This window comes from Lytechinus variegatus, chromosome 2, assembly GCF_018143015.1.
Source record: "Lytechinus variegatus isolate NC3 chromosome 2, Lvar_3.0, whole genome shotgun sequence".
In the NCBI taxonomy this organism is placed as follows: Eukaryota; Metazoa; Echinodermata; class Echinoidea; order Temnopleuroida; family Toxopneustidae; genus Lytechinus; species Lytechinus variegatus.
Window position 1 is genome coordinate 57,303,724 of NC_054741.1, and position 144,179 is coordinate 57,447,902.

The following is a 144,179-nucleotide window of genomic DNA, read 5'->3' on the forward strand; positions in this document are numbered from 1 at the left end:
GGTGGGGTGGATCCAGGATCTTCCAAAGGGGGGTGGGCACATTAATCCCCGAGGAAAATTTTTTGAGCAAAAAAAAATAATAATAATGATAAAAGTTCTCTCATGTATATAAACGACACTATTCTCATGAAAAAATTGCATACATTCGTAATTCCGAAGCTTCGTTATTCCGAAGGTTCGGATATTCCGAAGGTTCGTATTTCCGAAGATTCGTAATTCCGAAGGTTCGTTAGTCCGAAAACGAAATGAGGTTCGTAATTCCGAAGGTTTGTTATTCCGAAAAAGAAGTGAGGTTCGTAATTCCAAAGGTTCGTTAATCCGAAAACGAAATGAGGTTCGTAATTCCGAAGGTTCGTTAGTCCGAAAACGAGATGATTAACGAACCTTATTTCTTTTTCGGACCGTACCCCCGGGGGCCACTTCCATTCACGAGTGGATACCATGCGCGACCACGGGGTCTCGAAAAGCACCCTAAACACGTAATTTCCATATTATGAAAATGCACCCCTTAACAAGTATTGGCGTGTGAAACCCTACCCTTAACAAGTATTGGAAACAAAACGATACTCTTGACAAATATTCCCTGAAATGAACCCCTAAACAAGTACAGAAATGTTTTATTGTTACGGGTCCTCATGGCGTCGTCGGCTTTACCTTATTTGGTAGTACGACCCCACCTTCTACACCTCGCGCAAATCGGACTCTAAGCACGAAGTGTTGGGGCAAAAAGGACATCCTTTATAAAACATTTTAATTTTGTTTTATCATCCCCGCAAATTCGACCCTAAACACGTAATTTTCCTAGCGAAATAGATACCCTTTTTTCATTATTTTTGTGTTTTTGACACCCTTATCACGTTACGTACGTAACGTGCCCTATCGTGAAAAGGACATCCTTTTTACGTGTTTTTTGGTCGCGCATGGTATCCACTCGTCAATGTAAGTGACCCCCCCCCCCCGGGACCGTACCTTCGGAACAACGAACCTTATTTCGTTTTCGGATTAACGAACCTTCGGAACATCGAACCTTCGGAATAACGCCACAAATGTTCGGATTAACGAACCCTTTTACGTTTTCGGATTAAGGAACATCGAGGTAAAGGCAATATACGTGTTTCGGAATTACGAACCTTCGGAATTAAGAAGTGTAACCGAAAAAAAAATATGTTGTAACTTTCAAGGGGACCACACTTGTGTAAGAACGGTATATTTATATTAAAATATTGACTATGGCTCTCAAGGGGGGGGGCACACGGGCCGGCTGGATCCGCCACTGATGATAAACGACCCTTTTAATGACTGATGCCGCGCACCCCCTTGTCATGTTTAATGCGAAGACGAGGACGTAATACAGCAAACAGAATGCTTTTTATAAGTTGATGATTGATAGAACCGTATTAAGTACTGGTGAATCATTGTAGAATATAGATCACCCTCGTATCTCATTTTAGATCTGCATCTGCACATACGTCATAACACCCAAGTAATTTCTTTTGTTTTGTAGAACTAAACTATTGGCAATGAATGATTTTTCCAACCATGATTTTTTGTGACACTAGGGAACTGCATGTTGTGCTGTCGGTTTTAAAACTAGTTTATATAAATTTGCACAATTTTTCTAATGATTCTATCGTACCTATTTTTCAAAAATACTTTTAACATTTCATTCGACTACTTCATTCTTATTTTGAATATGTTTTATTAATATATTTATTTATTATTTATTCGATTAATCTTTTTTCCTTATTCATCTGTTTATACATTCAACCATTCATTTTCATTTATTTATTTATTTATTCATTCATTCAATCACTTTTTTTCTTAAAATTAAAATGATGATTTTATACTCTTATTCATTCATTTCTATATTTTATTCCTTTATGTGTCATTGTTCTATTATATTCCTTTTATTTTTATTATACTCATTTTGGGATGGGCAAAAATGATTAACTTTTAATACCGGGATCTACGTAACATTCACTGTCTAAAACAGTCAAATTTTTGGGGGTACAATCACCATGGCAACTTTGCCAATTGCAGTTATTTTGCCCGGTTTATTTGACAAATATGGAAAATCATCAGATCGACGGCCCATGAACCCTTTTGGCTACAGGTAATATTTGACTCCGGAATATGCAGATAAGGTACAGTATATGATTATGTTTGCCAACTTTATATTGGGCAGAAATCCAAACTATGATTCAAGTGATATGATTGATATAACGAAGAAAGTTTGTACTCTAGCCAAAATAACATCGGCAGCGTTATCATATTAGTGAGCCAAGTTGCCATGGAAACGATCTATTTAAAAGAAAATGAACTCACATGGAGAAGTTGATACGTCAATCATTTGGCAAATTTTCAGATGGATGGAGGGGGGGGGGGGGCTGGTTAATTTACTCTGTTTCTCCTAATCACTAGACCAAGGATGGGTCATGGGTGACAATAGACACACAGAGTCTCTATAAAGTACGGGGTTTTTTAATCATTTTTTCCACAATGATCCGTATCTTCCTCCTTTCTCCTCTTTAAAATATTTTCTGCACGTTTCACATCTTTTTTTATTCTTCACTATTCGAAAAATCGTAGACTAAATGCGATCGCCCCTATATGTGCGTCAGCGCGGAGAATTATCCCTTGTCCATGGGAGAGGGCATTTATAGTTGGGTCCCCCTGATAAAAAGAGGGATAATCCTTTGCGCTGGTCACGCCCATGACCCCCTTAAACCCCTGTGGCGCCGTACCTTTTTGGTAACTCGATTGGATAAAAAGGGGATTGGATCTCTCTGAAACGAATTACGGAGTTGTTGATTGGACATCTTAGTTAATCTGCCTTATTAATCATCTTTGCCATTATTGTAAGTGCATGAAACACTGATTTTTATTAAGAAAATAAATGAGACCCCTTGCAATAGTAGTTATAACGATATGGGGGGAGGTACTGTGCAACTGCCCTCTTTGGATCTTTCATGATGGAGAACAACGGAAAAAGCAGGAAAACCATGTGTTTCCACTTTGAAAAAAATTACCCGAATTCCGGGAAATCCAGACGTTTTCCAGGTAATTTCCGGGAAATGAAAAAATTCCAGGAAATTCCGGGAAATCCGAAAATTACAATGAAACAACAATTAAATATAGCAACTATTAATATTCATGTTATATTTACATGATTTAAACCTCCATACGTAGCTCAAAATTTTTCGCTCGCGCTCCTCGCTTGCATTTCGTAATGTTGTTCCTATTTTTAAAGAGGGCGGGGACCACAAAAAAAAATGCTAAATTCCCTGATTTTTGCCACCTGGAACAAATTTACACTCGTTGTATTATTGCCCGATTTTCGTTAAAAATCAAACTTGAAAATTCCAGGAAATATTTATGAATTTCAGGAAATTTGGAATCCAATTTCGGGAAATTTATTTTGGAGCTTCGGAAACAGTGAGGAAAACAAGAAAAATACGAAAGCAAAGAGAATGAATATGCACTGGTAAAAAAATGCTCTCGTATTTTTCCCTTATGTAGATTGCATTACAACAAGGCAGTAGGTCTATATATTTTTAGAAGTATTTTCACGTACACATTGTACTGAAGTCTACTTATTCAAGCTATCGGTGTATTTGATGCACATGTACTTGATTATTCAAAACTACAAATTACATTAAAGCAAATTAAGTCATTCGAACTTGTTCAACATAGTATCCTAAATTGTAAGGCAACGTTATTATGAACCTTTATCATGTTTATCTGTTGGCATGTGTTAAAAGGGTACTCCGGGCTGACAATAACTAAATCTAAGTAGATAGAGCAAAAGTTCCCGGGCAAAATGATGAAAATTTCATCACTGAATCCGATAACAAATGACAAAACTATCGAATCTTAAGATTTAACAATATTTTGTAAAAACACCTCATCATGAATAATCATTAAGTGGGGGGGGGGGGGGGTGATGATGTCACATCCATACTTTCCGTTTTCACATGAAATCATAATTATTTCATATTTTCATACAGTGTGTGTATGATATGTCTCCCTTATAGTAAAATAAGTTGCAGCAATGCAATTCTATAATGCAATAAATCAGTTGTCAATCCGATTTTCTTAGCTCTTTGAGGACAAACATTGAATAAACATAATTTCTTGATATAAAACATAAAAGAACACGGGAGGATGTGACATCATCAGTTTGCTCAATGTATATTCATGAAGACATGCATTTTACCGAAATAATACAAATCTTTAAAATGTCAACTGTGTCATTCCTTGACTGATTTTAATAAATTTGTCAGTGTTGTATTTGTCTGATTTTACTTTATAATCATATTATTTTCAGTCTGGAAATCCCTTTAATACTGCAAGGAGCGAACGGATGTGGTATATAATAATCATATTCAACATAAAAATAAACAATACTCTCCCGTATCATCGAGTAAGTCCATTAAAAGCACAAATGTAGCAATAATCATGATAACCGCGACCGTGGAAAGGAAAATACTGATTATCTACTGGAATCATCAGGATTTGGGAAAGATCGTAACAGAATTTGAAATTCATATTTGCCAATTAAAGGTCGAGCTAATATCAATTTAACATCAGTGGGCGAATCGGTAGTCCTTTCAAGAAAAGTTATCAGATATTGCGGAGTGGTCTCGGGGCTCTCATCAGTAGTGGATCTATAATGGGGGACATTCAGACCGTGCCCCCTCCCTTAATTGAGAGCCATACACATATTTTAGTCGGGAGTATACTTGCGTATGCCCGACAGAATATTTGCTAGTCATTATTCGAACCCAAGTCACCTTCATTCTAGAGCAATTACTTTTTTTCTTGTAAGATTTTTCTAAGCCAAAGTGCCTTCCCTTTAAGTTGAAAAATCCTGAATCCGCCCCCTGTTTTCACCCTCACTCGGCTTAATTACACACAGTATACCCCAGTATATATTTTATTACCACCCCCCCCCCCTCCGGCGAAAATACAAGTTTTTCATCTAATAGCATACACTCAGTTGCAAGTATGCAATATTTTTGTTCGTTTTCTAGGGGAAGTTAAATGTGAGTATAAGTTGCTATGTTTTGTTCTCATCTATCGCGATTCAACAACACAACAAAAAACAACGATAATTGTGACAATTTTAATAACAAAAGCAACAACAATGATATCGATAATAGTAGAAAAAATAATATTTGATAAAAATAGCAATGAACATAACAATAACAATGATACGGTGATGATGATGGTGACGATGATGATGATGGTGGTGGTGGTGGTGGTGGTGATGATGATGATGATGGTGGTGGTGGTGGTGATGATGGTGGTGGTGGTGGTGGTGATGATGATGATGATAATGGTGGTGGTGGTGGTGATGATGGTGGTGGTGGTGATGATGATAGTCATATAGTGATATCATTAATAACAACAATGTGTGTGTGGGTGAGGAAAGGTGTGTGGGGGAATCAAGAAGACATTGCCACTTTTTAAGACACCCCCAATAAAAACTCTTTAATGCAAGTAACAGATATGCTGATAATCATTCTTTATCAGATCAATTTTTATTGTACCTATTATTTTACTTCCATTTCAAATTTCTATGGCCCGAAACAGCGATTTTTATGTGCTAGTCTTTTCATGGATACCCACTTGTTAATCAGTTTCAATCAGGTTCTTTGCCTGCAGACTAATCATACCATACCACACCATCACATACCATGTCATACAATATATATGGGACACCGTGTACGTAGATGACCATACCGTACCGTATCACCAATAGTCTGCGGCCAAGACCCTTGGTTTTCACAATTCGTACAGTGCATAATAGAGAGTCTGAAGAAGTGAGACTAGATTCACTTTGTACCGTGTCTGTCTGACACAGACAGAGTATTTGGTATCTAGTCTTTACTCTTGACCCTTAATGATTAAAGTACCAAAAATATGAGTCTGTACTTGTAGACTATATCACCATCACATACTACGTAACATATCCTTGTACACTATCTTATCACTCTCAAAACCATCAACATCTCATTGTATTTCACTCCATAATAATTATTGTACAATCCCATACCATATCACATCACAATACATCGTATCTTCTTAAAGGACAAGTTCACCCCAACAAAAAGCTGATTTGAATAGAAAGAGAAAAATCAAACAAACTTAACACTGAAAATTTCATCAAAATCGGATGTAAAATAAGAAATTATAACATTTTCAATTTTCGCTTGATTTCTCGAAACAGTTCTATGCACAATCTGTTCGGTATTAATGAGGGGACCGATGACATCACCCACTCACTATTTCTATTGTATTTCATTATATGAAATATGAAATATTTTGATTTTCCTGTCATTGTCATGTGAAACAAAGTTTAATTTTTCCTGAACACGTGGAATTCCATTATTTTCAGTAACATTTTGTGGTTCATTCAAGGGGGTCCTAAGTGTCAAATTCATAAAGATTGAAATATTGTATTAATTCAAACAATAAAAAAACTAAAGAAATAGTGAGTGACATCATCGTCTCTCTCACTTGCATATCACTAAATTGAGCATAGAACTGCTTTGTGAAAAATAAGCGAAACTTTAAAATGTCATAACTTTCTTATTTTACATCCGATTTTGACGAACTTTTCAGCGTTATTCATGTTTGATTTTTTGTCTATTTATTTAAATAAACTTTTTTCGGGGTGATATTGACATTTAATAATTTTTTATGCCGAAATCATCAAATACGAACATGAAAGCGTTCTGGTCGTTGATACTTTCTTGATCATAGATAATATACCTTATCTACAACTGCTTAATATCACACCATCAAAATAATATTCAGTCAATTTTCAAATGATATATATGAAAACAACATACAAAGTAACAGAAAAGCGACACCACAAACACTACAATGTTTTTTCCCATATATCACCACATTTAATATTGCAAAATCAAACAAAGAAAGTACAATGAAAACAGATAGGCCTTCATCCATTCCATACAAAATGCAGGTTGACACATGATATTAAAACTTCTTAAAACATACGGTCTCACTACAAAACGGAAATATCAAATTTCGGAGATGACTCTGGGAGATGAATATCATGTTCATTATCGAGATGATATACTGCAAAAACTCCGGTGTTGATTTAACACCGGCCTGGTATCTATATATGTCCACACCAGAGAAGTTTTAAACAACACCAGTTTCGTTTTTGGTTGAACACCAGATAGGTGTATATACAACACCAATTAGTGTTAGAAGCTCCTTGGTATTAAAACAGCATCGGTTTGATTCCAAACTGGTGTTGTTTCAATACTTCTCTGGTGTGGACATACTATAGATTCCGGGCTGGTGTTAAATCAACACCGGAGTTTTTGCAGTATATAAGGTCGACTCTTAAAGGGACACTCTACCCTATGTTCAAATTTGAATAATAAAAAAATGAAAAGATTGAAATACTTTACCAAAGTCTGATAACGTGTAGTAAAGTCGCACCATTACGAAATCTATATCCCCGGGCACCCCCTGCTATAGTCTGCTGTGCAAACCCTCCTCTCGAGTTAAGGGTCTGAATGTGCAGCCTATACCCATGCCTTGTGTACTGGAGGCCCTCTCGCTAAATTGAAACAGCAGGTTTGTATGTGCTAGTCTTTTCGTGGAGACACACTTGTTGATCAAAGCTTCAATCAGGTTTGGGCCTGCAGACTACCCCCCCCCCAAAAAAAAACCCAGCCCAATGATGATTAAGCCGTGTACGTCTGTCAAATAATACGGCATTGACACCATGCTGCTGTTTTTCGTAATCGTTAGGTACAAAATAAATGACTCAATAATCTTTGGTTTCTGGGCTAAAATATTCCGGTACGATAGAAGTGAAAATGTAATGTAAATATATGCATAGAACCCATTTATTCCATTAATCAAAATACGCCACATTACATTGCACTGAGCCCCTATAAATAAGAAAATAACGTTTAAATACAATGCTTTTTAAAGAAAGTTTCGAGAGAATTTATTGTTAGATGATACGATAAAATTGAATTAACTTTAACCATACATGGAAAATCGTATTACATACCAACACACCGGTGTGATAAAAACAACGTAAGCACAAACATAAAATATTTGGGTTAGGGATTATAATTCAATGCAATTCTTTAAATCATATTGGAAAAATGCAAACCAATTATTCCCGAACATAAAATTTCAAAATATGTATCCATTGAATATGAGCAATGGAACATAATAAATTTAGCCTCAAAGAATGCAATTTGTTGGCAAGTATACACGTCATTGATCTTGGTCTCGACCACCGTTCCTTTCTATCACCGCCCTCTACGATGCGATTATAGTGAGGCAATTAATCCGTTTTGAAGCGATTGTGTCATAGAAACGTACAGGCGCGGATCCATGGGGTGGGGCACAAATAAAAAAATGGTACGAAAACAGAAGACCTTTTTTTTTCTTTTTTTTTTTGCTTGTCAATTTTTTTCAGGGACGAAATATCCTTAATTTCCTCCGAAAAGTTTGCCCCCCTTTTTGGAAAATCCTGGATCCGCCCCTGGAAATGTACATTAATTAACATGATTATTATATGCGACTCTTACGATTTCGACATTAGCTATGTTATCTAGACCTAGTAGGCTGCAATAATTGGTAGTAGAATAATAGAGTGATGAATAATCATGTTAAATAATTACTGTCACACATACTTCCGAATGAGAAAAGAGTACCTTCGCCTTACCCCCCCCCCAAGCTATGTATGGTCAAAATCACAAAGATCATCCTCGTCTAGCATGTCTAGTATCCGTCAGGTATTCCATCTCTTCGTGTATCTGAGTAAGCTTCTAGCTGACCATCATCCAAACGGGCGATAGCTTGGGCGATAGCATAGACGCCTCCAATCTTCTGCATGTCTTGACCTTTCTCGGTGAGACCATCGACAACGCCCTAAAAACAGGATGAATCCACTATAAAAATGATTTCTCTCCTCCGAATAGGCAAAAATCATCGATATCGTCTCAATTTTTCAAGATAAAAAATCTCTAACCAGGGTGTTTTATCGAAAGCCAAAATTCCGTTTGTTTTAGATCGACCAGTCCACATATTTTCATTGCTATTTTTATGTTAAAATTCCATAATTTTATGAAACTAAACTGTAAAAAGTATTGGGTAAAATTTTAACCAACACGAAGGTAGTATGTGTCCCACCAATTTGGGACAATATTTTACCCAATGCGGGAAACATAATGTCCAGTAAGGTTAAAAAATAAGCAACAATTACTTAAGAAAGGACAAAATTTTCATCACACACTAGATAAATAAAAATGCCCAAAAGAAATGTCCGATTTTGGTTGGACACATAATGGAGCATTTTTAACCAATTTTTTTTAGAATGCAGCAAGCATTGTTTTATCCTATTCATATCCTATTACAAAAAATAAAGTAACCATTTTAACTATCGGCCTCATGGAAAGCATCGGTTGGCGCCCAGAGAAGAGGAGAGCAAAGATAAATAAAAAAAAAGCTCAATGATTAAAGGGAAGTTCACCCTGAAGAAAACTTTCTTGTAAAAATAGCAGAAAAAATAGTAAAAAATATTGGTGAAGGTTTGAGGAAAATCCGTTAAAGAGTAAGAAAGTTATTAGAGTTCAAAGTTTTGGATTTGTGACGTCATAAACGAGCAGCTGTCCCATGTGTTATGTAATATAAAATGCATAAATTTCAAATTTTGTATGGTTCCTGATGACTTAATTTTGTTTTCTTTTCATGATCGGGTGTGAAACGATTTGTCTATTGATATACAAAAGTTAGAGTGAAAACCATTTCAATTTTCTGAGAAAATGACATTTCATTGATTTTTTACCATTCGCTATGTAGGAATGCTGCTCGCATATGACGTCACAAATCAAATAATTGAAATTCTAATAACTTTTTAATTATTTGATGAATTTTTCTCAAACCTTCGGCAATATTTTTCATTATTTTTTCTGCTACTTTTACAATAAACTTTTTGTCAGGGTGAACTTCCCTTTAAGTCAAGAGAAATGCCGGGAGAAATGGATTAAGGCAAGCAAAGACGAAAGAAAGTGTGTGAGAGGGTGAGCGAGAGAGGGAGACAGAAAGAAAAATCTATAGGGCACACATGAGTATTACAGACCCCCATTCACTCACGTGTTATATCATAGCTCATCAAAAAATCATTAAGAATCAAACCCTCGATAGATTTTGCTTTAATTCACTGACATTAGTCACAATTAACAGTACATTAAGACTTGATATGTTAATCAGGTACTTGACCAGCTCAATTAAAAGTTAAATGGCCTGAAATAAGACTAACCATAATTTCGGCCAGTTCATTGCCACAAAAACCAGAACTGCATTGTGGGTAATAATAATTAAAATGAAATACAAAAATGCAGTCTAGCCTCCCCAAACGCCTTAATTATGAAAGAGTATGAACGTAGCATTTACTCTATCGTTTTTCTTTTGATATACAAACATTTAATCTATTTTTAATGAATTATTTTAATCAATAAAGTCATGTGATCTTTACTTACGCCTGTCTGGCATGCTTTGCGCGCGGTTGAATTACTCTCATGTGCCCTATACCAACCTACCTTGTTGAATCCTGGCTCATAGAATGTTTGACTGGGAAGAAGCTGCTGATGAATACGACTTCTGTTTCCTCCACATGCAAGAGTTGACTCGAACCAAAGATCCTCCATTGTCATCTAGAGAGAGAGTGACAGACAGAGAGAGAGAGAGAGAGAGAGACAGACAGAGACAGAGAGAGAGAGAGAAAAAAAAAGAGAGTAAATAGACATATTTACTAGGAGCACCGGAAGTCAGGTGGGCAGGGACATTCAGGACCAAAATTTACACCCCCTCCCCCAAAAAATAAAATTAATAAAATAATAAAAATTAAAAATGTTTCGAAGAAATGAGTAATATTTTTAAACCAAAAATACAGTAAAAAAAAAACAATAAAACATAATTATAAAAAAGTGATAAGACATACTTGATGATAAGCATGATAAAGACAATTCATTCATTCATTTTATTTATTTTCCACAAATCAATCAAAATACAAAGAAAAACATACAACTCATTCCGAAATGCATAATTACAATATAAATGCAGATTCTAAGTGGATGGACCTAAAGTAAAGCAAAAGCTTGTTGTGGATAGGCCCTTAACAAATAATTCATGTGTAATCATTGATAGCTACAAATAATTATATAAAAAAAATAGAGCTGAGCTCGGAGAAAGTTACAGAAACTGGACAATTTCCATTACATACAAGTTTTCTTTATTTCCCTAGAGCGGCCGTGAAGAAGACTCACCAGACTTGTTGCCGTGGTGATGGTTGTTCCTCCTGCTGCACCAACCACCAACTCAACATCTCCATCGTCATCCACGACTATGACAGGAGTCATTGACGACATTGGTCGCTTTCCAGGCTCAATGAAGTTTGACGGTGAGGGCGGCAGTCCAAAGAAGTTAGGTACCCCAGGCTTGGAGAAGTCGTCCATCTCATTGTTATACAAGATTCCCGTTTGAGAACCTCGAACAGTCGAACCAAAACTAATATAGAAAAGAAGAATACCGTTAGGAAAATGTTTTTTTTTTTCTTAGGGCCTATGAAATGAGAATAAGGCAACAATGTAGTTAAAAGATGCCACTCCAGTTTGAGTATAACGCCTCTAGATATACAGTATTTGTGTGATTTTTGTATTTACGATATCATGCTTACAGGACTTTTTTGTCTTGTATTTAATCATGACATACTTTCACTATTTGAAAGCATTAACAGACCCCTATTATATTGTCAACACATTCTTAAGAAAAGCATTCTAATAGATTGTTAGTCCGATAGAAAACACCTATGAAATTAATAATTTTCCATCATGATTGAATTAAAAATGAATTATTCAAAGCAATATAAAATGTAAAAATAGCATATATATAGGCATTTCCATGATTGATTACGCAAGCATTTACCAGTTTACGGGAACAAGTGAACTTTCAGGATTGGGCAGTGAACTACCCCTTGTTCTTAATTTCCTTTGTTTCGTTTGGACTGACCGTAAAATCCTGTTAAATTATTCAATATCAAAGTGAAACGTTGAAAAATGGTGGTAGTAGAGATACTACAATGTGCATATGCTGTACTACATGAGTGGAAATCCCAGGGGGGACGCGACCCCTACCCAAAATAGTAGGGGGACACAATATCAAATGTCCCCCTACTATATCTTGTATTTCATAATAGAAAGAAATACATCATTCCAAATCGAAATAAAACGTGTATTTTCGACGAGATTGCTTACTTTTTTGGTGATATTTTTTTTTTATATTTAAAAGTTAATTATAATTAACTTTCATACGTCAAATTTTCAAGCCCCTGGTCCCCCTACTTTGGTGAGAGATTTCCGCCCTTGGCTGTACAATTATAACATGAATGTATACCAGGAACGTTACTAATCAAAATCTTGGAGCCTCAAACAAAATTGAAAAGCACATTTTTACGTACATAGAGACAGTGACGTATTGAGCCAAATATTTTTAGGGGGCTAAATATGGTGTATCGGGCAAAATTTATTTTCAAAATTAAAAATTCAACATTTTTATTACAAAAATCCAATTTTGTGATAGACTTTGACATGATATTCAGGAAAAAAAATATCATATTTCACACCTCTCACTTTCCTTTTCGCTTTTAATTTCTCGGTCGTGATCTTTTTTAGGCAGGCGCCCCAAGCCCCCCCCCCCATCTTTACGACACTGCATTTGTCAAGATATCAGAAGTATAATACCCTTTAGTTTCAGATGTCTCACACCAGAGAAGGATGTTCTATATAAAAAAAAAACTTGCATTTTATATTCATTTTGTAATGTAATTGACGGAAATAAATATCCATAATACTATTCAATGAACGGGTATTTTAATATTATATATCCCAGATCAAAGGATTAAAAAAAATACGTCTGATGCAAATTTTTTTTTTCTGTCGGATCCTATATTGTGTAAATACCAATGAAAGGAACACGATTATTATAATCAAGGAAGATACTCACAATGTGTTAATCGTACTGGTGATCGAAGCAGCATTTCCGAAGGCGTCTACCACTGCGATGTGTGAAGTACCGTGGTCATTGACGAATTGAAATGACGGTTCGTAATATTCTGTATCGTGGGTACGATCATCGGTTATCCGTTCACGGATGCTATCTGCATAATCTTGAGACGTCAACGTTGCTACAAGCTGGAGAGACAGGTAGATCAACAGATCAAGAAATTAACCTTTAGGTTTGATAAAAAGATAGTGTGTGGGGGGAGGTGTTGTCCAACAGTTGGTAGGAACATTGCTCTTAAGATTTTGGCTTTTAATCACTGCAGTTCAGTTTTCAATAGTTTAAAACTCATTTTTACCTCTGAAAATATTGACTAATATGTACAGTTGTTGGATTATATCGCATATCATCTATTCTGCTACTGAAAAGGGACAACTGTTCATCTCATTCCTTACAAAGACTTTTTTTATTGTTGATACACTAAATAATATTTCGGTTTATTGAAACTGTGGCCATGACCTGGACTTGCAAAGAGTTACGCTTGATCTGATCAACCTAAGCTCTATGGAAATCCAACAATGTCATATTTTTTTCTCCAGGAAATTAGCCCATTGTGCTTTGAAAAAAAAAGCTGAATGCATGACTTTACATCATATCTAGGAAAATATTTTTAACAAACCTGCATTTTAGGTGTTGACATCGCTGCATGGAATTCTATAGTTATATGGTTGATAGGATCAATCGTAACTCTTCGTAAGACGGGCCCATGTGTCACATTAAACCTTCCTTTTAATGATAAACACAATGCTTGTTTTAGAGCTACTACTATAAACATAAAAAAGTGGATTAGATTCTCACATCTTCGACATCTACAAAGTCTTCGTCACCCAAAGCACTCCTCTTGGCAAAGGCAAACTTGAACGCCTCGATGATTCGATGGTAGGTCAGTGTTTCGTTTTGGACAGATCTCCGGCTTTCAGCAGTAAATCCATAACCTATAAGGTATACACTTAATGATCAGTCAACAAAATGGAACCATAAAATCACTTTCCAAATATACCAGGAAAATTCGACGCTCAAAGTTCACCAAAATTAAGATTTCATTTGGATAGGTAAAGAAATGCTGAAAACGCAATCAATCCAATGTAAAATAAAACAGTTATGGCACTTATTTGAACTAATTTATTATGTACAGATGGTGTAGATAAGAGCATTGGCTTAATAAGCCAATACATAAGTCAATACATGGAACATGAGCAAAATTTGAACTTATAAAAGTATTTTTTTGTGATAGCTCTTAACATTCATGAAATAATATCATATTTCATCTTTTCTTCACCATTTTTTTTTCTGGGGGGGGGGGTGCTCCCGAGCCTGATCTGTACGCAGTGCCGTTGGTATCGCACAAAAAGACACCCTCCCATACACACATGCGCACACCCCGCAAGCTATTGCATATGTTATGTGAATTACAGAATATTTATTGTTTGTGTAGATTTGACACTAGACGATATATATAAGCTCAGCTACACTAAAATGACAACTGCACGTGTTCAGTAAGGAATTATATCTTGTTTCTTAGCATAAACTAAATTGTGATATTTTTTGTGCACTGCATGGGTACGCTTACTTGTACCAGTTTTCAATAAAATCCAAATCAGTATAAGTAGATTGACAATAAAGTATTCAAACGGGCGAGAAAACACACTTGGATACTACGAAAGTAGAAGATTTCAAACTTGGACAAAAGCAACTCTCTGCATTCATTTGACATCTCCTGCATCGGTGCTGACTCTCGGTCATAGGAACTGTACATACCAATTAATAGAAGCGGACAATTTTGTACAGGTTGTTTTTATAAGTGTTGAAACAGAACCACGTGAACGAATGATCAAGGTAAATGCGAATTTCCCCGTCTTGTTTATCAGAAATTTTCAAGTGCTCTATGTTATTGCACAATAGTGAGTTTTCGCTTACACGACCGCCAAATGCCCTTCATGACAATGAAGAAGTCTTTGTCGAAAATCGGTGATTCAAAACGGAGGTATTTTCCTGGACTATGGACAAACAAAAATAATGCAATTTTCGTCACTGATCTCCGAAAGTTTGAACGAAACTGCTGTTCCAGATCACGGATTTTCGACTAAAAACCTCTGATCTTGATTATTGTCATTTTACGGGCAATTAAATATATTTCGGTATTCTTTAATCCGCCGTGCTTCGTGGACTGCATCGAAAACTCCCCAATGATGATTAGCAACTTAATTCGTTGGCTATACGTGCCCTGGAAACAGGTACGGCTGCCTTTCGAAGAACACATTTTTTCATGCGTCCACAAAACTCATCTATTTTTAGCCATAACTCACCTTCTAGTATGTTCATGATTAGAGAAAACACCGCCCCACTGCACGGCGGTGGACAGACATATGCCGTCAAACCATTGATGTCTATGCTTAGAGGTTCTTTCACGGCTACGTGATACTGATTAAGATCAGCCACACTAATGATTCCACCTGACAAATTGTGAGAGAAAATTAATCAAAAACAATATTTTACAACTATTTCATGCAAAAAGTATTAAAAAATACACGTACTACAATATATTTTTGCCTGAGTCGATTCTGGAGGTATATGTTTTCATGTTTTCATTTATTCGTCAAAGACATGCCTCGACTTAGGCGAATATTCCACTTATCTTTCACACGGGTCATATGGTTTGATTGTCACAGCTGTGTGGAGCACAAGCACAATTTTGAATCTCCTTACCGACTTCTTGAATCTCGGCTGCAATTTTAGCAGCTAGAGGTCCATGATAAAAGGCCTGGGCGCCCTCTTCGGCTACCACTCTCATTGTCTCGGCCAATTTCCGTCTGTACATCGTGTCACCCGCCTGCAGAAGGCTTAAATCCTCGTCTAGCATTATTTCACTGAATAATATAGAGACAATTTAATTTAAATAAACCTTGGTGCTACTTTGAGCAATCGCGTAAAACAAAAACGCAATTGAAAAGTGGAGGAAAATAAAGAAAACATCAGTTTCGGAGGATTGTGCACCAAACCAGCTCCCAACCTCGGACTCATCACGAACAAATTTGAACCATTCAAAACTTTTCTACGATCAATACAATTATTGCCACGACTGATCTGATACGATCTTATAATGATCTGATACGATAACTCCACGATTATTAAAAGACCAGAAGTAATTTTCAATCGTGACAGTGAGATCTAGGTATCGACTGAGATATACACGAGACCATTTGAATAAGCTGCAGTAAATTATTAACGAGGATGAAGATGAAAAATCGGTCTCGTGGACAAAGACCCACCAAAAATCATACCTAAAGCCTGGGTCGCTTGTAGCAAGGTCGGAAAACTGTTTCATAGCCATGGTCTTTGCAAGGTCCGGGCCAACGGTGAAACCATTCTCTGCAAGTTCAATGGAAGGTCCGAAGAGGTCTCTCCAAGGAAGTCTACCGAACCTTTGATGAGCCTCCCAGTATCCCATTATCTCCCCAGGGACTGCGATAGCAAGGCCACCTGCAGAATAAGTGTGAAAAGACCCTATTATTTAGGTGTAGTTGATTCCATGAGAGCAGGCAAAAAAAAACTGTAAACAAATAACAACAACCACAAACAATTTTTTTTTTTGGGGGGGCTTTGGGGCTTAAGAAATTGTCGACGTTGGTTTAATTATTCAGTGCTATGAAAATGACATATCGTGCATGGGCAGCATTGTGAGAGACAATACTGTACTGAGACAGCAGCTTCCCATCTTTCCCCCGCCTGAGAAATATTTACAATAATAAATTATGCTAGGGAGCGTAACGACCAAGCCTAATAGAATTCATGATAATATGCCCGATAATGCTTTTCATGCTTTTTTTTATCTACATGTATGATACCACTCACAGCATCCGATTTCACTTCATGATAATGGGGCGGGGGCAAGACTGGTTATCAGGAAGGGACCTGTGTTGTTACTTTCTCCCGGCATTTCATTTATTTATAACTGAGCGAGTCTAGTTAGTTACCTAGCAAAAACAAACTTTCAGGAGCGATGTTTTCAAATTCTATATAACTTTTGAACGTAATATAGACCAAAGCTATGATCGAATATGACAAGGAACGAGGTTTGTAATGCCAATGTCACCCCTTACAATTATAGCAAGGGAATGTGGTGACCGGAGAGATGATTTTCGAAGTGAAACCTATAATTTGGAGCACTTTATGACGAACATCCAAATAATTATAAATCTACAACATGCAGCTAGGCTGAGAAAAGAACATGATCCAGGATCGCCGCCCTGTACAGCAATAGAGTATTGAAGAGAATAGAGTCACATCACTCCATAAACAGAGGCGTCGATCCTGGATCGTAGGCATTTACAAATTATTCTTACACGAACGCTCTTTAGTACAAATGTTAATCCACCTTGACTGCACTCTTGGGATTTCAGATAGGACTTGAATTGAATTATTTACCGATCCGAGTATGAATGATGATGAGACTTTAAACATTTATTCGATTGTGCGGTAACTGGGCTACGCAATTTTTTTATTCTCACTAATTAATCACTGCTGATTTCGGACTTTCGTTTTCATACAGTCAGGCCTGTTACACCGTTCTTGTGCGTCAGTCCGTCCCAGTCCGTATAAAACGAATTTTCTTTGCTTACCGATCTGTGATGCATCATCCCTCTCATTTTCGTACATGTCTCTGGACGCAAGAGTGGGAGCCACTTCTCTGGAATCAAGAAAGTACGGCGTCTCGGTCTCTCTGTCATAGTACATTATGAAGCTTCCTCCGCCTATACCTGCACTGTGGATGCTCAATAGTCCCACGCAGAGGAGTCCAGCGATTGCTGCATCAATGGCCGTACCTCCCATTAGCAGCATAGTACTGTCCAAGGTGGACACGATAAGAGATTTTTAAAGACAGAGAAAGAGAGGGAGAGAGGGGAAAAACAAAACTTAGCAGGGTAATGATTTTTAGTAAGTTTTTCCGTTAAGTATAGACAAATCTGACTTCAGAATGGAAATCTACGCGAGTCTTCATCGAATGCAACAAACGTTTCTTCCAAAGGAATTGGCGTTGCTGACATCCCAGTATGAGTGACAACAAGTTAATAAGGAGTTTTCGACACACGACGGAATTAGGCCTAATAACACAGTTAATGTATTGAAATGCCGGGAACAGGACAAAGAACAGCTCGAAGGCCTTTTTCGGAAAGAAGTTTCGGAGCTGACGAAACATTGGAAATATGTCGTATGTCCGGAGTCCAGGAAAAAGTGTTCTTTTGACTCGCCAATTTTCGACAAAGACTTCTTGGTTGTTCTTTGTCATGAAGGGTATTTCGACAATACATTTTATATGTTCTTGAATCCATGCCGCAACCATCGCTTCTTAACAGATGGAGGCTTCTTGAGTGCTTGTCGGAAGTCCAGGGTTCGATCTCTGGCTGCATGGCGCCCTCAAAATGAACAACAATACATTCAAAACGTCTTGTCTTTGCGCTCTTTCATCACACGTTAAAAAGGAACCTGATGACTGAATGTTCTTAAATACAGGCATGAATTAAAATGTGAGCGTATATTTTCTCTCATTAAGTGTGTGTGGGGGTGCGCCAATTAGGGTGTGTGCCTTTGTATCGGGCGATTGTAAGTGTGTGAGAAGTAGACTTGCACATTATTAGCAAGGGAAGTGAACGAAATAAGTCGATAATAATGTTGCCGTCCAATGCCAAAAGGAAGCAACTCCGTGGAATGAGTTTCTTGGTAATAGGAAAATGTGTTATTGTTAAATGGTGAAATAATTATACGTAGAGGGTAACTTGCTTTTGAAACGCCTATATGATAGAAGTAAGGGGGTTTGTGATTGCAATTCCTTTAGCATCATGAGGGCCGAAATCATCCAGAAAATATTCAAAATTAAGAAAAAAGCATGGAGAGCCAATTAAAAAAAACGACAAGAGTTGCTTCCTATTGCCATGGGACGCACGGCAAAATGGTCTTCAATGCTCAAACAAGATGTGAAAAAATGCAACAAAATATAAATAATCAGCAAATGCATTTAACTGACTAGAGTTAGAATTTTGGCACTTTTGAAGTATTGGATTTTTTTTCATTTTATGTTCGTTTCAAATAATTCAACGGTAAAAGGATGCACAAGATGTATCATTCGTTTTATTGTTCCCGTAGATCCTAAATTAGAGTCCCCAGTTGTCTTAAAGGTCAAAATCACCTCAGAAAAAAAAGTTGATTTGAATCAATAGAGAAAAATCAGACAAGCATGATGCTGAAAATTTCATCAAAATCGGATGTAAAATGAAAAAAAAATATGTCAAATTATGTCAAATTAAAGTTTCGATTATTTTTCACAAAATAGTTATATGCACAATTTAGTCGATAATGTCCCTCACTCAATATTTCTTTTTTTTTTATGGTTTGAATTATGCAATATTTCAATTTTTGCAGATTTGACAATGAGGACCATCTTGACTGAACCATAAAATGTTAAGCTGTGGTAATTCAACATGTTCAGGGAAAAATAAAACTTTGTTTCACAGGACAGTGAGGAGAAAATTATCATATTTCATATAATAAAACAGAAAAGAAATAGTGAGTGCATGAGTGATGTCATCAGTTCCCTCATTTGCATAACGACCGGGATGTGCATGTAACTTTTTTTGTGAAATGAAGCAACATTTTAAAATGTCATAACTTTCTTATTTTACATCCGATTTCGATGAAATTTTCAGTGTTACGCTTGTTGGATTTTTCTCTTTTTATTTAAATCAGCTTTTTGTTGGGGTACTTGTCCTTTAAATGCAAATTGTGTGCATAATATATTCTTGACTGATAATGTCACAAACCAGGTATGATCTGCCAAGTTCAGTGATGCACGATTTCGTTTTATTTGGTCTTGCTATGATTTTCATGATTTTCACTATTTTGGTATTAATTCAAATTTTATCGGCCTGAAAATTTGCATTTTTGGTGAAATTCAATGATTTACGTGTTTCCCCCTTTTTTGGTATCGAAGAAGATTAGGGTCTCCATCCTAGAGGGGCGGAAGGTAGGGTCGGAATTGATACTAATACAATAAAAAAAAGAAAACGTATTCAATTTTGGAAAATTTCATCCTTAAATCCGAAGCAAGTGAAATTCAAATCAATAAAATGAAGGGGGATGAAGAAATAGATATAGGATTAACGAAAGACAATCCCGCTTGGAACAATTAAACTCACTTTCCGATCTCAGAGCAAGTATCCTGATCTGAGGCAACTGCAGCATGCGGATAGATATATCTAGTCAATTCCTCCTGCGTCGCTTGGCTACATCCTACAATAGCAGCTAGGATGATGGTGGTGAACATTAAACCTAAAATCCTATTATAAAGAAAGGATTGAAAAAAAATATCATGGACATATATGATTAACTAACATATTTTGTGAATTTCCAATTCGTCCACTGCCAACTCGTCCACTCACCACATGGCCTACCTTCATTTAGTCTATAATGCCATTCCGTCAATCAATATTTCGTATAAAAACCATCTGGTTCAATCATCACTTCGTCTAATAACCAGTTGGTCTATGATCATTTTGGCTCATAACCAGTTGGTCTAATACTCGCTTTGCCCAATCAATACAAATGGTATATGGATCAAATGGCTATTGGACCAACTGGTTATTAGAAGAAATGGTGAGTGGACAAAATAACAATTAAGCCATGTAGATATTGGGCGAACTGATGGTAGACCAAATGATAGTAGACGAGTTGTCAGTTGGACGAATTGGCATCGTACCAAATGGAAATAAACCACATATTTACATGCATTATTTCTGGTGATGTAATATAAATACCGAATTGCATTTTTAAAAAAATTAGATACCAACCTATGTTGCCCGAGATGAATGCGATGTTTCTCAAGCCGTAGGCGAAGGAAGTATTGAAATCAAATAGAACAATATTAAGGCAAGTTCCTTTTTTTTACCAAAACATTTGTTCATACAAAGTCCATATACAACCAAACACGTTAAGCCAACGGAATATGCATTCAAAGTCACATTTGATCAAGTGTAAAAGAAGTATAGCACTACATGCATGTACGAGTCTAAAGATAACTGATCCTTGACATAGACGGTAAGACAACACATCTAAAATTACAATAGGACTATCATATTTGAACTGATATAATTGATGAATAACTGTTAAAAACAGATGTTGACTAATAGACACTTTTATCTAACTAATAAAAATAATTTGTTGTCACATCCAATGCCAGCTAACAATATCATTATCTCTACCTCCAAAAACATGAGCTGGAAACTGTTGATAAAAATCCATCCAGCCAATCTCGTCTACCCTTAGCATGCTAAGCGCAGAATATTGTTTTTATCATGTAAGGTTTTTTTTACCATTTCTGGGTATTCTGAAAAACTATCAACAAAAAAGTCAATAATTCACAGTTTGAACTCCTAGTCAAAATTTAAGAAAATTGAATTTCGAAGCGACCTTACTAAAAAATATCAGTATGAGAAGTGGATTGTTCACAGTTTAAACTTCATGTCAGAATTTAAGAGAATAATGAATTTGAAAGCGACGAAACCGCATGATGGCTCCAATTCATTCCCAAAACATTTACAAATGTATGATTTCATGACAGACATAAAGCGATCGCTATTCAAATGCTTTTAAACCACTTTAGTTGCCTCAATTTTATCCAAGAAGTTCACCCTGACCGATAAATTGGTTTAAATAAAAGAAAAAGAGAGATAGAAAAAATAAACGGTTTGAGGTTGAATTTGTGACGTCGTATGCATATAGCTCCACCATTAATCATGTTAATCATACAATGTAAATTACATAATTCTACTTTTGAATGGGAAATGTTATGAAATGATGTGTCTAATGATACATCAACCGGACATCTGAAATCACTACAATATTTTTAGAAAATGACATTTTGTTTAAATTCATATCACACGACATTAATGGTGGAGCTGCTCGTCTGTAACGTCACAAACTTAAAACGTTGGAAAATCATTACTCTCCGTTATTTACTAAATTTATCGCCAGTGTCCCATTGAAGAGAAAGTGAATAACCAAATTGACGAGAAAACGATATTGATATTGGATAGGATGTTCAAACTATGGTCCCCTGAATGTACTTTTGATCTTCGTACAATAGAAGATACATGTATAATCCATATTTGTTCAGTATATTTCAAAGAAATCTTTTTTCTTAATCATATATAATTAACAAGAAATTTGATACTTAATTTTAGATTACTATATATAAGAGAACAAAATCAAGATAAAAGAGAAAGAGTTATTGGAATCCAAACCTGTGATTTGTTGGAAAAATCATACGATATATTGTAGGTTTGCTGTCATTATCACCAATAAAAAGATGATAAAAAGTTGACTGATAAAAAGGTGATAAAAACAAAAGAATTGATGCCATTTTTTTCTCAGAACTACTGTTTCTCCCAACTTATAATGAATTCTTAGCAACATACATTTCTGCTTGAAAATCAGGTATCAATTTGTCCATGACAATAAATTATCAAAGCTTTTTTTCCTTTACCTCCAATCTAAAAATAAATAGAGTTATTAATTTGTCACGTTTGTTCTGACTTGCAGTTCAGAATTTTTAAGCATTATTTGCAAAAAGATAACAATTGACAGTAAAAATATACTTCAACAGCACAATTACAACTCTTGTTCAGAATTTTAAGGATTGTTGAATTTCCATCAAATTTTCGATTAAAGCCTAGAGAATATTTTTATTGTAAAAACCATCTTTTAAGAATAACTATTAAATTTTACATTTTCTACTTAATTTCCAGATGAATTAAAACAAAATGATTCTCTGTTCAGTTGACAAAGTATGCATTTATCACTTACTTGTCCATTCTTTCTTCTTTCTCCGTCAGGCTATGAAAAGCTAACCCCTCTTCCTCTTGCGATATGATCTTTGGCGATCCTGGCGTCTGTTTCTGTCAGAAGATTTCGTTTGTTAACAGTGGCTGCTCTCCTACGACATGGGATTTCTTTCAAAGATCGGCCGTTATTTATAAGAAATCTCTCCTGGAACATGATGTGAGGAGTACAAGGTCACTGCGATCGATCTATCATTTTATTTCAAGAGCTAGATCATATTTCTTGTCTTCAACAACTTTATCACTTTTATTTTATCCGTATAAAAACGAGAAAAATAGTGCAATAACCACCTTACACCATCTGCAATCTTCAGACTGTCTGAGTATCGAACCTCGAGAAGTAAAGTTAAAGCGGCGTACCTTGCAAAACACCAGAGTAGGCGTGGTTCTTATTCTAGACTAATTCTAACCGAGGGATGAATCGATTGATTAGTAACTGATGGCACAAAATGGGACACAATTAGTATATTTGAATTAAATCCAATCAAAAAAACCACACTCAATACAGAAAAATTATATTAAAAAAAAGAGAAAACGAGATAAACAGATAAATAAAAGTTTGAACAAAATCAGAGAAACGACGAGAAAGTAACGACACTTGAAAAGTTGGAAAGTTTGTATCCCCATGTTTTAGGGCATACACGAGCAATTCAGTTTCACATTCACTCACGTGTTTAGTCAGAGCTTATTCGAACTAAATTTAGTTGTTGTTGTTTTCTTATTAAATTACGGAATCATTATAGTACAGCAAAACTAGGTACATTAATGGCTTATACTGTATAGCAGCAAGTAAGCAAGAAAAAAGAGGGGGATAATTGGAAAAAAAACTTTCAGGTCATCTTTATTACAAAACGTGCTCATTTTTTTCACTTTTTAGATCGAAGTATATAAAATCAAATCATTTATTTAGGAAGATATCCATCTTTTTCATAATTTTGTAGGTTTAAATCTTTAAAAAGAAATTAGCTCGCGCTTTGCGCTCGCATTTGCTTATTGAGATGAACTATTTGTTCTTTATTTCACACGTTTCAAAAGTGCTTGAAAGATCCAGTTTTCAGACCTGAATATATAAAAAAAATACAAACTTTCAGCTCGCTTCACGCCCGCATTATTGTTTAGATTCCTATCCTGTTCATATTTTTTTAAGTACTAAAAATGTCTAGTATTAAGGTTGGAAAATCAAAAACTTTCAGCTCGCCCTTCGCGCTCGCATTAATTGATTAGATTCCTATCCTGTTTATATTCTTTTTAAGGTGCTATGAATGTCCAGTTTTTATGATGGAAAATAAAAAACGTTCAGCTCGTGCTTCGCGCTCGCATTCATTGTTCAGATTCCTATTCCGTTCATTATGAAGTGCTAAGTATGTCCAGTTTTTAGGTTGGAAAATCAAAATCTTTCAGCTCGCGCTTTACGCTCGCATTAATTGTTTAGATTCCTATCCTGTTCATGATTTTTATAAAGCTGTTAAGAATGTCCAGTTCTTAGGTTGAAAAATAAAAAACTTTCAGCTCGCACTCGCACCTATTATTTAGTTGAATTCCTATTCTGTTCATGATTTGAAAAAAAAATATTACGAATGTCCAGTTTTTACTTACTTACTTGGATTTACTTGGATGTAGAGACATAAAGCCTGTAGCTTATTTGCCCCTCGTTACGTTGGATAGTCTCTGGTAGGGTAAAAACTTTAGTGGATGGTTTTTCCAGTGCCTCTCAGCTGATTTGAACATATTGACACTAGATGCAGAAACTGTTTCCTCGGGTAAAGCATTCCAGTTATTTAAATTGAAAAGGCATTTTGCCTTATTTGCAATGTACATCTTTTTTTCTTAATTTCATGCTGTGACCTCTGGTTCTACCATGAACATCAATCTCAAAGAAGTTGTTTACAGGTCAATTTGATCAAGTCCTTTTGAAATTTTGTATATTTGGATCAGTTCAGCTCTTTGTCTTCAGCCTTTTCAGGATAGTCTAGATGACAGAGAAGAAGCAAAAGTCTGGTTGCTGTCTGTTGTACCTTTTCAAGTAGATTTTCATCTCGTTTATATACAGGAGCCAATGCAGAGTTGCAATATTCCAGATTAGGCCTTACAATGGCTTTATAAAGGTTGAGCCATCCTTTCTCAATTAATGCTGTGAAAGACCTCTCGATCATTCCAAGTTTTGCATTAGCCCTTTGTGCAACATCAGCAGCATGGGTGCTGAAGGATAGACTTCTCAAAAAGGACTCCTAGATCTTTCTCTTTTTCATCAGACTTTACTTCTTGACGACCGTCTTCAGTTGTCATATGGTATGTGAAGCTTTGATTATTTCGACCATAGTGAATAACTTTACACTTTCACTCGTTGAATTTCAGTTGCCACAAGTTTGCCCATTCCTTTACTGCATTCACATCTTCCTGTATAGTCATATCTGCATCCCTCGTTGAGTCTACAACACGGTGCATCTTAGTATCGTCTGCAAATAACTTCATACTAGATCTTACATCTGGTAGGTCATTGATGAAACCGATGAAAAGGGTTGGGCCAAGGACACTACCTTGCGGAATTCCACTACTGACTGGTAGTGGTGTGGATGAATGGCCATTGATCATTAGATCGATCAGTCAAGTATGCCTCAATCCAGTTTAGTAGATTACCCCTTATTCCATATGCTTCAAGTTTACGGATCAGGCGTTTATGAGGGACACTGTCAAATGCCTTCTGATAATCCAAGTAGATGTAGTCAATGTTGTGTCCATCATCAATATCCTAGTCCAATCCACTAATACTTCTATCTTTGTAGTACATGATCTGCCATTGCGAAATCCATGTTGATTCTTATTCAGTAGACCCTACACTTCAAGGTGTTGTAGTAGGATTTTAAGCACTATTTTTTCCATAATCTTGCATACCACAGATGTCAAACTCACAGGTCTATAGTTAGAAGGATCATTTCTCTTTCCCTTCTTGAAAAGTGGTACTGCATTGGCCTGTCTCCAGGAATCAGGAACGCTGCCTTCTTGCATCAACTTGGTGAAGATGATTTGTAGTGGTAAACTTATTTCCTTGTGTACCTCCTTCAGAACTCTGGAGTTAATCCCGTCAGGTCCAGGTAATTTGTCAACATTTAGCTCAGAGAATAAATTTTCAATATCTTGGACTTTGAATTCTACTTCTCTTATCTCTACTTCAATTTTTTTTAATGAAAGGCATTGAAGATAGATGCTCTACTGTGAATACACTTCCAAGCGAGTTAGATTTTTTTTATTCAGAACTGAAAAGAGACATATTTAAAGGACTGTTAGTAGTTATTCATGAAGGGCATAGTATCTCACGGAGTCGATAATTCGAGCGGGAAGCGTAATCTTAAATTATTTTTAGACATGACAAATTGACATCTTTAAGGACTGTTTTTAGAAATTCATGAAGAGCGTGCGTGAGCGTGAACCTGAAGTTTTTTTTTATTATTATTCAGACATGAAACATTTCACGCACGTTAAGAAATCATGAAAAAAGATGCGTTTGTCACTGAATAAATGATAATGAAAGGTCGAAGCGCGAGGAGAAATATTTGTTACATATTGACTTAAAAACAGATTGTTTTAAGGGCAATTCAATTTTCTTGACGGAGCTTATCTCTTGAGCAAATTATGTTTTATCAAATTATGATTTTTTATCATAACATTTCCTTTACCCAGGCAACTGTGATTCTCATTCGCTTCCTTTTCTTTCTCCCTTTCGTCATTTTTTTTTAGGCCAGCCGATTTGGGGGCAAGTGTCCCCGTAGTTACACAACTGCTTCTTCACCAAAAAAAGGGATATGGAAGATCCCCCCTTTCTCTCTCTCTGTGTGTTTCTGTTACGTCATTAAACTCCTCCTCTTTTCATCTCTTTCTGTCACTTTTTTTACTATTTCTCTTTCCTTCTCTTCCTTCAATTCCGGCCATATGGATATCGCCCTATTTCTTCATACCTCATACTCAAGCTTCATTAAATCAGACTTCTAAACGTCGATTATCGAGAAAAATCATTCTCACGACCTGTCTGAAAAAAGAGTTACGGCAAATTCAAATAAAACCCAATCGAATATTATCTCCAGTATCATCATTCTCTCCATCTCATTTTAATGTTGATTTGAATCTCTTTCTTTGTAAGACAAGCCCCCGATGGGCGTGTCATAAAAATCTAGTTTTTGTTCTTATCCAATATTTAAGGAATTCAGTGTCTGGTGATGTGTACGCGTATCAAGAGAAAAGTCACTGACATGGCACGCCCACTGGAAAAGTAAAATGTGTCAATGCCCATGTGTTTAATAGGCCATGTCTATGCTCAAGGCCAGACTGCTTAACATTATCAAGTAGAACAACCTTGGAAATAGGAAACCTTGGCACAATGTGAAGGTACTGTTAAATATTAAGAGGGTTTTGCGATGAGAGGTGTTCAATTATAAGAAATGCAGGTATAAACAGAGGGGTGTCATTGGTATACTTATCGTCTTGTGAGGATTCTTAATAAGAAAGAAAGAAGGGATCCAATTTTATAACAAATATGATAAAAATATCAACGGCTTAACTAGAGTAACTACTTCAACTGAACAGGTTTCACCTGAGACATCTGTATTTCAAACTCGTGTGATTTTAAGGTTAGTGACGTCCCAGGTAATAATAAAAGCTAGGTCAATGAGGTATGGTAACGCGAGGCCGTACGCAGAAAGTTTTTTTTCCTCGAGAGCGAAGCGACCGAGCTAGTCATTGGGGCACTAAAATTGCATCCTTATAAGTGAAACTGAATGATTTTGTGCACACTTTTGGTTATTTTCTGTGAAAATTTTCAGTCAAAATTTTAGATTTTCGAAATTTCTGAGGGGGGGGGGGCAACCGCATGCGTACGGCCATGGGATCAGGAGCTTACTATCGGGCCTTGATGCTAAAGAAGTCGATATAGATATTACTTTCATGATAATTATATACCACAGGTCTAAGTCCTGTCAGTTCCAGCAATAGTCAAGCCAATAGCATTCGAATCAATTTAATTCGTTTCAATTAAAGTTTTAGTTTACTTCCATTCAAACATAAAGCAGTGTGATATAAATCTGATACAAATTAACGTATCGACATTTTAAACAAGAACAGTATAAAATAGAGTATATTATGGAATTGATAATAAGGGGGAGAGGTCCGCTAAAAGCATCTATTGAAAAGTGTGGATCCAACCCCCCCCCCCCCTCTCTCTCCACTCCAGATATATATTTCTTTTTTTTTAGATTTCTTGATTTCCGACTCAACAACGTACGATATAGCGGAAACAATACAAATTCATAAGATACATAAATATTGATAATGAATAAATGAATTTATTACGGGATGTTTATGTATAATTATGCAGTCCAGCTAACCAAAGTAGTATTGAGTGCAAGATGATTCCATTTGTTCCATTGTGTCGAACGGAGCAGGGTATTTTAGAAGAACAAGAACATTGCGGTATTTGTCTGAAGACATCGTCAGAGATGCGAAAGAGGACAAGTTTAGTTAAACTACATCAAAACTTGTATTTGATCTTCTGTCTTATTTTCACCCTTTTTTCTTTCCTTTTATATATTTTTTTTCCTACTTGAATATTAGATGGCGGAAACCCTGGCCCCTGTCCCTTCTTTTGGAGCTGCCCCGATGTGAAAGTCACATTGACATCAATGAATATAATCGAGGTGAATTTTCCATATAATCATCGAATAAAATTAATGTTTAAATCATAAAAAAACATCAAGATCACGTACATCGGGCCTGAAATATACACAGACAATGATAGATGTGGTTCGATCATATAGCTTTTTTTTAAAAAAAATACACATATTAGACACACAATACTCATAATGTATATAATAAAATAAACAAATGCTGGAATTAGAAAAAAATTAATGCCTATTCAAAGAACAGTAGTCCTGAAATAAAATTCGCTGTTTTGTAGTTAATAAACATGATAAATCATACTTTCATTGAGAAAAATACGAATCCACTAAAAAGACCGCATACTTACACTAACGCAATCATTATCACAAAAGAAGAAACAAAATGAGAATTCGGAAAGAAGAAGGATCAAACATATATACGACCATGTAAATAAATGGCGACTTTGTAGAATTACGAATTTGTAGAATCTAAAATCCAGCTGGCCGTCCATCTCTTCGGCTATCACTGTAGCCTTCCAGCCAACCATCTTCCAAACGAGCGATAGCCTGTACGATAGCGTAGACGGCTCCTATCGGCTGCATGTCCTGACCTTTCTCAATCAGACCATCCACAACGTCCTATAAAAAAGGATTAAATATAGTCAAATAAAGGCAACATAAACTTGTATTCTTTAGAATTATATGGTTTATTTCATTGCAGACGTGTTTAAGATACACATTATTACATTTTATCTTTTTTTGTGATTATAGGCCCTTGCTTTTTTAACAAATATTTGTATCAAAGGCCCGTATTTTGATTTAGCCTGATTGATGATGTTGGCACTGATAGAATTCAAATTGAAATAAAAAAACACAATCAAGCAAATATAATAAGCCTAAATCTTGAGTGGGCTAGATATGGCGTATCGCATAAAATTTATTTTTAAAAAGTTGCGAGCGAGCGAAGCAAGTGAGCAAATAGTTTGACATTTTTATTACAAAAATCAAATTTTGTGATAGATCCTGACATAATTAAATATTCAGAAATTGATACATCTCTCTATTTCCTTTTCTCTTTTTTTTTCTTCTTGGTCATGATTTTTTTTTTTTTTTTTTGGGGGGGGCTGTCCCCATCTGTACGCCATTGGAACCCACTATTGATTGTGGTGGGGGTTCATTTTCAATCAATCGTAAGTCTAGATCAGTGATAAGATCAGCTCAGATCTTGGTATTATAATAATGTTACATACCTCATTGAATCCTGGTTCATAAAAGGTTTGATTAGGAAGAAGTTGTTGATGAATCCTCCTTCTTTCGCCTCCATTTTCAAGAGTTGAACCAAACCAGACATTTTCCATAGCAATCTGAAAAATGAGCAATAGGACAAAGTAACAAAATTGACTTTTGTATCGATTTGTTAATAATCTTATGTTTGATATTAGAACCGTCGCGCTACACTGTAGAAACTATGTTAACATTTTTTTAAAAGCACGTTGTTTACAACCATCAATCTGACAACTATTGTTTAAACTTTTAAACTGTTTAATTTTTTCAAACAAGTTGTTTAAAAAGTTTAAACAATTATATAAAAAGTTTTATCGAACAACTTGTCGTTAGAGTGACAGACTTGAACAACGTTTTTTTTTTTTTTTTTTTACTTTTTTACTGTGTAACGATGTTGTTTTTAGTGACTTGAATGGTTTATTTCAAATATGTACTGAAAATAGCGGCTAAAGGCCGAATCAGTTTACAAATGGTATATGCAACATATAAAAAATATACAACTTGAAAAAATAGGTAAATATCAAGATGAAATTGTTCTACAAAATAAGTATACAAAATTAATGAAATTAATTGAAATACACAGCATATGAGAAGAAAGCCTAAGAGGTAGAAAAAAGTACATAGAGAACATGTTAGAAGGAAAGACAGATTGAAATAAGAGGAAGAGAGGGAGACAGGAACAAAGTGAAAGAGATTCGGTATTTTTTAACCTTGTTTGTAAGTTAGTGCAACTAAAGGAATTCGGAGCAGTTCAGCAATTACGGAAAATGAAATCTGGAACAGGGGCGGATCCAGCTTTCGCCAATAGGGGGGCCGAAAATAATTACATCAACATTTTTCTCGATTGACCGCTGCAATCTGATTTTTCTTTCTGGGGGTAGTCTTAATTAAATACTAAAGTTTTGTTGTTTTATTGTTATAAACAAGATAAGGTATCTCATGTGGTCTTAATATATAATGCGCGCGCGAAGCGCGAGCTCAAATTCTTTGATATTTTTTGTTCTTAGACCTGAAGATTCTAAGGAGATTTTATATCATGAAAAAAGATAAGTATCCAGCTCAACAATGCGAGCGCGAAGCGCGAGCCGAAATTTTACTATAACAACGTGAAAAGGGACTCAATTAGGACTGTCTTTTAGTGATTAATGAAGAGGATAAAGTATCACAAATTAAATAATGAGAGTATATTATGATATTCCGACCTGAAAACTGGACAGTGTAAGTGCGTTTTTATTCAAATAAAGAACAAGCTTTGTGTCTCAAACTATTAAATGCGAGCGCGAAGCACGAGCTTATTTTTTTGATATACTGACATGATAAAGGAGCATTTTGACAAATTTTGGTAAGAATTTCCAAAGAGGATAGGTAACTCACAAATCAAACAAAATTTTGATACATATAAACAATTTGTGTAAATCAAACAAAATAATGAAAGCTTCGGATGTGCGAGCTAAAATATTGTGTGAAAATTGAGTTCAGAACTGGATATATAAGTGCCATTTAATCCTCTTGAATGGGATTCATTACACAGGCAACGCGAGCGGGAAGGGCGAGCGAAATTTTGGTATAAAGTATATTTTCAAATTCTTCCCCTCACCTTTTTCTTGTTTCCTTTCGGGGTCGGGCCGGCCGTTACGAGGCTGTAAATTACACATCATGGATATGATACTCTTTCTTAGTATTCTTTCTGTATTTCATAGTTTCTATCAAGTTAAAGAGTACACTTTTTCTGCAGGTTGTCAAAAAATAGGGGGGGGCCGGGGCCGGCTCGGCCCCCTCCTGGATCCGCGCCTGTGGAATAACATTATTTAGCATTGTTCTGACATTCAGGTGCTGTTTATGTAAGAAATAGATATGATATAATCCAGGTAGGTATATGATTTGTCATAATGAAATATTTTGTGATAAAGGAGTATTTGGATTAAAAAAGAAGTACATTTTTTGCATGAGTTTCTGCATTTATTGTAAAGTCAAAATAAATTTTACAATACATAAAACATAATCGTAATATGACATGAAAGTACATTGTAATGTGACAGATTTATAGTAGTATCATAACAAAATTTAGACACGAATACAATAAGGATGACAAAGTAATGAAAAAAAAAACAAATGCGGTGGCACACTATATAAGCAAAAAAATGCTTGAGCAATAGCAGCCAAAGGGGGAAGAGCGCTAATACATGGAAACCTAATATTTTATAGGTCCGGATCTGGAAGAAAATGTTACGTCACAAATCATTAGAAAAGGAGAAAGAAGAAAAAAGAAGAAATGAAGAGTGCGTGTGTGTGCAAGTGGGTGAACGTGCAGGTGTGATACTAAGAATACTTCGATAAAAGATATTTTTTCAATGAAGCTTTAAAAGAAAAGATAGATGCAGTGAGTTTTATATTGGGCAAATCATTCCAGATGTCTGGGCCGTGATGTCTGATAGTTTTATGTGCGTATATTGTTATCGGGTTTGTGAGGTGGATGTTCGATGAGTGGCGTGTAGGATATGAATGAATGTTGCTGTTGTAAACAAAAATATCTTGAAAGGGTGTAGGTAGGCCTATAGATTTAGTTGAAAACTTGTACATAAAAATGGCAGTTTGGAAAGTATGAATGTCATGAATTTTTAATGTTTTCAGGTTCCGAAAAATAGGATCAGTATGTGCTAAGAATTGCGAGTGGGAGCAAACGCGGAGTGCTTTCTTTTGGAGGCGTAAAATTGGGTCTATTTTGGTTTTGTTGCAATTACCCCACAATATGTTGCAATATGATATATGCGACAAAATTAAAGAATTGTAAAGCATAAATAGCGATCTTTTTATTTGCTCATGATTGAGCAAATAAGAAGTTTTATTAACAGAGCATATATAAAACAGATGAGTTCTTGAAAATAACTACTCGTATTTACCTATGTATAAATCAAGATGAGTGATGATAATCACTGATGATGATGAATTATGCTCTTGTAGCGCAGGGATAATGTTAAAATATAAAATACAAAAATTATCGTAAATCATCCAGCGTGAACCGTGAATCGAAAAAAGAAACATTAAAAAATGCTAAGCTACATTCACAAGCTGAAATAAATCACAGAATCACAGAAAGTAAAATGGATACGAATAATCAGATTGTGGATTTGAAGTTCTTATTGCGCTTTTGAGCATGTTGAAGATGCAGAGGGAAGGGGAAAAAATCCTTCACAAAATCTGGCATTTGCTGATATATGGTGAAAGAGGGAATAAATTATGACCGGTCATTTTGCCCGAAGCAGTTGTTTTAATTAGATTGTTTGAAAGAAACCTACAAGGCTTGTTGCCGTGGTGATGGTTGTTCCTCCTGCTGCACCAACCACCAGCTCAACATTCCCATCGTCATCCACGACGATGACAGGAGTCATTGAAGACATTGGTCGCTTTCCAGGCTCAATGAAGTTTGACGGTGAGGGCGGCAGTCCAAAGAAATTCGATACCCCAGGCTTGGAGAAGTCGTCCATCTCATTATTGTATATGATCCCCGTTTGAGTCCCTCGAACCGTCGAACCAAAACTGATGAAAATATGGAGAAATTACAATAATGAATTGAATCATCGTCCCAGGAATTCATTCATACGCCCCACAGGCGGCCTGTCATTGACGAATAATGCCCAACTGTTGTAACTTTGCTCCTAGTACTATCAAGGAGCTTCAAGCTTCCCGTTCAATCAATATTGGAAAATCGTTTCCTTCTATTTCAAGTTTTGGTATGAATATGATAAACAGCGGCAGAAAAATTATGTTATCATTCTAGGGAGCTTCAGATTACATGACCTTCGTTTTGCAATCCGGCTTGGTAAGGACAAGTCTAGATCTCATCCGCTGCAAGTCGCCAAATCTGGCTCTATCAGGCGAGTTATCTACGACGGAGAAGACTGTTTGTACGAAGAGGGCCATCCTTTATAGAGAGAAAGGGGACTCATGCAATCCTGAATCTGGGCTAGGTAACCAGGAGGTATTTATTTGAATGCTTTAAATGGTTTAGGACTTAGCTAGCGGTACAGTGGTCGGTGCACTTAAAGCTTCCATCTCTTTCAGGTGTTAATTAAAGCAGTGGTTAAGCGAACCTACTTTATAAAAACAAAAAAAATTACTTTGATCATGCTGATGGTTGAGAAATATTAGATAAACCTATCATTACCAATTGCTTTTGAGGGGGCGTAGTCTAATGATTACGATACGACTCTCATATTTCAATCAGAGGGACGTAGGTTCGAATCCCAGCCACGTGTTTTCCCTTAGCAACAAATTTACCCACATTGCACTACACTCTACCCAGTTAAGGTGAATGGGTACCCAGTAGGATTTATTCCTTGAACGCTTAATTTAGAGCCTATTTGGCGGCTCAGCTACAGTAGCGAAACAATTGTCACCAAGTATCAAGCGCAGTAGAGTATGTAGTAATTGCGCTATAATAATGGTCCATATTTATCACTATTGATATTACGTTTTCTGCTTGTATAGGACCTATATTTTTTTCACAACCGAGGACCACCCAGTTTCGTTAAGCAATTGCACTGTACACAGGCCAACTTACAACGTGTTGATGGTACTAGTAATTGAAGCAGCATTTCCATACTGGTCTACCACTGCGATGTGAGAAGTACCACCGTCATTGACGATTTCAAATGATGGTTCGTAATATTCTGTATCGTGGGTACGATCATCGGTTATCCGTTCACGGATGCTATCTGCATAATCTTGAGACGTCAACGTTGCTACAAGCTAGAGAAAACGAACAACCAGATGATTATCTTTAAGAGGGGTTTATAGGGAAGATAAATGACACAAGGCTAAAAAAAATCAACCTTGCTTTTGATATTAAACACAATTTTGGATCGATTGTTGTAGAACTACTTCTTTAAACTTCTAAACCAATTAACGTCCTAGATTGTTTTAAGTTTGGACATGATGTTTAGATCTTACATCTTCAACATCTACAAAGTCTTCGTCACCCAAAGCACTCCTCTTGGCAAAGGCAAACTTGAACGCCTCGATGATTCGATGGTAGGTCAGTGTTTCATTTTGGACAGATCTCCGGCTTTCAGCAGTAAATCCATAACCTGGGTAAGGCGAGATTGTTCAAGAAATGATATTTAGGATGATGTTGAAATGAATCACACAGTGCATGGGACAAACATGGAAAGGTTATCACATAGTCAAACATTAAATTTCGATATTCTAGGGTCTTATACCTTGCTTGACGCATTACTGTAATATTCATAACTGACTCACCTTCCAGTATATTCATAATGAGAGCAAAGACTGGTCCGCTGCACGGAGGAGGGCAAACATAAGCCGTTAAACCACTGATGTTTATACTTAAAGGTGTTTTCATTGGCACCTCATACTGAGCAAGATCTTCCACACTCACTATCCCACCTTTAAAACGAGAATGGAAAATATCAAGAAGGGGGAAAAACATTTTAATAGACACCGAGGTCTTAATGCACAATATTTTTTTTAATACATCAAAGAGCAGATTAATTTCCTTTCTTAGCATCATATTAACCATCTTAAGTATTGATTTATAATCATTATGTCGTCTTTTTATGCAGCCTATCGTTTTTACACTCTTACCGCGTCTCACAGTACAAACATAGATATGCTCTAGATACTCTCTAACACTACATACTTTAAAGTGAGGAATTCTCGGGGGAATTCTACGTCACGACCTCATTTCTAAAGCAATGTTTATGGGGAAAACCGTCAAAGAATGGCACCTATTCGATATTTACCGTTTTCTTGTATCTCTTCTGCGATATCAGCAGCCAATGGTCCATTATAGAATGCTTGAGCGCCCTCGTCGGCCACGGTGCGCAATGTCTGAGCCAGTTTCCGTCTGTACATAATATCGTTCTCTTGTAGAATACTCCCGTCATCGTCCAACAGTATTTCACTTTTGAGAATTTAAAATAATCAATAATTGGATAATAATTGTATAATAATTACACCAATTTATTTGATAACCATCACATACTATGAAAGTGGTTTCATTGCGTCGTTGTCACTCAGTTGTCATGTTTATAATGTAAAAATCATATTGCCGTACATGGATAACAATTAAATGATTGTGATTTACCCACGAAATTCAATACACACAGAATATGAATATCGCTATGAAAAGTAGGAGCAGTTAATTATAACTACCTTGAAGTTCCGCCCTCCATTTTCAATATTAGAAATAATATTTATTTTGCCAATATATCATGTATATAGAAAACGTTTCTGTTAGTTCAGAACAGGGGCCGCGGAACGGTTTTCAAAGTGGGGGGGGGGGGCTGAGCCAAAAAAGTGTGTGGGGTGGGGGGCTGACCATGTTAAAAATCACAATCTTATGGCCATTTTTCCATTTTTGTGCACGGGTTTGGAAAAAAGTGGGGGGCGTTGTTCTGTGAAGGGCGCATCCTCAGCCAGTCATCATAGCAACATCTGTCTGAGGATGCGCCTCTGATTGATCTGATACCACCCATTGTAAACTCCTGAAGAAGACGGTGGACCGTCGAAAATAAAAACTTTATTTGGCAATCAAAGCATTATCATCAGTATTATTTTGTTAAATATATATACATATATATGCGTTTCTTGGTGCTGTTGACTAATTAATTCATAATTTCCTGATGAAGCCCTATGGGCGAAAATTTGATCAACTTTTCTATCTACGGTTGTTTTATTCACCTTGCATTTTGCCATATACATACATATATATATATATATATATACATATAAATATATATATATATATATATATATATATATATACATGCTGCCACCATCATGGTATAGAAAGGTCCCACTTTGTGTCAGTGAGTGGCTCTGTTTCCTGTTTCCGTCCTAGTGGTGTTCTGTCAGGAGCGGGAGTGCCACAGGGGAAGGTTCTCTGCCCGAAATTATTTCTTCTTTATGTCAATAAAATCACACACAAATGTCACCTTGCTGTAAAATGATGTGTGTGTGTCTTTTTTTAATTATAGAAACACAGCATCCCCCACTATTACAACCAAGATGGGAACGATAATTGATCATTGTTATTGTGAAATAAAGTGAAATGGGGGAGGGGTGATTTGATGCATACGCCTATCACATCAGTTATCATAAGTCACAATATATCCCCAAAACTGCTACCTTTGGGAATAAACCCACAAAACTCCCAGTAGTTGACATTGACATTACGATGAAATAACAACGCATTGCTCATTATATCCAGAGGCGAACCTGAACAATCTTGTGCAGAAGGGCAGAATTTTCTGACAACTGAATATTTTCATAATGTCAAATTTTATCCCCTTTCCGGAAAGATTTTTCTTTCATTAGAAAAGAAATACATCTGACAACATGTGACCGGTATTTACGTTTAATAAACCTTGTCAATTATAAAATTATAATAGATAATGATTCTATAATAAAAAATTATGTCAAAAAGGGACTCACTATGCCCCCCCCTTCATTATTTGAATTGATAGGTCAATTACTCTCATATAATCTTTCCATTCAAAACATAGTGCTTCGTAAAAACTTGCAAGCTTGTGTCAGTGGCGTAATGAGCCACAATTTTTAGGGGGCGTGATATGGCGTATCGGGCAAATTAAATAAAATGTTACGAAATTTTGATTATAAAAATCCATTTTTTTTCATAGATTTTTACACATTATGCCCTATTCAGAAAATGATATCATATGTGACCCTTCCCTCTTTCGTTTTCTTTCTTTTTCTCTTTTTTCTTCTTGGTCGTGGCAAGCACCCCCATCTTTACGCGACTGGTCTGTTTGGATACTCAGAATTGTATAACGTGATCTCCCTACATGGGTTAGATTTTGATTTTCTGAGCAGTTTTTTAGGAAAAATATCATACCTTAAGCTAGTGTTAGACATGGCTAGCTCGACAAACTGTTCGAGACCTATTGTTCTTGCAAGATCAGGACCAACTACGAAACCATTCTCTGCAAGTTCTATGGAAGGTTTGAAGAGGTCTCCCCAGGGAAGTCTACCGAACCTTTGATGGGCCTCCCAGTATCCCATTATTTCCCCAGGGACCGCGATAGCGAGACCACCTTGAAAGAAACAAAATACAATAAAATCAGTGCATGGCCTGATTTGACAAAACAAAATTCTATTTTATAGGATTCTCATTTATTAAGGCATAATAGGTGATCGCACTGAATGTTGACGAATATTTTCCTGTTTACTACTGTACATTTATGACAGAAAGATGACAAGTTCTCAAGGGACTGTCATATCTGTACTATTAAGCTAGTGTGTTCCGACGCACAAGAGACAAGCCGTTTTATCATTTAACAAAGAATTCATAAGTCTTAGAATTATTATATTTTCTTTATATTAAGACATCGTTTGGTGATATTATTAACAAATGGCATTTGGAGAGGACTTATATAAAATGGCATGCCATATAGGTACAATAATATTCTCTCCAGTGGCGTAGAGGCCTACTTTTGGAAAACTTTATCATAGCTAGGGGTAAATAATTTCAGAGAACATAAGAGGTCAAAGGTCAACAGCATTTGCTTAAGCACTTTCCAAATTTAAAGAAATGCGACCCCCCCCCTTAAAAAAAGATAAAGTAAAAAATGAATAATTAAATAAATGAATTATAATAAATAGATAAATAAATGAATTAAAATAGATAAATAAATGAATAAACAAATAGATAAATAAATGAATAAATAAATAAATAGATAAATAAATAAATAAATAGATAGATAGATAGACAGATAAATAAATAAATGAATAAATAAATTAATTAATTAATAAATTAATAAATAAATAAATAAAAATATATATCTGCCAGCAAGGGCCCTGCCACTCTCCCAAACTAGTGTTATAACAATCGATAGCTCCCCATAACACAAACCCCAAAACTCTTTTCTCTGCATTTTTATCTATCCTTACCAATCTGTGATGCATCGTCCGTTTCATTTTCGTACATGTCTTTAGATGCCAGAATAGGAGCTACTTCTCTGGAATCAAGAAAGTACGGCGTCTCGGTCTCTCTGTCATAGTACATTATGAAGCTTCCTCCACCTATACCTGCACTGTGGATGCTCAATAGTCCCACACAGATGAGTCCAGCGATAGCTGCATCAATGGCCGTACCTCCCATTAGCAGCATATCACTAATTAAAAAAGAAAAAAACAGTCATGAAAAGCATTGTGGTATTGTGCTCACTCTTGCGATTTTTGTTGGCCCCTTTGCCATAGAAAATAATACTATTTAGGCCAGCGGCAGCTATTTTGAATATTGAATACAACATTTTTTTATACATGATATGATAAACGATATATTAGCATTGATGATTTTTATATATCACTTCGTCCATAGATCACAATTACTTGCAGTTTGGTGATCAATTTTGTGAAAACTTATTTTTTCCTATTCATATTGTACATAATAGGGTATACAGCGGTCTACGGCGGCCATTTTGAATATCAAGAAATGAATATTTTGTCCCAAAAAATCAGAGAGTATTTCACTCGGCCTGCAACACAATTATATACATTTTATGGCCGATTTGCTGGCAATTTTATGATTTTCATGGGTAATAATTTGGCGGCCATATTGGATTCTGCCAATTTCCGGAAAATGCTAAAGGTTATACACGAGTGGCATCATTCAGATTCGTAATCAGCACCATCGAATTGACAAGAAACCATCAAAAATAGACAAGGCGCCTTTGACAGTTTGTACAAGTCGCCTCCCCCTCGCGTTCTCACCTTTTCGTCTTAAACAATGCCGCGCCTTCGCAAGTTTGGAAAAGGCGCCTTCACGCCCTCTCGTCTTAGACAAGGCGCCTTGGCGACTTTGTACAACTCGCCATCACGCCTTCTCGTCTTAGACAAGGCGCCTTGGCGAGTTTGTAAAAGTCGCCTTCACGCCTTCTCGTCTTAGACAAGGCGCCTTTGTACAACTTGCCATCACGCCTTCTCGTCTTAGACAAGGCGCCTTGGCGAGTTTGTATTTGTAAAATTCGCCTTCACGCCTTCTCGTCTTAGACAAGGCTCCTTGGCGAGTTACACAAGTCGCCTTGTAGGGGGCCTTTTTAAGCTTCCGTATTTTTCCCATTCGTCACCCTTCGTCCACCTACATTCGGTCAGGGGAGCGTTTCATCAACATTTTCGTCCGACAAGTTGATAGGTCTGACAACTTTCCTTGATTATGATAGGCTGAGAGGCAAGGTTACCATAGCAACTGTCGGATATAACGGGACTTGTCGGATAAAACGTCTGACAAGTCTTTTATGGAACGCTCCCCAGGTGTGAGGGGGCTTTTAGAAGGGCTTGCAACGTTTACTCACGTAATCACGTCACGGCGCACTATCACGTTTAGATTACTTTCGTAAAAACGCGTCCTCTAATCTACGAAGTGTAGGCATTGGCGGCGGAAGCCAAAAAATTTAGGGGGTGTCCACCTGAAAATTTTGGGATGGACACAGGTAAAAAATTGGACAAGTGCCCCAAAAATTTTTGACAAGCAAAAAAAAAAAACATAGGTCATCATTTAGGGGGACAACACACGTTTCAAGGGGGGTCCACGTGACTTTAGGGGGGACGTTGGAAAAAAAATTGACAAGCAAAAAAAAAAAAAAAAAAAAAAGTTATCAAACAACAATTTAGGGAGGACCGTCCCCCCATCTCAAATTTAGGGGGGACCCGTCGTCCCCCCCCCGCTTCCGCCGCCTATGAGTGTAGGGTCTAGACTTAGTTATTTTGCATGAAGTTTAATCACGAAAAGTCACAGTTTTGCACATACGTGACATTAGTCTTTACTCACTTTACCCAACAGTTTTTCTAGATTTTCAAAATTGCAAGTGCTTGTTAGTAAAACTAATCATGACGTCGCACGTTTATTTCTCTGTAATCTCCCTCCTAGGTTTTCCAACTTATATCTACAGTAAGTATATTTTCAGCAATTAGTCCTGGTTTAATTTTGAGACACAGCTACTCGACTTTAATTCCAAGTAGTTGAATAAAAAAAAAGAAAAACATGAAATAGAAAAGGAAAAGAAAATGAAATAAAAGAGAAAAGTAAATAAAAGAAATCACTCTTTGAATTTGTATAGGCCTATCTTATATAGAATTATATATGTATATATAAATACATGTAAATTAATATTATAGTATGAATAGGGAAATTTGTCAAAATTTCGTTGTGCAAAGTCACTGCAAACTCACTTTCCAATCTCTGAGCAAAGAGCTTGATCACTCGCCACAGCAGCATGCTCAAAGATATAGCCAGTGTAAGGTTCAATCTCGGGTCCAGTCCTCCAGTAATAGATCACACCAACAGCTATCCCACATCCTAGTGCAGTAGCCAGGATGACGATGGTGAGCATCAAACATAGGAGACTTCAAGAGAGGGTTGGAAAAAATAAAGTTTATGGTACTAAGGTATTAACAAACCTGTAATTGCTGTTTTAATGAATAAATGGAGGTAAAATGTTTATATGGTCAGTGTCTTGGGCCTGATTGTGAAGAAATGGATATCTAACAAGAAAAGTTAATAGTGACCATCAGCAGCAGCAGCATCATTATCATCATCATCATCATCACCATCATCATCATCAACGCATCATCACCATCATTATCATCATCTCAATCACCATCATCACGACCACACAATCGTCATTACACCATCATCATTGAATTGAATTAAATAAAATTGAATTTACTGGCGACCCGTTTCACCTATTATGACTGGCGACCATCTTCTTCTATTATGATTAGGGGCCCTTTTTTAGTATATATAGAGACCCTTTGATGCGTTTATGAATAGCCACCCTTATAATTAATGAACCCACTTCTATTCTAAATAAATCGATACCCTCTTCTGGTATTACGACTATAGCGACCCTCTTTGCTGATGGACACTAGCTCATCTTTTAAGTATTGAACCTCATGTTGATTATGAATAATCTTAAATATCTTACATTATAAATGTCGATCGGAGCCCCCCCCCCCCCCACACGCACACACACACGACACTACGGTTTAATAGTTTTGACCGACCCATGCCTAGAAGGTAGAGGTTTAATGGAAGGTCCTTCCAACTGATCAGACAACGTCAAATTGGCCGTCGATTGTGACGTCATTATGCTAAAGACTGTTACTTTCTTAGAGATCCCTTAATGGTTATTCAATCTCTTCTGTTTCACTCATAACAAATATAGACCAAACAACAAACATCAAGTTAATCGATCCAAGTCCAAGAGATATTCCTGTCGCACACGAAAAATGTGTTTTCCGATCGCTGGATCGCTGTAAGGCCCCAATCACAAAGATACTGCTTCTCAGTCTGAAGTTCAGCTTGCCAATGTAATCTAATAATACAAAAATGAAAAGCTTTGATTATTCTTTTTCAAAAACGATATGCCCATTCTTGTGAATTCACTTTGCGGAACAACATCAATATGTTGCTTTTGTTGGACCTAAGTTAAAGGTAAATACAGAGTTTGGATGCAGACGCGGGGGAAAATCTTTAAAACACTTTTGAAAACTTAATTCAAGAAAATAACTGAAAAAGGAAAGAATACGTACATTAAATTATCTTATTTGTTCAATCATTAATTAATCATGTTAATAGATTTAATTAATCATGATAAAACACAAACAGCACAAAATAAGTACATTCTAAGCAATAAAAAGAAACAATTCTACATGATGACATAACATGAAAGACATGTATATTGATCATGGCAGATTCTAAAATTTCACTGTATATTGATTCTTGTATAATTTCTTCGAAAAAAATTAATGCCTGCTTTTGTTCCCTCTGTTTGCAGCGCTAAGTAAATTTTAAAGTTACTGAATATGAAATTTATAAAATGTCCTGAAAAAAAAATGCTCGAGATGGATTGTGATTTGAATCACGAGAATACTTTAAATATTGACATCTACACATACACACACACCCTCACACACACACACACACAACCTCACACACAATTAAAAAGCGACTGAAAAAAATATTGATTTTCAACCGTCACTTTTTGCCGTGTGTATCTATAACTTGAATTTCTCTTTAATGTTATGTATATCGTTCTCCTTCTCATGTACCAATAATTCCAAGCAGCACTTATAATTTCATTTTTTCCACTGAGTGAACAAGATCAATGGTGTTTTTTTTTCATAAGAGAGTTTTGAGGAACACGAATTATGTTGTTTACCTTCAGGGGAATGTTGACAATATGATTTTAACCAATATCGCGCCTATACGTAAGATCAGACAAACAAAACAGTCAACACTGACGAGTCCATCAAAATCGAACGAGGAATACTTTTGTGTTATTGGAATACATGTAAAACGAATTTCACATTGGAGGCCTATATAATGGAGGCATGTTTCGAGGCCTTCATGTACAAAAATATGAAATTAGAAAAAAACAACAGAAGTAGACATCATCACCAGCCAGCCTATTGAATACTTATGACAGCGTGCATATATTCCCCCCTTTGGCAGTTAATCATTTTTTTCCCCTTGGCTAATCGCTATCAAAGCGCCGATAGTCATACATCAACCCCATCAACGACATTCAGCCACAGCCAAATTATGACAGAAATTGTTTCCATGAAGTTCCATTAGAATCATGTATGTCGGAGACACATCTCTGCATGAGATGTCACTTCGCCGACAAGTTGTTTCACAAAACCATGACAGGCAAGATATCGATATTATATATTAAGTATGTCCTACATACTTAACTTCGATTTGCTTTGGTTGAGACAATTGTTAGATAATAGTTTTATTATGGCTACATTTACCAAAGACGGAGTAAGCTTAACAGTATTTATATGTCTCAGAATTTCTCCCAATAATCGTTTTAAACTAAAAAAATTCAGTTGATTTTTAATCAAAGTTAATTCCCCCTGCTATGAATGCGTTTTTAATGAAGTGTAAAGTGTAATGACTAGAATACCAAATTAATATTCTGTCGTATTTCATTTATTTTCTACACCAAGATTATGAGATCTCAAGGTTAATAGACGCCAAGTACAAGTAGACTGAAAATTCTCGCTTATTGAGATAAGAAAGATTTTTTTTAAAGTGCACACAGAGTCACCAAGAATACATAGAGCATTTCCATTTATTTGAATATAGGGAAAAGAGCACTGCTGATTAAATGCCTTGCTCTCGGTCATTATGTGTCATGGCTGTCACACCCAAGTCAACCCAAGAGGACATACAATAAATTCTCGCAACCAATTGTCACACCCAAGTAACTCAAGAGGACATTAAATGAATTACATGAACAATAAAAATACAGTTTAAAGAATTTATTAAAACTGTATTCAGGTTCTTGTAGAACAATGATTCAATGGCTTTGTTTCTGAGTACAAATAACATAAGATAAAAGTCTTTGGAATAACATACAAAGTAACCCACGTTATAAGGTGATATAATCACTCCAGTTCAATGTTCATTGATACTGACGAATCGTTACATAATTACATCATCTGTCGACGGAACTGCCTTCCCTCAGACTCTCTTTACAAATCTTGTCCATTGCGGGATTTGACAGTCATAATCATGGTGGATCCGAAGATGGGACCGGAACGGCTACTGGAATGGCGGTTGGAACCAAACTCAGAACCAGAATTGGAATAACCAGTGGAACGACCAGTGGAACCACGAGTGGAATCGGAACCGGAATCGGAACCAGAATCAGAATCAGAACCAGAATCAGAACCCATCTAAAAACAAACATTACCCAAACTATGAATAATCTAAGGAATAATAATATCTTCACATCTTCACAATATTGATATATATATATATATATACTTCCCTAGATTAATTCTTGACTAGTATACTATAAACAATCTAAGGAATATTATCTGTAAATCTTCACAATATTCATCCAGGTGATTCCCTAGATTAATTCCAGTATTCAAAGGAATAATTTCTTCCAATCTTCATAATACTCATATGTCTTTAATCTCACAGCAGTCCTCAAAATGTTTTACGTATAACAAGAAAATGACTCCTTCCTAAAAAGAATTTCTTTTAGTACAAATCCTTTCTGATTTCTGAGATTCAAAAGTTACTAAATCTGTGTCCTAGAATAACTCAACTCCTTCATATTAATTATTAATTAACATGACATTTATTAAATTGGAGATAGTTTTAGTATAAACTAACACTCTTCTCTTTTATATAGAATTCACTGGTCCTTTTTAATGACCTTGACTTTCTCAATGGCACAATCATAATACAAAATGAACAGTAATCAAAAATCATTTTCACTTACAGTTTGACGTCTGTGACTAAAGGCAGGAAATCATCAGGAAGGCCTCAATTCTCAGCAGTCATGTTCTTGATGCTTAAAATTGAAAATGCAGCGCTATCTGCCCTAAATCCAAGTCTAAAACTTCAATTTTCTAATAGCATTTCTGAACCAATGACCCATAGGTCCTCCCTGTTTGACTTCTGAGCAGATAGTGAAGCCTTAGTGCTTGGTAAGGCAACACACCCAATGCAAAAATGTTACACCTGTTAAGCCAGGGAGAGTGCACTGGAGCCTAACAATGGTTTATTCAGTCCAGGACTTAATTGAGCATAACAATAGGGGATAGCATAGGAGCATAGCAAAGTTTGAATCCTTAACAATGGCAGGGAATCGAACCCCTGACTTGAAAGGATATAGTCAGGCCTTAGACTACTGTTTGTCTGATGTTGTCGTAAGGCGACATGCTAAGCCGCCACTATCTTTTTTAAACTTGAAGATGAATAATCCAGTTGGGTGTACTTCTTGGTTGTGACTTCAATTAAAGAAAAAGGGACAATAATCATGACACCGTGTAGGAGACATATACGAAGTGGTGTCATTCTCATAGACCCCACTCCACATGGCATATTCACATCATTCTGATTTTTTTTTCATATTGTTTTATTCTGATTCCATGAACAAAAATATATAACATTTCAATTTAACATTTCAAAACACATAATATTTTACATTTCATATTTGGACTTTTTTCACTAACTTAATACAACTTTGGTGTGCGTGTGTGCGCGCGCGCGCATGGATGCATGCATCCACGTATAACGTATAACCATGTATAACGGAATTAGTAGTTGTGTAATGAATGGAGGTTTCTCCACTGGTTATTTTGATATTAAGAAAGGGTTAAGGCAGGGTGACCCACTTTCACCGTATCTGTTTTTGGTAGTTATAGAAACCATGGCTCACGCGCTTAGGAATGACAGTGTTATTAAAGGAGTGGAATTTGGTGATTCTGTAGTTCGACAAATTTTATATGCCGATGACATGACTTTGTTTGTTAGGAATGAAACATCAATTAAAAGAATACAGGACATATTCCAAGCTTTCCATGACTTAAGCGGTTTAAAGGTTAACATAGAAAAAACTAATATAATGAGGATAGGAAAAAACAGGAATGACCTGGGAACACTACCATTTGGCAATATTGTAACGGAAATGAAAATTTTAGGCGTATATTTTTCCTTGGATGTAAAGAGGATGGAAAACCTGAATTATAAGGAGATTTTGAGTAAAATAAAAAGGATTCTGGGATGGTGGAAACAGAGAGACGTGACAATAATGGGGAAAGTACATTTGCTTAAGACATATGCCTTGTCAAAACTGAATCATGTTTCGTCATCATTAGTTGTTCCAAAGTGGGTAGTAACAGAGATCAAGAAAATTTGTTTTGAATTTGTATGGAACGGAAAAGACAGAATTAAAAGAGACATTAATTACCAGGACTACGGAAATGGCGGCTTAAGGATGATAGATTTTGATTTATTTGTGAAAACTCAAAGAGTAAGGTGGTTTGAAAACGGTTGCTTTATGGAGAAAGAAATATGGGCTGGAAGCGTTATTTTGACTATAGCTTTAGAAAAGTGGGAGGTAGGTTTATTTCACTCTGTAATTACGATGTTAAATTATTAGATTTAAAAGCACCAGTGTTTTATTTTGATATGTTAAGGGCTTGGCAAGATATGGAGGAAAATCGGAATTTTAGTGCAGGAAAAGCTAATCCAATTTTTTTCAATAATAAAGATTATATTTTGAGAGGTAAAATGATTTTTGATGAAGACTTGTTTAAGAAAAATATTTATCTAGTAGGTCACATTCTCGAGGAAGAGCAGGTGAGAACAATCGATTATTTTCATAATTTAGGTTTGAGTGCTGAAAATATCATGGAAATTTGGAAGTTAACTGATGTAATTTTGAAAAGCGGAAAATATAATGGGAATTTCCACCATTTATGCTCGAATGACGTACACAAGTACAATATCTCTTTGAAGTTGTTTGGAAAGATAATTTTACTGAAAGATGTACCTTCTAGAAAGGTTTATGAAAATTTTGTAATAAATTTACAACATCTCTATACTTTACAAATAAGGGATGGCCACAATAATTTTGATGTCTCAAAAAAAGAAATCTCAGGAATATTTATAAGACCTAGAATCACAATAATCTTACCAAAAGTAAGAGAATTTCAATATAAATTACTTCATGGTGCAATATACACCAACGAACATTTGTTCAAATTTGGTTTTAAAGATACTAATATCTGTTCATTCTGTAAACATAACCCGGAATCTTATGAACATTTATTCTGGCTTTGTAATGATGTTAAAGCTTTATGGCAGAGGGTCATTGAAAAACTTAGTTTGATAAAGCTTCAAAATGCAGAGTGGAAAGATATACATGTGGGAATTAATGGATCCGATCTTGAAGTGAAATTTTGTAACACGGTAATCTTTTTAATGAAATATATCATTTTTAGGTCAAGGTCAGAAGGTAGAGTTCCTACTCAAGAAGAGAGTATTCAGAGAGTCGTAGAATATCGAAATGAAGAAAAAGCAATAGCTATTAAAAGGAACAAGTTAGACAAGCATTTATTAAAATGGGAGAGAATGTACCGAAATGGCAGGACTGAGGGCGATATCCAGGTGTGATTTGGGAGTAAGTGACTGTGTAGGTGTGTGTGAGGGTGTATGTGTGTATGTGAGGGTGTGTGTATGTGTGTTTTGGGGGGGAGGGATAATGAAGTTTTCCTTTGGGATGTTTTTTTTTTTTTTTACTTGTCGATTTCTTTTTTTGATTTGCTTTGTTTTTGATGAGTGCAAGCCAAGTAATCTCATATAGTTTTAAATCATTGTTGAATATTTGATACATGAAAGGAAAAGTGTTAGGCATATTATATGTATTTTTAAGGGGATCCTAGTGTCAGTATATCTATTTGTTAATTGGTTTGTTTTGGATTTGGGTCTACTTTGTTTTGTTCTTTCTTTGTATTCCATGTATAAATAGCCCTCCACAAATGTGCAAGGGAAGACTTTGATTGGGCGGGGGGTGGGAGGAGTGGTGTTTCAACCATTTTTATAACTGATTTCATTGTTTCTCCTTTAAGTTATATATGATTTATGCTTGTACAGTGGCGGATCCAGAGGGGGGCGCCCCGGGCGCGCGCCCCCCCTATTTTCGCCGGATTTTTTTTTTTTTTTTTTTTTTTGGATGGTTATATTTACTGGATTGGTACAATGTAGTCAATTTCAAGGGCTAGATCTAGTCAAAACTATATTTTAACTTACGCTCATGGCCTTTGTGTATGCACAAATGCACCTCTGTCATACTGTATTGCAATATGTAAATTCCGGAATTCCAGGGCGCGCAAGTCGATTGGTTGGAAAGTTGCACCACTTGTAATCGGGAGTTTCAGTGCAGTGACCAGTGTGAAGATGTTGGATTGGATATCATTTTTTTCCCGAAATTTTGTTTTTTTTTGTAACATGCGTTTGTCCGTCTTTATGGCAAATACATGTAAATTGTAAGTAACAGATCGCGAGAGAAAGTGTCAACGATGCGAATGATAATGTCTATCCCCGAGATTATTCTTCACTCAAAGATGAAGCCCTATATCGGGCGCCACGTGCGCAGCATTATCATTCTGCCTTGGTCATGTACGTTTTCACTGAAATGTATAGGTCAGACATATTTGTATTTAATGTAAACTAACTTTTACACTTTCTGGTAGATTCAGAGGCACATTATCCAGGGCGCCCCAACTAAGTTTCGCCGAAGCAATCATTCCAACGAATTTATTATCAAGGAGCAAAATTGTATATTCTCAATCACCAGTCGACCCCACTCCGCGTTTGCTGTGTATAGGCAGCTATATGTCAGCGTAAGGAGCGAATATTTTATGTGACGGGGGGGGGGGGGTGGGGGTTGGGGGGAGAATAAAAATACTTTCGTGCTGGGGAAAAACGTCCCGAGGACACATTGTGTATTGTTAAAAAGTAGAAATTGTGACATTAACCCCCCCCCTTACCCCATTTTTAATGTTTGATAATCTATAGGTTTGCTGATTACAATATATCTTTTAAAAAAATTGCCAGCAAAATCGAAAAAAAAATAGTTTTAAAAATCTAGGGGGGGACGACCTTTTACTTTGTTGGTTGGAAAGCTACATGTAGTATACATTGATTCAACATGTAGGAAAAACATCAAATTGGAAGCCTATATGAATTCATGGTCTAAACAAGTTGTAATTTCATAAATGAAAAGCTTACAAAATGCCTTCTGAACTCTGTATACCGAAGACGAGCCTCGGTTATTTTACATTTTCTGTCACTGATAGTTATAACTTATACAATTATGGACTGGATATCAAAGCTCCTTACATGTATTTTCTAGCATTTTATCATTGACCTTATTTAATTATTTGTGGTATAGTTTTAACAAGTGCTTCGTAAAAATTGATTATCTTATGTTAAAATAAATATAAATACAATTTCATCCTGGCTGGTCATAAGTTAAGATGGCAACGCGATGAGAGACTTTGAACGTAAACAATAAAAATGATGAGAATCCCCTTAAGAAGCATTATATTACTTTGAGGTTGTGCAGAATGACTGGATTATTGAAGATGATTTGAAAATAATACGAGGGAAATGGTTGATTACCAGAAGATGATGTCGTTTTTTCTGTAGTTTGTAACAATTTACTGTGCATTTTGGGGAAAAAAGAACCAAATTTTATGCATGTTGCCATACGACTAAACAATTCTCGTTTGAAACACAATGTAAATACACAAATGACAATAAACAGAATGGATTATTCGGAACTTATCGATTACAAGTCTCAGTTTCGTATCATTTAAATTTGACGTTTCAATCACACGATGCAAGCAAGTGAAGAGCCTTTGCCAAATGTATGTTTTGAATGACCGCTTATACGGTGTGTGACTGAAAACCAGCTCCTAAATGAGTCAGTATGTGTCTTTTATTCATGAAGTTACAGTGATTTAAGTGTGCATTTTTCTTCTAAAGGTGCTCTCAAAATACGACTTTTGGACATGATTTTTTGAAAAAGTCCTTGCCGTGGGAGGGGGGTATCCCCCCTCCCACACCCTCCCCCCGCTCGGTCGCTTCGCTCCCTCGCCGCTAGCGCCCCCCCCCCCTATTTCAAAATCCTGGATCCGCCCCTGCCCCTTGACATAATTTTAATGCACTTTTATGGGAAAGGGTGTTGTGTTTCGAATGATTATCAGTCTTGTTTGGGGTTCAATTGAAAGCCTATATGTGCTTACACTACGAACATGGTGTCCACGTTGGATGACAGAGGCCCCTTTCCAATTGTAATGTCCCATTTTGCTACAAACCATGGCGTTCACGGGATGTTAAACATGTACAATGCAGTGTATTTCGTGTTTAAAGCAGAGCCAAGTAAAATACCATAACGGATTTAACTCTTATCTTATCATGACTAAAATTAGGAGAGGAATATGATGCAGTGTTTGTAAGACATTTCTTTTTAAATGGCGCAGAATGGATTCATATTCTTTAGAAATTTATCCTGCATGTAACCATATTCCAAATCCTACATTATCGTCAATACATTTTGAGTGCGTTTTGCTCTTGACAAAAAATATATACATATTTCTTCCAATGCCTGAATAAACAGGTAGGTTTAAAGTCTCACACGCATAATTAAAATGATTGCAAGAAGGTAAAAAAGTATTCATTCCATCCAAGCAATTTCCAACATTTCCAGTTTTCCAGTTTTTTTACTTCTATTTTTGTTTATTTTTTATTCATTAAATATATGTATTGTTTATTTCTTTATTTTATCTTATTTTTTATTCATAAAATGTACTTATGAAACGGGGCCTTCGCCCTACAAGCTCTGCTATTTAGTTGGTCTCCTTCTCTTTCGATTTCATAGTATTATTATATTATAGAAATGATTTATATGTTATATTTTGTAAATATGTATATTAAACTATCATTGTAAATGTAAAAAGATTGAAAGAGAAAAATAAATGAATTGAATTGACTTAACAAATTGGCGCATGCATATTTTGCTGTTAAGTGTTCTGTTCGTTTAACAAGAATATAGTTTATTTTCACATTGTGGTTTTAACCGAGTTGCAAAATGAGTATCGATCATCATTAACGATAACGAAAATGAAAAACTTTCTTTGATCATTGGAGTGCAACTTGCAATGCTTCAGTGATCATTCCTTCATATTTTGCCTAGTCTGTAGACATAAATCAGAATGAGAGCTTGCATCAATTGCTGTTGACTTGTTTTCACAACTTTGCAAAAACTTTTTTGTTCATTCTTCATCAGAATTTGTATTGTTAAACTTGATCAAAGTCACTGCTGTGGCACACAGACAAAAGAAATCTGAGTCGTATTAAGTATGTTTAAGTACGTTTTCTACCCGACATTTATTAAAGCTTTTCATAGACCAAGTGTTTCACAATTCTCATTGACACGAAGATTCAAATGCTTGCAATTTGCCCCATTTTAATAAAAGAATGCTACAAGTAGGGCTAATTTGTTTGTTGCATTTATATTTATCTGACCACGCAAAAATCATCTTGAAATGAGAGACAAATTCAGAGAATAGGTCTAAACGTAGTTTATAAAAATCCATATCACTATTTTTGGTCAAATACATTTAGGACACAGTAATTTTACTCAACATGACCCTAACATTCATGACAAACAAGACACACAATATACTATTAACATTGTAATAAACACACAGATAAGACACCCCAAACGCTACTTATACCAGTATCACAATCTCGTAATTGCATCATCCCCTCATTCAAAATGTCAATATACATCAGGGCCCGTCTTACAAAGAGTTACGATCGATCCGATCAATTGTAACTATGGAAAGCCAGCAAAATCAACATATGAAATGCAGGTTTGTTAAAAAAATTCTAGATATGAATGTATATCCATAAAGTCATTGATTTCTTGACAATCTGGTGTGTTTTTCTTTATTTACAAAGGACATTTTAAAATTTCCTGAAGAAAAAAAATTATGACACTGATGGATTTCCATAGAGTTACTATTTGATTGGATCAATCATAATTCCTTGAAAGACAGGCCCCAGGACCGAATCTACAAGGAATTATGATTAATCTAATCCCTTACTACTATGAAAAGCCACCAACAACATATTTTTACACCATTAAATAAGCTCTGCCAATTGAAAAAGGAAAAGAGCATGCATTAGTAGTGAAAGCAATAAAGCACACAAAAGTGTGCTGCCTGCTTTAGAGAGCAATTTAAAAGAACACATTCACATACATTTTAAATGATCGCGTTACTGGCTTTCCATAGTTGAGATTGATGTGATTAATCAGAGCACTTTGTAACACAGTGCCCCATAATTTTTTTTTAAATCACCAGGTAGCAAATATTGCAGCTTAATTTCATGACATCACAGGAAAAATTTGTTTCTAACATTTCAAAAATATTTCCTGGTATTTTAAATCAAATTTCTCTTACATATAACTACAAATATTCAAATCTATGAAAATTCATCATTATAAAAAAATGAATGCTTAGCGCACCTTCACACCAAAAACATTTTTTACTTGTGTAAAAGCGATATTATCACAATGTTAAATACTCCAATGAATCTAAATTTCACTTTTCAAAAGAGACATTAGCCCTTGGCTTGCAAGTGTGGAGTGATGTGTAAATAATAAGGGAAACTGTTGTAAGAGATAAATATTGCAATCATTGAATATGACACTTATATTACAAGTAAAGTTTGAGGTTGAACATTTAGTGAAAGAAAGTCATAACGGGGAAATAAGGAGAATAACAAATCATAGGGAACTTGATTCTGACACTGAAATTTAGAACAAAAATCACTCATCTATTCCATTATGGGCAATTTCATGTCATATCGAGTATCAAAGTAGATTGCATACATATACTTATGAATCATTTGGCTATGCTGGGGAAGATATTCAAAATTTAGAGGTCGAACAGAACTAGGTTTGACAGGAAATTTTATGGTCTCAAAACACTCGTCTATCTATTTTATTTCATTTCAAGCAATTTCATATCATAATAGGTCTCAAAGTAGACCGTAATATTGTATTTATATCGTTGAGGCCAAATGTAAATGCTTTCAAAACAAACAAGAACAATTCCAAACCTGTATTATCCCTCCTCTTTAAGCAAGGCAAAGGGAATCTTCTACACTACTTGATGTCAATTTGGTATTATTGGGTAATTTGAAGATTGGTGCCGACAACTGCATTTGGTGTTTGGTCAATTATTACACAAGCTACGGCAACACACAGAAATAAGGTTTGATCGAAAGACCAAGGTCATTTCAAGTTGAGCTATCAGATATTGTAACCCGTACATCGAAGAGAAGACCGCTGCAAAAGCATATCACAAGAGTCTGTTTTGTGTTCAGGGCATACATAGTTGGTGGAGTGCAAGGCAATGAGCATACCCAAACTCAACTATTGTTGTGTAACATGTGAAATAACATCATTCACCAAGATAGTGGGGAGGCAAGTGAACTGGCAATAGGTAAGTGCATAGTATGCTCTGTAACTCATGATAGTGATTATTCACCTGACTGCTAAGAAAGCATGGATGCTTATAAGCAAGCAACCAGAGGACAGACGGCTTAAGTTCCTCCCCGAGAGACCTGGTAATGAGGATTAATGCCTTGCCAAAGGGCAATAGCACTCCAAGCGGGAATCAAACCCGGGTCACCGGAATCCAAAATCCCCGCTCTAACTCCCCCAATATTGTATGCATGGAACACCAAGCAGACTTTTACGACATAATTTTGCAGTAGTCCAATGGTCAAAATTCAAATCTCAAACTCCCTGTTACCAAATTTTATCATTATTTTCATATGTCCACATTTGGTGGTAAGAGCTCTTTGTAATAACACGAAGACCAACACAAACAGCAAATCAAAATTGACGTCGAACTTGATAAGACACCGTCAAGTGTCACTTCATATTATTCATATGGTAAATCATTGCTTGAATTACCCATTCAACAAACTTTGGCAGAATAGATTGAATTGCAGTATAAAACAAACTTCAGTAGCATGTAACTGTCCTTTGCTAGATAGTTAGAATACAGTTTGATAAATAAAACTAAAGATAAACATGAAATAAAACTATGTATGTACATGTGTATAGATATACATTCAGAACTTTTCAGAATTGATTGACTTGATTCAGGCACCCAAAAACATAGGCGAGTAGAAAAGTAGAAAATAAATCTTCAATACCAGATGAATGAGGAATGTGACTTGCAATCTTCTGTTAAGTTTAGAATTAGACAAACTTGCAAAATAGACAAAAATCATGTTTAGGTGCCAAAGAAACTAAAAGATACAAAGGTACAAATTCAGACATTTCCCTGAAAATTGGGGGTGCCCACCCTGCCTCCCACCCCCCCCCCCCTTCTCACACCTGTTCTGTTGTGCATTAGAGCTTGTATTTCCCAATTCTCCTTGTTATAGACCTTATGCAGAGCTGCCAACCTGAACAAGAACATTTCAGTATTTTTAAAGCTGAAAATCAGTATTTTGGTGAGGTAATCAGTATTTTCGAAGAAATACCATAGGACAACACATAAAACTGAAACTTGAGAAATCAGTATTTTGCATGAAACCATCAGTACCCTTCTCATTTTTCAGTACTAAATACGTAAAATCCGTACTACTTGGCAGTTCCGCTTATGTATTTGACATCATAACCTTAAAGTACCCTCCCTCAGAGAATATGGGAATATGTGAGAATGGAGATGCAAAAGCCTCCAGCCTCTGAGAAGGATGATGTTGATGCATACGGTCTATTACCAAAAAAAATCAAAATCAAAACTGAATACTGTATGAATACACAAACGTTGAGATACAGTTTTCTACATGAAAGTGCTAACTGTCTCTCTATTCTACATTCCAGGACCACATTCCATAAAACTCGCTATCAATGAAAAGGTGACAGTCTTCAGGAATAGAAGCTTCTGAAATATTTCAAATGACCTAGGGTAATTTCATAATTCCAGTGAATCCAACCCCTTGTAGGCAGGATTTCCTGATATGATTAATATTTTGCTTCTAGCTAATATGAAAAGGTATAATAATACATTCTTGTGATTTAAGTATTTCATGAAGTTGTGAAGTGAAAACAAAATGTGGCTGGACACATAATTAATTAATGTTTTTATTTTTTATTTTTTTATGAAATTGCCCCTGATGAGAGCCATACCATGAACAAGTAGGCCCTATGTGAGGGTTTCAAATCTACTGAACTACCCCAGATGCATACACAGTCTAGCCCCCATGTTACATAGAAATGTGTTTGATCCAATCAATATCGCCTATGGAAAGCCAGCAACATCATCATGTGAAATGCATACCCTTTTCCAAAATAATCTCTCTTTGTTTTTGTATTGAAGGGACAGTGTATACACTAAAATGTACTTTATATAGAGAATTATGAGGCGGGTAGCTTTCCATACTTTTAAGATTGAATGGAACCATTAAATATGTCTGTAAGACATGAACCCTGGGACCAGTTTCAGAAAAGATTATGATAATCATTTGCCATTATGATAATACCATGGTACAAAAGCTCTGAGGCTAATTGAAATTGAGGTTTCCATAGTAGTTCCATTTTAAGTTACATGTACCATTATCATAGTATTCGAGAAATGGGGGTCCATATCCCCGGGTTAGGGGGGGGGGGTTCACTTCCATCGACCAGTGGATATCATGTGTGTCCTTGGGGTATGAAAAGGCACCCTAAATGCATATTTTCAATGATCTGAAAATGCCCCCTTAACAAGTAGAGCTGTGTAAAACCCTAGCCTTAACAAGTATTGGATATAAAACCCTGCCCTTATAAACAAGTTTCAGCTCCAGCACCCACCTTTAATGGGCATGAAACCTAACCCTTAATAAGTTTTCCCCATATGATTGTAGACATCCTGTGCATTTCACTGGCATGGAGTACTGGGAAACAGTTCATCACTTATAAATTTTCTCAGGAGTAGATCGGAACCTCAACACATTATACTGGTGCAAAATTTGCACCGATTAAAAAAATCATATTTTAGTCTTTTTACACCCTTGCAAATCAGACCCTTATCATGTAAATGACATACAAAAAAGTATACCCTTTTTTCAGCAATTTGATGTTTTTGACACCCTCATTACGTTACATACTAAACATGCTGCATCATGCCCTTTTTACATGCTTTCTTGGACACCCACGATATCCACTTGTCAATGGAAGTGGCCCCTCCCCGGTCAATATTTAGAATCCAGAAGGTCTGCCATCTTTCCTGCTATCACAGTAAGCTCCCAACCACTGATCCTCCAGACGATGGATCACCTGGACAACAGCTATGCCTGAATTCTCCTCCACATCCTGCCCTTTCGAGACCAGACCATCTACAACTTCCTGCATATGAAAAGATGGAATTCAAGAATATCAATCATAGATTACACTGGCCCGTATTCTGAAGTCGGGCTTACACTGTAGCTTACACCATGGTCCAACTCTGTGCTAAAATTATGGGAAGCAAAACGTTTCAAAGATTTGTTTACTGTGATTGCTTCTCATGTTTACTTTGCTCTTTACTAATTCTTTAAAGGTGAAGACAACTGTCATACTTATCCTTCCCAGGCGGTTAATGCTTTGGTAGTGAAATAAGCTGATACATTGAACCTCTACTGTTAAAGATTTATGTAACAACTGGCTTTCCATAGTTTAACCACAACTTAAAACCAGAGTTTCAGAATACGGGCCATTGTATCTGGTTATTACAGCCCATCTAAAGCCTTGCTAAAGGGTCTGTTACAGTGGTGATAAAAAATTTAGAGAAACCTCACCAGAAAATGAACATAGTTAAAGTGTTCACGTTCTGCCCTGTTTTAGATATTAAATTGAGAAGGCATGTGATAATAATATTACAAACAATAAAGTTTGTTGCTTTGCTTTGGGCTCGCCAAACATTCTGATGATGTGGTCAACATTCAACACTCAGCATGAAGGAGTGCATTATATGGTGGGGTTCACTCACTTTTGAGCACCGCTGTATGTGGATCATACTCGAGTATCATCTTGCATTCAAGTGTAGAAGCCATTGAATGTGTTTTTCAGCCCTTAGAATTCAAAGCACTCTACAGCATGGATTTGGCACTATATGAGTCCAATTTATAATCATTATCATCAAATTTTGTATTTAGTAGCCCCTAAGATTTTGATTTGGCACCTAGCGCACTCACTCGATAATGTTTTTATTTTACTTGACATAGCCCATTGATCGCTTACTTTCTATATTCAGTAATTGGATATTAGAATGCTGCTGACATAGATGCTGACATAGATTATTTCCTGAATTTTCAGCTCATACCATGCCTAAGAAGGGGTTTTATATTCATGAACACACATGTGATCTCACCCAAGGATTATTTTTACCGAGTGTGAACACAATTGATGCAGGAATAAAGAAATGAGAGAAATTTGAATAGAAACTTGAAGAAAAATAAAGCACATGGCCTATATCATTTGACCTGCTTTATCACTTTTTTTATCTACTCATTCAAAATCCGCAGACTTTTGAAAACAACCAAATGAAAAAAAATGTTACCACTACAGAAAATGAAAATAGTATACTTTGGGTTGGTTTACTATGAATTATCACCCATACCCATATATTTTTTCCAAGAACATGTACATATATCTACCCACCTGAGGGAATCCTACTTCGTATCGGGTGGCATTGGGAATTAGCTGATTGTGAACACGTCTCCTCTCGACACCATCTTCAAGACTCGAGCCAAACCAGAGTGTTTCCATGGTAACCTGGAAGAAAAGAATAAGAAATGCCCTATGTAAAATGACTGAATTCTGGTCAAAAGCTCAGACATTTTCATAATAAATACCGCTTAATATCATAGCATTGATGTGGCTCCATCTATCGTGAAATATCTTTTCGTAATGCGAACAGTAAAGTTTGGACGAGTATCAGTGACAAGAACTTTAACCCATTGTCAAAGGGAACAAAATATTAACCAGTTACATGATCTATTGAAATGGAAAATTACATTCAACTGGAAATCAAGTGTAAGTCCCCATATCAAGAGTATTTGGGTCTTGACAAAATCAAATGCAAAATAACGAAAACAAATTTGATTAAATAACTTACACTTTCAGTCAATAGATTTCAACATCGATGATGCTTGGAAATGGGGCAAGGTACACCCAAGTAATAAATGGCAAATTCACATCTGCAACAAAACAAATAACCTACCAGACTGGTTGCTGTGGTGATTCTGGTTCCTCCAGATGCTCCCACAACCAATTCAACATCTCCCTCCTCATCAACCATGATTACTGGCGTCATCGAAGAAAGAGGGCGCTTTCCAGGAATGATGAAGTTTGACGGGGACGGAGGCACTCCATAATAGTTAGGAGCTCCGGGCTTGGAAAAGTCATCCATCTCATTGTTAAAGATTATCCCTGTATTGTTTCCTCGCACCTTGGAGCCAAAACTGGAAGTGGGAGAACGTTGTAAGAATTAGGAATATTGTTGTTCCAAGAATAAGTATATGAGTGGGTCTAGTTGTATAGACAATTTACCAAGAGCTGAAAATTGCGGAGAAAAATGAAGATCAATAATGGGAATAAATTGTAAGAGGAAGGATCAAGGAGAAAGAGCAAGAGGAAGATTAAGAAGGGAAAAAATGAGGAGGAAGAAGAAGAAGACAGGGAGGGGATGAAGAGAAGATGATAAGGACAAAAAAGAAGAACAGATCGAGGAAAAGAGCAAGAACAAAAGAATGAAAGAAACAAACTACATCATAACATAGACAAGGAGGAAGAAACTTTAAAAACAAGAGAAGAAAAGAAATAAGAAGATGGAGGAGGGGGACGGGAGAAGAAACTGAAGAAGAGAATGTAGACAAAGAAGGAGAAAGAAGAGGAGGATGAAGAGATTACAGAAGAGAGGGAGGAAAGAAAGAGAAAGGATAAGGAGGAAGAAAAACACCAGAGCAAGAATTGCTGCTGGAAACAGCATACTCACTATGTATTAATAGTACTGGTAATTGAAGCAGCATTTCCAAACTGATCCACGACTGAAATATGAGAGGTACCACCATCTTCTACAATTTTGAACGACGGATCGTAATAATCTGTATCGTGGGTGCGATCATCAGTTATCTTAGCACGTATACTATCTGCATAATCTTGGGATGTCAGATTTGCTACAAGCTGAATAAAGGAAAGGAGGTAAGCAAAGTTTAATTATAAAGAGTACCCAGTTTTCAGCAATGCAGAATACACACAAATTAAACTGAATTCAAGAAAGAATAACTTAAGAGATAATGCAATTTAAGGGGGGAACTGAAAGGAAAATAAATTACTCAAATACAACAAAATTTAGTAGATAGAGCAAAAGCAATACTGCGCTTCAGCACATTTTTCCACTCTAATTTCATAACATATTTTGCTCCTCAAAATGTACAGTATACAGGAGCTACAACATGCTTTTACGCTTCCCTTTTTTATTTTGTTCTTTGTGACAGATGTTGAAATCATAACTAATGAAAATTGCCCCGTATTCTCCAAGATATAAACCATGATTATTATGAATCTTTCAGTAGAAAGTGTTAGAACAGTGATTGCATTGCCATATTTTTTTTCAAAATGAACAAAAAAGACAGTGTGGACCCACATGTACTAGTAGTTCTTATTGTTTTATGCAAAAGATTTATGGATCAATAGTACAAAACACACAAAGGTATTTGTACCAAATTCACAAAGGTGGTTTTAAAATCCATCGATTGAACCCATGGTTTATGCAGATTTCCTGTATAGATTATGCTTATTAACCACATATATTAGAAAATGTCCATTGCTGATGCATGCTTTGATGCACGCCTGTTGCCCTGGTTATCCATGCTATTTTATTCACAAGTCCACTGTTTTGAATTAATGACTCCACTCTTCAAACCTTGACTCATGAATAAAATAGCATATTCAACCATGGCAACAGGCGTCAATTTGGTACACTGTGACAAAAGCGCGCATCAGCATTGGACATTTTTTAATATAAGCGGTAAATAAGCTTATTTATACGGGAAAACTGCATAAACCATGGGTTCGACCGATGGTTTTAAAAACCACCTTTGTAAATCCGGACCTTGGAGTATCACTGTGCGCTAGAGCTCAGTCAGTTACACTTCGTAATTCCGAATGTTCTTTATTCTGAAGGTTCGTAATTCCGAAACACGTAAATTGCCTATACCTTGATGTTCGCTAATCCGAAAACTTAAAAGGGTTCGTTAATCCGAACATTTGTGGAATTTTTTTCCAAAGGTTCGTTATTTCGAAGGTTTGATATTCCGAAAACGAAATAAGATTCGATGTTGCGAAGATTCGTTAAACCGAAAACGAAATAAGGTTCATTGTTCCGAAGGTTCGTTAGTTTGAAAACGAATTAAGGTTCGTTAATCATTTCGTTTTCGGACTAACGAACCTTCAGAATTACGAACCTCATTTCATTTTCCGATTAACGAACCTTCAGAATTACAAACCTCATTTCGTTTTCGGACTAACCAGCCTTCGGAATTACGAACCTTGGGAAATACGAATCTTCAGAATATCCCAACCTTCGGAATAACGAAGCTTCAGAATTACGAATGTATGCGGCTCAGTCACCCTTTGATACTTACCTCTGTAACATCTACAAAGTCTTCATCCCCCAAGGCACTCCTCTTGGCATAGGCAAACTTGAATGCCTCAATGATTCGGTGGTAGGTCAGAGTCTCATCTCCAACAGATTGTAGACTTTCTGGGGTGAAATCATACCCTGTGAACATGGGAAGGGGGGGCATAACATAAGATCACAGGAGATTAAAGGGGGAGTAAACTCTATACAAAGTTGATTTTAACAGATGCCAAAAAATTAGTGTTACATATTATTAGAAGATAGTTTGACAAAAATCCATCAAAGGAAAAGTTACAGATCTTTTGTGATGTCTCATGTGAAGCAGCTGCCCAATTTGCTCATGAAAGTTCCATAAATTCCAATTTTTTTTAAGGTTCATAACTGAAATACCCTTTTCAATGAAGCATGAATGAAATAAGGTGTCTGATTGAATGTAGAGTGCAGAGGTAAGGTCATCTTCAATCTTCTGAGAAAAATAACATTTTAGGAAATTCTGAAGATTGTACATGAAAGTCTATCCTTCATTTGTTAATTTAAAATGTGTTGCATTTATCTACTATTCCAGAAAGATGTAGCTACACCTTGAATGCAAATCAAACTGCACAAATTTGGGAGAATGAATTCAGACAAGCTAATTGCATATGAATATATTCAGTTGCTGCTGTGTTTATGGTGATCGATTGAAATTTGTCCACCTACCTATCTCCGTCTACCATGTAAACTTTGATTGTGATTGACTGCGGAGCCCTTTTACTATGGTAGTTTAATGAAGTTATACATATCAGGACCCAGGAGAGTGTTTCATTAATATTTTTGTCCAACCAGAAGTCAGACCTGACAACTTTCCTTGATTGTGATTGGCCGGGATGCACTGTCACTATGGTAACTGTCAGATAAAATGGGACTTGTCGGATAAAAGGTCCGACAAGTCCTTTCATGAAATGCTCCCAGATCTCAACTTCCAGTGAATAATGCAACTCAAATTTTAAAAAAAATGGCAAATTTGCACTTTAGATGCTTCTTAACTACATGAATTTTGATATACAAAAAAAAGGGTCCATTTCATTACCATTATAATAACAAATTAACACTAAAGGTTAAAAGCTACTGATATCCTTCAATCTGATTGGCTGATAAGTAAATTTGTTACGAAAAAATTGTGCATTTGTCATTATAACAAGTCTTCATAAAACAAGACCCAAATTGTATTTTTATTTGATGGGAATAAATAGGATTTAATAATCAATTTCTTGTGGTGAATAATACGCATCAATATCTCATTGGCATTGATTTAACTCCTAAGATAGGGTACCAGTCAGTCATAAAGCTGCTCGTAACGTCCAAACAACACCAGCCATGCTTTAAATTGTGGATGAGTTCCAAACAGTTTCATGACACCCCCCCTCCTACACATTGACAATGGATGCATTTAGCCTAGGATATATTATTTTACTGAAAGAGGGAGCTTTATCTGATATTACTGTCAAATAAAACAAGGCAAAAGCGATATTGTGTCTCGCCCACGTATGAAAATAATGTGACCTCTGACTACAGCATAACATGCAGGTCCCCCAAGTCCATCTACCATCCAAGTTTGGTTGAAAAGCACCTTACGGTTGCGGAGTTAGGTAAGGTTGACCTGAAAATGACCTTTGACCTTATCATGTGACCTCCGACTGCAGCATAACATGCAGGTCCCCCAAGTCCATCTAACATCCAAGTTTGGTTGAAAAGCACCTTACGGTTGCGGAGTTAGGTAAGGTTGACCTGAAAATGACCTTTGACCTTATTGTGTGACCTCCGACTGCAGCATAACACGCAGGTCCCCCAAGTCCATCCACCATCCAAGTTTGGTTGAAAAGTGACTTACGGTTGCAGAGTTAGGAGTCATAAGAGAGTCTTGCATGTAAACTTTAACGTTGACCTGAAAATGACCTTTGACCTTACCACGTGACCTCTGACTGCAGCCTAACACGCAGGTCCCCCAAGTCCATCTACCATCCAAGTTTGGTTGAAAAGTGACTTACAGTTGTGGAGTTATGTGTCATAAGGTTTGTGACGGACGGACGACATTTGGATCCCTAAGTCTCGCCTTCACCTCTGGTGGGCGAGACAAAAATCAGAAAATATCAATAATTGAAGGTAAAAAATTTACCTGCTGGAGCAAAAGCAAAGAAACAGGAATTAATCCAGATTTTTTTTCAGAATTTCTTAAAGATAGGATCACATCTGAATTCCCTATACTTTATAACAGAGTTGTAAAAACAAATGATAAATCTAGTTTGAAATGTCTCTTACATTTCCCCAAAATATGAATAATTGGCAGGAATGCTTCATATTCTTAAAGGTAAGAGTGGATGAATGTTAGATACTAATCCAACAAAATTAATGCTAAATACTAACTTTTTCCTGAAATATATTGCACTACATCGTACTTACCTTCTAATATATTCATAATGAGGGAAAACACAGCACCGCTGCAAGGAGGGGGACAGGTATAAGTTCTATGACCGCTAATTTCTATATCTAGAGGAGTTTTGACTGCCACCTGGTATTGAGCAAGATCATCTACACTCACGATTCCACCTGAAAAAAAATGACATATTGAATATTTAGCAATGACTGATGCAGGAAATCTGTAAACACACATGTATGTTAATCCATAGCCTTTATGGTACTAATTATTTTAAGAATAAATTAATCATTTTCATGGTTTGGTAAAATATGACAAATGTTCAATAGAGCAAAATATGAGCAAAATATTGACAGTCCATCATATAGTAATAGAAGTAGTAGCAGTAGTAGTAGTGGTGGTGGTGGCTGAAGTAGTAGTACAGGTAGTAGAAGTAGAAGCAGTAGTAGTAGTAGTAGTAGTAGTAGTAGTAGTAGTAGTAGTAGTAGTAGTAGTAGTAGTAGTAGTAGTAGAAGTAGTAGTAGTAGCAGTAGTAGCAGTAGTAGTAGCAGTAGTAGTAGTAGTAGTAGTAGTAGTAGTAGTAGTAGTAGTAGTAGTAGTAGTAGTAGCAGAAGTAGTAGTAGCAGCAGTAGTAGAAGCAGTAGTAGCAGAGTAGTAGTAGTACTATATTATCATTTTGGGGACAGGGGATGATTTCCTGGAAAGAAATGCTGGTCTCTTTTACCTCTTTCTTCTATCTCTGTTGCTATGGTAACCGAAAGTGATCCATTATAGAATGCAACCGCACCCTCCGCAGCCAGTGTACGCATGGTTTGGGCCAGCTTTCGCCTATACATGGTCCCATTTTCCTTTAGAATGTTCCCATTTTCATCTAACATTACTTCCCTGTATGAGAGAGAGGGAAGGGGAGAAAGGGGAAAAAGAAATTAAATATTTGGGAGGATTGCGGGACAATTTAAATAGCAATAACAGTTTCCCCCACTGCAAAACTTTGACAAAGAATCCTGCCAAGAATCCATGCTACAAGACAGAGGGCAGGAAGAAAACAAATTATTTTCAATACTCTAAACAAGATCAGAAGACATATCTAAACAATGTCTTTGAAAAATTTAGCTCTTTCCTTTCTAAATTAAACCGTGGTAGTAATTAAAAATTAAAAAGATGAAATTTGAACTTATTTACTGTAGACCGAGGGGCGCAGGCCTCCAAGCCCCACTTCCCTTGATATTTTGCCCAATATTTTTGGAACACATAAAGCTCGTGCCCCCATGTTCTGTGACTTTTTTCCTTCGTCTCTTGAATCTTTTAAAACCTAATTTGCGACATCCGAGTACGCATTTCAATATTACACATCATTTTGTTGTAAGTGCATGACAGACCTAAAATTGCTCACAAACATGATTTTTTGTACAAAGTCAATACACATTGGGTTTTCAACCAAATATCATTCATGTATTATATTTACTTTTACATACATTTGCTACGAACATGATAAAGATTTTATAAGGACATTTGGAGCTCTATTTAGGGAGTTAGAGTAAAAAGTATGATTTTGCATGCTAGTTATTCGTAAATTAGATAGACATAGTTAATAAAGAGAAATATTCATGAAATAAAGTTTTGAAGGCTATGTCCCAGGCAAAGTTTATGCTAATTTTCGATGTGATCACAAGGTCAACTGCCTAGATCATAAGGGGGGGACCCTGCGAGCCCACCCCCCCCCTCCCTGGCAGTATGATCTGCCAAATACCCCAGTCTAGATGGGTTAAACATTCAAATATTTGTACATATTAATTAGAGTATATAAATCACTTAAGTAAAATAAAGAGAAACAAAAGAAAAGATGAGATGAAAAAACAAAAATAATAGTCCCAATAGACAATATTCGATCTACTTTACGAGTAATTAATTTGCCATACATGTACATCTATTTTTGCTATTCATTTATTCTTTACGAATTCAGCATAATTTACTTATTTTGGAGTTGATATTGGTGTTATTCTCATGCGCACATAATTATGCAGAAGTTAAAATTTCAACGATGTAAAATAAAACCGGCATTAATATTCTGGATATAAATGCAGTAGATCAAACCTCATCGCGACTGGCACCAATCCACATGTATGGCCGGATATGAAAATACTGTAATGGAACACCATCTAAATAATTGATATTTGTATGGTAGAGGTATCTATTTTCCAGAGTTTATTTTTTGGGGTACATTGTGGATGATTCTAAATTATTGATGTCAATCGTTCTGTTCAGATGAGATGATGATTCATTGAAATACATGTTTTTGACCATTTCTGTCTCTCTTCAGTACATACATGGAGAGGAAATATACGCACAGACACGGAAAGCGTTGCATTGACAAATAAAGGCTAGATAAATGAGGTCTGATTGTAAATATATCAGGGGTGTGAGTGGTCACAAATAAAAAGATCTGAAAAAAGCTGAACAGTGCTGAAAAAGTCTGAAATAGAAAGAGCTCCCATACATTTTGTACAGAGGGAAGCCAAAATAAGCAGAAACTAAGCTGAAAAAACAAAACAACTGAAATCAGATAAAAATCTGAACTCTCACTCCCCTGATATATACAACTAAATTTCTAATTCACAGCTTAATCACCTTGTAAGTTTTAGTCAAAAACATTATATGATATACATGCTCACAAAAAGGATCTTAAAGAATTGAGGATTTTTTTTTGGTGGGGGAGGCCAAAATGATTGGTTACACTTCGTAATTCCGAAGGTTCTTTATTCCGAAGGTTCGTAATTCCAAAACACGTAAATTGCCTATACCTCGATGTTTGTTAATCCGAAAACGGAAAAGGGTTCGTTAATCCGAACATTTGTGGTGTTATTCCGAAGGTTCGTTATTCCCAAGTTGACAATCCAAAAATGAAATAAGGTTCGATGTTCCGAAGAAGGTTCCTTAGTTTGAAAACAGAATAAGGTTTGTTGATCCGAAGGTTTGTTAAACCGAAAACGAAATAAGGTTTGTTGTTTCGAAGGTTCGTTAGTACGAAAAATGAAATAAGGTTTGTTAATCATTACGTTTTCGGACTGACGATCCTTCAGAATTACGAACCTCATTCCGTTTTCAGATTAACGAACCTTCGGAATTACGAGCCTCACTTTGTTTTCGGACTAACGAACCTTCGGAATTAGGAACCTCATTTCGATTTTGGACTTAAGAACCTTCGGAATTACGAAACTTCGGAAATACGAACCTTTGGAATAGCGAATCTTCGGAATAACGAAGCTTCGGAATCACGAATGTATGCAAAATGATTAAATGAACCCATTTTGTAGGTCTCTCACCTCAAGCTAGGATCATTCATGATACGATCACTATTTTGGTCAATGGCCCTTGCTAGGGCTGGGCCAACAGTAAAACCATTCTCAGCAAGTTCTATGGATGGTTTGAAGAGGTTTCCCCACGGAAGTCTACCGAACCTTTGATGGGCCTCCCAGTATCCCATTATCTCACCAGGGACTGCGATAGCAAGACCACCTATATGTGAAAAGAAAAACAAAAAGATAAAAATAGTTGTAACCAAAAGAAGTAATAATCAATTACAAATGAAATCAATTATCTGTAAAATTATAACATAACAATATGGTAATATGTCGGGCAGGACATGCAAGAGTGGGGTACCCAATAATCATTAACTAAGTCATTTTTTTAACATCATTTGCATAATTGCATCATTTATGTTTTTTATATGAACATACTTCCAGTAGAAATATCTCACAAGCTATCGGCATGATTATATTTGGCCTACTTAATGTGTTTCATCATGTGTTTCATCAGCAAAGAACGAATGGTGGTTGTCTGTACCAGATTTATCTCTATCCCTATATGTGGGTCAAAAGAAGCAGCCACAGTCTGTCTTTTGGATTACGACTTTAAAGGTCTGGTCCAGATGAAGATAACCACATCTAATTGATGCAAGTCTAAAAGAAACTCAATTACACACCTAGGCGGAGTTCTAGTCTGCATTATGCACTATTCCAAAAGCCATGGTCTGTGCCTGCAGATTAGGAGTTGTTCAGCATAATAGCAAAAGACTGGGATAATTCAGTGTGAGAGGAAGCCTGAATTGGCAGTAATAATAAGGTAAAGGATACTGTATTGTCAATCTCTATGGTAGCTTTCCTATGGATCTAGCGAGTGACTCCCCCCCCCCCTCAAGTGAGGAATGGCCAATCTGGCAATGTCTTAATCGCCTACGGTCTGGAATAGGACGGTGCAAAGTCCTTATGCAGATATAGGGCTACAACATAGATGGGGACGCTGCTTGCGAGTGTGGGGAGGTTCAGACGATGCAACACCTTCTGGTCTGCCCCCTTCTACCAGAGACATGAACTGCCGAGGAGGAGTCCTTTAACCCCAAAGCCATATCTCCACTGGACAGGTCTTGTGTAGTGACCCGAGAAGAGGAACCTCATATGGGAGAGAACTTCAGAGAAGTCTGATGATATTGCCCTGATTTTTTTGTGTGTGATAAGCACAGTCTACAGCATTACCGGCCTGTACCACCATCATTTTGATGATGGCAGTGCTATTTCCTAAATTTGCATCAAAAATTGCCTTGTGATATGACACAATTTCCTATGAGCACAGTACATAGCAATAGACCAGATCATAGTTACTTCATGGACAATTTTTGTCAAATGACCTTTCATTTCTTTCATCATGATAGGCAGATTTCAAAGCATGATATCACGTAAGCTTGTCTTACATAGCAGGATGAAGAAATTGAATAGACCAGGTGACTAAAATAGCACGCCAATGAGCACTTAATGAAGGCATTTGTTGCATTCCTACTTTGAATGCATATCTTAGCATGTTGCACAATGTACTTGACAAACTGTGAAATACCAGTCGTTCCTGGAAGCATTGTTGTTTTTTGTGAATGTAAATGACAACTCAAAAGAATATATGAATAATCAAGACATCAAATTTGGTGCTTATCTCATTAGATTTTAAAGCACCATGTCACTTTAGTACAAATGACCGTCTTCTGATCATGCGTAGAATCATTTGATCATGCACAGAAAGGAAGTACAAACGGGCTTATTAGCTATGCCAGCTTGGCTGCCACAGAAAATATATCATTGTGTCTCACTCCAGGTTTTTCCATGGGGCTGGCAAACATTGATGAAATCTTTTAAGTGACCTAAACTGCTCATAGCCTATCACATTTGAAAAGTGTATTCCTTGTGTGGGTACCATTGGGACAAAAAAAACCCAACAGAATAAACCTTTCATGGGGTTGAGTGAATGACCAGTGATCTGTAACTTTACTTCTTTACAAACTGAATAAAAGCTGGAAAGAATTTTAAACATAAAGGCCTGAATCATTATGAAAAGGATTCCATGCTTGAAATTTTGATGCTTCTGGAAGATCAGTTTTGGATGAACCGGTGTGCGTATTACTGAGTGAGCTACACTAAATACTCCACTGTCATTCACTAGTCTGCATGCATGCACAGACAGATCCTGATTGAAATTGTGATCAATAATAAAGTGGGTCTTGAGACAAGTCTAGCATGAATGCAGCTTTGTTGTTTTGAAGTCATCCCTCGGTGAACTGAGCCTTCAATGGAAGTTCTGGTCAGGAACTTTGGGCTGTAAGGAAAGACCAGTTTGAAAAATGCAGAAAGGGCTTCTGGGGGAAAGAAGAGATCACATCCTTAACCCATTGGAGGCTGAATGATTTTGTTATTATATTTTGCATAGACTCCAACCCATATGTGGTCTTAGTCTCAAATTCATAAACAAGTGGAACACCTCTGGCAGTCTCGGCTGAATTAAACGATTCGAAATGGCAGCAGTACGTGCTGACTTTGAAAGCAGCTATCAAATAATTATTCACAAAAGAAAACATTCATACATGTATGATAATAAAATACTATGTCCATTGACCCAACATGACCTTTGACCATGATCATGTGATCTAAGACATGTACGGAAAGATCATTCATACTTGATTACCCTTATATCTATGTTTCATGATCTGCATGTGAAGATCCATAAACTTAAGTTATGATGCCAATTCCAGAAATACCCCCAACACAGCTAAAGTTCATTGGCCCTAAATGACCTTTGATGTTGGTCATGTGACCTAAAACATGCACAAGATATTCAGGGATACATGGTCACTCTGATGTCCCACGTTTCATGAACTAGATCAATAAACTTTTTAAGTTATGATGACAACTCTACAAATACCCCCATCATTATCAAAGTTTCATGACCTAATGACCTTTGACCTTGGTCATGTGACCTGAAATTTAGGCAGGTTCTTCAGTGATACACTATCACTCTAATGTCCAAGTTTAATGAACTAGGTCCATATACTTTCTAAGTTATGATGACATTTTGAAATCTTAACCTTGGTTAAGATTTCAGTGTTGACGCCGCCGTTGTAAAGCCTTTCAAATGCAAATTTTGCTTGGATTTGATATGACTCCAGGCAGACAAACAAAATACATGCAGTACATCATTTTATTAAACAGTTTTTTTTTTGTCTCACCTGCATAGCAGAGCAAGACTTGAAATAAAGTGCTGCTTTTCCGACGGCGGCGTCAACACTGAAATCTTAACCAAGATTTCAGTGTTGACGCCGCCGTCGGAAAAGCAGCACTTTATTTCAAGGTTAAGATTTCAGTGTTGACGCCGCCGTCGGAAAAGCAGCACTTTATTTCAAGTCTTGCTCTGCTATGCAGGTGAGACAAAAAAAAACTGTTTAATAAAATGATGTACTGCATGTATTTTGTTTGTCTGCCTGGAGTCATATCAAATCCAAGCAAAATTTGCATTTGAAAGGCTTTACAAAAAAAAACGATTTATTGATTTTTTTATATACATGCCTATGGGCAGTGGAGCAGAGGATTATCTTTTGTGTTGGGGGATGCAACTACAGATCCCCTCCCCATAAACAAAGTAAAATCCTCTGCCCATGTATTTGCTCCTATACATGTACCTAAGCTCAATGAAAATGTTAAAATCTGGTATCATATTTTCATTCCAATGGCTTGCAAATGTTTTTCCTTTTGGGGAGGTGGAGGGGGAGGATACTTTGACTAGTCACCTCGCTACAATGCAGCTTTGCCAGAAGAAAAAAAATTCTAGTGTCTTTTTTCTGGTCACATATAAAACCTTTGCACACCAACACAGTTGAGAGTCTTAATCCAAATGGAGCCACTAGTTAATGCCTTAACAGAAGCCTTTCTAACACAGAAAACACAGTGTATAGTACACATGTTTTTTTTCATTGTCCTGAATTTTCATTTTTTAGATACAAAGATTCAATTGCCATTCCCGCAGGGTTAAAAAAAATTATGATACTAGTATGACAAATCAAAGTTCATCAATTTGTTGACATACTGTACCATTTTTTTTAAACTGTGCCTATTAACAGCAAATCACTCCCTCGTGACTAGGTCAGGGCCAAACAGCAAGTGAGACCCTGTTCACATTCACTGCACTGAACTGGTCCATCCTAGACAAATCTAACTTAACTGGTCCAGATGTAAGCTTTATTATTTTCAAAGTCAGCAAGTCAGCAACTTCAGCAACGTAGATTACTTTTGCTGCCAAAGGAACTCTTTGAATGTCGGACAATTCAAGTCCAACAAAAACATGCAAATTTCCGCCAAACACAAAAATCTACTAAAAACTGGTCAGGGCATACATCAAAGTCAGTAAGTCAGCAAGCTGGATCACTCTTGCTGCTGTAAGAACACTTTGAATGTTGGACAATTCAAATCTGTCCAAATTCATCTTGCGAAAACATGCAAATTTTCCGCCAAACACAGAAGTGCCTTCCTTGCATGGTTTCTATTCTGAGTGCATCTTGGATTGGAAATGGTTCTGTCTACAAAACAAGATGAATTTCTTAAATCTTTTCACGGTCCTCGCTTCACAAATCATGAGTGGACCGGTCCAGAAAAGGGACTATGAACAGGCCAGGCTTTCAGTAAATTAAAAGTAGCCCAAGCTCCACATACACTTAGTATTGCATGCTTTCTGTCACAGACATGCAGGTTTATAGGTCAACATATTTCATTTGCAGAAGCATATTTGAATACAAAAGAGGCACATGACTCAACAACTTTATGTATATATTACAGAAAATAGGGAGCTTTCAAAATAAGATTGAAGGTCGACGGGAAAAGCAATCAGCACCATCACTTAGGGTTTGCCAATGATTCCCTTTAGTAGGACTACTTTCCAATCTATAGGATCATATGTACAAAAGATGAACTACATATATATAAATGTAATATATACATACATACATGTAGACAGACAGACAGATAGATATAGATAGATCTATCTCTGTATGCTCAGCTTAGCTTGCCAGGCAACCTGCTACATGTGGATGGCCTGAATTTTCAGCCTACTTGGTCTGAATGAAATGGGACACCATTCGCTTCACTAAACTGGTGCTGGACTTCTTTTATGATCTATTTGCTTTTGGCCTGACAAGGTCTGTACCAACATCCTAAACTCTGCCCATATTGTCTGTCCTCTGATGGTTGTGTTGTATTTAAAAGACAATAGCTTGAGTGCCATCTTGGAAGCCAATAATAGGGCCGGCCAAACAAGAGTGCACAACTGGAATAATGCATTCTAAATGTATGTGTGCTGTCAAAAAAATGTCAGGCATTTAGTGGCCCCCTTTGTTTAATATTTGTAGCTTTAAATTGAACAAAAGCCCATTTCTAATTTGTATAGCAGATTTTTCAGTTAGATCCTACAAATGCCTAATATTGTAATAATAATGGGAAGTATTTATAAAGATGAAAAAGATGGTAGACCAAATAGTTCAAAATGAATATTAATAATTTCAAATGTTGCAAAATGTAATATAAAGATTGAAATGCTTCTAACCCCAGTCATATCTATACAGATTCAAATATAGAAATTATGGGCTAGGTTCAGTGCACATGATATCTAGAATCTTTACTTTGCCTGAATTTTGTTTGATAAGATCTTACCTGTAGTCGAAGCATCTGAACTTTCGTTTGTATACATGTCTGTAGATGCAAGAATAGGTGCTACTTCTCTGGAATCTAAAAAGTATGGCGTCTTGTTCTCTCTTTCATAGTACATTATGAAGCTACCTCCTCCTATACCCGTACTGTGAGCATTATGCAGTCCCACGCATAGCAATCCAGCGATGGCTGCATCCATGGCACTTCCCTTATTCAAAAGCATATCCCTGAAAACCCAGAGACAAAAGCATACATTTACATGGAAGTAAAGAAAAACCAGGATGATAAAAGTTGGTCACAAGTTCCTTGAAGACATCTACTATCAAATAAACAGGGCCCGTCTTTGTGGCTATTCAAACTACATTAGAAAATAATATTAATCAAAATATAATGCAGCATCAAGAAACATTTTATCAAGCACGACATATAGGTTGCGTATTGTAAGATATTATTTCTTTAATGTAATAAGGCAATTCTAAAAGTTTTTTTTATTATTATTTTTCTTATTGTAGATGTAGATTAAAAGAAGAATTATGGAATACCAAAGTATGATTTAGAAAGTAATGAAAATTTTGTAAAAATATTTTTTTAAGTGGAAGAAATATTGAAAAAGCTTAAGGTAATGTGAATTGATGGTGACACAAACATCTGCCCTTGCGAAAATTTCTCCTGGCTTTCTTTCGTCTCAAAAGGTGTAGGGTCAGTGTTGCCATAGGGTTTTATCTTGAGTTTATGTTTGAGATAGGGTGTCAGAGTGCTAACTCCAGGGTTGAAGTTGGCGATTAGTGTGTGGAATTCACAGCAGAGTAATTGTCGCCAGAGCAAATGTCATGGAACCAAATTGACAAAGGTAAGAAATGTATAGGTAGTTTGTAATAGAAAAGAAAATACATGTTGTAGGCTACACAAAAATGAAAATTAAGAAAAAACAATGTTTAAAATAAAATGTAGTTGTTTAAGGAAAAAAATTGAGTGTTTCCTTCTAACCTCCCAATCTCTGAGCAACGTGCTGCATCGGCAGCGACTGCAGCTTCTCTATAGACATAGCCAGTCCTGGTACTTGGTTCACTGTCGTCTCTACCGTATATCACACCGAGAGCTACTCCGCATGCTATTGCTCCACTCAGAATGAGAATGACCAGCATAAATGCCAAGAGCCTGAAGGATAAAGTTTGTAAATAAAAATAATACTTAAAATGGAAAAATTATGAATAAAATTATTAAAATACATGTTAGTACTCATTTGTTACTGATAATGGGTAGAACAGCGGAAGAATTACTAGTAGTGGTAGTAGTAGTAGTAGTAGTAGTAGTAGTAGTAGTAGTAGTAGTACATGTAGTAGTAGTAGTAGTAGTAGAGTAGGAGTAGGAGTAGGAGTAGGAGTAGGAGTAGTAGTAGTAGTAGTAGTAGTAGTAGTAGTAGTAGTAGTAGTATAGTAGTAGTAGTAAGTAGTAAGTAGTAGGAGTAGAGTAGAAGTAGTAGTAGTAGTAGTAAGTAGTAGTAGTAGTAGTAGTAGTAGTAGTAGTAGTAGTAGTAGTAGTAAGGATTAGTAGTAGAAGTAGTAGTAGAAGTAGTAGTAGTAGTAGTAGTAGTAGTAGTAGTAGTAGTAGTAGTAGTAGTAGTAGTAGTTAGTAGTAGTAGTTTTAGTAGTAGTAGTAATAGCAGTAGTAGAAGTAGTAGCAGCAGCAGCAGAAGTACATGTAGTAGTAGCAGTAGTAGTAGTAGTAAATAGTAGTAGTAGTAGTAGTTTTAGTAGTAGTAGTAATAGCAGTAGTAGAAGTAGTAGCAGCAGCAGCAGAAGTACATGTAGTAGTAGCAGTAGTATATAGTAGTAGTAGTAGTAGTAAGTAGTAGTAGTAGTAGTAGTAGTATAGTAGTAGTATAGTAGTAGTAGAAAAAGTAGTAGTAGTATAGTTGTTGTAGTAGTAGTAGTAGTAGTAGCAGCAGCAGTAGTAGAAGTAAGTAGTAGTAGTAGTAGTAGTAGTAGTAGTAGTATAGTAGTAGTAGTAGTAGTAGTAGTAGTATATAGTAGTAGTAGTAGTAGTAGTAGTAGTAGTAGTAGTAGTAGTAGTAGTAGTAGTAGTAGTAGTAGTAGTAGTAGTAGTAGTAAAGTAGTAGTAGTAGTAGTAGTAGTAGTAGTAGTAGTAGTAGTAGTAGTAGTAGTATAGTAGTAGTAGTAGTAGTAGTAGTAGTAGTAGTAGTCAGTAGTGGTGGTGGTAGTGTGGTGGTGGTGGTGGTAGAAGTAGTAGTAGTCATTGCAAAAGCAGCTATTAGAGGGAGGATTAGAAGGAATAGAAGTAGGAACAACTGAAATAAAAAAGAGATGAAGACGCAAATATTGACAATGAGGTAATAATGACACTATTCTCTATTTTAGCTGTACATTGTATTAAAAAAAATGAATAAACCTGTGTATTTCTTTTATTTGAAATTTATTTCAATATAGGTCTGTTAAGTATAGAAGAATTTGTTATCATGTAGGAAGCCTACCACCTCCATAAAATCATAATTATCATACCACAATATTGCCTTCGTCAGAAACAATTACAATAACACAATTCGGGACAACAATATACTATAGAATAGTTTACTTTTTAACCACATTTAGAATCATAGGAGGTATAGCAAGAATGCCTACCAGTGACTAGTCCAACACCTAGACTTGGCCTAGGACCTGCATGAGTACATTCATGTATAGGCCTACTTTTCACTAGGGACCGCAATATCTTTAAATAAAGTGCACAGGACATGAAAAAAATGAAAAAAATGAAATGAAAATCCATAATTTATTGTTCGAAATAAATACGTTCATGAATACATTAGGGAGTATTCATGAGTTCACTCACTCACTGAAAGTCCCAGATCTTATTAGCATTTACATGTAAGAGCAGGTGATCAATGGCATAATGAGCTAAGAATTTGAACAGGCACAATAGACAAAAGTATGCTAAGTCACAACCTTTTTGAATAAAATCTAATTTTGTGAGAGACTTTGGCAAAATATTCATTCAATTAATCTTATTCCATTCCTTTTCTTTCCATTATATTTTTTTCTCCACGTAGTCAAAGAACTTAAATTTCAGGGGCCCCACGCTCCCCTCCCCCTTCCATCTATACGCAAGAACAAGTGACACAGACCGTTACAATAATCTCTTTGTTTGGAAGAGAGAATAATCATAATTGTTCTACAGTATTGGATGCAAACAGAGATATACTGTCTGCAGTTAAAAATGTAAATGTTTTTTTTATAAGCCAGATAACAAATCATAACTCTCATTCAGTTGAAGATAACATGAACAAATTTAAACATAAGATTAAGAAGTACATGTATATGCAGTAAAACATTTGTTTATGAACACAAACTTGATGATAAAATCAGAGCATTCGCACAGTGTGTAAGTCAAAGCTCAAGATGGAGCCATTTTCAGGACTCTATTTCAGTTCAGAAATCATAAACAAATGGTGATGTTTGCAAGCATGCATCAATAGCAAATTATAACTATACCATAAGCTCTTGCTGTAAAGATAAGATATAATTTGAGATAAGAGTACTAGGCCTTAATGGCAAATATGTAAAAGATCTTATGAAATGCCTGGTTTGAAAATACTTTAAACTACACGTAGCCTACATGTATATGGCCCTTTTATTGCTGTGCAACCTTTGCATATTATGCAAATTATATTACCTTACTAAATAGGATAAAGTTCAACTTTTTGAAGAGCTTATAACATAAAATAAACCTTTGAAAGTGCTGCATAACGTTTTAAATTTATTCAAATACGGTACCATAAATTCGAGTTTTGCACCTTTAGAACTTTAACTTAAATTTAACATCTCATATATATAGTCTATATGTTGGATAGGAAATATTTCAAGTGGTGAAAAGTTTGAACCAATATTTTAAATGATATTTTGCTTCCAATTCCTCTACTTACAATGACTGTTTCACTTTCAAATTTAAATGACAGTAGAGATTTCAGCACTTGGCATCAGTAATCTAATTTTAGGATTGAATATTTAGAGAAATATTAACAAAAATAGAAATGCATTGATCTAATATTTTGATTTGCAAAATTCAATGCAAACTTGCAAAATAAAAAAAATAAAATCTCTGGCAAAAACATACTGGTGCCCTTTTTTTATCTCTCAACATCAGCAAACAAGTTTGCATGATCAATCAGACCCATCATGGCAGTGATCTGAAGACCCTTACTTGGTCTGATTACATTTTGAGTACAAGTGGCAGCTGAACTCACTACAAAGTTTGTACAAACACGCATACATACTGGTACTTTGCTCACTAAAAAAAATAAATTAAACCTCAAAGCCTACATTGTTGCAATTGATCTGGTAAATCTATTAAAGAATATTTATTCTTACCCACTTTTTATCACATTACTAACAAAATTTGGTCATTCATTTGCAGCTTTAATAACCAAGAACAAATGCAACAGACTGATAATTATATTTCTAGCAATGTCACACTCACTGGCAATTGAAGGGCCCAATATAGCATATATAAGGGCAAAACTTGCAAATTTGACCTTTAAAACAATGAAAATCTAATTGTGATAGATTTTAACATAACATTCAGAAAGTAATACAATATTTCACTCTTTTCCCTTTTTCATCTCATTCTTTTTTTTTCTTTGTTGTGGAACTTTTGGGTTACATACATGTATAAGTGCCCCACCATCCCCTGATCTATTTTGTTTTCATATTTTTATTTCTTTGGTTTAATTTAAAAAAAAAGTATAATACATGATTCAAAAGTCCAAACACCAATTCTGTTCTCCCACAATGAATACAATTTTGTCAAACAAAGCAATTCATGACAACAACCAAACAGTGAACAACATTGAATGCATCTGTGAGGTAGGCAAAAACCAAATCACCAAATTCATTTTAAACAAAATAAATGTACATAATTAAAGTGAATATTAATTAATCATAATAAAATATCAATCTACATGCCAGTAGCAGCATTAAACTGTTCAATCATGAGCACTGACCACTAATATTTACCTTCGTCTCCATGATGTAGTTTCACCTTTGTAATAAACATCGGAGGATTTTCTGTTTCCTCCGAACAGAGGGTCTTCCTCACTCTCTCCCAGTCCTACCTCATCAATCTGACCGTCCAATGCTGAAAAATGCTTCCCAGGCATGTCTGCTACCTCTTCATTGCACTCTAAACTATTAATATTATAATCCTTGCTGCTATCCAATATGTTGCCATCATCTGTGCTGCATGATCGCTGAGTGGACCAACTTTCACTCTTGGAGTGAAGCAGACTTTGGTTCCTGCTGCACACTGCAGCCCCTAACTCTGTGCCACAATAGCCACTACCAGTACTAGTACCATTATCACCAGTGTGATCTGCTGTGTCACCTTCTATTGACACAAGGGATGTAATCCTTATGCAGTCACCATTGTTAAGCCTACTCCGAGGCTTGGCACTAGACCAAAGTCTTCCAATTACAGCTCGATGATTAGACCAGAGTCCAGCATCATTCACTTCCTGTATTAAAACTCCATCTTGCACACCGTCACTAGTTCCGAGGCCGAGCTTGGTAAGAGGCTGTGCATTTAGCTCACCTGCAACCGTGTCATTTTCCGCATCCTTAGTCTCAGGCTTGGGTTCTGGCAGGAAGTGTCTCTCATTCCGGCTTTGAAACAGCGACTTTACATTCGACACCAATTTATCTGACCAAGTGAAGGGGCTTTGCGATTGTTTACTTTTTGCACCAGGAGTCTTTGTCGAAGTTAAAGATGAACTGCCACCTGTCCATAGATCTTTCTCAAATAAAACGAGATCTTCTTCTGAGCTTGCTGCAAGGAGGATTCTGTAGTCAATGTCATCATCATCCTGCATCCCCATCAGTCGTGGAACTCAGTCAATATATGTCGTGCTGAGCTGAGGGCGCACGACGACATCGATGTACGGCAACATCCAGAATTAAATGGGTGGGGATGAGCTGTCAGTTGCAGTGTCGAGATGCCAAAGTCAGATGAGAATGCATTTATTTTTTACAGACCCGAGCTGATATGAAAAGTTGCCATCGACCCATTTAAAGTACGGTAATTCATAAGGTGTTGTTGGAGCCGATTTCCAAATGACAATGAACCTGAACTCAGTAGCGACACTAACATTGTTGCTGTATTTGCTCGTTGTACGACTCGGCATTGCCATTGGGGAAACTCCCCAATACCCGGAAGCGGCGCGGCGCGCGCAAACTCTGGCGCGCTGGTGCCACTGATCTCTATAAAAAGATAGGTGGCTGGTGCACAGTACAAGGGGGGGGGGGCTCAAGGCTGGGGAAACCTTCTGGGGAAACTCGCATCTCCACCTCGCGTTGCCAATAGCAAGTGTGAGAAAAGGGGGAGAGGGGAAAAAGAGGCCTCCTATTTACGAATACCTACAGATTCCTTATATTTATCATTTCTCAAACTTAGGCCTAAACAATATTTGAGCTTCTCTGCCTTTGTGCTGACATTATTTTTTTCTTTATTTGATAGGCCCTATGCATCCTTTTCATGAGAAAGTGGCGATTTTCAGAACTTCCCGTTTTCATGTTTGAATGTGAACTACACGGCTCAGATTTCTCTTTCTTTTTTAAATATTGGAAACTCAAAATAAGCACATCATGTACAGCTGTACGTGCTCTGCAAAATAAGAGAGAGAGTTAACTAATGATCCCACTCACTCACTTTACTTTTTTTTCTTTCTGTATTTTATTACATGAAAAAAAATGAATATTTCATTTTTTGAAGATTTGATAAGGAAGCACACTGGCGGCGGAAGCCAAAAATTTTAGGAGGGGATAACCCAAGAAAAAAATTTGACAAGCAAAAAAAAAAAAAAAAAAAGGTTCTCAACCGAAAAAATTTAGGAGAGACGCTTAGGAAAATAAATTGACAAGCAAAAAAAAAAAAAAAAAAAAAAAAAAAAAAAAAAAAAAAAAAGTCATCAACTACAAATTTAGGGGGACCGTCCCCCCCTCCTCAAATTTAGGGGGGACACGTCCCCCCCGTCCCCCCCGCTTCCCCGCCGCCTAAGGAAGCATCGCTATCACAAATGGTCATAGAGATGACGATCTCTATGCAAATGGTTGATCAATATGAAGAAAAGTTTAAAGAAATAAAACGACAGATGGCGGTATGGCGAAAAAGAACTTTGACTCCTTCACAGGGGTATACGCTCACAGGGACAGTAACCATTGTTATTATTTTTTTCTCGAACCAAAATTAGAAATTATGAATGATGTTCACCGTTTTTTTTTTACGACTTTATGATGGCAAGGCAAACCTACTTAAATAAGTAGGAAACAAATGAGTGTATAGTGAGGGTGGTCTCATGATGTCTGATATTTTTATGCATTAAAAAAAGGATAAAAAGTTTTATTTCTTGTTCTGAAATATTCACTTTTCATGTTTCAATAATTTTTGCCAACACCATAATATATACATCTTTTCAATTTTTATGGGAGTATTATCAAACTTTAGCTATATCAATGCATATCAATGTATAACCCATTTTGGACAGTGCATTGCTGACTTTTTCAGATCTTATACTCGTCTTTATTGTTTATGATGTTGGAATAGTTCCCAAAATAAAACAAATAATAATGTCATATGTTTCAAGTTTGATGTGCCAAGAGGGTGCGTCGTGTTAATGAAATTTTGGAAAATGATGGAAAATCTCTCTCATATTTTTATTTCAAAGCAAATGCAATGTACAATTCAATTTTGTTCAATGTCATGCCTGTGCAATGTTATTCGATTTGGTTTCAATATCATGTTATACCAAACATAATGGAACCTACATCATGTATTATTCAGGAAGCGTTGATTTTAATGATTAAACTATTAATTAAAAAAAGGGTTGTGGTCATATTTACTATTCTCTTTTGAAGTATAAGTAGAGAGAATGTTAAAATCACACAAAATGGAAACAATTTTTTTTATTTTGACAATCATATTGTAGGTTTGGCAAATTGCCAACTCGTCCACTCACCACATTCATTTAGTCTAATGCCATTCCGTCCATCAACATTTCGTCTAACAACCAATTTGTCCAATAACCATTTGGTCCAATCATCACTTCGTCTAATCATCAGTTCGTCTATGGCCATTTCGTCTCAGTTGGTATAATAACCATTTTCTTTTCATTAATTTCGCCAAATTAACACTTAGTCCATTAGACCAAATGGTATGCTAAGTAAAAAGCTATTGGACGAACTGGTTATTAGACGAAATAGTGAGTGGACGAAATGGCAATTAGACATTGTGGATAGAGGACGAACTGATGGTAGATGATTGTAGACGAGTCGCCAGTTGGACAAATTGAGTTAGATTAAGTTAGACTTATTGGAAATAAACCATTTACTACCAAATAAGTTTTGATTCAATTGAAAATGTAAACATTAGGTGGTTTCAGGTCAAAATAGTGAATTAGATTATTCATATAAAAGATGATTTGTTAAGATTTGAACTAGTAACATATAACTTGTGTTCTTCGTAACAATAACAAAAAACTATTTTTATCCATATTGTTTGTTCTTGCATGCACCCACACAAATGCAATATGGTCAAACTCGACCTTTGGTTCTTTCGTAATAATTTACACATCAAAATGTCAAACCAGAATGAATTACATGTATTCGGATTTTATGGAAATAATAATGGTGCCCTTAACTGTATTTTGATAATCGTTAGAAAAGAAAATTTTGCAGTCAAATAAAACATTGTTTACCACTATTTGATCATATTTTGTCCAAAATAAAATCAATATGAAAAGTATATCTGAAAGAAAAGAAATTCATAAAAAGGTGATCAGTTTTACTTTACTATACATTAACTCTCTCAAATATTATTCTCTTTAAGAATCTTTTACTTATACATGATTTTTTAAAAACTTTGAAAGTTTGCTTTCTTTACAAATGATATGACAATTTCATGGAACATTGTATTATGTTTAAACCTTTCAACATATATTGTGTTGATTATTCAATTTTATATACTGTAAAAAAATATGTATTATATTGATTTTCAACAAAGAAACGTGGAAGGGTAAAAAAAGTGAATTGCATCGATGGCAAACCAAAACTTGTTTCACATTATTGAGGAATAACTTAATATTTTTCAGATGATTAATTACAAAAAAGAGTGATATGGTGACGTTATAGGTTCTCTCATTGATTTTTGCATATTAATGTTAAGTGAAATCAAATGAAACTTTAAAACGTCATACCTTTTTTATTTTTACTTCTGATTTTGATGAAATTTTAGCGTGATGCGAGTATGATTTTTCTTGATTTTTCTTTTTTTAATTCAAATCAAAAATTTTCCTTCCTTTCTTTGTCCTTTTTAAAATATTTCTTAATCCTCTATAAATCTACGTTGATGCTTCTCTCATTATCCTTTTTTATTATTTAATATCATAATTTGAGGGTGGAGTCCCTTAACGTCTCACAGAGATTTTTTTTTCCATCTTGTGTTCGACCTTTGATGATGCTCATTTCTGTCCAGTATGTTTGTATAAGGTTTATTTGAAACAGGTATGAGATTGACACGAATTTACAATAGAAAGATCAACTTGAATGAGCTTTGGACCGTCAACAAAATATGAGTTGGCCAATTTTCCAAGTGAATTTTACATCAGTGAAAAGCAAAATTCACAATATTTAATGACGGTCATTCCGTGCTTTTTACCTTTGATCCCGTTGCATAAATTGCTACAAGTAATTAATGGAAATAATAATTACAAGGTTGGTCAGATATCGATTTCGAATGGAATAAGCCCGGTTAGGATATACGGGGGTACTTCGACAAAAGGCCCATTATAGTAGTAATAATAGTAATAATAATATTAATAATAAAAATAATGATAATAAAAATAATGATAATAACAACAATAACAATAATAACAATAATAATCATAATAATACATAAGATTTATATAGCATCTTTTCCATTTTGATTAATGCTCAAGGCGCTTATATATAAGTGAGCAAAACATAAAAGTAAAGATAACTAAGAGACGTACAAGAAAAGATACAACATAAATTAGGAAAAATATCTGTCTTTAAGAAGAGGAGTGATGTGATCGTGTTTATTTGACAGAGAAACATTGCGAGCTGCTGAATTCTGAAGTTTTTGAAGTCCAATCAAACAAAATACACACTCAAACAAAAATATCGTCAAATTTGCTTAAGCGGGACAATTGATTTTTAGATAAACATAACCGTGTGCACTTTGGCAAGAATCTACACTCGATTTCCATCACAATATGCATACTGGGCTTGTGCACCTGTTATAAAATTTTATTCAAATTTGTGAACAAAAAGTATTTGGGTATAATTATGACAATATTACATGGAGAAAAATAGTTGTTACTGCAAAAAGGGGAAACAATTTTCATATTTTAGTATTCCAGATAGGACGTTGGTCGAGGGGAGCAACCTTTGTAAAGGCCATTGGCGGAAATCCCAGGGGGACAGGGGGGACGTGTCCCCCTACTCAAAATAGTAGGGGACATAATATCAAATGTCCCCCTACTATTTGGGGTCTTTTATGATGGTAAGAAATACATCATTCGAAATCGAACATGTATTTTAGGACGAGATGACCTTACTTTTGGGATGATAACCTTTTGTTTTTCTGGTCAAATTTCGTTGAAATGACTTTAAATTTGGGATGATAACCTTTTTTTTTGCTTGTCAAATTTTCCAGCCCCTTGTCCCCCTTCCTTTTGGGAGAGATTTTCGCCCCTGGTAAAGGCTACCGCACACCATTGGTCTGCGACCAGATTTTTTAATAAAACATAAGTACAATTCGATGCTATTGACATGATTGAGACAGGAAATATCTTACTGTGTAGTGTTCTAAATCAGCGTAAAAATACTTAGGTTTAAATCTGTGTCTATGCTAAAGACATCCTTCATATTACTTTAGAATTGATTTTGATATCTAGTCGTAATGACAACATAGTAATCATACGACCGGCTACAAAGCCTACAACATGAAAATAATCTGGCCTTTACTTCAAAAGAACGGCTTGCAACAACCGCGTAGCCAGGATTTCATTTTAGAGGGGCGGTAAATGCACGCAAAGCGTGCCAACACTTACAGAGCGCGCTTCGCCTTCACCCTAGGGGTGGGTGCAGGGAGGGGGAGTTTCCCCCTCCCGCGCGAAGCGCGAAGCTTTTAGTGTTTCATAAATTAAAATGAAAAGGAGCCGTTTCTCTTGTCTCTAGTACCTCCAATTCGGTTGACTATATTGCGATTTTGAACCTTGTTTTCAAAAGTGATTGTGAATGCACAAAAGAGGTATACAATGGAGGAAATTAAAATTATAATAACTCCGCGCGAAGCGCGGAAGCTAAAGCGTTTTATCAATTTTTCTTGCCATAAAAAGGGTCCCGAGAAAAGGGTTTTCTCAAAGATATATTGAATACTTTCTTTGGAAAGATCAGATTTGATTACAAACAATTTAGCAACAGTGCATATTTTTAACTCGCAAAACAGAGAAGATTGGTAGAGGAAGATATTCCTCCCCGCGCAGAGCAATGAAACTCTGAAATTTCAAAGGGCGGACGTTTCATCAAATGTAGATATCTCTAATACCCAATCTGCTCTAATTCAATTGATTTTCTAAGATTATTGAACTTCATTACAAGGAAAATAGTGCGCAAAAAGTTGAAACTTCTGTGATTTATTGAAACTATCTATCTATATAAAAAAAAGGATGCCTAATTTTTTGACTTATCCTGAAGCGCTTCATTTTGAATATAAAGAAACTTAAGTGTCATTCAAAATTTCAAAATGAGGGCGCAGAACAGGACAGGAGATGAATGTATACAGGGAAATGACATGAAGTTTAATACAATTTGATAAAAAATATTGTACTTTTTTATTTTATACGACACGAATTTCATACCTTCCTCTTTTTAAATTGGGAACCTGTTTGCCCCAAAATTATGGTTGTTTAGTAATGAGCTGAAAGCGGCGGGAGAAGTTGACTTTATGGAGGTGACGGCAGAAACTGATATAAAGATTTTACCCGCGCTCGGAGCCGACCAGACCAGAAGTTGCGCGATCAATTGAAAAAAAAAGATAACTTCATATATTTACTTCGGCCTAACCTTACTCAAATTCATGCCCTAATGTATACAATTTTAACTTTAACTGGCAAGAAGCACATAGCTGAGGTGGAAAAACAGGGTTAGAGAAAAGGTGGGGGAAACAATGGAGAACTTCAATATTGTCATTAAAACGCACGCAGCGCGGAAGCAAAATTCATATATAAATTTAGAGCAAGAAGAGTGAAGGAGTTTCTCTTTTGAGAAAAAAATAAAGAATAAAAAGAAAAAAACAAAGCTACCTTCCTTTCTTCCCTTTCCTCCCTTCCCTTTTCCTTTTCTCCTCTCTTTTTTCCCTTCTTTTTTTTTCTTTTTGGGGACGTTTTGGGGGGGGGGCGACCGCCCCCACCGCCCCCCTGGCTACGCGCCTGGCTTGCAATCATCATTATCATCACCACCACCATCAGCATCGTCATTATTATCATCATCATCATTATCATCATCATCATTATTATTATTGTTGTTGTAATTATTGTTCACTACAAAAATTATCAGAAAATCATATTTTCTCTTTGCTCTATTGCATCTCAAATGGGCCCAAATCCTTTTTTCTGAGGGTATAACCCCCCCCCCTTAAACCGAAGCCCTCAACCACCCAGGGAAGCTGGCTGCGTTTGATCATGGATCGGATCCATGGTTTGATTTACCATGCCCTCTTTTTTGCGGAGCTTTATTACGTATCTGAATAAATCATCCTGTGCATGGTGGAATGATGAAACAATTTTCAGGTCAAGGAGATTACTTTTCTTGACAAATCTTCTGTCAAGAATCGTTGCGCGATGTGTGCAGGCCATCTGAAAAAAAAGAGTTTCTTTCAAAACTTTCCATATCAATGGCAGAGCTTAAAATAGAGTTTACTCAATTCTGCTCATCCTTTATTGTGGTGCTTTACTCAAGATATCTAAACATAGGATTGGTTTACATTGTTCTATTGAACGCATCCAGTGATCTATGATCTGCGGATTTATAAGCGCATTATAACGGATTGTTCTATAAGCAAATAAGCTTTTGATGGGTTGTATTGCATTCATTTATAGGCTAAACATTGGGGTTCGCTATTTGTATATTGCATTCTTGAAAGTTGAACAAAAGAATTGAGGAAAGCAAGATATAATCCAGCTGATCTCGTTTAGAAACGCTTCTCAATCGTGATTTGAAAGACGTTTACATTTACGGCCGGGAATAGTGGACATTGAACACACCCTTTGTTTCTCATTTTATTTGCGTTTTGTAATCACGTTTTCAATCATGATCCATGTTGCCGTTTAAATTTGGAAACCGACATTGAATACTCGCTAAAGGGTGATAATTCATAAGGAAGAAGCGGGTATGTCAAACGATGGGTAACCCCGAAGACTTCTGTCCTTGCCAAAATGAATCATGGCACCCTAATAATACCCAAGAATGAAAACGGGGCCCCGTCTTACAAAGAGCTACGATTGATCCAATCAATCCCAATTTTCGATTGTATGGATGGAAATCCATCCACATCATACTTTTTCTACAAAGAGTTTGCACAATATCCTTTGTAAACAAAGAGAATCACACTGGAGAATGATGAATCATCATAAAGTATTTTGAAAAGTTTGCATTTGAGATGTTGACGTTGCTGGCCAACCATAGTTGTGTTCAGTGGCGTGCCGTGGGTCACGGCATGGGGGGGCACCAGCAAAAAAAATTGAGTCACTTAAGGTATACTGACCTAATAGAGACATTTTAAAGACATTACCATTAAACGGATATATATGTATCACTGTATGTATCATATATATATACATATATGTATCACTGATCAAATAATGCAAGCGCGAAGCGCGAGCTGAAATTTTTTGATAATCAGACATAGAAAGGGACATTAGAAGCATATTTTTATTATCATGTTACGTACCGGTATCGCTAAACAAACAATACGAGCGCAAAGCGCAAGCTGAAATTTTTGTATATATTGACCCCAAACATGGGACATTTTAAGGACTATCTTTCAGGAATCCATTAAGAGTACATATTTCTCCATATTCATCTAATGCGAGTGCCAAGCGCTTGCTGATTTGGTTAGAATTACATCTTAACACATGAATCACTTTTTGTAGTCATTGTAATCATTATTATCATACGCATCTCACTAATCAAATATTGTGAGCGCGAAGCGCGAGCTGAAAATATAGGAATTTCAGACCTGAAGAGGGGCATTCTACGGCTTGTTTGTAGGAATTCACTAAGACCATACGTATTTCACTAACCAAATGATGCGAGCGCGAAGCGCGAGCTAAAATTCAGATAAAAAAGGAAACATTTTAGGACTGATTTTAGGAATTCATGAAGAGCAGACAAATCTCACAAATCCTTTAATGCAAACGAAAGCACGGACAGGAAATGTTTTATATTAAGACCTTAAAATGGGGCGATCACTTTAAGTAGTCATGAAAAAGAAGCATAATGTCACTACATAAAACAATAATAGCTCAAAGTGAGAGGAAATATATTTGGTGTATATTGACTTGATTTGACAACGTCACGCCTCTCAAATATACTTGAAAACTATACTATTTCGAAAAAATATTTGATCTATTATATCTAGTTAAACTGAAAACGCGAGCATCAGGAACAATGAAGACATAGGCCCTGAGAAATAATGTTTCATAAAGTTATGAAAAAAATGTTTTTTTAATGTAATACAGAAACGTAACATAATTATAATATAACATTATAATTTCTTCTTTCCCACGCGTTTCTTTTCCTTTTTCCCTCCATTTCTCCTTTTCCCCGTTTTTTTTGGCCAGCCGATGGGGGGGGGCACGTGCCCCCCTTGCTCCCCGTAGTTACGCCACTGGTTGTGGTTGATCGGATCACTCGCATCTCTTTGTAAGACGGGGCCCTGGTGTACTGCTGACTCTAAACGTAACTAATAGGGCTTGAATGTCTTCCACTTGATTGACCGAAAAAATAGAAATTTTGAAAATGTCTATGTAAACATTCGTCGAGTATTTTTTCCCCATTTTACCATGAGGGGGGTGTGAATGCTCTAATATAATGAATGACAACGCGGGCTCCCTATGAAAATATTGCATGACCAGCATGATAACGCTTAAAAAGGTGAGAGTGATCCCGAACGACCGTTGAAGGTTACCCCCAATTATGTTTCATCTGTTACCTCCATCACAGTATCTCCAATTTTGAAAATATATATATTTGCGTTGTGCAAGTTCATTAAATAGGCTGTGTTTAGGGCATGTAATTGTACCAGATAAAACAAACGAAACTATTTTTCTATAGATTAATGTAAAAACGCAGGAGTTTAACCAGTTTTGTATCATGGCAGGGGTGTGTTCCTACACACCCCTGCCATGGGAGTCAAGGGGCGATCGCCCCCCCAAAAAAAAAAATTAGTAAAAATATATTTTTAGAAATGATGAGAAAATCAGGAAAAGAGAAAAAAGGAAAAGAAAACAAAGAAGGCTGTCAAAAAGAGAGGTCTAGTTCGTGCACCTCTATACTCCTGTCAAAGCTGGGACGTCAGCTTTATATTCATACATAATAAAGTAACGTTCTGCTAAAAGGACTTTGACAGGAGTTGTTAAATCTTTGATTCATATTTTCAACGAGTCCATTTCTTCCGGAGCTGTTCCATCATCATTTGTTTGTTTGTTTGTTGTTGTTTTCTTGTGTGTGTTTTTAAGGCGAGAAGGTGATGGGTAATTATCGCTCAATGTCATTATTTCCCCGTCTGTCGAAAGTTCTGGAAAATTAGTTTTTATACGTACTACAAAGATTATTGGTATGCATGAATTGTTTTATCCCTTGCAGTGTAGTTTCCGTGAAAAAATGTAATATATACCCTTTTTGACAATAATTAACAAAACTACTAATGGAATTGGCGCATATGAGCTTGCTGTTGGGGTGTTCCTAGACCATATAGACTTCTTCGAGGTTTTCGACACAATAAATTGCGATATATTATTGTAAAAACGGAATCCATTAAAGAATTAGCTGAGGGGTTGCCTTGGAGCGGTTCGGGAACTACCTCAGCAACAGCAAGCAGTATGTTTTCATAGCAAATGTCAATTCTACTCATAGGCGGCGGAAGCGGGGGTACGAGTCCCCCCTAAATTTGAAGTGGGGAACGATCCCCGCCCCTAATTTTTTTGCTGATGACCTTTTTTTTCCTTTTTTTTTTTTGCTTGTCAATATTTTTTGCCTGTGTCCCTCCTCAAATTTTTGGTGGCCCCCCTAAAATTTTTAGAACTTCCAAATTAATTTCGTGTGGAGTCCCCCGAGACTCAATCTTGGGTCCGCTTCTTTTTCTTGTCTCCATTATACTTTTGTAAAATCATCAGTTACATTTTTTCCCCTGAACCGAAAGTAATTACATAACAATTTCAGCAAACAATTTGAGACAGGCCTTGGGGTGGACCATATCCAATGAATTATTGCTCAATCTAAAAAAAAAATGCATGCTTTTTCGTGATATTATAGATGAACCTCATATTAATAAAAAAAAACATTCAAGGGCTTTAAGCTGGAGATTTCTAGGGATAACTAAAGACGACAAAAATTCGTGGGAGGACCAAAAAGATAATATTCATCGGATAATTAAAAAAAAAATGAGCTGTACAGTATATAAATAAGGTTAAATTTTAATCCCGGATCGTTGTTTAATTATTGGTACTCTACATTGATCTTCCTTCATTATTGTTTAATTGCATGTATGGGTACATGTATTTTGTGTGATAATATCATTTGAACAGACTTCCCATTCTACAGAAAAAAAACAAATTACGCATTATTTGTCATTCTGATTATCTAACACGCAAGGAATATGTTCTTTTTAAGATATTCACGATATATTCTTAAGCTATTTCATGTTTATCATAATCCTGGACCATTCATTATATAACCTTTGGAATGGTTTGTGTTACCTCCCATACAGAAAACAAACATTGACACGGCCTATTATCATCATACCAAGATATCATTGTTGGGATCCCACAGGGCAGTGTTCTGGGCCCCATTGATATCTCTAAAGTGTTATAGTGGCACATGTCACATTTTTGCAGATGATTATATAGTATTGGACCAAATTCAAAGACAATACATTTTGATATGCAAAACAATTTAGATGAAAAAAAAACTGGCATGACTCAATCATCAATTAATTTTAACAAGACAAAAGTCATGATGATATTAAAAAATAGATCCTCGGCCAAACTTCACCTAATATCAATATCAATCGATGATATAAGCCAGTAACAAGTCAAAACTATAAGACATCTTGCAGTCGAAATACAAGACAATCTTAAATGGAATTCACATATTGCTTAATTATCCAAAAGTTAAGCTTATAAGATTGATGTTTATTGCAATCGTGATTTTCTGTTTTCATCAGGTCATCTTTTGTACCTGAATGAATATATTTTGATAAATGAATAGATAAATAGACAACTTTTAACAAGCATGAATTAAAAAATGTAATTAATGTATATAAAGCATGACAATATTCATCATTACCCTATATAGCGGCGTATATAGAGGATTGGTATATTGCCTCCAACAAAATCTGACGAACAACGAGGGTGGGGTGGGTGTTGGACTATCTTGTGTTGTAAATAATTTCCGGTTCTTGTGCGGCGAATGGAAACCCCCAAACACAAATACCTCTAAATAGTGTAAATCGTGGAGGCTGACTGACATTATAAAGGTTACTCGATGACATTTATATATTAACTTCCTATGTTTCAGTAAAGTTTCTTGAATTGTGAAATAATTTACATTGATTTGAATTCTTTCATTTTCCACTCTTGCTTCAATTATAAATTTCAGAAAAAATCATACATGATAATCAAAATATAATTGAAATACATATTAAGTTGAAAAGGTGAACATGTTTAGAAAAATAAAGTATTCAGTGAATATTGGTCGAATTGGTTTCTGTGAAAACAAAAAAAGTGACGGAACTTGAATGAAAAGCAAGGCTTGTAGTTCTTAGGTCCCTAAAAATCCGAAGAGTATGTATATAATGTTCTTGTTTTTCATGAAATAAATAACAAAATTAGCTCATCACTGTCAAGACTGACTACAACATTAGACTACTAGGCCTACAATAGTAAAATTAGGAATAAGTGTTAATTCATTTCGTCTTCAGGGGATCATGTATAGACATCAAACAATCATAGATTTTCAGTAGAACCCCCCACCCCCGCCCCACTTAAAGCCCATTCTTGTATTCTGTCTTGAAGTATATTTGTCAAGCATTGCAGGGATCAATTACCAAAATAAACATACATGATTATACACAAATGATCATAATGTTGTAAAAGTAAACAAGATAAAATACTGTTTCTACTCAAATCTTCATCATGTTCATGATATCATGTCTCGCTAGAATACTAGACAATGGCGAATTATATAAACGTTCACACATCAAATTTAGAATGAATTGGTACATGGTGGACAAAGGTTTGGCTAAATAAACAGATCCATTTAAATCGGTGTAAATTGGGCCAGTTCAGTTCTTATCTGCTTAGAAGAAGATAAATTTTCTATAATCGTGACTTTTAATAGGACATTACGATCATGTTTTATGGCCCCACGGACTGATTCCCACCTACTTTTGGTTGTTTGGGTTTTTTCATCATGCTCTGCAGAATGCTGATATAATAATTAAAAAACAACAACACTGAAATGCAAAAAAAATAATAAACTTTCTGCTGAACCACCTGCATGTGTGTCTATCAAGTCAAAGGCTTGTTTCACCTAAAAGAAATAACAAAATAAAACAAAAACAGAGGAAGCGTCTGAAAATTAAATTAGTACTCGGTAGAATACATTCCAGTATTTTCTATGTCTTCGTCAGAAGTCTTTTTACAAGGAGAATATTTCATGAAAGGATTTGTCAGACCTTTTATCCGACAAGTCCTGTTTCATCCGACAGTTACCATCGTAACAGTGCCACTCAGAATCAAGGAAAGTTGTCTGGGCCCGTTGCAGAAAGAGTTGCAATCAAACGAAACTCTAAAAATCATGCGTATCTTGATTTTCAACCAATTAACAGCGCGCATTTTGGACTTGCGGTTGATTTTTTGACTTGCGTTTAAACGCAACTCTTTCTGCAACGGATCTGACAACTTGTCGGACAAAATTGTAATGAAACGCTCCCTTGATTATATTCGGGCTATTTAGTTCTTTAGTGTATTATTAAAAAAACGCCTGTTTTCATGCCTCAGTCACATTTCCCTAACGTTACGTCTACGGCGGCCGTACGGCGAGTCGAAAACAGTCGTTTTGATTTATCTATTTTTTTTGTACTGGCTACATATCTGGTTTGAATAAAAATGAATAAAACGGCCGTTTTCGACTCGCCGTATATACGGCCGCTGTACACAGCAAAAACTGTGGTGTTAACCGGTGTACATAGAGGACCACACCAGTTATTTTACATCGGTGTTAAATTGGTGGTGTTAGTTTTACACCTATAGGTGTTATTGCAACACCTATGGTTGTTAAATTTACACTCTTTGGTGTTATGTTCAGTCTCTATAGGGTGTTATTTTAACACCTAAGGGTGTGGTCCTCTATTAACACCAATTGGTGTCAGTTTTAACACCACTGTTTTTACTGTGTTTATAGAGCAAAAATGACTGAGGTATGCCTATTTAAACACCTCTCATCATGCTGATTTATACGAGGTAGATATAGGATTTTAGGAAATAAGGAGAGGGTGCAAAAAGTGAGGCTATCGCCTGGTAATATTTTCCAGATCATAAAAGAGTTGATTCCTCAAAGAAATCTGACAGTTAAGGGGGGGGGGTCTTATAAGGTAGAACGCTTTGCACAAACGGACTGTTCATTTTTGGTATAGGTGTCAACTGCATGACTGTATGTATCATTGGCGGATCCAGGGGGGCACATCCGGCCCGTTTCCCCACCCTTGGCGATACCAAAATACTTTGTTATTGGATAAGGTCATGCAGTGAAGACATAGGACCCCTTTTTTTTGCTCGTCAATATTGTCCATGGAACAAAAGTGGCATCGACTTTGTAGTGAAGACCCTTTGGGGGGGGGGTTGTCAAAATTTTCCTGTAAAAAATTCCCCTGGATCCATGCATGGACACAGACACAGTTACTCATCTTTTATTGCATTAAATTGTCAAATCAAAGACAATCTGTTTATTTTGTCATTGCAAATGGCAGTTTAAGTACCAAAGTCTCTCGAACAACATGTCATAAAATTGCAGTCAAGAAGACATCGAGCAAACACACAAGCTACGGGAGAATTACCCTCACGTTACATCAGATCTATATGGACCTATATAGGTCCACGCCCTTAACCGGTACAGGCGCCGCGGTGCCGGCGCGTCCATGCACAGTTATTTTTTATAGGCCCTCCCTTTTCATTGAAATATGGACATCAATACTTAAGAAATTATATTTGATTGATCGTATAGGTCTACCCTTTGGTTTTCTAGAGAGGATAAATGAGATATTTAAAATGAAGAAAAGAGGGAAAATGAATATTTATCATAATAGAAACTAGCTAGTCTCACGCGTGACTCGATCCAGGAACCCTATTTTCAAGGTCGATGACTGAGCGAAAATAGCTCACAAATTGGGATAATCGACCGGAGTTTTTATGAAATGTCTTAATATAATGGTATTAATGACGACCTATTTAAGCCTATACACTGTTTGTTTATCATGGTGTTTGAAGAAAGTACATGGCCTGTACAACGCACACATGAATAATATAACAATAGAATAGAGATTTATTTTTTACTCTCATAATCAGTCGGGTCTCAGTCAAACAGATCTCTGAGTTGTTATACTTGTTAGTGAAAATTCCTCACAAGAGAGTTCTTTAAACATTCGAGAGCAAATAAAGCAACATTTACCTCTACCCTTCTACTAAAACGCAATTGATTATCAAAGTTCAGTAAATTTGAGAAAAGGTGCGCGGACTGGTGTATATAGTCTATATTATTTTAAGAAAAAAAAAACCATACCTTGTTCCTGATGGTGGGTCCTTGGAAAACGTATCCAGATTCTCCCCGTCAGACATCGTCAAATTAGTAGTTGATTTGGACGCCATGATGATGAGGTTTGTGATCCTTGTCCCAACTCCACCTATTTACTTCTCGATCCAAGAAAAGAAAACTCGCATATAAAAAGGAAGTTATGCAATTGCGCCTTTGCATGGAAACCAATCAGTATCCTGTGCGGTATAACCCCCGATTATTGCTGAATAATCTCCCCATATAATCTCGAATCGCGATCAGTCGAAAACTGAGGGAAGTGTTTGTTGGGCGAGTACACAACCAACAAACCCAAATAAAAGGATACCTCACGCAATGTAATCACTACTCTTGCTGTTTATACATAGACAATTTAAAGCTATTCAGTAATATATTCTTTTATCTTATCGGGTTTTTTCCGATTTTCAGATCACTTGAAAAGTGTTGTGTTTAAAACATACATACTGTAGGCCTATTGTTAACTATGAAACGAGTTAGTTGGGCCCTTTCAAACACCATTGAATAATCAATGATAATGGGAAGAAGAAAAGTGTTGAGAATACATGATATGATTAAAATTAAGGTTAATTATGTCTAATCATCATATTCATCATAAAGCGACTAGCTGTTTGTCGAAAATACATCATCCTAAGTTGTGAAACCTTTAAGCATATTCATGATTAATAGTTTTGTTCTTAAAATGCATGGCTTCATACCTGGGATTATCGTTGGGCTAATAGGTTCATCCCAGACACAATACCCCATTAAAATTTGTACTCTAGATGGATACTTGCAACGCCACTTGATATGGATCCATTTCTGGATGCCAAACGGTCATAGCCACACTCCTTTGAATATAATAGTGACATCATATTGTGTCTGAATGTGATTTATCATTATTCAACAAAATAGATTGCTCGAAATCATCGTCATAAATATTTGTTATGAACTTTGGTCTTATGCCAACCCAGCCACTTGTAGGTTTCATTTTGCATATCAAATACAGATAATGGTTATGTATATCAGTGGCGTACCGTGGGTCACGGCATTGGGGGGGCACCGCCAAAAATTTTGAGTAACTTAGTGAGCGCGCGAAGCGCGCTCAGTTGCCAGTTTTACTGACCTAATAGAGACATTTTAAGGAAGCTCTTGCAGTCATTGTGATCATGAATAACATACGCATCTCACTAATCAAATAATGCGAGCGCGAAACGCGAGCTGAATTTTTTTATATTCAGACCAAAAATGGGACATTATAATCAAGTTTTTGTAATCATAATACGTACCTGTCTCGCTAAACAATGCGAGCGCGAAGCGCGAGCTGAATTTTTTTGTATATATTGACCTCAAAGAGGGAGATTTTAGGGACTATATTTTAGGAATCTATTAATAGTATAAATATCTCACCATAGTCATCTAATGCCAGTGCCAAGCGCTTGATGATTTTGTCAGAATTACATCTGAACACGTGAAGCACATTTGTAGTCATTGTAATCATGATTATCATACGCATCTCACTAATCAAATATTGCGAGTGCGAAGCGCGAGCTGAAAATTTAGGAAATTCAGACCTGAAGAGGGGTATTTTAAGGCTTGTTTGTAGGAATTCACGAAACCATACGTATTTCACTAACCAAATAATGCGAGCGCGAAGCGCGAGCTGTAATTTTTTTATATTCAGATCAGAAAAAAGGGACATTTTAAGGACTGATTTTAGGAATTCATGAAGAGCAGGCATATCTCACTAATCCACTAATGCGAACGTAATCACGGACAGGAAATGGTTTATATTAAGACCTTAATATTGGGTAATCACTTTAAGTAGTCATGAAAAAGAAGCATATATTACTAGGTAAAACAATAATAACGCGAGTGCGGGAAATATATTTGGTGTGTATATTGAGAACGGGAGGTTTTAACAGGATTGTACATGCATATCTCGCTATGCAGACAATGCGATCACCAGGAACAATGAAGACATAGGCCCTGAGCAAATTATGATTCATTAAGTTATGATAAAAATGTTTATTATGTAGTATAAAATAATTACAATATAACATTATAATGGATATTAATTTCTTCTTTCCCACTACGTTTCTCTTCCTTTCTCCCTTTTTTCTCCTTTTCCCCGTTTTTTTTTTTTTGGTCAGCCGATTGGGGGGCACGTGCCCCCCCATGCCCCCCCGTAGTTACGCCACTGATGTATATAATACGCGAATGGCATATCATATAGGCCTACGGGGCATCTTTTAAAATGATAGCTATTTTGGGTAAAAATGTATATATCACCATACTTCAATTCCCTGATAACAGGCAATTAAGTCTTTACGTTTACTCAAACAAGAGGCAAAAATCCAAAGTATTAATGTATGGTGTTAATTTACACCCATAAGCCTTGATGTAATTTACATACATCAGTAGCGTACAAACGGGAGGGGGGACTTGGGGGAGCTTGCCCTACCCAGTTTTCTCGACCAAGAAAAAAAAACGAAAGAAAAAGAAAGAAAGAGAGAAGGGTGAAGTATAACGTTATTTTTTTATGTATTATGTCAAGAAATTATCACAAAATTTGATTTTTGCAATAAAAATATCGAAAATTTTGCTCACTCGCTTCGCTCACAACTTTTTATGGATTTTGCGCGGCCCGATACGCCATATTTTGACCCCCTCAAAATGTTTGGCTCATAACGCCACTGACCTCGTTAATTCTATACGGTCCGTGTATTGGACCCGACTACCATAGGGTATCGGGGTTTTGCACCACGGGTACCACTTTAGGCTTGTCAGGGGTTCAAAGGAAGAATGGGTGAAGGATTTGGAAATATCAAGAAAAAAAATCAAGAAGAGTAGTAAATTAAGCTACTGGCGTCAATATTTTGAAGGGGCAAGTCACTTATCCTTTTCCCAAGTTGAATAAGGACTTAATAAAGTTGCAGAGTTTCCAAAAAAATGAAGAATTTTGATTAAATTTGATAGGCGAACGGGAATCTTAACGGCAATTGCATTATTGTATGTTTATAATCAGCTGATTACACATTTATTTTGTGCTATGTATTTTGATGCACGGCGACCTTTTTTGAAAACTGAAACTTGGCTACTCGTGAAACTAAAAATGAAAAACTAAAATGATGAATAAAATAAATATCAAGTGCAGAATAAACACTACTATCGAATACAGGCCTAGCCTTATGGTCCAACAAAATTTCTTGACCATATTCCAATCGACTTTGTCAGTTATTTAAATAGCATAGACCCATATGACAGTATGCAATTCTTAGATTTTAAACGACTTTCATATGGTTACTCCAAGAGAATACGCGACAATATTTGATGAAGTTGATACCACTTTTCATCTTAAATAGCAGGCAAATTGCTATATAAGAGAAGATTAGAGAAGATAACAATGTTGATTAAAAAAATATCATTTCTCGACGAGAGCTATGTTATCTTCTTTTTACCAAATCATCCCGGTATTCGACGGATAAAAAACCCCCTGTAAATGGCATGTGGGGTTGTATGTAACTGCGTTGGAAGTTCGGTTGAATTTCCTTTTTAGAAAAAAAATGCAATAATTAAACAAGGGGATATCTTTAATATAGGCATATCGATTATGACCCAAAATAATATATTGTACAGCAAAATTGATTTTAATCTTCAATTTCAGAGTTACAGCTTTGTGACTTTTGTCATCGGATAATAGGACTCAGTTCAGCAGCCAGAAGAAGGTTTAACATGATTTCTCTTCACCCTTCCTATTATCAGTCTATGGATGTTTAAATTGTTTACTGTTCTGTCCAAAAGTTACAAGTTGAAACTTTGCCTGATATAGCAACAGTTATTTTTCATACAAAAGGGGGACTAAATCAATGAAAATAATAAATATAGATAACCGGGGGGCTGACCATGCAAAAAATCACAATTAGATAGTCAATTTTACGTTTTTTGTACACGGATTTTGAAAAAAAGTGCGGGGTCCCCCGCAGCCCCCGTCTCTGCGACCCACAGTGCGTCTATACCACTGATCTCTATAATAGAGATCAGTGGTCTATACCTATACTGTCAATCCCAGGCCCACGTATAACCGAGACTCCGACCCATGGACCGAGCGAGACGATCGAGACTACTTTCAAACTTTTGTTGTCTGTCGAGAGCTAGAGAGCTAGAGCGCGCCTGCGCCAGAACCATGGCGGCATCCATGAGCTGGGATAGACTTCGTCGAGGCGTTTCTACTTCCCCAAACCGGTAGAAAAATCGAGTTCTTTGACCGTAAGTCTTACATTTATTTTCATTAAAAAGATACATATCCATCTATATTCGAAATGCGATAAAAAATTACTATTGAGGGATTGAGATTCAGACAAGGCAGTTACACTATAGTCTACTTAGTTTTTCATTGTCCCATGTGTGCTTATTGATGTAGAGATTGTAGGGTCTAACCAATTGCTCACTGTACCCGGCCCAGTTGTGTGTCCGGACAGGCTGTTTGTAGCCTGGAGGCGTCTGGGGAGTAAAAATCATCTGCTATATGTAGGCTTACTCCCCACACGCCTGGCGCTGCAAGCCATAGGCCCACACGAAGGAGAGTTTTTGGAGAGAAACAATGTTGCCATGGTTGCCCCAAAATTTGATTTGTTTAACTTAGCCTCACTCTAGGCGACAACGCAATACTTACCCGTGTTAAGAAACTGGGACTCCACTCACGCGCATTTGGGCCGCCCTAGCTTAGAACTAAGCTTTGTTTCACGAAAAATTGAATATTCTTATAATTCAATACATGTAACTAATTAGATTAGTACTGTTAAATCGGTACTCACCGGTTCTTTTCTTGAATTTTCTTGAAAATTCCCACGCTTCTGGCTTCAATTCTGCGATAGATTCTGTTGCCATAGACAGCTACACATGCAACTTTATTTATAAATGGAGCGCCCCTTACGAGAGTCGCTAATGCCGCGGAAAAATTGTTAGGCATTTTGGCCTGTGGTCAAGGCGTTTTTCTGTTCTATTTTTTTTATAGGTATGAGATCGAAATCACAGCGACTATTCACACTGTTCCATAATGATTCCGAAAGGAGGTGCAACACCCCCCACCCACATGGGCGCAAATCCCAGGGGGACACTTCCCCTAACCCAAAATAGTAGGGGCACATTATCAAATGTCCCCCTACTATTTTTGTTCTTTTATATATGATGGAAAGAAATAGGCCTACATCATTTAAATCGAAGTAAAACATGTATTTTGGACGAGACGACCTTCTTTTGGGGGTGATAAACCTTTTTGTTTTTTTTTTGTTAGTTTGTTTTTGTTTTGTTTTTTGCCTGTTTTCCAGCCCCTGGTCCCCTACCTTAGATTTCCACCCTTGCCTCCCACTACTCTTGATATTGTTTGCGAATCTGTTTTGTAAATTAAAGGGGAATTTCACCCTGATAAAAAGATGATGAAAATATGAGAAAAATCATTTCAAAATATCGATGAAGGTGTTATTTGACAAAAAATGGAGTTGATAGAATTTAGAATGCTTGATTTATTGTGACGTCTATAACGAGCAGTTGCTCTATCCTAAATATAAAATGCCCAAATTTCCCATTTTTAATGGTCCGTAACGACCCACTTTTTTCTTTTTGATAACAAGTATGAATTGATATAGGCCTACTAAAATGTACCATAAAAATCATTATCATGTATTTCTTGACATTTCATTTACTTTTTTACCATAATAATAGCTGCTTGCAAAGGCCTACGCCGTCACAAAAAAACCCGGGGGGGGGGCCACTTACATTGACGAGTGGATACCATGCGCGACCAAAAAAAAACGTAAAAAGGATGTTCTTTTCATGATAGGGCACGTTACCTACGTAACGTGATAAGGGTGTCAAAAACACAAAAATAACGAAAAAAGGGTATCTATTAATTCGCTAGGAAAACCGTCGTGTTTAGGGTCTAATTTGCGGGGATGATAAAACAAAATCAAAATGTTTTATAAAGGATGTCCTTTTTGCTCCAACACTTCGTGTTTAGAGTCCGATTTGCGCGAGGTGTAGAAGGTGGGGTCGTACTAAACCAAATAAGGTAAAGCCGACGACCGAAGGACCCGTAACAATAAAACATTCCTGTACTTGTTTAGGGGTTCATTTCAGGGAATATTTGCCAAGAGTATCGTTTTGTTTCCAATACTTGTTAAGGGTAGGGTTTCACACGCCAATACTTGTTAAGGGGTGCATTTTCAGAATATGGAAATTACGTGTTTAGGGTGCTTTTCGAGACCCCTGGTCGCGCATGGTATCCACTCGTGAATGGAAGTGGCCCCCCCCCCGGGCAAAAAAAAATCTTACCTTTGAAAAAGATTGGTGGGGATGGATTTTCCTCGAACGTGTACCAATTTTTTTTCTGCTATTTTCATAATAAACTTTAAATGAATTCAACTTTGCACTACTTAATTTTTTCAAAGACAAAATAACAAAATTACATCTCGTCATCATCATCATCACCACTATCATTAGCATCACCATCATCATCACCACAACCGTCACCACAACCATCATCATCACCAAGATAATTTTCATCATCGTCATTGCCATCATCTTTTTTTTTTCTTTATTTTTTCCCCATCCCTTCTTCTTTTTTTTTTTCTTCCAATATTCCTCCTTTTTTTTTAGAGAGCGGCACACCGTCATGCTCCCTCACTGATTATCCGCCTCTATATGCTTGGTGTTGTATAAATTGGCGGATACCTCATAAAATGAAATACTGAAGAGAAAATAAGGAAAGGGAAAAAGTAAGAAGAAAAAGAAGATGAGGAGAAGAAAAAAAGAAAGCCAAACAAATGAAACAAAACAATGTCAAAATTTCGTAATAAAGTCTTCTACGTCAGTTTCACGCTCTTTATAATGATGTTTTCATTGAAATGAGAACAAAAAAAGAATTGAAACCATAGGCGGCGGAAGCGGGGACGTTCCCCCCTAAATTTGTTGTTGACCTTTTTTTTTTTTTGCTTGTCAATTTATTTTCCTACGTCCCCCCCCCTAAAATGTTTGGGTTGAGAGCCTTTTTTTTTTTTTGCTTGTCAAAATTTTTTAGTTGTCCCCTCCTAAAATTTGGGGCTTCCGCCGCCAATGATTGAAACAATGAGGTAAAAAGGACTACATTATATAGTGTAAAGAAATAGAGGGAAGCTCCGAGACAATAAAAAGGTTGAAAAAGAAAAAAATGTGAAAACACAAAGCTCTCACAACATGAGCATAATAACAAATAATAACAAATAAGCGAGGACAAGTAGCTGAGGGACCCCCCCCCCCCCACTCTCTCTAGTTATCTATCTATCCGACTCGATTATATAAGAGAAGAATTTACTAATCAAAATATTATGAGCAAAAAGCACGAGCTGATATTTTGTATGAATATTCAAAACTGATAGAGAGACGCAATCGAATTATTCGATTGCGACAAAATTGATGATCTGAGAATTTATTGTTTTTTAGGAATTCATTAAAAGCATAAAGTTGATCAGCATTAAAATATGGCAGGCGCAACGCATGAGCTAAAGCTTTATAGGCATACACCGATAAAAAATTTTAAGTATTTTTGGTAATCATGAAAAAAATTGATATTTCATGAAAGAAAGCTCAAATCCCGAGGAGGAATATTCTTATGAATTGACTTAAAAAAAAACTGTGGTACCCCATTTAATATTTGATTATAAGTCGAATAAAACAGTAAAAGCTGAAAAACGTTCGCGATATATTTGGCAACCTCCCCTCCCCCCCAAAAAAAAAAATAAATAAAAAATAAAAAAAAGTTTTTAACTATAGTAATGATCGAAGGTAATTTTGTCTCGCATAGAACTGGACAAATGAAAAAAAGATTGTCACTTAAAAATGAAGGTAATTTTGACCCACGTAAAATTTGGCGAGCCCCCCCCAAAAAAAAAAGAAGGAAAAAAGGTTTTAACAAGCAAAAAAAGGCTAAAAAGAGAAAGAAGAGACAAGAATATGAGAACGAAATATCCCATTACAAATAATGCTGTGATCATCATAAGGGAGGGGTCGCATAACTAGTATGAACAACGTATTTAATTCCAAAATATTTACTACAAATCTCAATAGGGGGATCGGGCAGAAATGCTCACCCCCCACCCCCCCCCCCCCCCCCCCCCCCGATCCGCCACTGATTCCAATCATAATGACATTTATCTGCAATACTGATACTTTGGAATCAAGATACTGAAGATTGATACGCTTTACATAAATTATGAACGTCTGACAAAGATAATCTACCGATCACCTGACCGATCAGCTGACCAGTTCGCGTATCACTTCGGAGTTGATTACTCGTCGCAGCTGTGTGGAACGCTCACCGAAAATCAACAAAAAGGGCCTGAAATGTAAGTTTATTGTAATTCATATTAATTTCAACTCATTTTGGAAGTATTTAAAGGCTTCCCACCAAATGAAAGTCATATCGCATAACTCCAATTTGTATCAAGGCGTACATTTACCAAAGTCTTGGGTTTGAAATCAGAACTGAATTGTCTAACCCATAATTTTGGGTAATGTCGCCTATGAGGTCCATACATGTTAATGTTTGGACCTCATTGGTACTAGGAGTGCCTAATACTAGCAGTAGAGGCGCATGGCCAATATTGGAGACTGTCTCCAATGTGGGAGATTATCTCCAATATCAGAGACTTTTGTGAAGAATTTGGGTATCCAATTTCAGAGACAGTCTCCAGTTTTGGAGACCAATTTCCTTTGTTTACATTTGCGCAAAAGGATTACCTTGGCGGCAAATAAAAAATGTGATAAGCAGATTCCTCATGAAAAATTACCCCTTTTCACCGTCTACTTTAAAAATTCACCGTCTACTTTTGTTTTGATAAGGATTTTTGTTGTCAATCACACACAAAACAAATGGGCTTCTGACCTCAGTGAGACAAATTTTGGGTGGAAAAAATCATGCTTTTGTTGGTGTTGTTTCTTTTGTCCTTTTGCAAAGCAAGTCTCCAATGTGGGAGATTGTCTTCCCTATTGGAGAGAGTCTCCCATATTGGCCATGCGCCTCTACTGCTTAGCGTCATAATTATGTAGGCCCTAAATGGAAAATAACATTAATAAAAAAACTAAATCCCCAATACGTATATTCAATTTTTTTTACACTAGAATTAGGGCCTAATCCCTATATGAAGAAAAATAATGTAAGAAGATGAGCAGATACTCACCGATGATCTTGTCGCCATTTTCCTTCTTTGTTCGTAGCCTAGTTACAACACTTTAGGCGACACCGCAATAGTACTTACCCGTGTTGATAAACTGGGACTCCACTCACAGCGCGTTTGGGCCGCCCTAGCTTAGAACTAAAGCGCATTATCTAGAAGTTGTTAAACTATAATGATAACATATGTTGCATTTAATTACTTAATACTGTTTAATCGGTACTCACCGGTTCTTTTGTTGCATTTTCAGTCCATTTCTCACAATTCTTGGTAAATATTCGCAACAAATTTTGTCGCCATAGACAGCTGTACATCCATCTTAATTTATAAATGGAGCACCTTTTACGAAAGTTGTTAATGCCGTTGAGAAATCGTTATGCATTTTGGCCTGTGTTCAAGGCATAGCTGTTCTATTTTTTTAAAGGTATGAGAATCAAAATCACAGCGAGTATTCACACTCTTCCATAATGATTCTGAAAGGGAGGCGCAACACCCCCCCCCCCCACCCACCCACATGGGCGCAAATTCCAGGGGGACATGTCCCCTCACCCAAAATAGTAGGGGGCCAATTTTGAAATGTCCCACTACTATTTTTGGTCTTTTCATTCAAAATCGAAATAAAACATGTACTTTGGAAGAGACGGTCTTACTTTTGGGGTGCCCTTTTTTTGTTCTTTTGCTTGTTTGCTTGTCAAATTTCTTTTGGTCAAGATGACCTTCTTTTTGGGGTGATAAACCTTCTTTTTGTTTGTTTGTTTGTTTGTTTTTTTTCTTGTCAAATTTTCCAGCCCCTGGCCCCGGCTACATTTTGGGAGAGATTTCCGCCCTTGCCAGTACACTTGATATCATTTGCGAATCTGCGTGGGTGTCGGGGGCTGGGGGATGAGGAAAAGCGGTGAGACAAGAAAAAGAATAGACGGAAAAAGAGGACAGAAAAAAAGTGAACGAAAGAAAAGTTAATGGAAAATAAAAGGAAGGAGAAAAGTGAGAAAATGATGGGTAAGTCGAGATTTTATGCATGCGTGCAAAAAAAAAATGAGCAGAGGTTGAGATCAATGGCGTACCTAGGATTTTCCACAGGGGTTGGCAAAACCGTCCGCCAAAAAATTTGACAAGCAAAAAAAAAAACCCCCAAAACAACCCCCCCCCTCCAAAAAAAGGTTATCAATCATAAATAAAGGATTTCGTACCAGAAAAAAAAATGACAAGCAAAAAAAAAGGTCTTCAAGTTCGTCCGGGGGGGGGGGCAATAGAGGTCTTTCAAGCTCTTCAGGGGGCAGAGATATGTCCTTTGCATGGGTGGTGGCTCGTCGGGGGGGGGGGCAGACTACCCCCTCTGCAGTTGCTGTATATTCTATGTAATATAAAATGCCAAAATTTCCCATTTTTAATGGTCCGTAATGACCCACTTTTTCTTTTTGGAACGAGTATGAAGTTATCAATTGATATACTGAATGAACAATAAAAGTCATTTTCACGTGTTTCTTGGCATTTCATTTACTTTTTTACCATAATTATATCCGATATAGCTGCTCGCAAAGGCCTAAGCCGTCAAAAATAATCAAAGAAAAATCTCACCTTGATTTTTTTTTTTTGTGGGGGATGGATTTTCCTCGAACGCATACCAATTTTTCAAATTATTTGTTTCTGCTATTTTCATAATAAACTTTAAATGAATTCACCTTTGCACTACTTAATTTTTTCAAAGAAAAAATAACGAAAATTACATTTAGTCATCATCATCATCATCACCAACTTCATTCTCATCATCATCACCACTACCACCATCATTATCTTCATCATCATCATCACCGCCACCATCACCACCACCATCATCATCACCAAGATAATTTCATCATCATCATCTTTCTTTTTTTTTCTCCTTCCTTCTCCTTTTTTCTTTCCTATTTTCCTCCCTTTTTAGAGGGGCACACCTCCACGGCCCCTCACTGGATATCCGCCTCAAAATATGTTTGTTGTATATAAGTTGGCGGCCGGGTGCCTCATGAAATGAAATAAAAGAGAAAATAAGGAAAGGGAAAAGTAAGAAGAAAAAGAAGAAGGATGAGAAGATGAAAAAAGAAAGCCAAACAAACAAGACAAAACAATATCAAAATTTCGTAATAAAGTATATACAATGTACGTCAGTTTCATAATTATGTTTTCAATGAAATGAGACATAAAAGAATTGAAACAAGTAAAAAGGGCTACATCATAGTTAAAAGAAATAGAGGGGAAGCTCCGAGACACTAAAAAGGGTAAAAAAAATCAGAAAAGACTTTGAAACACATCACGAGCATGATAAAAAATTGGGAATAAGCAAGGACAAGTAGCTGAGGGACCCCCCCCCCTCTCTCTAGTGATTTATCTGTCTATCAAACTCGCATATACAAGATAAGAACTTCTTACTAATCAAAATATTGCGAGCAAAAAGCACGCGCTGAATTTTTTTTTTTAAATATTCAAAACTGATAGAGAGACACATTTTAAACAATTCATGAAACATAATGATCATTCATTAGCTACCAATCGAATCATTCGATTGCGACAGGATCTGAGAATTTAGTGTTTTTAGGAATTCATTAAAAGCATAAAATTGTATAACATTAAATAAGACAGGCGCAACACATGAGCTGAAGCTTTATATACCAATAAAAAAATTGGGATATTTATGCATTTTCGGTAGTCATGAAAAAGATTGATATTTTATGAAAGCTCAAATCCCGAGGAGGAATATTTTTTATTAATTGACTCTTTAAAAAAGGCTGTTCTAATTAAGTCCCATTTAATATTTGATTATAAGTCTTGTTAAACAGTAAAAGAGGAAAAAATAAAGCATATTGTGTTCCTCAATTCTCTTTCTCTTTAACCTTTTTTTTTGGGGGGAGGGGTATTTAGGTAAAAAAGAGAGAAAAAAGATAATTGCTGGCTAGTTGATGTAGTAGTATAGGGACACCCCGCTGCCCCCCCCCCCTTGTAGTTACGCCCATATGGGACCAAATGATCCTACTTGTTCGAGGCGAAACTTGTGCAATCAATTAAATGTTATTTTTGAGAAAATTAAAGCTTGCGCTGTTTACGGTAAATGCAATCTCTTTCAACCTAAATTTGTGATGAATGCTAGCATTATGAAATATATAGTTATTAACGTCTGGCGAAAAGAATAACCAACCGATCAGGTGATGAGAACGCGTATCACGTGATCTGCATATCAGCTTCGATCGCGAGTCAGAAGTGAAGAGCAACTGGCAATAAAATCTCGAAAAAGTCGTCAAAATGTAAGTTCCCTTCATTTCTTTCATTTTTTTGTTATTGCTAACAATGCATTTACACTTTTAATGTATTATTAAATCAAAAGACTCAAATTTAGCTCGTACTTGTGTTACAATTACAATAGATTCATCTTCACAAAGATTTCTAACCCAAAAAACTACTGATGTCGCCTATGAGGTCCATACATGTAATGTTTGGACCTCATTGGTACTAGGAGTGAGTTACAAGACGCATATAAGACTGAGGGCGATGATCACGATATCATGAGCAGTGTCAATTAAATAAAAAAATCTATCGGCTGATGAATATCGTTAATTGTAAAATACTTGCATTAGCCAATAATATTTATTGACTAATGCAAGAGCTGTCGGTTAACATTGCTTCATAACGCAAATAATGTTAGGCGAAACTCATTCTGCTACCTCGCGTAGGGCTTTTTCTGGACTGGTGAAAAGCATTCCATTTTCAGTATTTAAAATATTTATAAATTATATAAAAAGCACATAAAAAAGTACCTCAACTCAAGTGATGTTCATGCAGGCTCCACTCCACTTCACTACCGCTACACTACTCTCCACCTACCGAACATCAAGGCGGTTGTTCGGATACTCCGAGTGGCAAAGGTGGGGAAAAAAAGTATATTTATTGTAAAAATTATATTAAAAAAAATACGAGAAGGAATAAATGCTGAATTTCTTACTCTACACCCTTATTTCACTCCATGTCCATCCTCCGGTTATCCTCAAAATTGGTGATTTTGGGCAGTATCTGATTCCTTACACGTACATGTATTCATGGACGATTTCAAAACATCGCATGCAGGTCAAACAGCATGAATATTTATATTATATTGGATGGCTCAATATGGAGTACCAGAAATATTCCAAGAGTTTGGGAAAATATACCACTGATTTGTGGAACATTTTGATTGTTCTTCGTCATGTTTCTAACTTTCTATGCAGCTGGAACATACCAATAACGCGTGCCACCCAATCACTTTGTGCATGATATGTCTACGTAGTTACAACCACTAAGGTTTGTATGGAATACTTCGGTCTATAGAGGGAGAGGATGCCGCCAAGTCTCACCGGAGCACCGGAGTTTTCGGTCTACCCGGAAGCATGCTGTTGATTTCTTTTTGCTGTACATATTATTCACAATGTGGTTGGGTTTTTCTGTGTTTTTTTTAATTATTTGTCATTTGGAAGATACAGTGTATAATCCTGAATTTGCAAGAAATTTTGCGAACTCAGAACAAAACCACAGATTTCTTTGTTTTAAAGCTCCAGTACATTTTTTAGAAACCCTGTTTCTGAAATCTGAGTTTAGCCATTGTGTGCTTAGATATGGTGTATATGCCACATTTTTTATGGCAAAATTTGGCTTTTCAGCTGAGATGTGTTGTGATGATTGACTGTGTTCCCCGCTGGCTTGTGAAATAAGTTTGACATTTCAAATCGCTTCACTTGTCAGGGCATGTTACTCTTGTCAGTGGCGGACCATGACTCGGAGGAGACAAAGCATCAGAGGGGCACCGCATTGTTCAGAAACAATACAGTGCCCCTCCAATTATTGTCTCCTCTGTTGTCGAAATTCAGTGTCATTGGACAATGGACATTGCACTTGCATTATGCAACCACCTTGTTAGATGGCTGATATCCATTTGTTTGGAGTTTTTAAAAACGTTTTCACAATTTTTTATTGCCTTTCCATCACTACACTGTTATTCTGTCATGCTGGAGGAGGTGTCGTGTCTAAAGCAAAACTAGTCACAGCGGAACAACCAATGAAACAGATACTGAAGCTATTGGTCTATTAAGTTAACAACCATATACATAAGACATAACCATAAGACAGTAGAAATCCCTGGACTTTTTTAGATGAGGTGTAGTAAAGCAAACATATTCCACCGGAACAACCGACGAAACGGAATGATGCTTTCGGTCATGTGTCTCTGTCTAGATGCAAGATACATCACACACACTCAAAATTTACACAGCCATACAGCCATCTTCACCAAAAGATTGATAAATAAATTCAGTCCAAAACAAAACTGCAATGCAGAAATATTCCGGGGCAAGAATCTAACTGTGACATAGAGCTGCCAAATGCTACTAGTCAATGTTTCATAGCATTTTTTTTTCTCATTGTATTCTTTACAACAGGGCCAAGTACAGTCATTGTGTGGCTTGCATTACCCTCTACGGACACGATGTTTTGAATTAGAAAGCCTCATCAGGAGATCCTCAAGCAAGGTAGGGTGCATGAGCAAATTTCTGAATTTATTGGTGAGAATAATGCCCAGCACATACTATGCGATCCATTATGACATTTTTCTCATAGATCACATTTTGCATTAGATTTTAAAGCTCCAAGAAGTAAATTTATTTGATTGAGGTTTGGCCTAATGCTAGGAATAATAAATTTATAATTTTACTTTGTGGCATGCCCCATGGTCTGAGGATTGTCCAAATCGGCTTCAAGTCGTAGCCGATGATGACGTCATTACAATTTGGAATTGAATTTGCTCTTATTCCTAAAAGGAGGCTTGAACTTGATTGAATTTTTATTGCAGTTTAATCCTACCACTATTCTGAACTCTGTTCGCCAAGATTTTTATCTGGTGGAAAGTAAATATAAAATGTAATACATTTTCTTTGAAATTTGGATTGTGACGGATCGCATAATGTGTGCTGGGCTTAAGAATGGAAGAATGTTAACCTTTATACCGATATGCCAAGTGAACACAACATCACAGCATGCTAAAAAACCACGAGTGGATCCTGGGTTGACCAGAAAGGTTGGAGGACGTGGCACTTTTTAATTTCAGACAATAGAAGCAACATTTTTTTTTTAACTAGCAGAATGAAAATGAAATAATTTGTGGTCAGGAAGGGAGTTCCTGCTCCCTTGATCAGAATCCGTGCCTGTGAATCGAGCTGGATTAGACACATAGGCCCGTATTCTGAAGTCAAGTTTAACTTAACTCAGGTTTAAAGTTATGGTTTGCATGTAAGTATGGATGGCCAATTGTTACATATATCACTAACAGTAGAGATATATTTCAGCTAAAACATGAATGGCTCTCAAATCATTCATAATTGTCTAGGAAGTATAAAAAGATGATTGTCTTCACCATCCATGAATTGGGAAAGAGCACAGTAAACATAAAGAAACATACAACTTAATAAAAATTTTGACACTTGTGGCTTCCCATACTTTTAGCACTGAGTTAAACCATGGCCTATTATACCTGACTTCAGAATATGGACCAAAACTTTGGATAGGCCCACCACTGTGCACAGACAATATGGCATACAATATGGTATTGTAGATTACCCGGGTGTTTCCCTCATGACCTGAAGCCCATTCATTTTTGGTAATTTAATCGAAGATATTGAAAATTAATCAACACAGTTTCTGTTTTCAGTTAACAAGAAATAGAAGAAAGGGTGAAACTAATATGATGTGGATTATCCTATCCTCGCAAAAATAAAATCCTTCAACACTGTCGTGTACTTCAATGCTTTTTAAAAAAAATTCCAACAGGATCTGCACAGCATATATACCTTGTTCCTAGACCTTGTGTTTGGACTGAATGGCCATCCAGGCTGGGGGCTTCACACCCTGAACTGTCAGTACTCCAAAGATGATTTCAAGGTCCTCCAGGATTTCATGTCTCCCAATGGACCGGTCTTCCTCATGGTCTACAAGCTACAGGGTGACCACTACCTGAGATACGAGTTTCCTGTGGAGAAATTACCGGTAATTAGCCTCTTGCATATAGAGCACCAGGCGCATCATATCTGATGAAAAATTTGGCATCATTATAGCTATTCCCTATTCTAGAAAAGAGCATTTTATGTTTAAAGATGAATTTATAAAAGTAAGATCAATGTAAAAGAAGTTCTAAATATTATAGTGATACTAGTAGAAGTAGTTATACTAATAGCAGTAGTAATTATTCTAGTAGAAGTAGTAGTGGTAGTAGACGTATTAGTAGTAGTAGTAGTAGTAGTAATAGTATTAGTATTAGTAGTAGTAGTGGTGGTGGTGGTGGTGGTGGTGGTGGTAGTAGTAGCAGTAGCAGCAGCAGCAGTAGCAGTAGCAGTAGTAGTAGTAGTTGAAGTGGTAATACTTGAAGTTGAACTGCTTATCTGCATGTCTTTCCTCCTCTTTCTGTAGGCCCCCACAAGAGCATCATTGGCTGATGGTATAGTACCTCCTTTCTACCAAGGAAAGCTGGCATACCAGTCTCATGGAAGGACGCCCTCTGTTGTTATGCTTAGTATCCTTTGATATCATCACTGTGCATAGATTAAAAGCAATGTGACATCCTAGCCACTCATCCCAATTGCAACTGGTTCTAGAAAATTTCAAAAATCTCAGATCGCAATTGTTCTAACCCTCTGCTTCATGCCTTGCACAATGATTCCTTGTTGTTTATAATCTTCACTCTGCTGTAACAAAGTATTTTGACAATTTTGAAATCATTATCAGCTACTATATGTATATTTAAAATTAAAGATGAATTTATAACAACGAGATCAATATCAACGACTTCCCACCATATATATCAGAGTTCTGCAGGAACTTGTCAAAGGACAACTGATAATGTTGATTTTAATGCTTTCTAAAAGCAGAGTCTTATTTACAGCACTTTAAAAAGCAGATTGATAATTTCAAATGTATGAAATCAATATCCTCAAGGCAGCATTGATGCGTTCCTGTAAGAATATGATTAACGTTTTACATTATCCTTTCAAATATTTCACCTTAATTTCTCAATGTTAGATGCATTTGAGTACTTCATGTACGTCTTTGCGTATTATCTTGTCAGCGAAAAGGTGCATAAGGTATGATATCAAATCACCGGGGGTGGGGGGGTCATTACAAAGATCCAGATTTGAGCTCTAAACGAGAGCCATGTAAATTAATTTTGCCTTGTTGAACAAAAAGTTCTATTGAAAATGCAACTTTATGTTGCGTGCTAAAGATTTAAGACCATATTTTATCTTCTTTTTGGCTCCCCCTTAAACTGATATAGATTTCTTCATGAAAGTCTCTGGAACTCTCAGATGGTTTTCCCCTCATAGACTGCAGTCTGATATAAGGGTACCACAGATCCATTTTAATGATCTGCTTAAGTCATCTTATAGTTATATTTATAGTTATATTTTTTATAGTTTTCATTTTGAAAACTTCATATTCTTGGTTGATTATCTATCCATCTGACCAAAATTATATGCCATGGAGGCACGGACATGATGAATTGAGAGATAATTATGTCTCTTTCTCTTTATTTCTCTCTATTTGTCTCTCTCTTCCTATCTGTCTGTCTGTCTCTCTCTCTCTCTTCTATCATTCTGTTTTAGACCATGAATAATTGGAGCCAGCCTCAGGATTACTTCTACCCGGTGTTGTTAGACCAGTACCTGTGCTACTTCCTCCGTAGTGATGGGCGCGCTGTGCCCCCAATACCCGTCACAAGCAGTGCCCCTAATCCTGCGGCCAACCGAATGTCTCCTTATAGGTAATTACATAGATGCATACTAATAAAGGACAGAAACTTGCCCCCTCTCCCTAGTCCCTGGTCCCCACCTCAAAATTGAAAAAAAAAGAGAAAAGTGTTGTTTTGCTTGAGTGATTTGTTTTTGCAGCTGCAGAGCCCCCCTAAACCATGTAAAAGTTTGATTGTGAAATGCTTTATAGGAATTATGAAGACAAAAAAAAACAAGAAACAGAGTGTTTTTACATAGTTTCAACTTGTAAGAAAATGTATGTATGTATGTATGTATGTATGTATGTATGTATGTATGTATGTATGTACACAAGTGTGCAAATACTCATAAAGCCATTCATGTAATTATTTGGGAATTCAGTAATGGGCTTTTTCATAATGTCAATTTAATAAAAGTCATAAAAAAAAGACATCGCAAACATTTTCATTACTTTGAGTAAATGCATTTAGTATATCACAAACTGATTTTGACCTGTATTTAAGTACGAATTCCATTGTGCACACATTCGTTTTTTTTGTAAATCTAGCATCTGCTGCAAATTATCATTTATACATTACATGACCATATTCTGGCAAGCATATGATATTGTTATATCACATTGTATGAAATAGTGAACTTGTGTGCATTTTGTACATGACTGGTATTATTTATTGTTTCTAATATTTTATGTCCTGTTTCTTCCTCTCTCCCTTTTCATTTTTTATATTTAAAAAAAAATCTACAAATATTTTGATTGAACTTATACTTTTTTCTCCAGTACTGTACCCCCCCCCCCTCCCTCTGATGACCTGGGGCCCATAACACAAAGCCTAGCAATTATCCAAGAATATTTTTCTACGATTGATTGTATTGACTTCAGTGTGAAATTAATCATAAAAATCAAGCATACGATTAATCGCTAACCTTTGTGTAACGGGACCCTGATCAGAATATCCATCCGAATGGGTAGTGTTGTTTCTTACTGTGCCATACCATGTTTCATTCAGGTATTCAATTATCAAACAAGTTTATAGTTATTCAAATTGCCTTTCAGGAACTTGAACTTTCTTCCGTCGTTCTCATGCCCGTTCCCTTTTGGTCATCAAATCCAATATCAGCTGTGGAAAAAAATTGTCAGAATTTAGCTTGGCAGCTTGGCATCAACAGTTTAATGAAATCTACAAGCACATTTAAAGAACATTGGACCTCCTTGTTATTTAGTTTTTAAAAAATCCCTTGCCCCCAGATAATACATGCCCTTTTCATCCCCATTAATTTGATGTTTATTGATAATGTGAAAAATAAATTTTCCATGTATTCTATCATTTAACTTTAAAATTAATCTCATTTTGAATGATTCATCGTTTCTTGCCATGTTGACTTGCAGTATGACATCTAGAAATTTAGGTACATGACCTTGTGAGACTTGCCTACTGCACAATGTCAATTTCTTGCAAGTAGTGAAAGTGAAGTCACCATTAATTCCGACCTGCACAGTATATACATGTATTTGTTAAGTCTCCATTTTAAGAAGCCAAGAATTGGCTGTGTGCACTAATTGATGTCTGCCGGAGAGGATGGTACATGTATACTCCATCATGGTCGACTGGGATTACTTGAATTGTGTAAAATAGACCACCTTATATGCTTTTCATGTTAATATATTCACCTTTGACCTTTTATACAGACTACCTCAGTATGGAGTTCTCTATCATTACTTGTAAGTCATCCTTTAAAAAACAAATATTGAACTATTTTGAGCAACCATTTACTGCTTTTCCTTTCACTGCTTTTAGTTTGTTTTAGTTTGCAAGCTTGTGAATGTTAACCTGTTGACAACTGGAAAGCGTTTCATTAACATTTGTCATGTGACAACTTTCCTTGGTTTTCATTGGCTGAGAAGCACTGGTGTCGGACTGTTATTACTGTAACTGTTGGATTTAATTTCTAACGAGTACTCCCCATGAACCCCTATATTTTATGTATAGTGACTGCCTGGTTCTAGTAGGCCACACGTCAACACATGCATTTATATATAACTGAACATGGGGTGCACTAGGTTTGCTAGAAAAGCTCGATCAGACTGGAAAAGAAAAGCTCTATCAGACTTGGTATGACAAAACTCCACAACATTTGTTTTCAAAGTCCTTGTGGCATTCAACCCCAAAATATCAGTCATGAGGTGTTACATTTGCTTTTGATTTTGAAATACTTCTTAAATGATGAATAATATAATAGTGCAATATGCATTGTTTCTATGCAACAATTACCTCACAAAAATGCGAGAAAGCCCTCCTCTGACATTTATCCAAAATCCAAATTGCGATTGACCGCAGTCGCGAGGGAAAAATAGTCCCACCAAGACCTGGTAATACTTCACGAACCATCACCTCTGATATTCAAAAGTTTGTTGACTGATCATTCGCCCCAATATGGCATGCAGTAGGTTTGTATTGCATATTATACACTTTTGAATGGTATGAGACTTCACTAACACTAAATATGAACACAAATCCTTTAAGCAACAGGATATTATTTCATTATGGAAGCAATTTTTTTTGTCCTTCCCCGACCTAAATTTGTGAAAATTAATATAAAATCGGGTGAGGAGGTAAAGTTGAATATGTAGAGAAGATATTCTATGGCCACATTTTGCGCAATAATCGCTGTTCAAATGCAACACTTCACCACATGACCATATGCAGCATGGAGCCTACCCCCCCCCCCTGAAATTTTGGAAACTTACATTGTTTTACGGAAAATTTTCACAAAATTCACCAAAAATATGCACCAAATCCTTCAATTTTACGTGACACATGCAAAAACGTCCCAATGACAATCTTGATCGCTTCGCTCCCTCGCTTTGGATCTATTTTAAGTTTACCACGTGGCGGTTTCATAAAGCTGTTCGTAAGTTAAGAACGACTGGTGAACCTTTCTTACGTGCTATATCATTTACCGAAAGAAAGGATCACCAGTCGTTCTTGAAGTCGCTCTTATCTTACAAACAGCTTTTGAAACACCCACCCAGTACTGTAGACGGTTTGGGGCCAGTGTGAGATGTGGTATAATTGTGTTTTAGCTATGTTCATGTTCAGAGTAATCCATGTTTGTACTCCTTTGTTTGTGGGAAATTTGTCATTATTTTCACCATCTGGTATATATTTTGGGAGCACCAAACCCTGTTGTTTTACCATGTCATATGCACATCTAATCACTATGGTAGCAAATTTTAGTATGAAACATTTATTTGAAGACTTGAACTGCTTGTGATTTTGATTTGGTTAGCAACTGATTTTCTCAGATACCAATCATTTGATGGTTTAATCAACCAATATTTGATTTTTAAATGTACATGTATAAGGCACAATTGAAGCGCATTACAAGACATGTACGATTGTTTTTTTATGATTTATCGATAATTTATTTTATTTATTTGTCAATTATTTATTTGTTTAATTTTATTTATAAATTAATTTATTTAAATATTTATTCATTTAATTGTTTTCATTTTATCTTTTTTATGTGGGGGCGCTAATTGAGTGCTCCTTTAGGTCAAGTCCATCCCAGCAAAATGTTGATTGGAATAAATATAAAAAAAACAAACTAGCATACACTGAAATATTTCATCAAAATTGGTTGAAAAATAAGAAAGTTATGGTATTTTAAGTTACGCTTATATTTTTCACAAAACAGTGATATGCACAACTCAGTGACATGCAAATGAGTCAGTCGATGATGTCCATCACTCACTATTTCTTTTGTTTTCTATTGTTTGAATTATACAATATTTCATTTTTTACAGATTTGACAATAAGGACCAACTTGACTGAACCATATAGTAGCTAATTTTACATGCTTAGCGAGAAATTAATCGTTGTTTCACTTGACAATGAGGATAGAATTGGAATATTTCATATAATAAAATACAAAAGAAATAGTGAGTGGATGACGTCATCGTCTCCTCACTTGCATACCGACTAGGATGTGCATATGACTGTTTTGTGAAATTAAGCGAAACTTTAAAATGACATAATTTTCTTATTTTACATCCGATTTTGTTGAAATTTTCAGTGTTTGCTGGCTTGGTTTTTCTCTATTTATTCCAATCAACATTTTGCTGGCGTGGACTTGACCTTTAAGGATACAAAAATCACTTGTTAGCTGTAATTTTCTTGATGAATTTCTCCCTAGGGATTTCCCTTTGGGTAATTTTTTCACCTGTGGCACATAGAATGTGCAGGAAATTCCCTATAATGTGAACATCAAGATATTCAGGAAACAGTCCTTTGCAATAAACCGGAATTTGGTGTTTATCTCTTATTCAAACATTTGGTTTAATGTTGTTGGATATTTTCTAAGGAAAGACTAGCCACATTTTATCATTACATAATCATTTGGTTTATTTCCATGTCATGTGTATATGGTGCTTTAGATTACAAACTAACTGGCATGTTCATCTGTTAATACTTCACCTTCTTTGTGCAAAGCAAAAGTTAGATTCCATTGCTCAATGTATCACATTTTTTAAATGTATTTTTAAAGGCGCACATTATTTTTCATTTCTGCTTGTGTATGTTTACTTTTGGGGGCTAAGCTTGTTGTTTTTATGATATATTTGTTCTTTTTCTGTTCATGCCTGGCTTCAGTTTTTTGATGTTTTATTTCGTATTCACAACATCCAATTTTCTTCTCTTTGCACAGCTGATGCTCATATTCTTAGAGAATGAAATGCTAAAATATAGTGATGATTAGTTTTATGATAACATTTGAATAAATACCATTTTGTCGTTATTTTACCACTACGAGCCAATCCAGGGGTGCACATCCCCCCCTCCCCAGAAATATGCCATTGTTCCTCCTTTTTCAATTTATTATTTTTGTCAGCATTTTTCTTTTTATTTTGGAGACAATTTTATATTTATTGCATTTTGGGAATGATTATTATATTTTTTTATTAATTTATTATTCATATTCATTCATTAACTTATTTGTTCATTTATTTGTATAAATCTATTTATTCATTCATTCATTTGTTATTATTATTATTAGGGATCTGTCTGTTGACAGATCACCTCTTATGTTTCTACCAATTTCTTTTTTATTTCTTTCTTTTTATTATTATTATTACTTTTTAGAGGGGGGTCTTGCTGTCACAAAATTGAGATGAAATTGAACTCCATCCTGTGCCTGTCTTTGGTGCCCCCTCATTTATAACAGCCAAGATCAGCCCCCCCCCCCCCTGTCTCGTTTCTCTGAATATCACCTTGTGATTATAATGTTATCTTGAATTAGGGGACTGTATTACAAAAGCTTCGCGATTGATTGTAGATTACAATCATGGAGGGTTCCTGGTGAGTGCGCTGAACAAAGTACACATGCATCAGAGATCTTATAATGCTCTTTGCCCTTAAGAGATTGATTGCAAATGTTTGTGTTACAAAGTCCTGTGTACATGTATGTCATATGAATTTGCATTTCTTTGATGATTTCAATGTCTGTCGTTTCAATGGAGTTGACGTTATAAAAATGCAAAATATCTATGAAAATGAATTATCACCTTCATTATCTTAAAATACTTTCTTCTGAAAACTCTTTTTATAAATATGTAGGATGTTTCTTCGATGCATTCCAGAGTTTCCTTTTCTGGAAGGATGGGGGCTGTGAAGTGGGATGACCATTTTTGCTTTTATTGTAGAGGATTTTGTAGTGTACGTTGTAGCTTTGACATTATACAGATAATAAGCGGTCTTAGAGATAATGGCCCGAATTCACAAAGGTGGTTTTGAAAACCCACGGTGGAATCCATGGTTTATGCAGATTTCCCTGTATAAATTACGCTTAATTTAGCGCGTATCTGGTGCGTGTGTAAAACATTCCAATGCTGACGCACGATTTTATCACAGTGCACCAAATTGACACCGGTTGCCGTGGTAATCAACGCTATTTTATTCATGAGTCCGATACGCGGTAAATTAAGCTAATTTATACAAGAAATCTGCATAAACCATGGACTCAACCGTGGGGTTTCGAAACCACCTTTGTGAGTTCGGGCCTTAATGTTTGATGGACAGATATGGAAGTTTGCTATATTAAAATGGTGGGCAAAAACATCCTGTCAAGTCTCAATGCAAAATGAAATCAATGAGAGGATTATACTGAACGTGTAAAGCATCATACCAAAAATCAGTGCCAAGTCTTTCTCAAAAGAGCCCTATCATTGCTAAACCTTCCTTACATCTTATCAAAGACAAAATAATGGGTAATTGGCTAAGCCATCTGGAGTAAGTGGTAGGATGTAAACAAAATTTACTGAATAATTTGAATACTAAAGTTATTTGTATCTGTTCTGTCATTGGTGAGTCCTATAAAATGCCATACTTTTTAGTTTTTTTGTTTTTTTGTAGTTAAGAAAACTCACAGAATTTTGAATATCTTGAAGTGTGTTTAGTAACACAGGATTTTTACTTATTATATGTTCCACTTTTTGAAATACTTTTTGAAAATGATTTTTTTGTCGATATCTCTCTTACTCAGACATTCCAGCCCATATGGTGGTGGAGATGGAGGGCACCCCAATCAGCGCAGCCCCACCCAGCACCATGATACCACCCTAGGCTTGCATCATCAGGGTCTAAGCCCCGCTGGAGGGTTGGGTAGAGGGATGGGTGCGGCAGCGGGAATCAGCTTCCAGCAGCCCATCCAAGATGATCCGCAGGTGGAGACCTGGCGCTCCGAAGTCCTGGTCCAGGCTCTGACCGAGTTCTGGCTGAATCAGAACTCCCTACAGTTGGCTGAGGATAAGAGCTTCCTGGCTCAAGTCAGGGTAAGTTAAGGACCGTTCTGCCGAGCATTTCATGAAACAATCATTTGGTGATTTGTGTTTATATTGTTATAAGCTACTGCATATCCATGCATCTGAGTGGCATGAGATGTTACACTTGTCAGTCGGCTTGTTTAAGAATAAAAAATAATAATGACGTCATGTTAGTCACTTCAGTTCTGAAAACTGTTCTGCCAGTGGATCCTCCTTAACATGATTATATTATTATTATCCTGGCTTTGGAATGGCTACCTTGATCGGACGCTCAAGCTTTCAAGGAATTTCTTCCTACGTGGTACCCATTCACCTCACCCGTGTTGAGTGCAGCACAATACGGGTAAATCTCATGCTAAAGGAAAATACATCATGGCTTGTAATTGAACCCACGTCCCTCTGATTGAAAGACAAGAGTCATTTAAACCACTAGACCATGAGGAGCATTTTGACTCGTATGAATTCAATGCAGTATTCATTTCAAGGAGAAACTTAAAATATTCCTCTTGTATATTTTAATATCAGGAAAATTTCATCCCAAGCCCTGATCATGTGCGCATGGTACGCATCCTGGTGAAGAGGCTGCACTTTTTTGTAAACAGTGCACGTCCCATGATGCACCAATCAGCTTACCAGCAGGGAGGAGAGTCGGCTATGGAGGAGCTGAAGAGGTAAAAAAAAATATATTTTTTTTACTATCCATTATCTTCTCTGATCTACAGTTATGTAGTATTGTTAAGATGACTTTCTCTAAGTATCCTTTTGTGATGCTCTTTTAATAGCAAATCTGTCTTGGAATGTTCTTAAATATCTAAAATACTCCTTTAATTGCATTCAAACTGACCACCATGGTCTAAGGGAAAGGGGGTCATGTGAGTGTCATCCCTTACCAATATTGCATTTTCCCGTCTCTGTTCAGTTAGCCTTAGTTGAGAAAAAGGGTATATAAACATTACTTGACTGTGTATTGGATTTGTTAATTTGCAAAGCTGCCAACCATTTATATTTTGCCAAAATTAAGACATTCTTCCAAGCAAATTATGGTATTACAGTTTTGCTTTATTACTTAAATTTTCCCCCCAAAATGAAAAAAAAATAAAGAAAATTGTTTTTCATTGAGAAAAATTGTCTCCATATGTCTCTTTTTTTTTTTTTTATAAAACCTGCATTCTACAGCTTGGTATAATCAATATAAAAAGTGATCAATATTGATTGAGACCATCAATAATATTATCAGCAAATTTTAGGAGTCAAATTTTAATTCAAGCCAGCTTCATTTCCTGTGTGGGGGCTGCATGTGTGCATCAGGCGCTCACGTACAGTAGCTGTAGTACACTGTAATTGCATTGTCTTTGTTCCAGGTAGTACATCTACTTGTTTCTTGTCTTTCCTTCTATTAATTTTCATGAAAGAGGAAATAGAGTTGATTTTAATTCTGCACTTGATTTTCTTGTGCCAATGTGGTGAATTATCTGGATGAATTAATGAATGATGAGAATAATTGACTGAGCTGGTTTATTGTGAATTCTCTTGCTCACAGTCTGCTGTGAAAAAAGGCATTCACATGAAAGCTTAACAGGAAAAGGCATCGGACATTTTTGATGTATGCCAGTAATATAGCCTGCTTGCATTGTAGCAGATTACATAATTTGGATGAATGAATTTCGGATAACAAGGTCAAGGTTCTGTGGGGGTCAATATTACAAAATACAGTTTTGAGGTTCATAGAATAATATTTCTTTATCCAAGGGGCTGGCAGATCATGTTTTAATTTTTGTTTTTACAAATTATTTTTAATTTTTCATTATTTTTTTTTATTCCAGGTACATTATGACAGTCTTTGTACAGAAGCCGCTTTATGTGTTTCTAAGACATGGCTTTGATAATTGGCCTCTTGACTCATCATTCAGACAGGTAACATGTTTCTCAATAAAAATTTACATGCTAAAGCAAAATCATATGTTTATTTATAATGTCATATTTTTTATTCAAAGGATACATTGGGTCCTTATGAACCTTATCAGAATTGTGTACTGGACCTGATAGTAGGAATCCCGCTCAGAATTTTTCTCAGCAGCTATTCTGCATTCCCATTTTTTTTCTATGCAAGGAAATGACGCTGAGTGGGGTTCCTATAGAAAGACACAACTTACACTTCTGTTATAACAGGTGCCTTACTTGGATAATGCAATTAACATTGCCTTATTTGACCAAGTTCACCACTAAAGTGTCACTGTTAATTATCTTAAGGCTTGGTCCCACTGCACTTACGGATGCAGAGAGGATGTAAAGCAGTAAAGAATCTTGCCATCTGTGGAAAAATTTATATATCCATTGTGTACTCTGCATATGTGTTTCATATGCTCTATTTCCATCTAGTATCAGTCCACTGTCATTTCAGGTGTTTGCCCATTTTGTCCAAATGTCTGGAGCGGATGAAAAAGGATGGAGCCACCCAAAAATTTTGATTGTCCGCTGTATTTGTTATGAATACATTTTTGTCCGTCGGCCAGTGGGACCAGGCCTTCAAGATTTTAGTGTTGTGATCTGTTCAGTTTGATTGTGTCAGAACAGGTGCATCAATTAAAAAATAGATGAAAAATCCAAACGTATTTAAATCTTCCAAATTTAACTCTTTATATTATTCAGACCCGTTAAACAAAGTTTGAAGGTGGTATATTTAGGAATCCGTGTACAGTAAGTCGGTTGGTCTGGTTGTTAATTTTGTGGATCAAACTACTCCCTCATTTTTTTTACCAATTCTCATGAAATTTACCATGCACATTGGTTTTGATGTAAAGATGTGCAAAACGTTTTTTCCCATGTGTTTGAAACAGTTGCCAGGGTCACAACATATTACAGCAATAAATATGTATAAATCCTGAAGGCCAAACTACTTCTTCAGTTCATGAACTATTATGAAATTTGGCACACACATACAGTAGGTCTTGAGGTTAAGATGTGAAGGACACATTTTTTGTGTCATGACAGAAATTGTGCTGCCATGGTAACGGCATATTTTTGCCAACGACCAAGGAAAGCTCATTGCTGAACAAACTACATGTACTTCCACACACTTTGATTGGTGCTCATGAACTTTGGCACAAACACTGGTCTTTGGGTAAAAAAAAAATGCAAGGCCCTTTTTCCAAATGTGTTGGAAGCTCCATTGCCATGGTAATACGTAGGACAGGGGTATTTATATACACCTATTCTTTTTTTTTGTTATTGAATGTACAAAATAAATCATCAAAAAATTATTTGTGCTCAGGATTTCTTAAATTTCCTGTTTCAGGACATACTTCCTTTACAACTTTGTCCCCTGCCCAGATATGCTGATAAGCTGTATTACATGTACATTGCCAGAGTGAAATTGCTCATCACAATTTAGTGGCCAAATGCAGCCATGTATATATCATACCTTTAACCCTCGGCTTATACTGTGGAATACAGATGAGAATGAATTCACTAAATTGTTCATGCATCCATGATTTTTGTCTGTTTCAGGTCAGTCCTAGCAACAAATGTCCCAAACAGAGGCATGAATATGGGAGATCGAAACAAATAGATCTTACTGATATGCCAGAATATATGCATGGCGGTGTGCGTAACAATCTTGTACAACTTCTGTTGTTAGAATGGTTGATTAGATGATCACATAGAGGGTGTTGCAAGAAAATTGCGATCAATTTCAAATATTCTGTTGCAATTCTACAACTGATAGATTAATGTTAGTTGTAGCCAATCAGATCAAACTTCTTGTTTCAAGGAGCAGATTAGCAATCAATCACTAATATGCAATTAACTACAAGACATGTGATTAAGGGACCAAAAATAGACTTGCAATTGATCGTAAGTTTCTTGCAATGCCCCAATAGACTAACAAATAACCAAATGATGGGATGAGTAGTATAATTGTAAAGGTTCACTAATGCATGTATATACCGTATAAAAGTATATTATATCATATTTATGTTTGCTTGCTTATAAACTTTTGAAACAGCTTGATAAAAGACCAAATTCAGATTGCCTGAGGGGAAAACAAATTATACTCTTAATTTGATTGACAAATCATTTACCAGTCAAAAGCTTTTAGCTATTTACCATTTTTCCCCCTTAATGATTGAAAGCCTTTGATTATCGACCCTTCATGGACCTTAAAGTGAAATTGACAAATCATTTACCAGTCAATAGCTTATGTACCACAAAACACAGCAATGTAAGGTTTATGCATTTTTATCTCTTGCCAGCTAAGTATATTGCTTGAGAATACATGTAGCTTCAAATTATTGTGCTTCTTAAATAGGCTTGATTGTACTTTTCACCGACTTCAAGTCAGTGATATCTTTCTGTGTCATGAGCATTATGATACAATTGGTTTGACAGGAAAACTGGATGATTTGTTTTTTTCCATTTGATTTACTTCATTTCTATCGCATACAGATATCATAAATAGCTTGCCCTGTATGATGAAACATGCATGTAGAGCTTTGGACTATTTTTGGCCATGTTTTAATTTCTGCTTATTTGGCATTATGCTTTACAAGTGATTATTCATTTATTTATTTTCTTCAATTTTTGGTTGTCAATCGTAAGATTAGTTAGTATTTTATTATTGTACGCTGGATTAAGAAAAAAAACAATTTTGCCCGACCTGTGTATGAACTTGGCATCACATATTGCCCACAATGAGCCGGGAGAAATTTCTTTTATTTTTTATACGAATTCTAATTTTCTCCTCATTGTCAAGTGAAACAAACATTAATTTCTCCCTGAACATGTGAAATTAGCATTATTTCAAAACTATATGATTCAGTCACGTTGGCCCTTATTGTCAAAAATGTAAAAAGTAAAATATCGTATAATTCGAATAATAGAAAACCCCAAAAGAATAAGTGAATAATGGACATCGTTGACTGTCTCATTTGCATGTCAATGAGTTGTGCATCTAACTGTTTTTTGAAAAATAAGCGAAGCTTTAAAATGTCATAACTTTCTTATCTTAAATCCGATTTTGATGAAATTTTCAGCATTATGCCAGTTTGATTTTTCTATATTCATTCAAATCACATTTCTGTGCGGTGGACTTGACTTTTAACCTACAGGGAGTCAGGGAAAACCAAATATTAGAATAGCCCAGACAGCTATAAAGTCAGTGCTTTTTAAATTTTGCTTTTGTATTCAAACATTACAAATAGAGATATCATAGGCTCGTACAAATACAATGTGGAAAGCTAAATTGTATGAAATGGTAGATTAGTAATGGTGAGTTTGCTGGGTTACCCAAACACTCAATTTTGTACAAATAGTTTTAGGCATATATATTCTGCATATTAAAAACATTACCTTGCATTCATGTTGCTGAATTGAGGCATAATTTACCTGCTTGCAGAATACAGTCCAGCTGCTTGGCAACAGTCCAGTAGGATGGTTCATAAGAAAAGAAAAAGAGACAACCTTTCAGTATATCTGATACTTGACACATTTACCAGAAAATGTAATGCAATTGTTCTGCAAGTGATTTAATATGGATTGAGACGCTGTTAACTGGACTGTATTTGGTGTGCGTAAGAATCCCTCGATGTTGGATCAGAATCAGAGCTTCATCAGTATGCATTTTAATTGTAATTGGATCAAAATTATCTTCTCTATAGAGTACCGAAGCAATGACGTCGGTCACCATAGTGTCATGGCGGCCTTGTCCTAAACAAATGCGTATGTTTCTCATGGGAGAAAATGGCTGCTATCAGAATTTGATCGCTTGCATCCTAATGTTCAGACGAGCCAAAGCCATTTGTAAATACAAATGTGTACAGACGATCATCAGCTGCGATTCTGTTTAGAACCAGCCCGCCATGACACCATGGCAACTGATGTCACACTTTGATACTCTGTTGAATGTCAGGGAAGCCAAAATGTTTATTGGATATGCATTGTTCTTTTCTTTACAAAATGAACAGGATTATGCTATGAAGTCACAACTAGCCAATACAGGATTATACAAGATTGGTATTGATCCCTTGCAACTTTGGCTTTATTCCTGTATAGCATTTCTTAATTTTTAAGTATTATATCAGTGATTTTAACTACTATTGAAAGTTCTTGGAATGCATACATTTGATTACAGGGTTTCTAGCCCATCGGGGAAAATTATTATACTTTTTTCCAGTGAGGGAAAAATAAGGGAATTTGATTTTAAAATACTTCAAATCAGGGGAAAATGCCTCAAATGAGGGAAAAATCAGGGAATTTTGATCAGCTCAAAAAGCATGATAGTCAGTTAGACTGTTATATTTTGTTGCATATCAAAACAACATCCATTGAATGAGTGGTTATGGTGGTACTAATTACTTGAACATTATTGTTTTTATACTGAAATAGATGTAATTCGCTGTAACAATTTACAACACATGCAAAACTGGAAATGTGTTTAAATAATCATCAGGGAATTTTTAAACCTCATCAGGGAAAAATCAGGGAATTTTGTTTTCTTGAAAAGCTGGGAACCCTGGATTAGATGACTTGAATTACCAAAATGCATGATATATTTCCCAGATCTTGGAGCTTTGGTTGAGTTACATCCAGCCATGGAGGTACGTTGAAGAGACAAACAGGACAGGTTTCTTTCAGAGGGACATCAACTCGCCCCTGAGGTCACACCTAGGTTCATCCATAGGCCAGGGCATGGCCCAGCAGAGAGAACCCATCAGTACAAGATCATTCCCTGCTGACGACGAAAGATGGTAAGATGCAGTGTATTCAGGAATCTTGATAGGTTTCGGTCAACCTTCAGTATTCATGCAATATGTGACCCCATTGCAGAAAGAGTTGCGTTTAAACGCAAGTAAAAAAAATCAATCGCAAGTCCCAAATGCGCGCTGTTGATTGGTTGAAAATCAAGTTGCGCATGATTTTTGGAGTTGCGATTGATTGCAACTCTTTCTGCAACGGGCCCAGGGGGCCGTTTCATAAAGCTGTTCGTAAGTTAAGAGCGACTTTAAGAATGACTGGTGATCCTTTTTTATGGTAAATGATATTCACCATTAATGTTCATTGGTGATTATTCAGCACGTAAGAAAGGTTCACCAGTCGTTCTCAAAGCTGTTCGTAAGTTAAGAGCGACTTTAAGAACGACTGGTGATCCTTTCTTATGGTAAATGATATTCACCATCAAAGTTCATTGGTGATTATTCAGCCCCTAAGAAAGGTTCACCAGTCGTTCTTCTTAAATTACGATCAGCTTTATGAAACGGCCCCCTGGGGGGCTAAATAATAGCCAATTAACAATTAGGTGTATACCTTTTACCACAAGAATGGATCACCAGTTGTTCTTACTGTCACTCTTAGCTTACGAACAGCTTTATGAAACACCCACCAGGCATTAGCAAAAGCCCACTGTGAAAATTTAATGTTTGAGGACATAAAATGTGGTTTTGGTTCAGTATTTTCCTACACTACTACACTACAAATCGGACGCATCCGAGAATGAATCAAGAATGGTACGCCAGGCTTCATGATCTGACATTGGTACATTAAAGGTCTCCATCCTCTCGTTTTATGAGGGAGGTGCAACAAAAGGACATCAGAAATAACTTATCATAAAAACATGGATATACCAAACAAACCCCAAAAGGCTGTCATCTTCACACACTAGGTTATGTGTGCTTCAAAACTGGACATCTGGAATCCCTTATTTCTCAAAAGTAGCATTCTGTGGTGTTGAACAGGATCAAGTCCATCAAAAAGAAACGAGATATAATGTAGGGAGGTATTTAACTGAAAATTCATTATTTTTTGGCGATTTTTGTGGATTTTACCAGCCCTGTTCAGTCAATCCTTGAAACCAAATGATTCATGTGTCAAGTATCTGCTGATGTTTAACAAACAGAGGGAGGGATATCGAGAAAGCAACAGGGAAAAAGTGAAAGGTAAAGAGTCGTCATGTTGAATGGGAATGCATTACAAAGGTACCATGGTTCTGAGCATTGTGCAACACACTGATAATAATTCAATATTCATATAGTGCCTATCAACATTTCTCTAAGCGCTTTACATCACAAAACTAACTACTTAACTCAATAAACAAACTCACTTACCTATCAGCTTAATTTCCTTACATAACTAAAATCCAACATAACTACCTTACATATCTAAACTACCAACTTAACTATGGACATATTAACTGTAAAAATCATACTATTTACGGAAGAGATATGTCTCAAGTGCTACTTTAAAGGAATTTAGAGAAGAATGTGATCTTCAGCTAAGAGGAAGTGAGTTCCAGAGTGTAGGAGCCACAACTGAAAAGGCTCTGTCGCCATGGGTGTGGGAGTTGGCCTTGGGAACAACTGAAAGGTTCTTGTTGGATGACCGATGTGATCGGGAGGGTTGGTAGGTGTTGATCATGCTCGCGATGTATTAGGGGACCTTCCTTGGATGCTCTTGAATGTTATGATGACGATTTTGAAGAGGATACACTTCTCTACCAGTGCAGCTGCTTGAGTGATTTGGATATATCCTGTTTTCGAGGGACTTTATTGACAATTCTAGCAGCAGTATTGCTTGTCTGGTATTACAATGCTTGAGTGGTATTACAATGAATTACATTAGCACACATCCCAGAATCTTGAAATAAATCCTATTGTAAATTTTAATCAACGTTTTCCTGTTTTTCTTTACTGTAGGCCAAGGTTTGTTCAGGAGAATCTACCATTCTACACCGTGCTCTTTCAAGAACTGTTGCCTCGGATCTTCCATCAAGACTTGAGTATTCCCAACAATGCCCTGATGGTTTACAGGATGGCAAAGGTCTTTGGACAGCCACACCTCAGTAGTGTCATGAAGAATGGTACGTCTTACAAGGGATAAAAAAAATGTCTTTATTTATATGTATGGAGCATGTAGAATTGACAGGCATTACATTTTGTCGTAATTATACAAAGTGTGAAGGGGTATATGAATAAGCGTACTGTCGGGCGGGCGGTCCGTTGCAAATCTTTAGCATCAAACAACTTCGGCAGCTTCAACCAATTCTCACAAAATTCGGAACTCACTTTGATCTTGTCGAAAGATGTATGAGACTTATTTTCGTATGTGTGAGAAATTGTGTTGCAAGGCGACTTATGGCAAAAATTAGGTAAAATTCTTGCTGTTCAAACTACTCCATCAGTCTTCAATTATCATAAAATTAAGCTCACACATTAGTCTTGAGGTAAATATGTGCAAGAAATATGTTTTTATGTGTCAGAAATTGTGTTGCCATGATAAGGGCATATTATAACAATTAACGTATAAACATGCAGGTTAAACTACTTCTTCATTATGTGACCTATGCTCATGAAACTTGGCACAGTCATAGGTCTAGAGCTAAAGATGTGCAAGACACTTGTTGGGGTAAAGACATGCAAGATTAATTTTCTAAATGTGTTGGAGACTGTGGACCTGGGGGCCGTTTCATAAAGCTGTTCGTATGTTAAGAGCGACTTTAAGAATAACTGGTGATCCTTTCTATCGCGCTAAACCATCGCCAATTCAATTATCCACTCACCACAAGACGGTATCACTATTCATTCTCAAAGTCACTCTAAACTTACGAACAGTTTTATGAAACACCCACCAAGGTGGGTGTTTCATAAATCTGTGCACAAACATTCATGAGGGACTGGTGACCCTTGAGAACTAATGCGAACTAGGCTAACCATTTACACAAGCAAGACTCAAGTCGTCCCTAAAGTCGCTTACGAACGTCTTATAGAAATATACATCTGATAATCGGGATAAATGCCTTACAGATGGGCACCAGCGTACTGAGTAAGAATCAAACACAGGTCACTGGTTTTCAAGACCACTTCTCTACCGACTGAGCTACACACTTAGCATGCCTCCTCCAATCTTCTGAATCTTCCTTTATCCGCCCAGCTGAAGAGAATCTCATTGACCTTCTAAGCCACCCATCGCAACCGTACACCTCAGGAGGAGGAGGGGGTCTAGGTACCAACCCTAGTTTCATGTCTTTATCCTCCTCCATACCATCATCTACCCACCTACCACCCACCCTCCTGGCTATGGGGACCAGACTATACACCCATCTGCTAGAGAAAGAGGCACCTGGGTTCATGTACAGACCGCTCTTTGATTCAAGCGGCAAGGCAATGGTAAGTCGTCATATTACTGCATTATAAGATGACAAACTGGATCGTAATGATGTGATTCTTGGCACATCCGCATATGACCAGTAAATGTATAAAGTTGTAATCTTATTTTTTTCAAGATAACAATAAGCAAGCATTTTTCATCATGTAGCATTATCTTCTAATTCAAATAAGAATTGTACTTGGATTTTTTTTTCTTTTGTTGAAGAGTCCACACGCTTGTTGACGTATGCATGACGTATACATGAACTGAAAATCGTAAATAGAAATGTAGGAGACTGCCATCATAAGCTATGAGCTTGAAAATGATGGAGGTCATGAAAAGAAAGAGGAGAGATCATATATAACCTGACTACAGTTCAATAAATTACACAATCATCATGCAGCATAGGATCTACTTTTTGTCTCGCCCACCGGAGGTGAAGGCGAGACTTAGGGATCCAAATGTCGTCCGTCCATCACAAACCTAATGACACATAACTCCACAACCGTAAGTCGCTTTTCAACAAAACTTGGATGGTAGATGGACTTGGGGGACCTGCATGTTATGCTGCAGTCGGAGGTCACATGGTAGGGTCAAAGGTCATTTTCAGGTCAACGTTAAAGTTTACATGCAAGACTCTTCTGACACCCAACTCCGCAACCGTAAGTCGCTTTTCAACCAAACTTGGATGGTAGTTGGACTAGGGAGACCTGCATGTTATGCTGCAGTCGGAGGTCACAGATATGAATGCTCTCTTCTATCATTCCATTGCCCTAGAACACATGAGATCCAGTCAAATGTTGAATGAAAAGTAACTGAAAGTCTATGGATAACCATGTACAAATACCATGTATCAAGCACAGTATCTGAACTACATAAGTGGTCCATATTATATTATTATCATTAGAAGTAGTAGTAGTATTTTCATTATTATTATTATAATTATTAATATAATCATTATTATTAATATTATTATCATCATCATCATTACAATCTGTCTTAAAGATTTACCATATCTCTCTTTTGGTAACACCTTCAGATTGAGCAACTGCTTGGTTTTATCGCTCAAGCCCAGACTACAGTTAAGACCATGGCAGGACCTAGCCTAGGAGATATCACTCAGACTATCAAATCATTCTTCACCAGCAGCCTTAGACATGCTAATCATAGCGCCCTCTTTGACGACATTGGTCCGGTTGACACCCGCAAAGCCGAGGCGTACCTCCAGAGCTCAGGAGAATTCCTGTCAGATATATTTGATGTAAGAGCTTTTTCATAATGGAATTCTCTAGGGGTCCCTCAAGATTGATTTGATATTTGATATTACACGTTTGCTTTTTAACTCACAAGAAGAGTTTGGAATCATTTATTTCTTAAATTTATGTTAAAATTTCATCTTCTTGATAATCTTTAAAAAATCAGTGTCTACATAGCTACTTTATCTCTGATTGCATGCTTAAAACAACAAGAGGCATTGTCTTGTAACAAAAATTACAACAGCTTTGCCACCTATTTATCAATTCTATTCGGAACTTTCTATACCTGGCACTGATTTACCAAGAAGCTTTGTACGTGATTGTACAGTTGATTGTGCAAAATGATCATTGTGATCAAGTCTAAAAAAATCATCCCCATGATTAAGGATTAAAAATGAGTTACAGGGAACATACAAGTCTTTCACTGAGGAAAAACAACACCTGGAGAACATAGGGACAGTGATTTTCCGTTTCAAAAAATTGCCTTTTCCGTTTCAGAAAATCTCAATTCCGTTTCAGCACGTCAGAAAACGGAAATTCCGTTTCCCCATAGACTTTGTACACACGGAAAAGTGACAATTCCGTTTCCACATTGAATAGCAAAATTACACGTACACTCGCACTAGTCCAACTTTGTATCTGCTACTGTACCAACAACACAATAGAATCCGTTCTAATCGGATCTATGGGGGTGTAAATAATATTTTTACAAAGACATTTAGCATGCATACATCCTCACCTCTCACATCATTAGCATTATTTCACGGTGAAATGATTTTTCATCGATAATTTGGGGGTTTTTTGACATCGTTATCATCAGTCAACGGCTTTTGCCGATCCGCCATCTTGGATTTTAAGACCACGATATCGTGCTGTTACATCTTCAAACGTAGAGGGCAGCAACACACGACCGTTCATAGTTGGAACGATCTTTGGTACAGTGCAGTGAAGCCCAACCCGGCCGGCAGGCCGGGTACGGGCGTGGGGTACTGTACAATCGAGTGTGCTGATGTCGGGTGCAGTCATGATTTGTGAATTGTCATGATTGTAGCGAAGTGAGATCGTGTTTTCTGGGGTTTTGTGGCCATTTAATATTCTCATTTTGTTGTGATTTTGGAGTAATTTCTGTTGCTATTCTGTGTATTTTGAGGGTAAAATGCGTTTTCCGTGATTTTCCGTTTGAAATGCCACTTTCCGTTTCAAAAAGCATTTTCCGTGAATTCCGTCCGTTTTCCGCGATCGCGGAAAATCACTGTCCCTAGGAACATTCAGATTTATTTACTCCACTGGCTTCCTTAGTTGTTTTTCAGTTTGCATTTTCAATATATTTATTGTTCCTCCTTTTATTTTTCCTTTTGCCTCTTCTTCACCAACATGAAAGTGGTATCCAAGACCACTTCTTGCTATGTCCCTGCAGTGATTGTAAGCAATGGTCTTGATCTATACCTTACTTTTCTTCAATCTCACAGGTGCCTTTACCTCATCCTGATGACACCATGGCATGGAACGTCGTCAGTCAGATCGGTCGTGATCAACACCTACCACCTGATATGATGGACGGACAGCTCACTCCACTGGGAAGATTCCAGGTAATAATTTATATAATGTTGACTGCCTGTGGGTGGTTTATCAGATATATTGTATTCATCAGTATTAATATTGCAAGAGTCGTAGTCCAAGATCTGATTAGATTTTGTGTCCAGGTCAAAGATCACAGAGTTCATTAAATGAAAATTTTAGAATTCATGTGTGTATATTCTTGATTTGCCATGGGCAGACTTATGAAATTTGTATGCATGCACTTCAAAATCCATCTAGTTTTGTTATATAAACCTCTTTTTGTATTTCACTTTTATAGCTTATTAACAGACTTAGAAGTTCTGATGTCAATTTCCAAGGGGACCCTGACCTTCAACCAATCAGGAGCTACGAGAATGCTGCCCTCGTGCGGATGTTGCATGCACTCTCTTGTCAGTTCAATGATGCCGTAAGTAGCTATTGAGTTCTTAACATTCCTGAGAAAACTCCCCAGGTGGTCATGGCCATTCGAAGAGTGGACAGCATCCATGAGGCTTGTCCCGAGGACACTAACACAGATTTTATGCAGATGTCCCCTTGAGATGTCTCAGATTTGTACACTCTACACAGGAATTATTGTCCAGATGTCCAAGATTTGCAAATTGCATAGTCAATCCGAGTGTGAGGCCATCATGATTTAGGGCTCTTTTGTCATTTTTGGCGTTTATGACACTGTTCGCTTTCTGGTCCTACCTGCAAATTACAATCCTTTTCTGTTTTTTTTTTCTTGCGGATGCTGTCCACTGTTCAATGGCAGTGACCCATGGGAGAAAACGTCAGCGAAATGGGTCTCGGCTTGTGTTTTGGGGGATCTTCTGCATGTTAAGAATATAATAATAGACATGTAGCAGTTATATACATGCACAGGCAGTGTAGCAAAGGGAAAGTTAAAACTGTTTACAAGTTAAAAGTATGAACAAAGCACCTTTGACTAGATCAATTTTTTTTTATCAAGTCAGCCCACTAGGTTGCAAGTTAGCTTATACGTGCTCATACAGTGAGAGCAGAGGAATTCCCATTTCCAAGGTTTTGACATTTCGATCCAATTGGTGCGATAACACTCATCAATAAACTTTTGTATGGCTGGAATTGTTGGATTGAGATCAGTGGGTCATGGGTTGAGAAGGATGAGAATAATGAATCTGTAAAAAGAATGTCATTTAGGTACAATCCTAAGTGATTGAACAAGTAGTTTATTTGCATTACAGGCCACTTACTGCTCATAATGATAAATGCAAGAGATAAATTCCTATTGTTTTTTGTGTCCTCTTTCTTTTCAGTTTGGGGACAAGCTCTTGGAGATCTGTTCCCAAGGTGGCTTGCTTGGAGCCATGGCCCGTTGGTACTTCAACCCTAGAGGAAACCCTCATTGCCATCCAAATGACCCTTCCGGAAGAGTGCCATCGTGGTACCGTCCAAGACTGAGTCTGCGCTTCCTGGCCAATTATCGAACCTTGACGTATCTTGCCATTCTGTATCTCCTTCTTGTCTATTTCTGTGACATCATGCCGACAGGCTTCGTGGCATTCCTACTGGCAGCAGCCCTCTTTGTTGGTTTCCTGGGCTCGTTGTTTACTTACCTTCGAGGAGATGAGAGAGAAGAGGTTTATCTTCAGCATTATCATCATCAACATGGTGACTGATGCTGTCAAAGCACATGGAGAACTCTTTTATTTTCATGCAACCCATAGAATTTGCTCTTTATTTATATATTCATCGATGAAAAACTTAAGCTCTTCTGCTGTCACACTAGTGCAACTTTTGTGCCCCCCCCTCTCTGTATATATCTCACCTTAGGGGGATATATTAATGCGATTATGAATAGCACTCCAGCCCCATAATCAGGGAATAATTTTGCTTTACAAATTTGAATAGCATTTTTGGTCATTCGAGAAAAGCTCTCAACTAAGTAATGTACAGTCTTATGTGAAAAGATGCTATAAAGTGCGTCCCAGAATAAACGAAACCGAGATTTAGTGATGATTTATCATAACTTAATCATAAATAAAATAGACAAATGACCTACCAACGTAAAGCTTAGGATCTCCTCTTTCATCTGATACTACTTAGAATATTCCTCATTCACGCATGAGTGAGCAAAAACATTCAAAGAAAGGATGCCAAAAACTCATTTGGCGGGGATTATCTAAATTTTTTTAAAAAGTCACATGACTAAAGAGTTCAATATCTGCTCTTTTATTTGATACCTTAATCACGAAAAATGGTTAAGAAGTAAAAAAGTTATGATCCCTCGAAACAATGCTTGTATTTCCATAATTTCATTAAATAAACGTGTTTTCACCAGTTTCCCACAGAAACTATCGCACGGTAACAAAAGAGTTAATGCATGGCTGATCGCCAACAAAAGGAGCGTCGAGTGAGTTAAAACGCTAGCCTGTAAAACCTATTCATTTTATGAAATTATTGAAATTCAAGCCTTATTTCAAATAACCAGAACTTTGTTATTCCTTGACCATTTTCTGTAATTGAGGTATCAAATTAAAGAGCAGATATTGAACTTTTTAAAAATGTGGTTTTCTTTTTAAAACCCAGATACGGCCCGCCAAGTGACTTTTTGGAATCCCCTTTTCAAATTGTTTTTGCTCACTCATGTGTGAATGAAAAATAATTTGAGTATATCAGATGAAAGAGGAGATTCTAAGCTTTAAAATGGTAGGTCATTTGTCTATTGTATTTGTGATTAAGTACTGATAAATCATCGATAAATCTCGGTTTCGTTTTTTGTGGGATGCACTGTACAAAAGACTTTATGCATAGCAGTCTTTCAATAATGTGGAGCAAATAGACCAGTTCGTAGTTACTTCATGGGCAATTTTGGTCAAATGACCTTTCATTTCTTTCATCATGATAGGCAGATTTCAAAGCAAGATATTATGTAAGCTTGCCTTACATAGCAGGATGAAGAAATTGAATAGACCAGCAGACTAGAATAGCACACCAATGAACACTTAATGAAGGCATTTGTTGCATTCCTACTTTGAATGCATATCTTAGCATGTTGCACAATGTACTTGACAAACTGTGAAATACCAGTCGTTCGTAGAAGCATTGTTGTTTTTTGTGGATGTAAATGAAAACGACAATTCAAAAGAATATATGAATAATCAAGACATGAAAGTTGGTGCTTATCTCATTAGATTTTAAAGCACCATGTCACTTTAGTGCAAATGACCTTCTTCTGATCATGCGTAGAATCTTTTGATCATGCGCAGAAAGGAACTACGAACTGGCTTATTGTGATGTGATACCAGGAAAATTGTTCCCTGCATAAGATAATGCCAGAGTAATTTTCAAAAGTGCATTATATCTCAAGAAAAAAGAAATCATATGTGTTGGTAAGATGTATGAGAGACATTTGATGTATAAAAACTTGTTTGTGTAATAAAAATAATTACAAACATGATGAAAAGTTACTTATGTGTACATTCAATGTAAAGGCTTTATGATTGATTTATAAACCAAAATAACACAACTGTTTGGATATTTCAGAATATTTCTGTACACCTTAACTTTTCAGGTCCAGCATGCATAATTACAGTATATTATGCCTGTAGATTCTAGTAAATTGTATATACTGCATGCATTATCAATCGGCCCTGTATGAAAGCTTAGGTGTGTCCAAATATTCTGTGATAGTTCAATGAACATAATGATATAAGATATCAAGATTGATCGTAAATCTCCACTTTAAAATGTAAAAAAAAAAAAAATTTGCTCATTCCAATGATAGTACATACTCTCCGCCCATTATATAATTTTTAAAACCTCTATTGCATGTCCTCCCATGAACAATCACCTGATCTACAGATTTTTTTTTTATAAATCACCTTTTGTTGATAAAAAGGGAAACAATTACAATACGCCCAGGTTAATGGTTCTAGACGAACAGTATACAGGGCAACATAAAATGAATATGCATAAACAAACATAAAGCATGAGATGATATGCACAAGGATTATAATGAGTCAATTCAATTCATAACAAAATTCTTAGTAAAGTAATGAGAAGGGGGAGGAAGGGATATGCTAACGCGTTGTTTAACTTCAGTTGTTTGGATTTTTTTACATGAATTCATAATTGTACTAACATATTGGTATGAAAAAAAATATATAAATCATGCAAATACAAGTACATGAAAAAAACAAGATTGGTTGGAATTGCTTGATAAAAGCAAGATTAAACAAGCTAAAGTTAATGTTTTACATCATTGTCACTTTGGAATTTTTGGAATTCAATTAAGTTTTTCGTGGCTCTCAATCTGAAGGTATATTCACAAACCAAAGATACTGTCCGACAGGTCGGCAGGTTGGATGTATTCTAACAAGCAAGTAAATGAGCCCATTGCAATTCCCGTACAATTCAATTTCCCAATGATTTGTCCCTCGAAGATCCCTTAATATTTGTTAACTCACATGGTGCTATTTTGTATACCTGTAAATACAGTTTCTATGTCAGACATGTTTCTTCTCTCTCCTGGATCATTGACTTTGTTTGTGATATAAGGTTTGTCGGCCGGTACATTCCATTCTGTAGACAGAACATATTAGCAACTTGTTTGTGTGTGAAGGCAACCGCACATCTTACGATTGGCCTGCGACCCAATTTCAGAATAAAATGTAGGAGAATTTGATGCTAATATTGAGACTTGGAATATCTAACTGTGTAATGTTCTAAATCATCGTACGAATACCTATGTTCAAATCTGTGACTATGCTATCTTCCTTCTTAGAATAAAAGCAAATTCAATATCTAGTCGTAATGACATCATAGCATTCTTACCAGTGGCTACAATTGAAACTAATTTGGCCTTTACTCCAAAATAAAAGCTTGCAATCTTTCAAAATGGTTATATTTGTATTCTTTCAATTGATATTAACCTCAAATAAAAAGATATGTTCCATTCACATTTTCAGAAAATGAGCAAAATGCAATTTGTTCCAAAATCAGATTACGGACAGTGGCAAGGTGTGCGGTGGCCTGAATACATGCGTGCAAGTTGCATCCTTATTGTGATGTCATTCCTTTGAGTTAATCTTGATAAGACAACCACAGTGTGCTCAATACCATGCATTAATCACATAATGTGTCTTTTTTAAAGTTGTGTTAAACCTCAAAGAAACACTAGGATTTTCCTTGGATCGCACTTGTAGTTCTACTGAATAGTCTTTATTCTCTGCGCATTGTCCAGTGGACCTCCGAGCTCCTGGGGAGTGTTTCATCAACATTTTCATCCGACAAGTAGTCAGATCTGACATCTTTCTCTGATGTTGATTGGCTGAGAGGTACTGTTACTATGGTAACTGTCGGATAAAATGGGACTTGTCGGATAAAACGTCCGACAAGTCCTTTCATGAAACGCCCCCTGATATCAATTACTAGTTCAATTACTAAGTATAAAAAATGCCAGCATTGTTGGGGGCGGGATAGGGTGGAGGTTGTGATGGTTTCAATTAAAAGCATTTGGTATATTCCTTGAAATAAACCCAATTTTGTATCTTGAATTTGAAGCGCTTTAAAGTTTAAATTTGTTAATTTTCTGAGTGAGTTAAGTAGATCTAGTTTGATTGAGATCATTTTTTTTTTCATTGATGTTACAGCCAAACTTTTTTTGTGTTCAAACTTGGATACTATATGTTTTGTCATCGGACATGATGTTTTTTTGTTGCGGTTGTAGTCTTGTTGATGTTTATTGATGTGATGAAGGTTAGTATTATGGTCATGACATTGATTATTTTTGTTGTGAAGTGATGGTGGTCGTGGATTGCAGTGACCAGTGATGAGGATGGTAGTTGTGATGATCGTTACAAGAATGGCGACAATGGTAGTGTTGATGATGACTGATGGTGATGATGATAATGATGATGATGATGATGATGATGATGATGTGATTACTGTTGGTGGTGAAGGTGATAATGATGATGACGATAATAATGGTGATAATGATGATGACGATAATAATGGTGATGATGATGGTGACTGTCACGGCGATTAAAGTAATGATGATGACAGTGATGGTCGTAATCTTGATAAAGCAGCTGCAGTATTAACTGTGAAATTAATACATGTACTTAGGATGACGCAAATAAAGATAATATCAACTGTGTTTTGTAATAGGGAAATTAGAGCAATGAAAATAACTATACTCGGCAGGAGTCAAGGGTGGGAGCTTAACTACAGTGCTTGTTTTCCAAAATCAATTACTTTCTATCTTTTTGTAAAATACATAATTATATCGAGGCATTCTTGTGTGCTATCTCAATCCCAACTAGGCGGGCAATTTTTGTAGTTTATGAAGAACCTTGAGGCGCCTCCAATGTTCACATCTTATTATGATCTCTACCGTCGACTTCGCGATCGTGCCAAGAAAAAAAAAAATGGGACGCATGTTGTCCATGGCAAAATCTATAAAATGACTTGTAATTATTATTGTTTCTTTAACTGGATGATTCCGTTGTTTGTGTTAATTTTTGGATGAAACCTAAAAAAGAAATCAAGAAATAAAGGTCCAACTGTAAATCTGATCCAGACACTGTTCGTGACCTATGTAAAGCGAAGCTGTGAAAGAAAATATAACATTAAAGGTAATTTACTCGTACATTTTATTGTTTTTTAAATTTCTTATGTATTTCAATTTTTCTGACTTTTTAAAACGTTTTTCGATGGACATTATGGCGACATTACTTGAATCAGTACAATACAAGATTCAATTTGTAGAATTAAAAAATAATAATAATAATTAATTACCAATTTGTACAAGAAATTGTGTTTAAGAGCACCTTTTGGGATCTGATATGCACTACAAATGTTACCTAACTTTGGAACCGCTTACCCGGCATATGATCGCAAATTTGATTTTAAAAAACGAGATGCGAATAAAAGGAATTTTCGCAACAGCCTTCCAGACGATTTCTGGAACTTAGAAAATCTATTGTGAAATGCCTTTCATGACAACGAAGTCTTTGTCGAGGATCCGGCGTTGAATCGAAACGGCAGTTTCTTCCGTGACTGGGAAAACAACATACATGTATTTGTAGTTTTCGTCAGCTCCAAAAAAAGGTCGGATGAAAGTGCTGTTTCCGATTCGACAATTTTTTACAAAGACCTGCCAGGTTTCCATTGTGATTTAGCTTGCATTCTCAGTGCACTGGCTGTGTTTACGAACGATTCTGTGTCACAGTGCGAATATATCTTATTATAGGGAGACGTCGCGGCACGATTTTTTTCGCGTTTTCGAGTTGGCGCAAAGCTAAAGCCAACCCGAATTCGCCTGAACGAATAATATGGCTCTGATTCGGGGATCTCCCAGAATAAATTGTGAACATGCAATTTCCTTGCGACTAGAAAAAAGTGCTGGCGAAAACGATAACTATTTGCAATCTTTCTTGCAACTTTCCATTGGCGTACACATTGGAAGCCTTGGGAGCATCGATCCCTCCCTCCCAAAAAGCTTTGATCTTCGAGGCTCTTTTGAAATCTTGCACCATACGCCATAATCTGGCCCCCGCGAAATTTATGAACCATGGCAAAATCCTATAATTTGCCATGTTCGCAAGTATACGACGAAAAAGTAGACCCCCCCCCTCCCCATCTTGCGAATATCACTTTAATAAAACCATATGGTAGAGATACACCCGGTGGCCCGTATTCTGAATTCAGGTTTAAGTTAAACCCTGGCTTAAAGTTCTGGTTTAACTATGACTGAGGAGCCAATTGGGGCATAAATCCCCAACAGTACAGGGGGGGGGGGCTTTGAGTCAAGTGACTGTGAATGTCTCCTCTTCTTGAAAGAAAAATCCTTTATAATTCATCGTCTTACAAATAAAAATCACAAGCAGTCTCGACGTTCGTGGGAAAACAATAAACCTCACACTTTAGACTTTTCCTGTCGATATGTTTCTTCTCCCTTTTTTTACCGCCCACTGCCGACAAGTATTTTACTTCTTCACCTCCTGTTAAAAAGTGACAATACTTTGAGAGTCGAGCCGTTTCAAAATCAAAGAGTCTATACTTTGCCATGTTCGCAAGTATACGACGCAAAAGTAGACCCCCCCCTCCCCATCTTGCGAATATCACTTTAATAAAACCATAGGGTAGAGATACACCCGGTGGCCCGTATTCTGAATTCAGGTTTAAGTTAAACCCTGGCTTAAAGTTCTGGTTTAACTATGACTGAGGAGCCAATTGGGGCATAAATCCCCAACAGTATACACATTCGATTTATCAACTCATTTGACACTCAAATTGTTCATAATTACCTGGGAATGATAACTGAAGTATTCTGAGGTATTTTTCTTCAGTATAAAAGCAACAGGAAACAAAATGGTAAACATAAGAGGTATACAATTTAAACAGAATTTTTGAAGTTTTGGCTCCCCATAATTGTAGAACAGAGTAAGACCGTGGTCTAAGTTAAACCTGACTTCAGAATATGGGTCGATGGGTCGATGCATGACTGATGACAAACTCCATTCTTTCTGATTTTCTTGACATTTCATCCTGAACTCGTCATACACATCGTGCACCTAGACTGAAAAAAATCTGGGCAATAATGACAAGGGGCTTTGAATCATTAAGCTCCTGCACATGTATCCTCTTGTATGTTCATCGTGAAGTTAAGAATTATAGGCGTTTTGTTTTTTGTAATTTGTGGCGGATCACAGGGGGTGTCAGAGTTTGTGGATGAACTGATTTGGAGTGATATGAACCCAACGCTTTTAGGGGAGGGGGCTTGTTTTTTTTTAAGTTTAAGGAATACCCAAATTACGACAAAGATAGGGAACAAAATAATTCATCAAATTCAATTTTTTTTCTCAATGTTTGGATTTTTAGTAGCTCTATAAGATGATACCAAAGAAAGGTTGAAATTCACTTCTTCTTTTTTCAAAAGGGGTCAGGTCCATTTCAGTTTCAGTTGATTTAAAAAAGGTTTAGGTCCACAAAGAATTATTGTGGAAAATGATATTTAAAACAAAACATGAAGACAGGTAGATTTCTTTTACACCCAATTTTGATATATGATAGGGAAGTACATCATAAGAATATTCCAACGAGTGAGTATAAAAAGAACATGGTTTTTCTCAGAATGGTCCAGAGTAATTGGACTTAACCCCTCTTGCAATCAAACTCTTCATATATTATATATATTATAACAATAATGATAAATAGATAAAATTAGATCTTGAATATTTATTTTATTTCGCGAATAAGAATCGAAGTTTTGGAGAGAGAGAGAGAGAGCGGCGGGGGGGGGCTTTAAGTCAAGTGACTGTGAATGTCTCCTCTGCATGAAAGAAAAATCCTTTATAATTTATCGTCTTACAAATAAAAGTTTAAGGAATACCCAAATTACGACAAAGATAGGGAACAAAAAAATTCATCAAATTCATTTTTTTCTCAATGTTTGGATTTTTAGTAGCTCTATAAGATGATACCAAAGAAAGGTTGAAATTCACTTCTTCTTTTTACAAAAGGGGTCAGGTCCATTTCAGTTTCAGTTGATTTAAAAAAAGGTTAGGTCCACAAAGAATTATTGTGGAAAATGATATTTAAAACAAAACATGAAGACAGGTAGATTTCTTTTACACCCAATTTTGATATATGATAGGGTAGTACATCATGGCAATTTATTTTCACATAACAATATTCCAATAAGTGAGTATAAAAAGAAAATGATTTTTCTCCGAATGGTCCAGAGTAATTGGACCTAACCCCTGAAGTATTGTGAGGTATTTTTCTTCAGTATAAAAGCAACAGGAAACAAAATGGTAAACATAAGAGATATACAATTTAAACAGAATTTTTGAAGTTTTGGCTCCCCATAATTGTAGAACAGAGTAAGACCGTGGTCTAAGTTAAACCTGACTTCAGAATATGGGTCGATGGGTCGATGCATGACTGATGACAAACTCCATTCTTTCTGATTTTCTTGACATTTCATCCTGAACTCGTCATACACATCGTGCACCTAGACTGAAAAAAATCTTGGCAATAATGACAAGGGGCTTTGAATCATTAAAGGGGAAGTTCACCCTGACAAAAAGTTTATTGTAAAAATAGCAGAAAAAATAATGAAAAATATTGCCGAAGGTTTGAGAAAAATTCATCAAATAATTAAAAAGTTATTAGAATTTCAATTATTTGATTTGTGACGTCATATGCGAGTAGCATTCCTACATAGCGAATGGTAAAAAAATCAATGAAATGTCATTTTCTCAGAAAATTGAAAATGGTTTTACTGTACCTTTTGTATATCAATAGAAAAATCATTTCACACCCGATCACGAATAGAAAACCAAATCAAGTCATCAGGAACCATATAAAATTTGAAATTCATGCGTTTTATATTACATAACACATGGGGCAGCTGCTCGTTTATGACGTCATAAATCCAAAACTTTCAACTCTAATAACTTTCTTACTCTTTAACGGATTTTCCTCAAACCTTCACCAATATTTTTTTACTTTTTTTCTGCTATTTTTACAACAAAGTCTTCTTCAGGGTGAACTTCCCCTTTAAGCTCCTGCACATGTATCCTCTTGTATGCTCATCGTGAAGTTAAGAATTATAGGCGTTTTGTTTTTGTGATTTGGGGCGGATCACAGGGGGTGTCAGAGTTTGTGGATGAACTGATTTGGAGTGATATGAACCCAACGCTTTTAGGGGAGGGGGCTTTTTTTTTTAAGTTTAAGGAATACCCAAATTACGACAAAGATAGGGAACAAAAAAATTCATCAAATTCAATTTTTTTTCTCAATGTTTGGATTTTTAGTAGCTCTATAAGATGATACCAAAGAAAGGTTGAAATTCACTTCTTCTTTTTTCAAAAGGGGTCAGGTCCATTTCAGTTTCAGTTGATTTAAAAAAGGGTTAGGTCCACAAAGAATTATTGTGGAAAATGATATTTAAAACAAAACATGAAGACAGGTAGATTTCTTTTACACCCAATTTTGATATATGATAGGGAAGTACTATACATCATAAGAATATTCCAACGAGTGAGTATAAAAAGAACATGATTTCTCTCAGAATTGTCCAGAGTAATTGGACCTAAACCCTCTTGCAATCAAACTCTTCATATATCATATATATTATAACAATAATGATAAATAGATAAAATTAGAATATTTATTTTTTTCGCGGATAAGTATCGAAGTTTCAGAGAGAGAGAGAGCGGGGGGGGGGGGGGGCTTTGAGTCAAGTAACTGTGAATGTCTCCTCTTCATGAAAGAAAAATGCTTTATAATCATAATTCATCGTCTTACAAATAAAAATCAAGCAGTCTCGACGTTTGTGGGAAAACAATAAACCTCACACTTTGGACTTTTCCTGTCGATATGTTTCTTTTTTTTTACCGCCCACTGCCGACAAGTATTTTACTTCTTCACCTCCTGTTAAAAAGGAACAATACTTTGAGAGTCGAGCCGTTTCAAAATCAAATAGTCTATACATGTACAAATATAACCACTCCCTGAAGTTTGAAACTTTGATTATCTGGGGAATATTTTGTTGCTTCAAATAAATAGGCCGGTTCGAACTCCCACACACGATCATATAGTATTTGCTCTGTTATTTAATTGTCACTCATCCGATCATTCATCTAACCATGCATGTGACAATCATGACAAATACTGAGAACTGTTCTATTTGTACTGACGCATCACCTCCATTCACTATATTAGCTCAGATTCAATACTACCCATTTAATGGAAACTTATCCTCAATATCACCCCCCTTTCTTGGTTGGCGCAAACAGATGAGCTGAGAAACAAAATTTTTAAGAACATTTTTAAGAATGATTATATTAATGAACAAAATTACTTACATTATCACAATAATGTTAGCAGGCAGTTTTGTAAGTTTGGTGTCATATGAGTTGCACTTATGATATAAAAATGATATATCACCGATACAAATATAGTGTGTGCTATGAAATTTGGAGTCCCTAAAGGATTCAAACTATGTCCTATTGTGTATGCAAACGTTTCGATACATAAAATAAGGCATAAACTACGTTGGTCATTGCGTCATTGATGATAAAATAACCAAAAGTTTCGCTCAAAAAACGAACCGTGCATATCTTGAGTTCGAATTCCACATAATTTTTGTTTGTCCTTATGGCACGATATGTCTGTGGTGTCTTCTACGGCCTATAGCATAAAGGATTATCTTTATGGGACACAAACCTTAAATCATTACCGTGTATAGAACAGTTATTCCCTCTATAGGCCTATGCGTATGTGTGTGGGTGTGTATGGAGGGTTGCGCATGTGTGTGGGTGTTTGTGTTAAACACACACACACACAGTGAAATTTATGCATATATATTTTTAAAGGTATTTCATTCCATTATTATTTGCTTCACTTTTGGGGGGGGGGTAAATATTCTTAAATTTTGTTATTGATATAAAATGAAAATTTGTAAATTTTGCTTATATTTACCTTGAGTTTATTTGAATGAAAACCTCAATAAAAACATGTTGAAAAGGGTGTGTTATGGTGTAAGTATATAGGCTGGGTGTGTGCGCGCGCCCGCGTATGTGATCGACGGTTAGCGATGGACAGCGATCAACGATGACGTGCGTGTCGCTTTTGGTTGTGGTCGGGTGATCGACGGATAAGATCTTGAAGGGGTCTCCAGTCCCCCAGCCTCCGCCGGTCCTCCACCCCCACCCCCAACCTTCCCATCCCCCAAAATACCACAGTCCTATTAGAGTTGAAACTGCCAACGGTACTAAATCTTTAAGGGTAAGGTATATTAAATTCGTTGTAATTACATTAACTGTTCCAAGTTATTTAATGGGGGGTGCCTTGTATAATTTGACAACCATAC

The 144,179-nt window shown here is 36.3% G+C and overlaps 4 protein-coding genes and 2 long non-coding RNA genes across 7 annotated transcripts; 2 read left to right on the forward strand and 4 right to left on the reverse strand.

Annotated features, from left to right (window-relative positions):
- Window positions 1-8,534: 8,534 nt before the first annotated feature.
- Window positions 8,535-17,952, reverse strand: LOC121409529 (glutathione hydrolase 1 proenzyme-like). Its single transcript, XM_041601447.1, has 9 exons — window positions 17,742-17,952; window positions 16,404-16,602; window positions 15,829-15,989; window positions 15,429-15,575; window positions 13,921-14,057; window positions 13,066-13,253; window positions 11,331-11,571; window positions 10,605-10,718; window positions 8,535-8,934 (listed from the first exon to the last, which is right to left on the reverse strand). The coding sequence occupies exons 1-9, from the start codon at window positions 17,950-17,952 to the stop codon at window positions 8,785-8,787; spliced, it is 1,548 nt and encodes a 515-aa protein (XP_041457381.1). The 3' UTR covers window positions 8,535-8,784.
- A 10,994-nt stretch (window positions 17,953-28,946) lies between these two features.
- On the reverse strand, window positions 28,947-42,190 carry LOC121409530 (glutathione hydrolase 1 proenzyme-like). Its single transcript, XM_041601448.1, has 11 exons — window positions 41,987-42,190; window positions 41,153-41,326; window positions 38,873-39,096; window positions 37,818-38,016; window positions 35,704-35,864; window positions 35,201-35,347; window positions 34,892-35,028; window positions 34,503-34,690; window positions 33,238-33,478; window positions 29,908-30,021; window positions 28,947-29,296 (listed from the first exon to the last, which is right to left on the reverse strand). The coding sequence occupies exons 1-11, from the start codon at window positions 42,067-42,069 to the stop codon at window positions 29,147-29,149; spliced, it is 1,818 nt and encodes a 605-aa protein (XP_041457382.1). The 5' UTR covers window positions 42,070-42,190; the 3' UTR covers window positions 28,947-29,146.
- Window positions 42,191-44,236: 2,046 nt separating this feature from the next.
- Window positions 44,237-45,580, reverse strand: LOC121409531. The gene is made up of 2 exons (XR_005969172.1): window positions 45,226-45,580; window positions 44,237-44,668 (listed from the first exon to the last, which is right to left on the reverse strand). It is a non-coding gene; the product is annotated as an uncharacterized LOC121409531 (long non-coding RNA).
- A 6,689-nt stretch (window positions 45,581-52,269) lies between these two features.
- Window positions 52,270-53,813, forward strand: LOC121408455. The gene is made up of 2 exons (XR_005969043.1): window positions 52,270-53,536; window positions 53,582-53,813. It is a non-coding gene; the product is annotated as an uncharacterized LOC121408455 (long non-coding RNA).
- A 2,576-nt stretch (window positions 53,814-56,389) lies between these two features.
- On the reverse strand, window positions 56,390-93,754 carry LOC121408454 (glutathione hydrolase 1 proenzyme-like). Of its 2 annotated transcripts, none has more exons than XM_041599930.1 (11): window positions 93,556-93,754; window positions 73,400-73,570; window positions 72,416-72,639; window positions 66,725-66,917; window positions 64,126-64,286; window positions 63,428-63,574; window positions 60,993-61,129; window positions 59,342-59,529; window positions 58,568-58,808; window positions 58,006-58,119; window positions 56,390-56,712 (listed from the first exon to the last, which is right to left on the reverse strand). In XM_041599930.1, the coding sequence occupies exons 1-11, from the start codon at window positions 93,639-93,641 to the stop codon at window positions 56,566-56,568; spliced, it is 1,809 nt and encodes a 602-aa protein (XP_041455864.1). In that variant the 5' UTR covers window positions 93,642-93,754; the 3' UTR covers window positions 56,390-56,565. The 2 variants fall into 2 exon arrangements, with proteins under 2 accessions (XP_041455864.1, XP_041455863.1); XM_041599929.1 differs by lacking the exon at window positions 93,556-93,754 and adding an exon at window positions 77,440-78,525.
- Window positions 93,755-106,571: 12,817 nt separating this feature from the next.
- Window positions 106,572-133,345, forward strand: LOC121406878 (sphingomyelin phosphodiesterase 4-like). The gene is made up of 17 exons (XM_041597749.1): window positions 106,572-106,679; window positions 108,209-108,298; window positions 109,593-109,808; window positions 110,229-110,331; window positions 110,838-110,899; window positions 111,419-111,576; window positions 113,232-113,264; window positions 118,082-118,370; window positions 118,887-119,032; window positions 120,185-120,275; window positions 124,917-125,104; window positions 127,046-127,209; window positions 128,280-128,515; window positions 129,535-129,756; window positions 131,221-131,340; window positions 131,610-131,738; window positions 132,610-133,345. Exons 1-17 carry the CDS (start codon window positions 106,572-106,574, stop codon window positions 132,970-132,972), a joined length of 2,718 nt encoding a protein of 905 aa, XP_041453683.1. The 3' UTR covers window positions 132,973-133,345.
- Window positions 133,346-144,179: the final 10,834 nt, after the last annotated feature.

Excerpts from the sequence above, each read along its gene's own strand:
- LOC121409529 (XM_041601447.1), bottom strand. The coding sequence starts at position 17,952 with ATGGGAGGTACGGCCATTGATGCAGCAATCGCTGGACTCCTCTGCGTG. Across the intron at positions 14,058-15,428 it reads AATCATGAACATACTAGAAG|GTTATGGATTTACTGCTGAA; the intron begins GTGAGTTATGGC and ends TATACCTTATAG. Across the intron at positions 11,572-13,065 it reads ACCAGTACGATTAACACATT|TTTTGGTTCGACTGTTCGAG; the intron begins GTGAGTATCTTC and ends TTTCTATATTAG.
- LOC121409530 (XM_041601448.1), bottom strand. The coding sequence starts at position 42,069 with ATGACGTCACAATCGACGGCCAATTTGACGTTGTCTGATCAGTTGGAA. Across the intron at positions 35,865-37,817 it reads ATGTCTAACACTAGCTTAAG|TGAAATACTGTTGGACGATG; the intron begins GTATGATATTTT and ends AATTCTCAAAAG. Across the intron at positions 34,691-34,891 it reads ACTTTGTAGATGTTGAAGAT|CTTGTAGCAACGTTGACGTC; the intron begins GTAAGATCTAAA and ends CGTTTTCTCTAG.
- LOC121408454 (XM_041599929.1), bottom strand. The coding sequence starts at position 78,296 with ATGGGGATGCAGGATGATGATGACATTGACTACAGAATCCTCCTTGCA. Across the intron at positions 72,640-73,399 it reads CGTTGCTCAGAGATTGGGAG|GGATATGCTTTTGAATAAGG; the intron begins GTTAGAAGGAAA and ends CTGGGTTTTCAG. Across the intron at positions 66,918-72,415 it reads TTCAGATGCTTCGACTACAG|GTGGTCTTGCTATCGCAGTC; the intron begins GTAAGATCTTAT and ends TTTCACATATAG.
- LOC121406878 (XM_041597749.1), top strand. The coding sequence starts at position 106,572 with ATGTTCATGCAGGCTCCACTCCACTTCACTACCGCTACACTACTCTCC. Across the intron at positions 106,680-108,208 it reads GGCAAAGGTGGGGAAAAAAA|GGCCAAGTACAGTCATTGTG; the intron begins GTATATTTATTG and ends TCTTTACAACAG. Across the intron at positions 110,332-110,837 it reads GCCCTCTGTTGTTATGCTTA|ATGCATTTGAGTACTTCATG; the intron begins GTATCCTTTGAT and ends TCTCAATGTTAG.